Genomic DNA, 144,179 nt, shown 5'->3' with positions numbered 1-144,179 from the left:
CGGATAATTCCTTCGACCTCATGGCTTGGTTTTTGCTCTGACATGCATTGTCAACTGTGGGACCTAATATAGACAGGTGTGTGCCTTTCCAAATCATGTCCAATCAATTGAATTTACCACAGGCGAATGCCAATCAAGTTTTTTCTTTTTTTTTGCAAACATTTCTACTAACCTGTTTTCGCTTTGTCATTATGGGGCATTGTGTGTAGATTGATGAGGGAAATAATTAGTTTAATCCATTTTAGAATAAGGCTGTAACGTAACAAAATGTGGAAAAAGTAAAGGGGTCTGAATACTTTCCGAATGCACTGTACACAAAGATCATGCGTTTTAGTTCTAGAATCCTTCTCTCCAATGTGTGAATGTGTGGAAAACTGCTGTTTTGTCTGATCCAATTACTCTTACGTGTGTCACTCACTACTACTGCACCTGCACTATACTGTGTAACTTCCTCCATCCTGTAGTCACGATGTAACTGTCCTCTTTCATAGCATGTAACATTATGCTGTAACATGAGTGGTTTTGGATGGGGTGGAGTGCAGCAAATGGACAGATCAGGGAAAGCCTTTTTGGGGCCCTAAGCGAGATTTGGTTGAAATGTTTGCAGTTTTAAAGCAAATTTCCTGCAATTCGACATATTTTGCCCATATTATCCCAATGATTCCCATCTCGATTTGGACTTCTAACCGCTTTTAAACATTGTGTATTTGAGGTACAGCCTAATGGGTTGTGCCATTGGATTTGTCTATTTCTTCTGCATCCATTGGTACCAACCATCAGTGGGGTGGGTCTTTTTACAAAAACGAGTCAGAATGGTTTGAGCTACAAACTACTAAAAGCTATCTATGAAAAGCTGAGACTGTCACAAAAACACACATGTAAAATGTTACCATTTGAGGTAGCCTAGGCAGAGAGCTCTGTAAATATTGTACATATTTAACAGTTTTTAAGTGTTTTTTAAATGAACTTTTTTGTTTTTGATAACTTGTTGAGAGATTAATTGTACTATCTGGTGGTGACCCACGGAATTGCAGGACTGATTATGGCAAGTCCGTTTATATTTGGCTTCACTAGGGTAAAGGACGTCATGCTGCTTGCTTAGCGAGTACAACTTCCTCCCGATTCGGCCCATACCTGGCGCGAACTCGGGACCTCTGCCTTGCTAGCACACGTGACCATCCTCCTGAAGCGTTTTACCAGTCGGCACCACGTGAAAAGCTAGCTATTCGCTGACGTAAGTGGGGACACTTCAGCCTGAGAAGTATGTTTCACACATCCCCATGTGCTACACTAGCTAGCTAGCTCGATTTGAATGATGCAGCAGCAACAGCTGATCAACAGCATTGGCTTTTTGGCCTCCTGGGCCCAGATTCACAAAACATTTCTTCTTAACTGCCATTTTTTCCTTAACAATAGACTTATGAATGTCACGACTTCCGCCGAGGCTGCCTGTTCGGGCAGGCTTCGGCGTTCGGCGTTTGTGGGTCATTGTTTATTTGTGGAGGTTAGTGAAGCTCGGTGGAGCTCGTGTATTGTGTATCGATGGGAGTATTTTTCCCGTATGCCTTGTATTTTCCAGTGCGCCTGTTTTGTGCCCTGGAGTGTGTTTGACGCATTTCTGCATAAACCTGTATTTTGCGGATTAAAGCCTGTTATTCTGTGATTTACCCTCCTGTGCCTGGCTCCTTCATCACCACCTCATCACAGAATCACCCACCCGAATATGGAGTCAGCGGGAGAGACGCACATGCCTGGAGTCGTGGAACGGGTCCTGGAGCATTCAACTATGCTAGCCAGCTTGGGTGAAGCGATGGGTCAGGTTCTTCAGGTTGTCCAACGCCTGGAGAGGAGAGAGCCCAATCTTTCGAGACCAGCTGGTCAACCGGATCCCGCCACCTACACCCCAGCACCCGGAGGGATTCAGATATCCCGACCAGGGGAGTTCGACGGGACAGCGGCGCTGTGCCAAGGATTCCTTCTCCAACTGGAACTCCACTTCTCCAGCATCCGGCCGGTTCCATCGGAGCGGGAGAAGGTGTCCGCCCTCGTCTCCTGCCTCTCGTGGAAAGCCCTGGAGTGGGCCAACGCGGTGTGGAACAAAGGAGGAGCCGTGTTGGAGAACTACGGGGAGTTCGCTCGCCTCTTCCGGGTGGTCTTCGATCACCCGCCCGAGGGTCAAGAGGCAGGTGAGCGGCTGGTCCACCTGAGTCAGGGGACGAGGACTGCGCAGGACTTCGCATTGGAGTTTCGAACTCTGGCAGCTGGGTCCGGGTGAAACAAGCGGGCCCTGATCGACCAGTTCCGGTGCCATCTGCGAGAGGATGTCCGACAGGAGCTAGCCTGCCATGACATCATGTTGTCCTTCTCGCAACTGGTGGAGATGGCCATTCGTTTGGACAACTTGCTGGCAACCAGAGGACGTCCTGGAGGAGGTCTGCCCATTTCCACCCCGGATGACTCGGAACCCGAGCCGATGGAGCTGGGTGGAGCCGCCGGCCGAGAGAGCGGAGGAGGACAGCGCCAGTGCCACACTGGTGGCGCGAAGGGACATTTCACCACACGTTGTCGTCAACGCTCTTCTGGGTTTGGAGGCGGCAGGCAGGGCACTCTCGCATCACCCCAGGTATCAAACACCCACACTCGTTCAGAGCCCTCTGCTGCGCACTGTAAAACGTATCTTTTCCTGAGCACATTATGTTCCCCAGTGTAAGGCGCTAGTCGATTCAGGCGCAGCTGGGAACTTTAAGGACAGGGCATTCGCACACCGTGTAGGCATTCCATTGATTCCCATATCCATTCCACGCCCCATCAGAGCAGTTGATAGTTGACAATTAGGGTCCAGGTTGGTTAAGGAAGTTACTGCACCAGTCACCAAGATTACCCAGGAGACTCATTGTGAGCAGGTTACTTTTTCCATCATTGTCTCCTGCTTTCCCTGTGGTATTAGGTATCCTTTGGCTAGCACTCCACAACCCCACCTTCTCATGGCCGCAGAGGGTTCTCACGGGGTGGTCGCGAGAGTGTCAGGGTAGGTGTCTAGGTGTTTCCGTTGGTGCAGCCACGGTGGAAAGTCCAGACAGTACCTCCACCGTGCGCATTCCACCTGAATACCTCGATCTGGCGCAAGCATTCTCTAAAACGCAGGCGACTAAATTACCACCTCATTGGGTGGGGGATTGCGCGATAAACCTCCAGGTAGACGCTGTACCTCCCAGGAGTCATATATACCCCCTGTCACAGGCTGAAACGGTGGCTATGGAAGAATATGTCACCGAGTCCCTGCGCCAGGGGTATATACGTCCCTCCACTTCACCCGCCTCCTCGAGTTTCTTTTTTGTGAAGAAGAAGGACGGAGGTCTGCGCCCATGCATTGATTACATGCATGCACTGAACAGGAAGACGATAAGATTTAGTTATCCTCTACCCCTCATTCCTTCAGTGATTGAATCAATGCATGGGGCGCGCTTCTTCACCAAATTAGATCTCAGGAGTGCGTACAACCTGGTGCGTAGACAGCATTCAGCACAACCACGGGGCATTATGAATACCTGGTGATGCCCTATGGTTTGATGAATGCTCCCTCAGTTTTCCAGTTCTTTGTGAATGAGGTGTTTCGGGACATGCTGGGTCGTGATGTAGTGGTCTACATCGATGACATCCTGGTCTATTCCGCTACGCGCGCCGAGCATGTGTCCCTGGTTCGCAAGGTGCTGGCCCGACTGTTGGAAAATGACCTTTATGCCAAGGCAGAGAAGTGTATGTTTTTCCAGCAGTCCGTCTCCTTCCTTGGATACCGCATTTCCACCTCAAGTGTGGAGATGGAGGGAGATCGCATTTCAGCCATGCGTAATTGGCCGACTCCAACCACGGTTAAGGAGGTGCAGCGCTTCCTTGGTTTTGCCAACTACTATCGGAGGTTTATCCGGGGCTTTGGCAAGGTCGCAGCTCCCATTACCTCCCTGTTGAAGGGTGGGCCATCCCAGCGCCGATGGTCTGCTGGGGCTGACCTGGCCTTCAGCAAACTGCGGGGTCTGTTCACCTCAGCCCCAGTACTGGCCCACCCCGATTCATCACTACCGTTCGTAGTGGAGGTGGATGCATCCGAGGTTGGGACAGGAGCTGTCCTGTCTCAATGCTCGGGTACGCCACCCAAGCTCCGCCCCTGTGCGTTCTTTTCGTTGATTTTCGTGATCGGGAGCTGTTGGCTGTTGTCCGAGCTTTGACCGTGCGGAGGCATTGGCTCGAGGGGGAAAAACACCCTTTCCTCGTCTGGACGGACCACCGTAACCTGGAGTACATCCGGGCAGCGAGGAGGCTGAACCTCGCCAGGCCAGGTGGGCCCTATTCTTCACCTGGTTTGATTTCACTCTATCATACATCCCGGGTACGAAGAACGTGAAGGCAGACGCGCTGTCCCGGCTGTATGACACAGAGGAGAGGCCCAGAGACAACACTCCCATACTGCTGGCCTCCTGCATTGTGGCGCCGGTAGTATGAACGATGGACACGGATATAGAGCAGGCATTACACACGGATCCCTCTCCACCTCAGTGTTCAGATGGGCTACAGTACGTGTCTGCTCTTATCCGTGATCGTCTGATCTACTGGGCACACACGTCACCCTCCTCTGGTCACCCAGGTATTGGCCGTACAGTGCGCTGCCTGACCGGAAAATACTGGTGGCCTACCTTGGCTAAGGACGTGAGAATATATGTCTCCTCCTGCTCAGTGTAAGCACCTAGGCACCTCCCAGCTGGTAAGTTACAACCTTTACCAGTTCCACAACGACCATGGTCTCACCTAAGTGTGGATTTTCTAACTGATCTTCCCCTCTCCCAAGGTAACACCACCATCCTGGTCGTTGTGGACCGCTTTTCTAAAGCCTGCCGCCTCCTTCCTCTGCCTGGTCTCCCCACGGCTCAGCAAACAGCGGAGGCCCTGTTTACACACGTCTTCCGGCACTACGGGGTACCAGAGGATATAGTGTCTGACCGAGGTCCCTAGTTCACGTCCAAGGTCTGGAAGGCATTCATGGAACATCTGGGGGTCTCGGTCAGCCTGACCTCTGGGTTCCACCCCGAGAGTAATGGGCAGGTGGAACGTGTAAATCAGGATGTGGGTAGGTTCCTGCGGACCTACTGCCAGGACCGGCCGGGGGAGTGGTCAGTGTTTTTGCCATGGGCAGAATATGCCCAGAACTCTCTCCGCCACTCCTCTACTAACCTAACACCATTCCAATGTGTTTTAGGTTACCAACCGGTTCTGGCACCGTGGCACCAGAGCCAGACCGAGGCTCCTGCAGTGGATGACTGGTTTCGGCGTGCGGAGGAGATGTGGGACGCTGCCCACGTTCACCTCCAGCGCGCCGTGCGTCGTCAGAAGGCCAACGCTGACCGTCACCGCAGGGAGGCCCCAGTCTTCGTACCGGGGGATCGGGTCTGGCTCTCGACCCGGAATCTGCCCCTCTGCCTGCCCTGCCGGAAGCTGAGCCCGCGGTTTGTGGGGCCGTTCAAAGTCCTGAGGAGAATCAACGAGGTTACATATAGGTTGTTACTTCCCCCTGATTACCGTATTAACCCCTCGTTTCATGTGTCTCTCCTCAGGCCGGTGGTGGTTGGTCCGCTCCAGGAGTCTGAGGTGCGGGAGGTTCCTCCACCTCCTCTGGACATCGAGGGGGCCCCGGCGTACTCTGTCCGTGCTATCCTGGATTCGAGGCGTCGGGTGGGGGGCCTTCAGTACCTCGTGGAGTGGGAGGGGTACGGTCCGGAGGAATGGTGCTGGGTCCCGGTGAGGGATATCCTCGATCCCTCCATGTTACGGGATTTCCACCATCGCCATCCGGCTCGCCCTGCTCCGCGTCCTCCTGGCCGTCCCCGAGGCTGTAACGGCGTCTCTATCCCTTGCCCCGACGGCAGAGACAGACTCGGCCACTCTCGCCCATCCTCTCTTTTAGGTCTCTGCAGTGACCCCGCAGTTATCGAGTCTCCCCAACAGCAACCTTTTCCTGGCTGCTATTTCCTCCACCATCACTTCAAGCTCTTGTTTGCGGAAGTTTTTATTGCGCTTTCCTTGGTTATCCTTTTTTGTTTTTGATGTAGCTAGTCTGATGGCTATAATGTGTGAAAAATAACGTTTGTTCGTGTATAAAGGGTTCGCGAGCCAACAAAAAATTATAATAATCTTGAGACATAAAGCAGATAAATAAATTGAATAAAATGGAAATATCATCACTTTATTATAGTGGCCCAAATCCTATCATCCCTGTCACATAGGCCTATTTATTGGTTTCAAGCATGTCACTAATGTCAATGACACATAAGAAGATATTTATACATTTCTTAGGCAAGATATTTACAAAGTTCCTAAGAAAACTATGAATTCCTAAGAACATTTTGAGGAATTGCACTTACAAACTATCTTATGAACTTCTTATTTTTTTCCTTAAGAAACTTTTTACGTTTTTTCGTAAGTAGTGTTTTGTGAATCCGGCCCCTGCTCGGGTTCCTAGAGAGAAGTGTGAGGTGATGCAGAGGCTCGCCTCGTATGGGGATTTTCAGGACTACTGCTGAGTCGCCGAAGCATCACCGAGGTGGGTGCTACAGGTGGGTGCTACATTTCAGTCGTGGACGATCCAGCCTAATCTATGGTGGAGGAGCTGTGAACATTGAAGACGACGAGGTGCCCAATGAAGAGCTCCGTGGCCTGTCTGTCAGATGTCTCTACCTCCCTGCCTGGCTCTACCATCAATGCTCCCTCCACTCAAGATACTACCTTTCTAAACTGCCTATCATCTAAAGCTGTGGAAGACCATCGCCCAATAGCTGCTAGATCCTCTTACAATTGTTTTGTTAAATTGTTTTCTGTTTGTTTTGTTTTAAAGCAACTTTGAGATTCAACGTGGAATGAAAAGCGCTATATAAAATAAATATATTATTATTATTATTATTACTACATAGAAGACCATTGGAAATCCAAGGACATAAGGTCTATAATACTATAATAAACTCACATAGTTGCTGTCACAAACTCCAAACACAATTTCTGTACTTACAGCATTCATATAAATTCATTTCTATCAGGTTTTTGCTTTGGTTGACTTTTTTGTATTGACATTTGTCAATAAAACTCATTAATGCAACTGTTTATGTAAAATTGCTTTGTGTTCCACTTGTGGCCCTGGTTGTCCTGAAAATAAAATTGTAAAATACTTAATTGTGAGGCTAAATATAAGGGCTAGACATGCAGATAAATGAAAGTCCGATAAATGAAAAGGAGAGCTTTGCTGGGGTCTCGGGACTGATAGGGTTAATGATACGTATCTGAGTGAGAGTGACTAACAAAATCAATGAGGGCCAACTGGAGGTCAGGGCCCCTGGGCACATGCCCTGCGTGCCTGGTCGGTATTTGGCTATGATTACTGCACGTTTAGATAACTGGCTAGACTAATTTACCAATCCAAAAATTGTGACTGACAAATCAAGAGAAAAACTGCTGATGCACAACCTAATGTCGAACTTACACCTTGTGTATTCTACTATTATACCCTGACTGAGTTACCCCCCAGCAGCTGTGGGCCCTAAGCGACCGCCTATGTCGCTTATGCCTGGGACAGATACCCTGGATTCACCTGTTCTATAGTTTTTGTTCAAATAACAGTTTACCGGATTAGGCTTCGATGGCAGATATCTATTAATTTCAGCCTACCATTCAGACAAGCATGAATTTATGGCCTCTACTAAAATCTTTCATTTCAGTCCAAAACGTGATTTTCCTGTGTTTTATATTTCCAGACTACTACTAATAATACTGTGAAATTGTGAAAATTATGTTAATTCCCTTTTAGTGTAAGACAGACTGAAGTTTCTGCCTTTTTTGGTGGGAGGGAGTTTTGGCCTTCCATGATGACATCACCACGCGGTAAATTAGTTATTAGACCATTAAGAAAGATAATTCCAAACAACTGCTAATTTTCAGTTTTCCCCTCCCTACTCAAACCGCTCCAGACAGTCCTAGCAAAATTCTTGCTTGAGAAATTGCTCTTTGCTAAGAAGCTATTTTTGTTTATTTTTTACCATTTTAATTGAAAACAACACACAGTAAGGTATTTAATTGTTACCCAGAAATGATTTGATATTGAGAAAAAAGGTGGCTGCATTGGACCTTTAACAAGCCTCCTGCTGTCCCCATTGGGATTTTCCAGACCTCACATTTTAGTGCTTTGTTTTTACTCTGTTTTTCAATGTGAGAGTAAGGTACCCTAGCTACCTCTTATATTCCCCTTAAAAAAGCTGTTTACAGTATATCTTCACATTAGAACATCCTCACTGAACATACAGTTGAAGTCAGAAGTTTACATACACTTAGGTTGGAGTCATTAAAACCTGTTTTTCCAACCACTCCACACATTTCTTGTTAACAAACTATAGTTTTGGCAAGTCGGTTAGGACATCTACTTTGTGCATGACACAAGTAATTTTTCCAACAACTGTTTACAGACAGATTATTTCACTTATAATTCACTGTATCACAATTCCAGTGGGTCAGAAGTTTACATACACTAAGTTGAATGTGCCTTTAAACAGCTTGGAAAATTCCAGAAAATGATGTCATGGCTTTAGAAGCTTCTGATAGGCTAATTGACATCATTTGAGTCAACTGGAGGTGTACCTGTGGATGTATTTCAAGGCCTACCTTCAAACGCAGTGCCTCTTTGCTTGACATCATGGGAAAATCAAAAGAAATCAGCCAAGACCTCAGAAAAAACATTGTAGACCTCCACAAGTATGGTTCATCCTTGGGAGCAATTTCCAAACGCCTGAAGGTACCACGTTCATCTGTACAAACAATAGTACGCAAGTATAAACACCATGGGACCACGCAGCCATCATACCGCTCAGGAAGGAGACGCGTTCTGTCTTTGGGGCGAAAAGGACAAATCAATCCCAGAACAACAGCAAAGGACCTTGTGAAGATGCTGGAGGAAACAGGTACAAAAGTATCTATATCCACAGTAAAACAAGTCCTATATCGACATAACCTGAAAGGTCGCTCAGCAAGGAAGAAGCCACTGCTCCAAAAGCGCCATAAAAAAGACAGACTACGGTTTGCAACTGCACATGGGGACAAGGATCGTACTTTTTTGAGAAATGTCCTCTGGTCTGATGAAACAAAAATAGAACTGTTTGGCCATAATGACCATCGTTATCTTTGGAGGAAAAAGGGGGTGGCTTGCAAGCCGAAGAACACCATCCCAACCGTGAAGCACGGGGGTGGCAGCATCATGCTGTGGGGGTGCTTTGCTGCAGGAGGGACTGGTGCACTTCACAAAATAGATGGCATCATGAGGAAGGAAAATTATGTGGATATATTCAAACAACATCTCAAGACATCAGTCAGGAAGTTAAAGCTTGGTCGCAAATGGGTCTTCCAAATGGACAATAACCCCAAGCATGCTTCCAAAGTTGTGGCAAAATGGCTTAATGACAACAAAGTCAAGGTATTGGAGTGGCCATCACAAAGCCCTGACCTCAATCCTATAGAACATTTTTGGGCAGAACTGAAAAAGCGTGTGCGAGCAAGGAGGCCTACAAACCTGACTCAGTTAAACCATCTATGTCAGGAGGAATGGGCCAAAAATCACCCAATTTATTGTGGGAAGCTTGTGGAAGGCTACCCGAAATGTTTGACCCAAGTTAAACAATTTAAAGGCAATGCTACCAAATACTAATTGAGTGTATGTAAACTTCTGACCCATTGGGAATGTGATGAAATAAATAAAAGCTGAAATAAATCATTCTCTCTACTATTATTCTGACATTTCACATTCTTAAAATAAAGTGGTGATCCTCACTGACCTAAGTCAGGGAATTTTTACTAGGATTAAATGTCAGGAATTGTGAAAAACGGAACTTTAAATGTATTTGGCTAAGGTGTATGTAAACTTCCGACTTCAACTGTACATGTCTTCATGATAGTGGAATTCTTCCACTGACATTGTACACATATATATCATTATATGACCCAATGTTGACAACTGCAGTCTGCTCTGAGAGGGGAATGGAATTCCCCCCAGGATAGATCTCTGCTGTATAGATATGGCTGCTCACTGTCTTTTGGGTGTAGTGCAGAGCTAGGCTCCAACATCCACAAACGGCTTGTCTTCTTTTCTCAATCACCTGGGAAATACCTTTAGTCTCATCCAGTTATTGTAGTGTCGAGGATCTAGCTCACATCCTAACATTGTTATTTCTCTGTCTTGAATTAGTAATTAAATTACTGAGTAACACTGTATTGACACTGTTAATGGATTGACATATTTGATAAACAATGGGCAGAAATGCCAAGTACAGGTTGATGTTATACTCGTCCATAACCCTAGGGGGCGTCTCTCCCTTTCCATTCTCTCTGCCACGCAAACTGTGGCCCCCTCTCTCACCAGAACTCCTTTATTTGAGCCTGACTAGTATTTACGTCCAGATCTGAGCATCAACTAGATACTAACGGAAGTCTACCACATCTGATTCACACCATCAGCAGGTGCTTCTATATCTATCTGTATTTGTCTAATACTCTCCCTTTCAGTGCACTTAAAAAAAAAAAAAAAACATTCAAGGGTGTGGATTAGGCTCCAAGTGGCCAGCCTTTCTCTCTATTCTAACAAAACAACCAGGAGCCCAGATCTCTGAACATCTGTATTACCCATCGAATGGGAGGGATTTGTCCTGTGATGACTTGTCACTCGTTCAGACCTTTATGAATTAATCCCTTAGGAAAAAGTGGGCCCTGTCTTCATACAGGCTGGTGGAGTGTAACCACTTTAGAACGTTTATTAATGCCTTTACTTAAGCAGGTTTTTGAAGGGTTGGCCTACAGTACCACCCGGGGCAGAGGAGTGGAGAAGTTAACATAGACTTTTGGCATAGTCTTCTGAAACGTATAAACGCTTATAAATAATGTGACTGTATCTGCCTGCCAGACAAACAACATGTAGAGCCCTTTAACAATACACTATTGGCTTAGAAACTCATGATATATCTATCACGAGCAAGTTCATGCCCTCAAATGATGATAACAACTCAGATTGTGTTCCTCATACAACATACAACATTATTTTAACATTCTTGTAGGGAGGATGTATGATCACTGGGGGAAGCATTTTACATTCATGGCATCTCCATTCTGGCCAGTTTACTATTACTGATGGCTAAATAAGTGAATTTCATAATTTTTTGAAAGATACTGTTTTTGCGTCAACGACCCATGACCCATATACCCTATCAACATGGAAAGGTTATACTGTAGTTCTCATCTTACCTTGAACTTTATTGGCTCACTATGTGTGTATGACTACATTATCTTTGCATGCAGCCTCCCCCATAGACTGTATGTATTCCAGTAGGCCTAGCGTTTTGTTGGATGTCTTCACTTGCCTTTGAAGGTCTTCCACCTGCAGCAAGCGTCCACCTGTTAAAGGCATTAGTAGTGTAGATGTTTCCAGCCTTCACCTGGAATAACTCTGTGTCATGCTTAATCTTGTAGAGGATTGTAGCTCTCTTGCCAATGCTCATCATCATTTTCATAAATATCATAATCAAAGCAACCCAGATCTATGCAAGCTCTAATAAGGTACTCATATCTATTGAGACATTCTGTAGGAGTCTGTCGATTTTATTAACCAATCATATGAAAACCAGCAACCCCTGGGCCAAAATTGTGTTTTTTTTCATCGATGGATGACTGAAATAAAAAACAGAAGCCACATGCTGTGCTGCATAATCTTGTATCAACCTGCATCATGCTTACTGTGCTATGGTGTACTACATTATAGTGTGTAAGGAAGGGAAAATGGTGGTGTTTATTCAGGCTTAAACAGACACACATTTCAGGGAAGATTTTCAGTCAAGAAATATTGTGTCATCATCGGGTAGACTTGCTGTGAGAGGAAACCGTTAAAGTAGAAATGATATGAATTAGAGCAGTGGTTCCCAACTCCAACCCTCGAGTATCCCAAACAGCACACATTTTTGTTGCAGCCCTGGACAAACATACTTGATTCAACTCATTGAGGGCCTGAGGATTAGTTGACAAGTTGAATCAGGTGTGCTTGTCTGGGGCTACAATAAAAATGTGTACTGTTGCGGGGTGCTCGAGGACCGGAGACGGGAACCACTGAATTAGAGCATGCCCATACTACCTGCCATACTCTGAACTACTCACCGTGCTCCAGGGAGTCCTATTGGAGTGTTCCCTCACTCTAGGTTTTTCACTTGTCCCTCTAGCACCAGCCTTTATCTGTGGTGTTAAACCATCCCGCTCCTCCCATTGAGATGCTACTGTAGCTGGACTAACAAACACCTCTTTGTTGCTCTTCCTGTAATCAGAGATCAGTGCTTTTGAACAAGTATAATTTATGATGGAAGTGATAGCACTGGTATCTGTGCTGGCTGACAATACTCAACCTCTCTTTTTCATCTGAAGAAGCCAGTGGTGACAATAATTCATAGTGATAAGAGTATACCTTTCCCCCCTGTGGGACCAGCCTTTCAATAGACACATCCTTCCACACCATCCCATCTATTAAGCCTCGCTACAACCACCCTGACATGTGCCACTAATGTCTTCCTCTCCTCAGTGCATGTCAGTGGGGCTGGTCTCTTCATTGCAGAACAGCCTCCAGTCTTGACACTTCCTGCCAGAAACCCCTCATGGGAGTTTGGAACTGTCTAGCTCTTAATGCAGTGTCACCGTTTACTCCATGCCCCTGTGGATGTCATACTCAAATAATGTATGCCTAACTACCAAGTACTGTAATTACGACTCAACATATCTTTTTCATGATTGATCATGTCCATCCTAATGATACAGACCCATCTAACACATTGGGTTTCTTTGAAGTTGCGGGAACGTACGTTTTTGGTTTCCCATTGGTTCTAGGAACTAAGCCATAAGTTTCCTGACCAGTGAAACTGAACGTTTTTTAAATGTTCTAAGATTAGAAGTAAAAAATGTGCCTGTTCTGGGAACATTCTTTTTAGGTTGCAGGGAGGTTCTGAGAACGTTTTACTCCGGTTCCTTGAAAGTTATCCTGGAAGGTTTAATTAACGCTCTGACAACGGAATTATAGGTTATTTGGAGGTTCTTGAATAACTTCCTTAAAGCTTTCATAATAACACTGCACTGTTCACTTTTTTAAACCACAACCACAGATAGGACACAAGGAAATGAATTTCCTAAGGCATTAATTATGCAAATACATGTATTTTATATTGTGACATGGCATCAGTGAGATTCAAACCTATAATCTTCTGTTCCTATCCATTGAATTAGTCCACTGCGCCACCAGGATGGAGCAGGCATGCTGTGTTTTTTGACACATACAAAGCTGTTCACTTTATTCTATTAAAACAGACCCCATTTCAAAGGAAACAAGCAACCATTAAGTGTTCAGGTGTGGCCCACATACCTGAACACACCAAACGAGATAGAAAGAGTTTTGTAGATGCTGAGAACGGAATGTATTTTTTTCTTAGATCGTTTTCTCTGAACGTTACTGCGTTTTCTTGTGTTTTTTATGGAACGTTTTCTTAATGTTCCCGGAACAATTTGAGAACATGACTTTAAACATAACCATGAGGAAACCTGTAGAAAATGGTATGCTGAAGTACTGAAATTCCCACAGAAGAACTTTGTTTCTTAACATTCTTGGAACAATTTGAGAGCATTACTTTAAATAGAACAATGAGGAAACCTGTAGGAAACGTTATGCTGAAGTACTGAAATTCCCACAGACGAAAGTTGTTTGTTAACATTCCCATGAACAATTTGAGAAAATTCACAATGCCAAACCAGTTGGAGAATGTTCCTAGAACATTACCAAAATGTAAAATAAATGTAACCATGTTTGAACTTTTAGGGAAAAAATTGTCAAGTTCCTTAAATGTGCTGAGAATGCACCATTCCCAGAAGGTTGTGGGAAAGTTGTATGCAAAATAACATCCACACTCTCACCAAGCTCTAAGAAACATATGGTTCTCAGAATACATCAATGGAATCATTCTGGAGAGACAAACTAACCTCTGATTGGTGTCTGGATGAAACAATTATCCTCCCCATCTCTCTTTATCCTCCATCTTTTGTCCCATTTATTATCTAATTACCATTACTTAGGCTGACCTCAGAGCAATGCATTCAGCTGTGGTCCTCTGCCCCACAGAACAACCTTTGACCTCCATCTGAACTGTAGAACCATCTAGAACTGTCACAAGGGGCCGTTCCCGCACTGGGCCTTATTCAGTACACTGTTACATGGTGGATGAGGATCTTTTTTTGAATAGCCTAACAACCAGTCCAGTGTGTCTAGGGAGAATGACCGGAGGTACCACTCATCAGAGCTCTTCTCTACTTTCAGCTGTTTACAGCAAACACTGCAGATGATTTACAGGGAGGGAGTCGGGAATGTAGAACTACTCTGGAGAGAAGACTCTCCCCTGTTATATTTCTACTCTTTTATCAATTTAATTCTAGGGTGTTTTTTGATCTACAGTATTCTCCTTTTAATTGGGCAGAACACATTTTCTCTGCTAACAGATTGTGTTGTTACAGCTAAATCAGGCTTTGCTCACACAACACCTACCAAGTTGAAATTCCCCTGTCTGGCTCAGTTGGTAGAGCATGGCGCTTGCAATTCGAGGATTCTGCGTTCGATTCCCACAGGCGACCAGTATGAAAATCTATGCACTCATTACTGTAAGTCGCTCTAGATAAGAGTGTCTGCTAAAACAAATTACTGAAATGTAAAACCAGAGAGCATGGGAATTTTGGAAAATTGCTTGAAGTGTTCTAAGTTTTCAAGCATTGTTAGCACACCATTCAATACCTGCGTAAAGGTGTTGTATATCAAACAAAATACTTTAGAGTATCATTTAGGGTGAACGTGAGGGTGTTATCCATCGCTTGGCACAGGATGAGTAGACGAGCAGAAGATTAATGACATAATAGCTCTGACCACACGGTTTAGTTATTTAAACTGGTAGCATCAGCTCAAATTGTTTCATGGTTCTCTGCAATGATACATTTAGAAGCAAGTCTGGGCAGGTTGCAAGATGCTGGAGGAGAGAATACCTTGCAACTCCCTCTGAACCCCTCAGCCAAGTGACAGGGTTTGGAAGCGATGACACCATCGGTAAAGTACACACAGAATGTTTACTTCACAATGACTTGTTTGTGCACCTTTCCTCACCGTACTTTAAGCCGGGCATCACCAATTGAACATCAAAGAAATAGGACATTTGACATGTTTATGAATATGTACAATACTAGTCAAAGGTTTGGACACACCTAGTCATTCAAGGATTTTTATTTATTTTTTTACTATTTTCTACATTGTAGAATAATAGTGAAGACATCAAAACAATGAAATAACACATATGGAATCATGTCGTAACCAAAAAAGTGTAAAACAAATCAAAATATATTTTCTATTTTAGATTCTTCAAAGTAGCCACCCTTTGCCTTGATGACAGCTTTGCACACTCTTGGCATTCTCTCAATGTCACGCAACACCGGCGCATAGCCTGGTGCCTGCACGGTCACACGCTCCTCAAAGTGTGAGTGTGGGGAGTTGGCTCTGCTCTGCAACCTGGCTTCGCCAGCCTCTGCTTTAAGTACTGAGCTCTCTGCTGCTGAAGGGTTAACTCCTCTCTCAGCTCCTCCTGTTGCCTGGCCAACTCCTCTCTCAGTGCATCCACTGACTCCTTCTCCCTGTGAGCCTCCTGTAGCGCCTCCCTCTGAAGGGAGAACTCTTGCTCCCTCTGGCGAGCACATGGAGGGCTGTGCGGCCCCCCAAAGAAATGCCACCCCACACCATGACTGACCCACCGCCAAACCGGTCATGCTGGAGGATGTTGCAGGCAGCAGAACGTTCTCCACGGCGTCTCCAGACTCTGTCACGTCTGTCACATGTGCTCAGTGTGAACCTGCTTTCATCTGTGAAGAGCACAGGGCGCCAGTGGCGAATTTGCCAATCTTGGTGTTCTCTGGCAAATGCCAAACGTCCTGCACGGTGTTGGGCTGTAAGCACAACCCCCACCTGTGGACGTCAGGCCCTCATACCACCCTCATGGAGTCTGTTTCTGACCGTTTGAGCAGACACATGCACATTTGTGGCCTGCTGGAGGTCATTTTACAGGGCTCTGGCAGTGCCCCTCCTGCTCCTCCTTGCACAAAGGCGGAGGTAGCAGTCCTGCTGCTGGGTTGTTGCCCTCCTACGGCCTCCTCCACGTCTCCTGATGTACTGGCCTGTCTCCTGGTAGCGCCTCCATGCTCTGGACACTACGCTGACAGACACAGCAAACCTTCTTGCCACAGCTCGCATTGATGTGCCATCCTGGATGAGCTGCACTACCTGAGCCACTTGTGCGGGTTGTAGACTCCGTCTCATGCTACCACTAGAGTGAAAGCACCGCCAGCATTCAAAAGTGACCAAAACATCAGCCAGGAAGCATAGGAACTGAGAAGTGGTCTGTGGTCACCACCTGCAAAACCAGTCCTTTATTGGGGGTGTCTTGCTAATTGCCTATAATTTCCACCTGTTGTCTATTCCATTTGCACAACAGCATGTGAAATGTATTGTCAATCAGTGTTGCTTCCTAAGTGGACAGTTTGATTTCACAGAAGTGTGATTGACTTGGAGTTACATTGTGTTGTTTAAGTGTTCCCTTAATTTTTTTGAGCAGTGTATTTCCTTCTTAATGTGTTTGAGCCAATCAGTTGTGTTGTAACAAGGTAGGGTTGGTATACAGAAGATAGCCCTATTTGGTAAAAGACCAAGTCCATATTATGGCAAGAACTGCTCAAATAAGCAAAGAGATACGACAGTCCATCATTACTTTAAGAGATGAAGGTCAGTCAATACGAAACACTTCAAGAACTTTGAAAAAACCATCAAGCGCTATGATGAAACCGGCTCTCATGACGACTGCCACAGGAAAGGAAGACCCAGAGTTACCTCTGCTGCAGAGGATAAGTTCATTAGAGTAACCAGCCTCAGAAATCGGCAATTAACTGCACCTCAGATTGCAGCCCAAATAAATGCTTCACAGAGTTCAAGTAACAGACACATCTCAACATCAACTGATCAGAGGAGACTGCGTGAATCAGGCCTTCATGGTCAAATTGCTGCAAATAAACCACTACTAAAGGACACCAATAAGAAGAAGAGACTTGCTTGGGCCAAGAAACACGAGCAATGGACATTAGACCGGTGGAAATCTGTCCTTTGGTCTGAGATTTTTGGTTCCAACCGCCGTGTCTTTGTGAGACGCAGAGTAGGTGAACGGATGATCTCTGCATGTGTGATGGTGTGGGGGTGCTTTGCTGGTGACACTGTCGGTGATTTATTTAGAATTCAAGGCACACTTAACCAGCATGGCTACCACAGCATTCTGCAGCGATATGCCATCCCATCTGGTTTGTGCTTAGTGGGACTATCATTTGTTTTTCAACAGGACAATGACCCAAAACACACCTCCAGTGCTGCATCAGATGACCTGGCCTCCACAATCACCCGACCTCAACCCAATTGAGATGGTTTGGGATGAGTTGGACCGCAGAGTGAAGGAAAAGCAGCCAACAAGGGCTCAGCATTTGTGGGAACTCCTTAAAGACAGTTGGAAAAGCATTCCAGGTGACTACCTCATGACGCTGGTTGAGAGAATGTCAAGAGTGTGCAAAGCTGTCATCAAGGCAAAGGGTGGCTACTTTGAAGAATCTACATTCTAAAATATATTTTGATTTGTTTAACACTTTTTTGGTTACTACATGATTCCATATGTGTTCTTTCATAGTTTTGATGTCTTCACTATTATTCTACAATGTAGAAAATAGTAAAAATAAAGAAAAACCCTTGAATGAGTAGGTGTGTCCAAACTTTTGACTGGTACTGTACGTTGTCCTAAGAGTATGAGTCTCTTAAAAACGTGAAGAAGATTTGGCTTAGTCTCAATTTGAAGTTTGATACTGTTCCTTTCTTTTTCCCAGTTCCCAGATCACAGGGTAATGTGTTGAACTGGTGAGGTGAACGCTATTTGGAGAGGGCTTTTGTAATCCGTCGGCAACTACTGACTGAAAGTGAGCCTGAGCGACTCTCTGGTTGGTTATGAACCTGTTGCACTGTCAACCAAAGAGGAAAAAGCCAATGACAGGAGATTACAGTTTTTATTGTTTTCAGGGCAGGGCAGCTTGGCTGGCTGGCTGTCACGTTGCTGGAGGAAGATCAGTGATATTTCCCAAGCGTCTCTGAATTTTGTGTTTTTGTTCAAAACATCCCGTGTCAGGATGCCCAAGACGTCAGTGGATTACTGTAAGCTTGGCTCAGGTGACGTTGTCAGAGAGCGACAGGCATGAGGGTCCTCCATAACCTACCCTGTTTCAAACCACTCGCAGAGAAAAAAGGAAAAGTATCATATGGGGCCGCTCAGATCTTTTGACGATACTGCATTATATTCCACAGCTCATTCACAATCATCAAAGGCAGTCTTTAAACACTGCACTCAAAGATCTAATTTCTCAATTTCTCAGATGCATTACTGTGCCCTGATTACATATTTCAGGAGCTTTCTCAACCACAGGGGCTGTTAGAACGGGGCCAGTATCCTCCACTTGAATGTCTCCTTGAAAGTCCCCTAGAGAGCTGATATGACCTCTGTCAGGGGCTCTTTCTGATTTCGTTAATGCCACCGACAATACCAGGAGGCTATCATGCCAAACGTGTTTACATTTGAAATCAGATAGAGCATGGGAAGCCAGATAGACCCTGTGAGGGTTGCTTTGACAAACAGTGGAGGATCTCTCTTGTGGGGAGTGGATATTGTCGGCTATCTCCCGCTTCGATCGCAGGGCCTCCAACACCACGCACACACTGTTAAGAGACTGCACAATGAGCTATGTGCCCATATCTCAGAGAGATTGCATAAAGACAGCCTTGTGCTCTGCAATTTACTGCTGCAGAGCTCAGGTGCTTGTGCATGTCCCAACCAGAGGAACAACAAAAGTATGACTGACAGAATCTTGTGTCAGAAGATTTATGGACAAAGTGAGAGAGAGAGAGAAAGAGAGAGAGAGAGAGAGAGAGAGAGAGAGAGAGAGAGAGAGAGAGAGAGAGAGAGAGAGAGAGAGAGAGAGAGAGAGAGAGAGAGAGAGAGAGAGAGAGAGAGAGAGAGAGAAGCTTATGTCTCCTCCCCCTCTCACAAATTACTGTCTTTACTGGTGTCCTATGAGTGAAGTGCTTGAAACCAGCTAATTATTGTTCTTACAAACAGAGTCTGGTTTGTTTTGAATTAAGCATATATCCAATTCCTTTCAACTTTCATGCTGTGAAGTTGAGTCACCTCCCTTTACAATAGATGTATTTTTATACATGCCATACAAGTGAGCCCTTACAGAAAAAACACATGATTTCACATGTAGAAAATCACATGATTTCACATGAAATTTCACATGAGCAATCATTTGAAAACATGTGTTTTTGAAACACTTCACGTGATCACATTACAACATGTGTATTTTCATGTTATCACATTAACTTCACATAAAATCACGTGATCACATAAAAACTTGTTTTTTCAGAACACTTCACGTGAAATTCATGTTTTTTTTCATAAGGGTATGAAGACTACAGCTGCCATTTTTATAGAATTCAATTATTTTTCTAATCTGGTGAGTGGTACCAAAAGTGGTGAATTAACATAAAATAAGTTGAACTCTTGAGTTTTACATGTCAATATTAGTGATAAAACTCCATTCCTATCCTCTGCTTCATCAAATAGAAGCCAAAGACTCACTCATGTTAGATTCCATCAGGTGGGACCTGTTGACGGGCAATCTCATCACTATTCTAAACTGGTGATATTGAGGATGAATAATTGATAAGCGCTTTAGATGAATAATGAGTGATTTAGACACTGGGTGCTGGTTACAGCAGACTGAATGGCTGCCCTAGATAGAGAAGCCATGGCAAGCCCCCAGTACAACACAGAGAGTGAGCCAGACTACCAACTATACATCAGTCGCTACCTTCCAATCTCCAGGTAACACAGGTGCTACCCCTGGCATCAGTGTGTGTGTGTGTGTGTGTGTGTGTGTGTGTGTGTGTGTGTGTGTGTGTGTGTGTGTGTGTGTGTGTGTGTGTGTGTGTGTTTGTGTATTTGTAAACATTCATCTAAAGGGTACAAACCCTCCACTTCAGAGTGACATGGATATTACACCTGAATGTCTTGGCAGTGACCTAGCCGTGTTTATGGAGAAACACAGCTTAGCGTATAATTAGTATTGCAGTGATCTTCTAACTTGATGTAGGGTTTCTGGCTTATGCCGTGATATCAAAGAACATGAGGTTTTGGGTTGATGAAACGGTGTGTGTGTGGGGGGGGGGGTGGAGTGACTGTGTCTTCTGTTGTGGCGTAGATCTGACTGGGGTCACGCTGCAGGTGGAACACACATACACACACACACACACACACACACACACAGATCCAATGTGAAGTGTTTCTTTGGGTCACTGGATCTGACTAGTGGATAAGTGACAGTATGACTGTAACAGCACCTCATTTAGTCATTACTCACCATTAATGGATGCCGAACCATTAGGGGAGCTTTAACATAAGGACACCTCATTCACAGAGTCTACCCAAGCCTGAGATTCTCCACAGTCATTTAAAGGTTAGCTGAAGACATGACTAAGTGAGTGTGAATAGGTCTAAATAGATGACCCATATTAGATCCTCAGATATGTAAAGAGAGGGAGGCATTCTTTAGACACTGAGATAATGTCATGTGTGTCTTCAACACAAACCCTGGTTTAACTTTAACCAGGGCTGTTTAGCCAGCTGCCTTTTCTTATGCGGGACTCTGTTGAAGCAATATTATGAATGCTGGGAGGTTTTCTGTCAACCAAAAAGATGTCACAGTTACTACCCTCCTTCACTCCCATGTTCCTCTTCAGAGGTCATCAAAAGCAATATATTCCAGGGTCCTTTTAGTACAAGTACTTTTAGTTAGCCGGACCGTTATTTCGATCCCTGGGCCCGTATTCATAAAGCGTCTCAGAATAGAAGAATAGGAGTGCTGATCTAGGATCAGTTCCCCCCTATGCATTCATTTTTATCTAAAAGGCAAAACTGATCCGAGATCAGCACTCCTACTCTGAGATGCTTTACGAATGCGGCCCTGATAGAGAATATTACATCAGAAGAATATTTTATTTGGGAGAGAAAGAAGGGCCCTCACTATAGGAATGTGGTCTACTCAACATTGAGCTAGGGGCCAAATTCATACAAATTCATTGGGACCAACTTTTCCATTAACACCTTTCTCTCCGTGTTCTAGTTTTATATGGGGAGTGGAAGCGGGCGATTGTGGGCTTGAGCATCGTTAACATTTCCTTGACGTGTCGGCCGGCATCTCCTGGAGACTGCCTCACATTTTCTGGGGCGCAGAGGGAGTTGCTGTAGCAACTAGCGGCTTTAAGAGTGAATGAAGCAGATGTGCTAGTCATCTATCACCAGACAGCTCCAACTCCTCCCTGCCTGAGCAAGTCATCACCACCGTGACAGCCAGCCCGACCAGCCTCATCAATTACACCAACACCCTACCATTAGAGCACAAACGCTTTTCTCCTCCGTTACATTCAACCACTTCCTTCCCAGTCTGCGGGGCCAAGAGGGGCCCTCAATTAAGCCTGAATAACTTTGCCCCCTCTTTCCAAGAATGTATTTATTTGTTTTCCGCTGCTTACTTCACGGATTGCAACCATAGGGTGAACTATTTCAGTGATTGATTTAACTCAAGGCATGTAGGACTACCCATGACCGCCATATGAAATCTATGTTCTTTTAGCTTCATTGTCTTTAGTAGACAATAGCTTGCTCAATGTGGCATGTTGTAGCCTAATGGCAGCATTAAACTGTCATACAATACAATCAACTTAAAGTCCAAGTAATAAACCCCATTGTTAATGAATGTGTAGTTAACATGTAATTAATATGTAATAACAGTGTGTTTTAGAGACCGGGCTAGATTCAGGCTGCAAATCAGAACCAACTTGAGGTGGCAGGTAGCTTAGTGGTTAAGAGCGTTGTGCCAGTAACCGAAAGGTTGCTGGTTCTAATCCCCGAGCCGACTAGGTGAAAGATCTGCCGATGTGCCCTTGAGCAAGGCACTTAACCCTAATTGCTCCTGTAAGTCGCTCTGGATACGAGCGTCTGCTAAATGACTAAAATGTAAATGTAATGCAAGTTAGGGTTGGTAGTGAAATGAAACCCTCAGAGTCGTGGTTTGTTAGTCTTATCCTGTTCCTGTATTCCAACCATAGCAGTCATGAAATGCAGTAAACAGAGCAGTTTGAACACAGCCATATAGTCACAGGGATAAACTCATGGTTCCAATCACATACAGTATACAACAATGGCAGTGAAGTGACAGCAGTGGCGAACACAAGATCACACATTTTTCCAGAGGGATAAAGAGGGAAGAGCTTGAAATTGAATTATGGCAGAAGAAATAGTATAAATAAGACATTCATATAAAAATAGGCTTTAACAAAATATACTCTCTTTACCAGTATTTACCAAAAAGAGTGTCTGGTTGAATATGTCTTGTTAAATGTAGTCAGCTTGAGGTGAGCGTTGTCATTTAACACAGGCAGTAAGTAGTGTTGATGCCCTTAGACCACAGTGAGGGATTCTCCAGACTAGCAGCAAACAGAAGGAAGACTAAGGCCACATCTGAAATGGCACCCTATTCCCCATATAGTGCACTACTTTTGGCCACTATAAAGGGAATAGGGTACGATTTCAGATTAGCCCAAACTCATGAGAAAGTCAATGTCAGTAGCCTATTACCAGCCTAACCTAGAAATATGAGGGACATAATATCCCACAAAGGAAAATTCCAGGCTGACTCAATTCCAGTGTTTGATTGCAACAAACAAAACAATAACACCAACTCTAATTGGGGGAAGCACCCATCATCTACACAATTACGACTTGCTCCATAATGGACAAAATCAGTAGTTTCTTTATAAAATAAATTAATATTATTTTTTTGTCTCTAAATACAGTGTGTTAAATATTCCAGATGATTCTTTAATTTCATTTGTGCATAGCATGTCCTATTGAGCTACAGGTACAGAGAACTACAGTAGTAGCAAAGTCCAGCATTATATCCAGCATTGATTCATGGTGAGCGTTGGGGAATCCATTAGCTCTACAGTCAACAGTAAGTAGCTAGTACACATCCATCCAGGTAGGCAGGCAGGTAGGCAGCTCAGTGTCTTATAGTTCATGTCCTGAGGCTGTCCCATCCTGGCTTCCAAGACACAGTGTTTCCCTTTATGGTGATATGTTGCACCATTGCACACAGCTCCTTATGTCACCAGTGAATGCAGGCATCCCAGTACATGTACGTTGAGAGGGGAGGAGGAGCATTGTGTGCAAACAAAATCGCTGTTGTTCCATCTTCCGCTTATAGTTCCTCAATGTCTATTGCTGCAAAAACAGCATCTATCCATTAGTAAAGAAATGTCCACTATGCACACACATACAAAACACACACACATCTGACGGTCCAATAAATATTGTCATTTGCAGGTGTACACCTCTGTCCTCTCGCTGCAGGTGTTGCACTTGACGTAGCAGCACCACAGGAACTTGCAGTTGCACTGCCACACGCGGGAGTACTGGTGTGTGTTGTACCCCCGTCCGCAGCACATCAGGTCACAGTCGCTGATCTGCTGCATAACAGTCTTATTACACACCCGGCCCTGCGTCCCCACACTGCCCGTCATCGGGTCCGCTTCGCAGTAATTAGGGGACTTCTCCATGTACACCAGGTCTGTGTCCATGGGTTTCCGGTAGGAGTAGAGCTTCTTGATCTTGAGGAATTTGGGCCGCTTGTTGCGGCTGGCTTTGACTGGTTCCACGTGCACAGCATGGGCATACTTCTCTTTGAGAATGTAGCCGAGCTCGCGGAACTTGGGAAGTGTCGTCCAGCAGGTTTTGGTGGTGCAGGAGCCCGAAACACCGTGACACTTGCATTCCAGATGCATGTTCTTCTCCAGAATCTAGACACACAAACAACCGGGAAAGAGGTTACCTTTACAGACCTTGCAAACAATCTGCTGAAGGTTATATTACTATTTATGAGCAAGTCACTGCAAAAGAAAAGCATCTGCAAACATACCATACTATTATGCATATAATTAACTTATAATGCATGATAATGCCCCCAATGGTTTCATATGTTTATTGTGATAATAACCAGAAAATTATCCCTCATTGGAGGTTGAAGTCAATTATAGGCCTACATGGTCTGATTGTTGCAACCCCGTTGAAAACAACAACATTGCACAGTGACACACTCTGGCACTCAGGTATGTTAAAGTCTAGGAGGTGGGTAACATTGTATGCCACAGTGCAGCATTAGATCAGCAACAACCTACTTGTGAGGGTTGAATACAACAGCCCTTTAGAAAACAGTAGCTTTATACAGACTGTACACAGAAGCCATAATGCTGGATCAGGTTACAGTCTCCTCGTGTGTAGTCACAACACAACACAGTAAGGTCAGGAGTGACTGCACAAGCTGCTGAATGATGTGGATATTACTGTTAAAGCCTGCTCCGATGACTATTACAAGTGTCTGCAGTGACATACTTGAAAAGGCACAGTCAACACTATAGCTACACTATTTGTCCCAATTCCTTGAACTAAAATGGATGGGGAGCTTGTTTGGCATTCTACTATCTTCATACTAGGATAGATAGAGATTTTGAGAGTTCCCGCAATCAATGACAAGTGAAAAACCTTCAATTATGTCGTATAAGAAAAATGTATATGGATTTTCCTTTTCCACAAATGCAATTTGATTCTAGAATCAATAAAACAATTTGTATTTTAGTGCCTTGTACTGGAAATGCATACAAATGCAGTTAGCTTTCCGTGGTATACCAGACAACACTTGGATCCCAGCTCCTAATCCATCAGTAGCCTTGTGACCAACACTTGTGACAGGCTTTGTCTGGTCATATTGGACCTGGGGGCTGTGAACTGCGCTCCTTCTCAATGTCACTGCGTTGATTAGCATAAATAAAGGGGGGGATAACTATCAAAACAGAGAGGCCATTTATTACCAAGGAGACGGAAAAAAGAAAAAGCCCAACTGATAATCTGAATCCACGAGTGTAGCCTGTTTCCCTGTGAGAGGCAATTTAGCTGTCTAGATAAGCGGGGCTGAATTCAGGCCCCACACAGAAAGGCAACAGTGAGCTGCTGAGCACAATGTGTGAGTGGAGGCTTTTCAGTCTGTCTGGGTACGTGTTGGTGGTTTGAATCAGGCCTCTGTGGCACAGAGAGAGGAGAGAGGGGTAAGGCTTGACTCTGGAGGGAGAGGTGCTTCTTTCCTCTTCACTAACTCCAGTGTACTGCTAAAGAGCCTCGCCCCAAGTTGTTTGGTACAATTATTCCGCTCATTCTTTGACCTCCAGACTTGCTGGAGTCTCGGAGCTGATCTCCTATTTGCTGCAGCCATGGATGCACAGGAGCCTTGATCTGAGAATGTGAACAGTCCCTAGTCCTTGATACATCTTGGTTGTTTCTAGGGATTTGCCACGATGTGAGTCATTGACAGACTACAAACCCAATAAAACAGCAGGTGTATCACACAAGTTAACATAAAGTCTCTGTTAGGCAGGTAACTGCTGCCATGAGACATAGTGATACAGTAGATATGATTATATGACGTTGGGAGAGGTTATGGACAATACTAAGTACCACACAGCAACCCGTGGCAGAAGACTATTACACATGATAAGCGCTTGGCTCTAGGACATCAGACAAACCAAGGAATTTAGGAATTGTGATAAACATGAAGTAACTGTATCCCAACAGTGCAGATCATAGGGGAGCAGGCGAATTCCTTTTTGTACAGTGTCAATCTGTTTTCAGCCCAGAGATCTGGGTCGTAATCAAACCCTGCCACTTAAACTGCTCTTCCCCTCTAAAAGCTTCCCTTTATTTCACTGCCTGTTTAATCTTGGCCCCAATGCCCAGATCCTTGGCAAGGTCCAGCCGCTCCTAAGCATGGCGGAGACTACTAAATCACAACAACCATGGTTACTGAGGCTTAGCCTGTATTCGGTAGGCCCTGTAGTTAACCAACACTTTGGTCTAAGATTTAGATTCAGTCTTTACTTTACTCTTCTCTTACTTTCACGTAATTTTAGGTGCAGTTGCAGGTTGCAAGTGACATCATCTCAAGCAACTTTGCTGTTACATGAAGCAACTCAAACCTGATTACAATTGCATGTAACAGCCAATCAGATTGAGGCTGCTTGTTTGAGAATTCTAATCTCACCCCATGTCATCTGCTGCATTACATCTTGGTTTCACAAATAATTTGTTTATCCAACGTTTGGTTATTGTAACAGCAAGGATATAGAAGAAATGCAGCCTGTACAATTTACCTAACTAGCCAAAATGACATTGCAAACACAAACACAGCTAGCTAGCTAGCTAGGAACAAGCTAACCAAGCTAGCAAGGAACTAAGCTAGCTAGCACAGTTCATGGGGGACAATTTCAGTTGAAACTGGTCAGGGAGAGGTTAGGGTTCACTTAAATATTCTGTCAACTCTGATCGCGGGTTGTGCTGCACAGCACTGACAACTGGGTCGGAATTCCGAACCTTCGAATGGATCATGTGACATATAAGAGAATAAAGCATATAAGAGAATAAAGCAATGCATCCAAAATAATCTATTTTAGTTTTCTTACCACAAAAAGTGGTATTTTTTGTTGTTGAGTGAACTACCCCCAGATTTTGCTGTATTTAACCTTTTTTTTTTTTTATGGTCCTGCATCTTTCCCACAACCTAATGAAATATTCCGGGATCCAGTTTAGGTTTGCTGGGATGAAATTTGTACCCTCTAAAATCCTTCCCTATGGAGAGAGAAAAAGGAAGTGGCGTGGTCACGTACCTTGCGTCCCACTTCATTGTTGTGCAGGTTCATGAGAGACCTGGCGTTCTGTTTGACCTCTCTGGCGTCAACGAACACCTTGGAGAAGCCCAGGCCGTAGCTGATGTCTGCTGAACAGCCGCCCCACTTCCAGCCCTGGCCTTTACTGTAGAAACCCTGCTTCTCCGTGTCACAGCTGCAGTCACTCAGGTTCCCCTGAGTACAGGCTGCAGTGATGGCGTGGGCAACGCCGGCCGCGATGATGGCGTAGGTGAACGCAGCCTCTTTACTGCCTAGGAGAGAACACAGATGGGACTTAGTATTTCACTGACTTGTGCTTAATCGTTTTAATGTGTAAACTGGTGTGATATCTGGGAGATATCAGATATCTGGGAGAATTAATATTTTTGCATGGTGCTACAGCTGTATGTTTCATAACTTGATAAATGACACAGGGATCTGGACACAGGAAATCTGGATTTCCATTACATACTTCCGTCTACATGGTGTATATCAAATATATTATTTTTGTTAAATTTTTTTAGTCATTTAGCAGACATATACTGTATACTGTATGTTGAAAATAGCAACTTGAGAGCAGTTTAACCATTAAGTGTCAGTGCTTATAACAGAATCTTTGTCAGACCAACCAGTCAAGGACTACAGTCATCTGAAAACTGACCTGGAAACTGGCCTGCCTTTGAACCAAAATGGCTGTGAGCTTCCTAGTCAATAAAGCAGTATGAATGAAAGGGCTGTGGAGAAGGAAGAGCTATTGATCCGATCAGAGCCTGGTACGCTCTGTGTATTCTTGCAGGGAGGATCTTGATTCAAAGGTTATCTCTCCCAGGTCCACCGAAGAAATCATTTACGCACACTGGGATGTTTGAATTATCAGCAAATAATTAAAGGTTAACCTGTCATGATTTAAAGAGTGAGCTTCTTGTTAGAAGTTCTTAGTCATAGCATCTATTTTAAGGTCCAACAGGTAAATAGGGAAGTGGGAAACTGGCTTATACCAATACCAATTTTTACTGTAAAGTGCATCCATGTGCCATTTTCCAATGTGTTTGTTTAGTTTAATGTTATCTCCTGACGCAAACAAATGGGTTGCAGTTATCAATATTAATCGTATTATTAACCAAATAGGAATTCTGTGTATGCATGCATATAGAGTGAAATACCTGCATCTGCAGTTCGGTATATACAAACAACCAGCTACTGATGGCAATATCCATCATATCTATGTAAACAAACTACTCCACATTTCTTCAAAACAAACATGATACCTTCCTCTGTACTTCCTGGTGAACCCAGATTCACTAGGTGCTGCTGCCCTGTTTTTGATAAACTTCTTTGATCTGTGCCCTTGCCATTGAAAGAAAACCTCACATTGAGGCATCAATTATGTGGAAGTTTTTATAGATTCGATGGGCCCCGAGCCAAAAAAGAAGGTGTGCCTGGCAGTCAGTTCTAACTGCTCCGTTGTACATTTTTCCCCAGGAGTTCCTTGTGCATTTGTTCAAAACAAAGGATGGTAGGAATTCTTCAGTACTTTGTCATGAGACCTGAGTGGAAAGACCTAAAAGCAACGGAATCAACGCTTTATGCTGTTTGAAGTGAGTAAATAGTAAGAGCCATATGCAAATTGATTATGATTACTCTCATTGCACCAAGTGTAGAATAGTCTCTTTTAATTAAGTCATATCAAATGTTATTTTGGTTTTCACTGTACATATGCATGTTGGTTGATCTGGAATGCACAAAATACATTAGATGCACCTTGCGCCCCTGCAAACATAAACCCTTTCTTAGGCTGCCACAAGCGAGAGCTTGCAAGCTCCACCACACTCACGCTAGACATCAACAATGGCATTCATTTCTAACCTCTATTCTGATCAGTGAAACCAATCTATTTTGCATGGTTGTCCATGCCAGACTCTTCAATGTCTTAAACCCCTCATTCAGGAAGAAAACATATTGTGAAAGACAACCGCTTTCACTTGAACAGCAGAAGAGGATTATGCCCTTCACACTAACAGCTGTAAAGATAGCAAAGAGCTTTTCATAGTGCAAACCAATAATATTATGAACCCCCATTGAATGCACTAGTTGTGGATTTATAGTAAGACATTGTATGAAGGGAAATAAGAGATAAGGAGATAACAAGCAGCTATACTCTAGTCTAGCTGCTTGATGGTTAAAACACCCACAGTTTTCTATTACAATGCTATTAGCTATATATTGTGTGTGACTCTACTGAACAGCCCAAATCGAGGTTGGGATAGGATAAGATCCTAGATTATGTTCTAGTTGCTACCTGAATATGCAACAATCTGGTGAGTACCAACCACAGAATCTGCACAGATTAGCCATCTCCTGAATATTTGATCACACAGGGATCAACATCAGCTGTTGTGTTATTCAGAGTAACTGTAACTGTAGTCAGTATAGTGAGAATATTATGCAATATTATGCACAGAAGAATACCCCAAGAAGTCCTTCAGACAACTTCAGGATATGTGTGATAGGCACAACATGGAAACGTTTTGAAGCAGAAAAACCAAAACTGAAAATGTTTCTTCAAAAAGTTCAGCTTCCAGTCTACCAGCCATGAACCTGCACCTACTGTAGGCCATCCCTCTGTCCCCAAAGACATCCAAGACATCCATCAATGCTGTGAAACCTATTGTCTAACCAGGTAGCTACAGTACTTCATTTGAACCTTTCCATTCTTTCATTCCTCCCCTGTGTATGTCCAGTGCAGTATTTTAAGCTTTTATTCCACTGTACTTTCCATCTATTGTAACTTATACCCGTGGTAAGATCGCCTTCTTTACAGTGAGAGCCACAGCACCCAGTGACAGAGGATAAAGAGCAGTGAATATGTGCCTCGGGAGACTACACTGACCTGAAAAGACAGGCTGTCAATGTTCACAAGAGCTTTGTTACTGTGCTGGCTTCTGATACCTTCTGGACTCGTTTAGTTCCCCTCCTTTCTCTCACACGCTGTCTCTATCTTGAAAGACCAGTGTAAGACTTTAGAGATGTAAATTGCACAGCTTCAGCCTGTCCACCAATCATGAGCATTAACGTTTTGGGGAAAAGTTGTATGCTGTTACAAGTTCCCTGTCGATACTTCTAGTATATAGCCTTTGGGAAACGTTTTTAAATCTCTAATCGAACTATTGTAATTGCCACAGCATGATGTTCTCAAATGAACCGCAATAACCTTTCTCTAAAGTCTGTCCATGTTATCAACGCACACGTAATGTGTCATCCGTAAATGACACTCTGAAAAGCTAGGAACGATTTGTGTCAACTCTCATTGGAACAGATATGCAGGCTCTCAAAAAGATACGGGCCATTTGGCTGCATGCGCCACAGTGCGCTATTGACGCACAATGAACCTTCAGGCCTATATAAACACGGGGACATTTTCAGTGATGAAATTACATTTCAAAATATTCTAACCAAACTTTAATTGATTTGCAACATACCCACTTTCAACTCTTTTCCGAAGACCGTCCTCTCTCCAAGCGCAGAGCAGTTCCAGCGCCCATTTTTGAACTGAAACTGACACTCGTTTATCCCCATTTGTGCTCCCTCTCCGATGACGATAATGGCATCCGGGCGACTCTGACAGATTATCCGCTGTCTGGGAGCCAAACCGGGAATCTTGTTACAGATTATACTCGCACCTAGCGCGACCACCGATGAAAAGCCACTGTAAGGGTATAATAGTTAGACATTGAATGACATATTTTTTTTATCCATCTAACAATGGCATATTGTAGTTTTGGGGTTATTTAGAGAGAATGTACTGACTGCCAGATAGCCTTTAGGACTTTGAAAACCATGTTTACATTCATACAATTTTAACGCGCATTTATTGTTTTCCGTATCTAGTGGAGGTTATATAAAACAATAAGGGCTGTAGAAATACGAGAGATATTTAAGAGGTGATGACATGGTTTCTCTTCAACTCAATTAACCTGTCTTTGAGTGAAATACAAGTGTGTTACAAAATATGAAGGATAAATCTGAAGCCATCTCTAATTTATACATTTACCCGGAATTCATGTATTTGATGTGTAGCCTATAGACAGGCAAAGAGGTCAGAATCAACCTTTTGTCAGGTGGTTTCTAACTGTAAAAACTCAAACTCTATATACTTTTTAGAACAGAATAATGAAACTATCAGAACTGATGACGGGTCAATGTCAAACAAGCAATGAACATAGCTTAGTTAGATGAATAATTAGAATAATTTAAATACAGTTTAATTTATAGAAATGTAGGCTATGTCTATTCAAACAAACTTGACATCCGAATCTTTCTGTTATAGGCTACTCTTATGTTTTCTATTCTGATATTTAGGAACATGGGCTACCTAATGAACATGCCAATGACAAACTCACCCGATTTTCAAATAGACAATCCCAAGGCAAAGCAAAACCCGAAAAATCCAGCGTCTAGTTTTCCGACTCATGGTGCTTCCACTCTCAGCTTCATACAGTGTGTAAGAGAAAGCGATGTTCTCCGATAGTCACTGTCCTAGTTATCCAAAGTTACTTCAAGTCGGTACAAACGAATATCCCCAATAGATAGGCCTATTATTTTATATAATAGGCTAGTCTTAGCTGTAGGCTAATACTATCCGTAAACTCCCCTACGTGGCCCCTTTGCTGTGCCGTTTTATCATTGCTAAGGTGTCACAGGTAAAACTGAGGATGAGCAAGTGCTGTGGTGCGATTATCTCCTTCTCACGGTTTCTTTGCTACCCGCAGGATCTATATAGGCTATCTGGCTCATCTATCTGGGGCGTGTTCAGAGAAGTCATGGCATGGGGCCCTACTCTGGAATCCTGCCTGTGCTGAATCTCTCCACAACCATTCCAGTTGTGTCAATTCACCTGCTCATTAATTGATAGGCCTACAGCCTTAACGTTCTAATAAAAACCAACACACGCAGTGGATAGTGCTGGTTGTCAATATTGTCGTATGATTATCATTGAATAATACTTTGAAGTCTGTAACTTCAAAAACTATTTGACATTTTCTGTCTATTTTGTATTTTTTTCCCCCTACTTCAAAAATACATTGTATGGGTTTGAACCTAATCTAGGCCTAAGCAATATACTGTACTTGATGCACGCATGTAACTCGAACTGCCGCGCAAAAAACTCCAATTGAATTGAATGCATCAAATTTCATTGCACTCACTTGATAAATTGTTCACATAACCTACTTGCCATTAAAAAATGCCATCAAATGGTCACCTTTATATATAGTATGTTGACACAACATTTCTACATGATTTGCTTAGCTGTGAAATCTCCTTCATCTTCTCCTTCATCTTGTGTGCAGTGCGTCTACTCTTTGCGTTTCTGTTTTGGAGACGTTTGTACCCTTTATAATAGCGCCATCTGCAGACAAATAAGTATTGGTAGTATTGAAAAAATAAAGAAGAACGGAAATTATTTTTGTCCTTTCAGCCTCCCCGTAGCCAATGTAGAAATTGTTGACTAAATGTTGATGTTGCGCTGAAATTATAGTCCTACTTCACAGCCAGCAATACAGCACAGCTGTAAAAAGTATAAATGGATTATCATCCTTACCTAACTAATGATTGCCTGATTCACATTTTCTCGTTTTTTCAAGAAGATGATTTAATTCGAGCATCAATTGTCTGTAAGGTAAGAGAGTCACAATAAACTTGCGGAAGTAGAAATTGAGGTTCTGTAAAACAGTTTTGAATATATTCTTTATTTTCTGTTATAATGTTCCACATATTGTTGTTCTTTTGTCAAGCGGTTGCTTTACTTTGAAACATCATGTTATTATTAGTTTGTAATATATGTTGATAGATTTATTTCAACAACTGTACTGGTGTGTGAGCCTATTTTAACAACCCCATACCTTCTGCCTTTTTATCTAGGAATGGCAAGAAGCAGCCGAAACACCTTGGTTGTGGCGGTGAGTTTGACGGATTTTATCCACTGATCAGTTTTACTTACCCATCTCAGAATGAATAATATACTGTGTGGGGAGAAGGGGTGGGTTTGATGCGGTTGGTTTAGATATGGGCGAGGGCGGGAGTGTAGGTGGGACACACACACACACACAAACATTTGCATAGCTTATTCACCAGACATTTACATAGCTTATTCACCATTGTTTCTTGGCATGTTTTTGACAATGTGGTCAGCTGCATCATATTTAAAGTATATTCTATTTAACACCTATATTATAATAATAATAATAATAATAACAGTATATTAATGCTATTAATCTATGCCCGCAGAGAAATGTGTCTGCAGCGTTGGGGTTTCTGTAACATTGCTGTGCTGGGCTCTGAACATGGGAAGCAGGCTTGGAAGAGCTACTTCCTGCGTCGCTCTCACCTGGAGCAGAAGATGACCAAGGGCAGGTCCGGTGGGGACTACACCTGTAAAAGCCTGAGGGGACACACAAGTGAGCATACAGTCTTTCTCTTTCTTTAGAAAGGATGGAACTGTCTATGGAAGCAGTATTTAGACAGCTGTATGGTCTACAACATCTATATCTTCCAGGTAGGGTGGTTGGGTGTGTGTACCTGTCAGGGAACTCTCTCCAGCTCTCTGACTTCTGGAGCTGCACCCCTACTGTCTGCAGTTCATCCTTGGATGGTACAGTCCGTGCCTGGGACGTCCAGCAGGTGAAAACAATACTGCCCTTTTATACTTATTATGAGGCTTTATTTACAAGGCTTCAGAGCACTTTGCATTGTATGTAGGCTACTCATCCTACCCACCACCAAGGTGTAGCACCCACTTCAGTAGCCATATTATATGGTCTACTGGTCTACACAAAGAAGGATTTGCGGTTAGCACTTAGGAAATTGTGTTTCCTTTTCCCCTTTAACCAGGGGGTGCAGCTGTGGTGCAGCCCTGTTCAGAGTCCTCTGACTGGGATGGTAGCTGATGGCAGGCAGGGCGGGGTCATCACGTCAGATTCCACAGGGCTGCTCAAAGCCTGGGATGGTCAGAGTGGACAGGAGATATCCTTCTACTCCTCAGCATCCCCACAGTGCACCTTGCTGACCTACAGTATGGATGGCAGCTCTTTTCTCTCAGTGAGTACCCAAACACAAGTCTGGTTGGTTGCCAGATCAATATCTGACTGACACATAATATATTTTTTTTTTATTTTCACCAGGTGGGGACCAGTCAAGGCTCTGTCCATACTCTGTCTAGCCCCTCACTGTCAAAGCTGTCCAGTCTGGTGGTATGTGACACATTCAAAGTCAACCTACTCCTGGCATCGCCAGACAAGAAATGGATCCTAGCTGGAACTAAAGGGAATATGGATATGAGCCCAAAGGTAATTGTAACAATTGACATGTTCGTCTGTAAGAACTATCATGGATCTCAGAAGTCCTGAAAGTTAGTAATGTTTAATCTTTGTTAAAATTAAATAGAAATCAACAATGTGTATTGTGTTGTTTGACTGGCAGGTGGTGTCCAGTCAGAGTGTGACGAGTCCCTCTGAGGAGGAGGATCCTCTGTGCCAGTGTCTGCCTGTCTCAGGCTGCAGTGCTGCTACCTTCCTGCCCTCCCTGCCGGCAAGACTGGCCACGGTCCACTGCAAGGACCACTCACACACGCATCACAACAAGGTCCTCTCTGTGTTTGACATCATCATAAAAAAGACCCGATTCAAGTCAGAGATCCAGGGTAAAGTGTCAAGTTGAGACATTTAATATCTTCATCTATTTAGATTCTAATTACCTGTTACGTTAGCAAGCTTATCCCCATGTGCCATTTTGTCAGTTGTATTTTTGTGGTTATGTTAGAAATTGAGGTTTGGCCTAACTTTCACAGATGTTCTCCTATTTCAGTTGAGCAGGTGGAGAAATTTGAGTTGGTATTTGAGGGCAGGACCTCGGATATCCTTCTGGAGGGGAAGGGAAGCAGCACTCTGGTTATAGCTGCTCACAGAGAGCTGAAGGTCTATACTGTGAAAGGAGAACTCATCTGTAGCTTCAAGGACCATACTGAACCTATCTGCTCTATTTGTGTGGTATGCTTTTCACTCATATTTATTGTGCGTATGTACTACTGATGATAGTAATTACGGATTGGAATGTATTTATTGGAGCTCAAAGCGCTATACATAGTATGGGGAAAACTGCAGTGTTCTAGATAATGATATTTTCCCCTTGATTTATTTTTTAAATAGTTTGGCCCTTATTTAGGAGAATATCCATTGGGATAGAAATCTTGTGGTAAGAGTGTGTGGGAATTTATGTTTAAGTTTATATGGTGCTTCGGGGAAAGACTGTCCATGGAATTTATCCTAAAAGTGAGCGTTTTCTTTCAGGATAGTTTCCGTGTAGTCACTGCTTCTCGGGACCTATCCTTAAGAGTGCTGACTTGGAAAACTGACAGAGACAAAGGGCTCACCCTGGAAAGTCGATACCACTTACTGGGAGGCTCTCACTCCATGTCCAGGTACAGAAAGACATTTCCATCCGTTAAGGAAACAAATAGTACATTCTGGCTCTGTATGTAAAGTTGGATTGATGTACTGTAGTGATGAACTGATGTACATTTCATGTCTTGTGTTGACAGAGGGTTCAGTAATGTGGTCTGTGATTACTCAACCATTGTGGCCTCAGTGGAAGCAGTGGATGGGAAGGATGTCCTGAAGGCCTACTCTTTCAACTCCTGAGCAACACTGCCCTCTAGGAGGACTTCGCAGGTACTACAGCAGTTTGCATCAGTCACATAAATTCATTGTAATAATAATAATAAAAATAATATGCCATTTAGCAGACATTGTGCATGTTTATGAGTAGTTTAATTACTGATGTTGTGCCTTGCCTTTCCAAACCCTCTGTTTATGGAATAGACATTGTAATCAAGAGTTATCGCAGATTTGTTGATATGTTATGCGAAACATGCACATGCAAGTATGACGGGGAAAAACATGCAGTTTACTGTGAAAGGATACTTTATTTTTGTGTAATAACACATTTCTGTACAGGAATTAACTGAGCTGGCTTTATGTGGAGCTAAGGTATTTACATTCCTGTGTTGGCTGTTACATGTTCAATATAACCTACGTTTTTAGGGCATATACTGTAACAAATACTCTACCTTGATCTGCTTAACACAACCAAACCGTCAATTTAATTTAAACTCTCAAATAAACTGCATTTTCTTGGGTCTGCATTGGAACTGTACAATACTGAGGTAATCAATGAAAAGTGATCTTTCATATACAATACACTTACTGTACAATAACAAAATATTGAAAACAGTAGATTCAAAACTATCCAAACTGCGCAGAAAGGCACAACATAATTGTTCATATAGCAAGGGATGGTCTGGAACAGAATACAGCAGGTTTATGAGATCAGCACAGTAGGGATGGGCGCCATATCTGGTAGCTCATCCTCCTCTATGGCTATAAACCTCATGTCGTGTAGGACCAGCCTGAGGATCTCTGTCATGGCCGGATACACCGCTGAGCCTTTTCCCATCTGTGGAGAGTCAGAACGGTTGAGATACCTAATGCTAAAAAAAAATTGAACTGTGCCGCAATTAAAAAGGAGAACCCTACATCATCTAGTATTGTACCTTTGTAAAAGCCTTGATGGTGCGCTCCAGGAAAGCAGACTCCACCTCCTCTGGTATGGTGAGAACATGAGCCATACAGTCCAGAATGCACACCAACATCTCCCTGGGAGCCTGGAGGGGATGTGGTTGAATAGAATATACGTTTTTTTTATTTGAATGAAGAGCAACTGTGGGTGTTAAGTGCCTTGCACAACAGCAGGAGATGGTACATGGGATCAGAGAGCAGCAGCCTTTTAGCTGACAGTTCCATTCCCATTTTGTGTTGCCTGGCCCAAGGCTCGAACCAGCAACCTTCCAGCTGCTGGTTGGCCTCTCTAACATCTAGGCTATTGCCGCCCCAAATGAGCGGGTTACCTGAACAGAAGTAGTCAGTAGACATTCATTTCATACAGTATGGAGCTATTCCAAGTTTTCTGTTGTAAATCTGTCATGTACAGTAGGATTGGGTCCAGAGTGAGAAGCGCTGATGTGGCTCCTGTTTGGCTCAGTTGGTAGAGCATGGCACTTGCAATGCCAGGGTTGTGGGTTCGATTCCCACGGGGGACCAGTACGAACAAATATGAAAAAGTATACACTCACTACTGTAAGTCGCTCTGGATAAGAGCGTCTGCTAAGTGACAAAAATGTCAAATGTAAATGTAATGGCCTACAGTAAGTGCTGCTGACCTGGTCCAGTGGATTGAAGACAGCCTCTGGGTTTGCCGGGTCACTGTTGTTATGGTCCAGTTTCTGTACATCCTTGATGGAGATGACTGGCTCCTTCAGCTGCTCCAGCCAGGTCCACATCAGCCCAGACAGCACAAACGGGTCCTTCTCCAATGTACACAGCCTCTCCCATGCCCCTCCCATGTTCAACTCTGACTGCAAAAACACATAAAATAGACAATCAGTGTCACCCAAGCCAACATTAAGTGTAGTGGTGCTAATAATCTAACGGCACTCCAGTATTGAAAATGGAAAGTCAAACCTCTATGAATTTCCTTTGTCTTCCCTAATGTACAAAAGTAGTCAGATATTGTTCAGATAAACAGGATTTGTCAATTGTGCTATGCCACTGTATTACTACCACCACACGTCTGACTAGACTATTTCAATATATTGTATGTACAGTATTCCAAAAGGTAGATACAGTATTTAAAAAACAATGGGATTTAATATGACGTTTCTACCTGCCAGGCTTGTAGTCTCTCCCTGTGCTCCTCCTCTCCATCCAGCTCCAGATCCACAGCCAGAGCCTGGGCCACCAGCAGCCGCCTGGCCTCCTTGGACAGCTCTGTCTGGATGGTGATGAAGGGCACCTCTGACTCCTCTATCTGAGACACCTGGGACGCATCCCCATTGTTGGCTAACTTGTCCCTCTGCTCCTCCTTCCACCTAAACAACATGCTGCCATACCCTTTCTTCACGGGGTTGCACTCGGACTCGCTGCGCTGGCAGGCTTTCTGTGTCTTCTTTAGGAGCGGTGATCCCTCCGCAAGGCTCTTCTGCTCCCAGAGGGATCCATCTTGGGAGCTGCCTGTGGCCGGGGTCCTAGGCAGGGAGTTCAGGGAGGGAGAACAGGCCACAGACACGTTGCAAGCGGACAGCGAGTTAGAGAAAGGTAGGGTCGGCAGGTTGAGCTCAGAGCCCAGCCTCCGCAGGTCTGACTCGCTGTAGCTCAGGCTCTTGCGGTGGTAGAACAGGGGCGGTTCGTTGGCGTGCCGGGGTTTGGTTGGGGGTCCCGGTAAACGGGGCTGCCCTCCCATACCGCCTCCCCCGAAGCTGCCCTTGGTGAATCCAAAGTCGCGATAGCGCTCAAACTCCATCTCCTCCTCGGCCGTCATGTCAGAGACGTCCAGCATATCCTCCTCGATGACCTGCCGGTTCTCAGCGATGTCCAACAACAGCTTGCAGATCACCTGGATGATCTTGGGCAGGTGCCTGAGCTCCCGGCGCTCATAGCCATGCAGCATGTGTCCCTGGCGGGTCAGGAACTGGGACAGGGTGATGGGGTTAGTCCTGGGCTCAGTGCAGGAGAAAATACTCCTGACAGGGACAAGGAACTGGGCAAACTCCCGCACACAATACAGCTGACCTCTGGTCTGGATGGAGTTGGGTCGTTGGGAACGTACAAACACGATGGCCTGGTCAGCGGTCATCCTGGTGGTGAAAACCAGGTAACACGCTAACAACACGCCTGATGGAAGACAATGGCAAAACCATCAGTGAGAGGGTCAGTCATGTGACCACAAAGCATAATCATTTGATTAATAATAACACTTTTTTGTCCTATACATTACCTGTTCTTCCCAGACCAGCATGACAGTGGACAGCCATTTTCCCCTCCTGCATCGCAAAGGACATGACCTTCACCATGTCCAGGATAGATGTGAGGGAGGCCACCCCGTAGTCATTCCAACCAAAGTTGTAGAAATATACTGGAATGTAAGGACAGTCAATATTTAACCATTCCCACAGTAAATTTGTAGAGGAACTGTCATAGACTTACTGTTGTTCTCCATGAAGACCTCAGGTCGGTAGGAGAATCCACTCTCTGGTTCCAGTGCATTGGGACCACAGCTGGCGTGTTCCCCAGGTCTCTGCAGGTTTATCACTGTCTTCAGGCCACATCTACACACACACACACACACGCAGGCACACACACACACACACAAACAATTAATTAGGCATCAATTAATTGATTTGATCTATACTAGGTGTATTGAATTGACTTATGAGGACAGCAAATCCTGAAATAAAATATAGTGTTACCTTTTAAATTGGTCAATAATGTTGTACTTTTCTATTAATACCGTAGATGGTCTGGCCATGGCAAGTAGGTTTTCCGTGACCCTGAAAGGAAAGACATGTTTCTGCATTAAACTTATGGGTATAATCCACTTACATTCAACATACACATTTTTATAGAGTCTTTCTGATTCCTACCAGGAGGAGTAGAGGCCTTTGATGGCTTGCATGTCCTTGCTCCAGCGGTCAGGGTTCTCATACTTGCAGTTTTGACCTCCACACCCTATGGAGCATTGTGTGGGTCCAGGGATGATGTGACGTATCACCTCACCCACCAACGTGTACTTCGACTGGGGTGTCCTGACTGGGGTAACACATGGAGGGTTGGGGGGTTTGAAAGGAGACATGAGTGGTGTGTCAAGCTTAACTGAGGTGTTCACATTGTAAAGAAGTAGTGTCAAGCTTAACTATAAGGTGTTCCCAATGTAAAGAAGAAGTGTCAAGGTTAACTATGAGGTGTTCCCAATGTAAAGAAGTAGTGTCAAGCTTAATTGAGGTGTTCACATCGTAAAGAAGTAGTGTCACGCTTAACTATAAGGTGTTCCCAATGTAAAGAAGTAGTGTCAAACTTAACTATGAGGTGTTCCCAATATAAAGAAGTAGTGTCAAGCTTAACTGTGAGGTGTTCCCAATGTAAAGAAGTAGTGTCAAGCTTAACTATGAAATGTTCAGCTGGGAGTGTGCCATCTACAGCAAGCTAATCTGTCGTCTGGCACACTCCACCAGGCTTAACAGTATTACAGTCAAAATAGCAACGCAACACCCTGTTCAAACTCTCTTCATTTAGACGGATCAATTATATTAGTTAACAGTACTACATTATCCTTTATGTTAGAAATGTGAGTAGTGATATAGTGTATGTATACCTGACTCCATGAAGGGGTAGGGGACTCCACTGAGGATGGATTGTTGTATGACTGAATACTCAAGCAGACCTCCACTGCCATGGCAGTGCCTTGAGACACACACTCACGTTAGTCTAAGATAAAACCCCATTTACATTTCATTATACTGAAATAGTGTGGTAGGTCCTCATATTGATCAGTTTACGAGGCTACATTGTAAAAACCATACTGGCAGCAGTTACCTGTAAATTACTGTAAAAACAAGTACAGTATGTTACCGTAAAATCAAAAGAAAGCACTTCTTTACACTAATGTACTGTTAAACCAAAGTTTATTTGGAATGTACGGTAACATACTGTACTTTTTTTTTTTTTTTACAGTCATTTACAGATAAGTTACTGTAAAAACAAGTTACGTTTTTTATAGTGTACACACATAATCAGAGAGCAGTGTCAGCTGTCAAAGGTGAAAATCCAAGATTACCTAGTTGACATCAACCATTATAATCCATAATGTAATAATCCATTTCGGAATTGGAACATGGCTAGACAGTGCCTACCTACATCACACCAACGTGGTTGCTATTTAGGAAGAATATTATTCCTCAAGATTAACCAAGCTACAATAATAGAAAACAAAGTAACAGCAACCTCGCAATAAAGTATCCTCAGCACGTTTATCTGCAGCAAAAAGAGGGTGGAGTTAGTGATCGTCAGCATCTTCAGACATCCACATAAAACGACTCCACATGCCCACGTTGGACCACAGACACAGCAATGTCTTCAAATGCTTTCTTTCTCAGCTTTGATAGTCCTGCACCTCTTCGGGTCTTCAGTTAATTCAGTCCAGATTGTCTCTGTAAATTAGGGTGTGGCAACGACACCATCCACTACATCCTTAATGCTCATCTCTGGACTGCCAGCGCCATTCATCTCACCAGGAACAGGCATTTTGCTTCAGCCATAAGACTACAGGATCCTGGCCTGGCCTCCATTGTGAAGTGTCAGAGAAAGGAGGACCATCAGAGGTGTATGTTCATCCGTAGCATGGCTCTGAATGGTAACACACCTCACTGGACGCTCCTCCTCACTCCTCCTTATTCATAAAACATGTACTGCACCTAGATCTATTCCTGACTCCTCCCCCCCGGATTAACCCACTAATCTCATTACTGTAGAAGTAGGATCAAGAGGCAAAGGCTGCTGTTGCCACTTCACCTCACAGAAGTGCAAAAATGACTGATCATCTCTAACCATCTGTTTGAACTCCCTTCAGTTGATAACCACACTGAGATGACAACATTTGTTTGACATTATTTCATTACTGGCTCCGGATCAATCAGCCAGAGGTATCATGTGATCAGAAATCAGTACATCCAATGTCACGTCAGTCTGAATGGCAAATTCCCCCAAACAATACAAAATATTATTTTAGGGGCCAGTCAACCCTTTCCCCATTGAGAGGACAAAATTCCTCTCTGCCTAACAGTATCCAGAGGACTGACTACTGAAATGTGTGTTAGATACCAAACATGGGTGCAATAGTGTTATTCTGAGTACTTTGATGCCATCTATATGGATATGTGATGTTTAATATGCTGTGTGTCTGTGGCCATCTGTATTCTGTTCAGAGTAAACCTCTCTATTGTACTCAGACCTCCCCCTAGGCCATCACGCTAATGTTTGACCCCCTTCCTAGAGAATGTTAGCTGGTTTGATCTGATTGGCTATCATAGTTGTATTACTTCTGATTTGGTCTGTGGTTGGTCAACAACTGATTTCAAACACAAACAGGTCAAATTGTATTTTTTATTTATTTTTTTATTTGTTATTTATTTCACCTTTATTTAACCAGGTAAGCCAGTTGAGAACAAGTTCTCATTTACAACTGCGACCTGGCCAAGATAAAGCAAAGCAGTGCGGTAAAAATAACAACAACACAGAGTTACATATGGGGTAAAACAAAACGTACAGTCAATAACACAATAGAAAATCTATATACAGTGTGTGCAAATGTAGTAAGTTATGGACGTAAGGCAATAAATAGGCCATAGTGCAAAATAATTACCATTATAATTTAGTATTAACACTGGAGTGATAGATGTGCAGATGATGTTCAAATAGAGATACTGGCAAAATAAATAACAATGTAAATAACAAGATGGGGATGAGGTAGTTGGGTGGGCTAATTAGAGATGGGCTGTGTACAGGTGCAGTGATCGGTAAGCTGCTCTGACAACTGATGCTTAAAGATAGTGAGGGAGATAAGTGTCTCCAGCTTTATATATTTTTGCAGTTCATTCCAGTCATTTGCAGCAGAGAACTGGAAGGAATGGCGACCAAAGGTGGTGTTGGCTTTGGGGATGACCAGTGAGATATACCTACTGGAGCGCATACTACGGGTGAGTGTTGCTATGGTGACCAATGAGCTAAGATAAGGCGGGGATTTGCCTAGAAGTGATTTATAGATGGCCTGGAGCCAGTGGATTTGGCTACGAATATGTAGTGAGGGCCAGCCAACGAGAGCATACAGGTCACAATGGTGGGTAGTATATGGGGCTTTGGTGACAAAACTGATGGCACGGTGATAGACTACATCCAATTTGCTGAGTAGAGTGTTGGAAGCTATTTTGTAAATGACATCACCGAAGTCAAGGATTGGTAGGAAAGTCAGTTTTACGAGGGCATGTTTAGCAGCATGAGTGAAGGAGGCTTTGTTGCGAAATAGGATGCCGATTCTAGATTTAACTTTGGATTGGAGATGCTTAATGTGAGTCTGGAAGGAGAGTTTACGGTCTAACCAGACACCTAGGTATTTGTAGTTGTCCACATATTCTAAGTCAGACCCGCCGAGGGTAGTGATTCTAGTCGGGCGGGCGGGTGCAAGCAGCGTTCGATTGAACAGCATGCATTTAGTTTTACTAGCGTTTAAGAGCAGTTGGAGGCCACGGAAGGAGTGTTGTATGGCATTGAAGCTCGTTTGGAGGTTTGTTAACACAGTGTCCAATGAAGGGCCAGATGTATACAAGGAATGATTGACCATTGTTCTGTCTCTTTTTGCTCTTGCCCTGTTGTCCACTCTATGGAAAAGGTTGTATGTAAAATGCTCTGCCACTACAATACCGAAAGATTAACTGTTGTCACGATCGTCTAAGGAGGGAGAGGACCAAGGCGCAGCGTTGAAAGCAAACATATTTATTTTATCAAGATCACACGATCAAAACAACGAAACGTGACGTCCTTGGTTACAAAAACAAACCAACACTGAACAAGAAACCACAACACAAAGTGAAAAGACCGATAGTTAAATATGGCTCCCAATCAGAGACAACCAGCTGTCACTCGTTGCCTCTGATTGGGAGTCACTCAGCCCAACATAGAAAATCAAACATAGAATACACACCCTGGCTCAACATAACATTGTCCCCAGAGCCAGGGCGTGACAGTACCCCCCCCTAAAGGCGCGGACTCCGACCGCGCCAACTAAATCCCACAGGGGAGGGACCGGGTGGGCACTCCGCCTTGGCGGCGGATCCGGCTCCGGGCCTGATCCCCACTCCCTCTCCAACCCCCCAAAGTACCCCTGGTCCGGTCTGGCCCCACTGGCCGGAGCCGGACTGACGATACGCACCCCTGGCTTGGTGCGTGGAGCAGGAATGGACCGGACTGGGCTGGCGACGCGCACCACAGACTTGGTGCGGAGAGCAGGAACGGGCCGGACAGGGCTGACGAAACGCACCACAGACTTGGTGCGGAGAGCAGGCACGGGCCGTGCCGGACTGATGACGCACACCACTGGCTTGGTGCGGGGAGCTTGGATGGGCCGGACTGGGCTGGCGACGCACCCCGTAGGCTTGGTGTGTGGAGCAGGGACTGGCCGGGCTGGGCTGGCGACGCACACCGTAGGCTTGGTGCGGAGAGCAGAAACGGGCCGGACAGGGCTGACGAAACGCACCACAGACTTGGTGCGGAGAGCAGGCACGGGCCGTGCCGGACTGATGACGCACACCACTGGCTTGGTGCGGGGAGCTTGGATGGGCCGGACTGGGCTGGCGACGCACCCCGTAGGCTTGGTGCGTGGAGCAGGGACAGGCCGGGCTGGGCTGGCGACGCGCACCGTACACTTGGTGCGAGGGGCTGGAACAGGCCGGACCGTACTGGGGACACACACCACTGGCTCTACCTCGGGATCTGGAACGGGCCGGACCGGACTGGTAACACACCCCAGTACCTCTCGCCGTGCCTCTACATCCTCCATCCCCTCTTCGACCAGTGGCCCCCGTAACCTGGCGGCCTCCTCTGGCAACCCGCTGGGCCGCTCTATCGCGGCCTCCTGCTGGTCCGACGTCGTGAGCCCCCCCCTAAAAATTTTCTGGGGGTCTCTCCTCCCCGTGGGCCAGGCCTCCATCGTTCTCGCCAGACTCTCACCCCACTGCTCCAAAGTCCAACCTCTCTCCTCTTCTCTTGGCTTGGCCCAGTCGAGACTCCTACTCAACTGCTCCCAAGTCCATCCTCTCTCTTCTTCACGCTGCTTGGTCCTGTTATGGTGGTTTCTTCTGTCACGATCGTCTAAGGAGGGAGAGGACCAAGGCGCAGCGTTGAAAGCAAACATATTTATTTTATCAAGATCACACGATCAAAACAACGAAACGTGACGTCCTTGGTTACAAAAACAAACCAACACGGAACAAGAAACCACAACACAAAGTGAAAAGACCGATAGTTAAATATGGCTCCCAATCAGAGACAACCAGCTGTCACTCGTTGCCTCTGATTGGGAGTCACTCAGCCCAACATAGAAAATCAAACATAGAATACACACCCTGGCTCAACATAACATTGTCCCCAGAGCCAGGGCGTGACAACTGTAATCTCATGGAGTCATTCAGGGTGCTATGCTGTACTGTATATCAATCCTACACAAGTTACAGTACATTTGGTTGTTTGTTGATGTGAATAACAACCTAAGTGAAGCAGCTATCATAAACTGTGACATCCAGTCTCAGATTCTGCAGAGTAGCCTGAATGACATAGGAAGCACTGTCAAGTTAGCTCCTGATTGGCTTACCTGAGGTATGTGAAAGCTGATTATGTATACATCCACTAAGAAGGAAAGAAGGAAAAGATACGACGCTGATGCATCTCAGGCCACTCTAACGACGCAACAATTAATGGTAATTGGGTCTTCTTAATTGGAAGAGAAAGTGTTACCTCCGGTCTCCTTGACGTCCCTCTGGTAAAGTAGAACCTTCTGGTATGGTAGAATGTGTTGCCAACAATGGCTTTCACAACAAATTATTGATGAATGTGTGACAGGATCAGGAGGCTCAATTGATAAGAAGGATCTTAGATATTATCTAAGCTTAGTATTTCAGCCTTGTTGGATCCTCTGGGGACACAATGCACCTTTTACTTGGTAACACTTTACATGTAGATTTTTCTTGTGTAGTTAAATTGTAATTGCTCTAGTAACAACATTGTAATTGCTGTAATAGGATTGTGAGGTGTTCATTCATTCATCCACAGTGGAACAAGGACTGCCATTACACATCACCTCATTTAAAGTGTGACCAAATACCACTACTTTTCTGCTTAGTCGTACACTCTTTTGTACAGATATCTAATTGTGTAGGAGTCTTACACAGTCTTACATAACAGAGGGTGATACATGACCTCTGGGTGAGAGAATGCTGTTGAGAAGATTACCCAGGCCTGATGAGTGAGATCATAGTGTGTGGACAGCTGCCCAGGCAGGCCTAACCAGGGATAGACACTAACTAAATGAACATCTAGAAACAATTTATAGTCCCTACCGCTAGACACTTCATTTAATCTGAAAGTTTTGGTAGGTAAACAAAATGGTAATACCAGTTTAGTCGCCTTGTGGTTAGTGTCCACCCTTAGATGGTTGGGGATTCGATCCCCGGTTGAGTCATACCAAAGAATATCAAAATGATGCCCCTTTAAGGCCCTGCGACACAATAGCGCCCTGTCCAGGTGGTAAACTTGTACATCAAGCTGCCTCGCTTTACATGAACAGGAACCTTTCCTATGGGCCAGTCTGGCTCAGACAAGGCTACTAAAGCCGTGTTCACATTGGCAGTTTGAAGTGACTCAAATCCAATTCATTTGCATATCCGATTTGAATCTTTTTCTTTTTCCTGCAGTCTGAACAGCCAAAAAGCACATGGACTCTGATATTTCAAGTCACATTTCAAAACACCTTCGTAGGTGGTTTGAAATCAAATACAAATCAGATTCCTGGTAATGTGACTTGTCTGAACAGTCAAATCTGATTTATTTGCCCTCAAGTGGTTTTTAGACTTGTTATTTGGCATATTTTGTTGCTTGCTAGCTACTCGGTTGACAGTTTTACAAGAACATGTGGTAGCTAACTAGCTTGTTAATTATTTACAAACAAATTAGTGAATGTGCTAGAAAGCTAAACAGCTACCTAGCTAGCTAGTTGACTGCTGTGGCTAGCCAACAAGGATTTGTTTTGAAATTTCGATCATCTTATCCTTTGAGGCTTTAAAAGTGTTCTTACACTATGATTTTGAAAATTCTACGCAACTGGAAACGTCTATGGCAGGCATTGTTGTCACCTTTGCTTGCTACATAACTTCTGAGTGATAGGAAGCATGTGCAAAACCACCAATCAGCCTACACCACTGTGCACACACCTGCCATTACTATGACAACTAGCGTAGCCATGTCAGCAAATGACTGCTGTCTGAACACACACAAACCTGATTTGGTCACTTGTAACTTGCTGTTTGGACAGTCAGTAGTCCAAAACAGATTTAAAAAACAAAACTGATGAGCATTAAGGCCTGCAGTGTGAACAAGGCTTTACTTAAACAAAATGGTAGTAGCTCCATTCTACCCTCCGATAGCCTACAGGTGGGGATATTTGCCATATACAAGGTTTACCCTGGTTGCCTGAAGAGGAGAAAACGTTGACCTGATGGCTCCATCACCTGGCTACAAATGGCAGTGATGGGCAAAGATTCCAGCGCAGTACAATAGAATGAATCCTCACCTTGGTCATAAAGCAGCTCAGATTGCAATGTGTTGAATATTTCACCTAATAAAAGGGAGTCACATCAATGTATATATTTCAAATAATTTAATTTCATCATCAAGGTCTAACTTCCCTCCAAGTTACATTAGGAATTATATAGTAATCTAAAAGTGAGCATATACGCATGAATACAAAGGGTAAAATAACAAGTGCACATAAGGAACTGTCCCTTTCACAACCAACAGTACAGTATCAAGTGAAACAGCATCATGATAAAGGAAATAGCATCACAAAATGAGAGAGATCCATACCGTTGTATATACTATAGTATTATTCTACTGTAAGTGCAAGTCTACTTCACGGAGGGTGAGAGAAAAATGTGGGTTAACACAACCAATTAAGATCAACTTAATATTACGTTTTATATTGAGCTGTTACCTCACTGTGACACGTAGCACAATATCCCCTTGTGGAGTAAATTAAGTCTAATTACTGAATTTAATCTTTAAATAATTTGGCCTGACCATAGAAGCACATTATGCCCACTGCCTGAGATCTGCCTGAGTGATACGGAGCAGGTACAAGTTGCCTCTAACTGCTGATAAAGGATCAGAATAATATACTTTTTTTTCATCTTAATGGTTAAAATTAGGACTGAGGATAAGGTTATCTGATTCTAGGTCAGTGGTTAGGGGCAACTTCTACCTCCAACAAGAGATCCACCAGTCTCTTCTGGTTGAGGTGATCAGTGCTGGGGGTGCTGTGTCCTGTCTGTCAGTTTGTCTGTCTGTCCTCGTGTGATATCATCATATAGGCCTCTCTGGTCCCCTCTGTGGCGCTCAGCTTACATGCCAGCACACTCTTACTTCTTCTTTTTCTTCTGAGGTCCTTTTAGAGAGAGCGACAGAGAGAACGAGAGTAGTAGTAGTTAATGAACAATTATACAATGGTTGGTTTGTAATTCCCATTATTAGAGCCTATCCTGCCGATAATATAGACAACATAGACATGCCCAGTACATTCATAAAAAGTGCCATTGTTTGTCGTTACCTAGCAACGCACTGCTACTACTTTTACAGATCAACTGTCTCATCTGCCCAGCCATGCAATTCATCAACAAAAATCTCCACTGTAAAAAGCATCTAGACATTATCTCCAACATGTGCAACATTGTTGCAATATTGAAATTCGATCTCCATTGTGTCCCATAATAATGAACGAGTCGGGACAAGACAGACAGCTTTTCTCAGCCAGTCAAAATCATGAATCAGCATAATCTTTATGGATATATGCAAAGAAATGTCAATAGAAAAACAGGTAAAATGAAACGAAACGCAGCTAGTTTGCCGTCTTCCCAGCTTCAGTCTGAAGGGATTGTGTTAGCTGTGTAATTGGCTAGCTAGCAAGGGGGAAAGACAGTGCCTCTATAGCAACAATCGTTGTTTGCCATAACAACCTGCAAAGTTCTGGGTAGTTTTGCTTTACATGGCAGTCAATAATAACTAACGACCAGAGAACGCCTAAAATTGCACTTGACAACCAGTTTAGTGAATGTACCATCACGTTTTGTGGTTTGGGAAAGAATCTTGCTTTTTAATGCTGGTAACCCGTTGTATAAAAGTAATTATACACCCAAAACCATGTGTTATGACATTTGTATCATGGCTATGGTTGTCTATGACCACGTCACAGCCATGAAAAAAATGTCATAACACATGGCCTCGTGCATTACTGCTTAACTAACAAAGGTACACTTCTCCTCTGCCAAACTGCCAAATCAAATTCAGAGGCCTTGTGGCACTCTAGAAGAGAAACACTGCTACATTATAATGGTGGGGGCATCTAAACTGTGTGCAGTTATTCCTGGTTATTCCCTGTCATACAGTGTGAGAGTGGTCCCACCTGCAGATCCTGCAGTGCTCCTCCAGATCTTGTGGTTGAGTTTCTCCCCCAGCAGGTAGAGGGGGGCCATGGTGATGCAAGCCACCCCCAGGAATATTACCAGGCCCACGGGACTCAGGCGCTCCATAATGGGGTAGACCCAGATACCAGCCGCATGGTGCACCCACAGAACCCTAAGATGGGGGGATGGAGGATTGAAATAGGGTTGTTCTAGGAAAATTTCAAAATGTTGTAAAAGTATCATAACATTCAATCAAGGAAAGGAGAGGGGAGGAGTGAGAGAGACAAAGGAGACTTGAAGAAACATAAAATGTTTCACCAAACCACAACTCAACAATGTGATTGATATAACCTTGCTTACCATCCCAGATACACAGCAGAAAAGAAGGCCAGACCTAGGATGCCTCTCATCTTGCTGCCATATCTATGAGGCTGAATATACATCTGCAACAGTGCCAAGGGCAGGATGACAGTGTGCTGCAAACAGAGGGAAAATAAATGACTGAATTAATGAAAACAACCGTAACATCATAGCCCCATGTGTAACAAATATGTAGCCCAATAGACCATTGCATGTGTCAATGCATTGTGGCCACATAAACAAGGGTATAACATGTTAGTGTTGGGCCAGAACAAAAAATAAGCACCCCCTGGAATAGATTGGGAAATAATGGGAATGGAGGAAGAGGTCAGGCTTTTGTGTAATCATTACTGCCTGTTGTGAAACATCTACAGCAAGTGTCTGTTAGACTGTTGTACAGCTCGCAACTGGTGAAAACCAGTTCTGACAAGGTATGCTACTGTCAACTTGTAAAACTGACCAAGTATGTACTGTAAAGGTGTAGTGGAGAGGCCATTAAGAGTGAGAGGAGTGTCCATTATGCCCCGACAGATTCCTAATGTAGCTTGTGTAGCTCTGAAATGTGGTCTTGATGGCTCAGTTGGTTGAGAAATACTGGGAACACCAAACTGCTGTGTGACTGGCATCCATAATAGAATGATCATAGGAGACACAAAGCTATGTGAATCTGAGTATGATCCTATTAAAAAAATGATTTCCTTGAATTTCTAGCACGACCTCTAAGAGCCATGTGATACAAAGCCACGCTGAGCAGCACAGCCAATTGGTTAAAGCCCCATCTTTAATTGAATACATTGGGATCACTTTAGTACAAAGTCCAGCATGTGCTCATGATTGTGCGCTTACCAGAGCATGGTTCAACCAGCTAGGAATAATGTCATCTAGAAATTTAGGATAGACCAGCTCTCTGTCGTAGTGATATATCGACCAGAAGGACAAGAACACAAACTGGGGAGAACAGGAGAGAAAAGGGGACATATTATGTCCAATACAAAGCATGTTATCAGTAATAAATGTAGCCTATACACGTATAATATGCGCACACAGAAAAATACATGTAGAAATAAAAAGGCACTTACTGTCCCAATAGGAAAAGCCAAAATAGTGAAAATGGTGTCTCTTAATTTCACTAGGAGGAGAGGTACACCACATCTCAAACTTTTGGATGGCAATATCAGGTGGATGATGTCAATCAAAACAACGAGTCCGAAGAACACCGTCTGCAAAACCTGAGGAATAATGACGCAAAAATGGTTAGGCAACTCTGACCACTATGGCTAGCTATATAAATAAAGCAGTTAATTAATCATTGTCTAACTTGTCTTGAGGCCACAGGTAGTTCAAAAGGGATGTAATGCAGACGAGGATGTGGAACTGATTTCTAACATACAGTGTCGGTTTTTTGCCTACTACTGTACAGGTCCCATTTATCCAATTACATTTCGTTTGCATCGCCCTCGATGTCACAACCAAGCACATTTACCAGATCGATGTCACAACCAAGCACATTTACCAGATTGAGGAAAGTCAGATATTTCCAGCGGCCTCCAAATGTTTTAGCTCCTGGTTGTATCTCTGTGCTTTTCAATGAGCAATTCGCCGATAACGTAAAGACATACCATGAAAATATTACTAAATGAATGAGGAGATATGATCCCCAGGACATTGTCGTAGCCATTTTGACAGCTTCTGAGCCTCCGTATTAAAGCAGTGTGCACCTAAGGACCTAATGTGAATCAATGACACAACCTAGAGGCCGAGTACAGTACTGCACAATGTTCATGAAACGATACACTAATAATTCGATATTAAACAGATTATGGCAGAAGGCCGAGTATGTCATTAGTCATGTAAACACCTTACTCTGCTGATTTTAATAATCGTAAGGTCATAATCGAAGTAAGCATACGCCGATTAAAACACCTGGTTTTCTGAGCAATCTTTCGAATTATTAGGACATGTAAAGATAAGGGTGCAATTTCCTCAATGCACATTCCACGCTTGAACGTTCCAAGCGCACTTCATACCTGGGAAGCCGTTTCCGGTGCGTTGTCAGGCATTGCCAACAGGGAGGAGATTTCGTTAAATATTGTTTAAATTCGTTAAAATTGCTCAATTACATTCACATAATTTGAAAGCTACAGCAACACGCTTGTGGAAAACATTTTAGAAAATTTGAAAACGAGTGTTTCAACATAGTATAACCACTACAAAGCTGATGCTAGCTAGCTAGCTAGCCTCTTCCATAGACTTGACTTGTTAGCTAACTAGCATCACCAGAGCCTTCTGGCTAATATCATAGACTGGATCTAACGTTGTTTTACAGAGAAATACACTACTGGTCAACAGTTTTAGAACACCTACTCATTCAAAGGTTTTTCTTTATTTTTACTATTTTCTACATTGTAGAATAATAGTGAAGACATCAAAACTATGAAATCACACAATCATGTAGGAACCAAAAAAGTGTTAAACAAATCAAAATATATGTTATATTTGAGATTCTTCAAATAGCCACCCTTGATGACAGCTTTGCACACTCTTGGCATTCTCTCAACCAGCTTCATGAGGTAGTAATGCATTTCAATTAACAGGTGTGCCATCTTAAAAGTTAATTTGTGGAATGTATTTTCTTCAAAATGCGTTTGAGCCAATCAGTTGTGTTGTGACAAGGTAGGGGGGTATACAGAAGATAGCCCTATTTGGTAAAAGACCAAGTCCATATCATGGCAAGCCAGCTCTAATAAGCAAAGAGAAACAACAGTCCATCATTACTTTAAGACATGAAGGTCAGTCAATACGGAACATTTCAAGAGCTTTGAAAGTTTCTTCAAGTGCAGTCGCAAAAACCATCAAGCGCTATGATGAAACTGGCTCTCATGAGGATCGCCACAGGAATGGAAGACCCAGAGTTACCTCTGCTGCAGAGGATAAGTTCATTAGAGTTACCAGCCTCAGAAATTGCAGGCCCAAATAAATGCTTCACAGAGTTCAAGAAACAGATACATCTCAACATCAACTGTTCAGAGGAGACTGTGAATCAGGCCTTCATGGTCGAATTGCTACAAAGAAACCACTACTAAAGGACACCAATAAGAAGAAGAGACTTGCTTGGGCCAAGAAACACGAGCAATTAGACCGGTGGAAATTTTTCCTTTGGTCTGGAGTCCAAATTGCCGATTTTTGGTTCCAACCGCCGTGTCTTTGTGAGACGCGGTGTGGGTGAACAGATTATCTCTGCATGTGCATTTCCCACCGTAAAGCATGGAGGAGGAGGTGTTATGGTTTGGGTGTGCTTTGCTGGTGACACTGTCTGTGATTTATTTAGAATTCAAGGCACACTTAACCAGCATGGCTACCACAGCACTCTGCAGCGATACGCTATCCCATCTGGTTTGGGCTTAGTGGGACTATCATTTTTTATTTTTCAACAGGACAATGACCCAACACACCTCCAGGGTGTGTAAGGGCTATTTTACCAAGAAGGAGAGTGATTGAGTGCTGCATCAGATGACCTGGCCTCCACAATCACCTGACCTCAACCCAATTGAGATGGTTTGGGATGAGTCGGACCGCAGAGTGAAGGAAAAGCAGACAACAAGTGCTCAGCATATGTGGGAACTCCGTCAAGACTGTTGGAAAAGCATTCCAGGTGAAGCTGGTTGAGAGAATGTCAAGATTGTGCAAAGCTGTCATTAAGGCAAAGGGTGGCTATTTGAAGAATCTCAAATATAAAATATATTTTGATTTGTTTAACACTTTTTTGGTTACTACATGATTCAATATGTGTTATTTCATAGTTTTGATGTCTTCACTATTATTCTACAATGTAGAAAATAGTAAAAATAAAGAAAAACCCTTGAATGAGTAGGTGTTCTAAAACTTTGGACCTGTAGTGTATATTCAGTCACAACTCTGTTAGCAAAGAGCAATCCGGAGGCCGGCTTTTGTCAAGCGGCAGCTGTGCTCCTGCTGTTCACGTGCCGTTTTCCTCAAGCACCCACCCTCGCACTTCTCCTGGCCGGCGACACTACAGCTGCTAGTCTGACGCAAGACACTTTTTCAGCATCAAGCCAGCGGCATGCCTACTCCTTATCGCCATTTATTTATATATTTATTGCTTTTTATTATTCAAGGTGCATTGGATTCCATGTTCATTTGGAAAATAACTGTTAAAATATTGTGTGTGAAAATATCAGATAACGAGGGCAGTCCTGGTCACCTGGATCCACTTGTCACGCCCTGGCTCTGGGACTCTGTTATGTTGAGCCAGGGTGGGTTGTTTCTATGTGTTTTGTGTGCTAGGTTGTTTATCTAGTTAATTTGTTTCTATGTTGGCCGGTGTGGTTCTCAATCAGAGGCAATGTGAATCAGCTGTTGCTTGTTGTCTCTGATTGAGAACCATACTTAGGTAGCCTGTTTTGCCACAGTGTTTGTGGGATCTTGTTCCGTGTTTGGTTAGTGTCTATTGCCAAGGACGTCACGTATCGTTTTGTTGTTTTGTTCGTGTGATCATTTAAAATAAAAGTATGTTCGCATTCCACGCTGCGCCTTGGTCCTCTGTGTTCGACGATCGTGACAGAAGATCCCACCATAACTGGACCAAGCAGCGTGTCCAGGAGCCAACGCCAGAGAGGGCTCTAAAGGATATCAACCTCGACTGGGTCAAGCCGCGGGAGGAGGAGAGAGGCTGGACTTGGGAGCAGAGGAGCGTGAGTCTGGCGAGAGCCATGGAGGCCTGGCCCACGGGGAGGAGAGACGCCCAGAATTTTTTTAGGGGGGGGGCTCACGCCGTGGACGACGGGGCAGCAGGAGGCCGGGATAGAGTGGTTTAGCGGGTTGGCAAAGGAGGCCGCCAGGTTACGGGAGTCACTGGTCACCAGGGGGAAGGAGAATGTAGAGGCACGGCGAGAGGTACTGGGGTGTGTTGCCAGTCCGGTCCGGCCCGGCCCGTTCCTGATCCCCGCGTAGGGCCAGTGGTGGGTGTCCCCAGTACGGTCTGGCTTGTTCCTGTCCCTCGCACCGAGCCTGTGGTGCGCGTCGCCAGCCCGGTCCGGCATGTTCCTGCCCCTCGCACCAAGCCTGTGGTGCGCATCGCCAGCCCGGTCCGGCCTGTTCCTGCCCCTCGCACCAAGCCAGTGGTGCGCGTCGCCAGCCCGGTTCGGCCCGTTCCTGCTTCCCGCACCAAGCCAGTGGTGCGCGTCGTCAGCCCGTTTTGGTCCGTTCCTGCTCCCCGCACCAAGCCAGTGGTGCGCTTCGTCAGCCCGGTTCAGCCCGTCCCTGCTCCCCGCACCAAGCCTGTGGTGCGCGTCGTCAGCCCGGTCCGGCCTGTTCCTGCTCCCCGCACCAAGCCAGTGGTGCGCGTCGTCAGTCCGGCACAGCCCGTGCCTGGCTCACCGGTGCCTGGTCAGGTACCGGTTAGCTGCTCCACATCGGAGCCTGAGCGATCCGCTCCACCGATGTCCAGTCCAGATCCAGCCAGCAGGGCCAGACCGGACCAGGGGCGCTATGGGGGGTTTGTTGGAGGGTGGGGGTCAAGTCCGAAGCCGGAACCGCCTCCGAGGAGGAATGCCCACCCGGCCCTCCCCTGTTCGGTTTGTGTTTGGCGCGGTCGCAGTGCGCCTTTGGGGGGGGGGGGTACTGTCACGCCCTGGCTCTGGGACTCTGTTATGTTGAGCCAGGGTGGGTTGTTTCTATGTGTTTTGTGTGCTAGGTTGTTTATCTAGTTCATTTGTTTCTATGTTGGCCGGTGTGGTTCTCAATCAGAGGCAACGTGAATCAGCTGTTGCTTGTTGTCTCTGATTGGAAACCATACTTAGGTAGCCTGTTTTGCCACAGTGTTTGTGGGATCTTGTTCCGTGTTTGGTTAGTGTCTATTGCCAAGGACGTCACGTATCGTTTTGTTCGTGTGATCATTTAAAATAAAAGTATGTTCGCATTCCACGCTGCGCTTTGGTCCTCTGTGTTCGACGATCGTGACACCACTAGTGACTACAAATCAAATCCAGTCAAATCTAATTGTATAGTCATGTACTTGCAGGCTTCTCACACAGTGCAATGGTGTCATAGTAATAAAATAAGCAACATTGTAAATATATAACATACTAAAAATAATACATCAAGTACAAGAAGCATGCAGATAAAATAAACTTCCTCTCACTGTCAACTGCGTTTATTTTCAGCAAACTTAACATGTGTAAATGTTTGTATGAACATAACAAGATTCAACAACAGACATAAACTGAACAAGTTCCACAGACATGTGACTAACAGAAATGGAATAATGTGTCCCTGAACAAAAGGGGTGTCAAAATCAAAAGTAACAGTCAGTATCTGGTGTGGCCACCAGCTGCATTAAGTACTGCAGTGCATCTCCTCCTCATGGACTGCACCAGATTTGCCAGTTCTTGCTGTGAGATGTTACCCCACTCTTCCACCAAGGCACCTGCAAGTTTCCGGACATTTCTGGGGGGAATGGCCCTAGCCCACACCCTCCGATCCAACAGGTCCCAGACGTTCTCAATGAGATTGAGATCCGGGCTCTTCGCTGGCCATGCCAGAACACTGACATTCCTGTCTTGCAGGAAATCACGCACAGAACGAGCAGTATGGCTGGTGGCATTGTCATGCTGGAGGGTCATGTCAGGATGAGCCTGCAGGAAGGGTACCACATGAGGAAGGAGGATGTCTTCCCTGTAACGAACAGGGTTGAGATTGCCTGCAATGACAACCAGCTCAGTCCGATGATGCTGTGACACACCGTCACAGACCATGACGGACCCTCCACCTCCAAATCGATCCTGCTCCAGAGTACAGGCCTCGGTGTAACGCTCATTCCTTCGACGATAAACGCGAATCCGACCATCACCCCTGGTGAGACAAAACCGAGACTCGTCAGTCCTGTCTGGTCCAGCGACAGTGGGTTTGTGCCCATAGGCGACATTGTTGCCGGTGATGTCTGGTGAGGACCTGCCTTACAAAAGGCCTACAAGCCCTCAGTCCAGCCTCTCTCAGCCTATTGCAGACAGTCTGAGCACTGATGGAGGGATTGTGCGTTCCTGGTGTAACTTGGGCAGTTGTTGTTGCCATCCTGTACCTGTCCCGCAGGTGTGATGTTTGGATGTACCGATCATGTGCAGGTGTTGTTACACGTGGTCTGCCACTGCGAGGACGATCAGCTCTCCGTCCTGTCTCCCTGTAGCGCTGTCTTAGGCATCTAAAAGTATGGACATTGCAATTTATTGTCCTGGCCACATCTGCAGTCCTCATGCCTCCTTGCAGCATGCCTAAGGCACGTTAACGCAGATGAGCAGGGACCTTGGACATCTTTCTTTTGGTGTTTTTCAGAGTCAGTAGAAAGGCCTCTTTAGTGTCCTAAGTTTTCATAACTGTGACCTTAATTGCCTACCGTCTGTAAGCTCTTAGTGTCTTAATGACCGTTCCACAGGTGCATGTTCATTAATTGTTTATGGTTCATTGAACAAGCATGGGAAACAGTGTTTAAACCCTTTACAATGAAGATCTGTGAAGTTATTTGGATTTTTACGAATAATCTTTGAAAGACGGGGTCCTGAAAAAGGGACGTTTCTTTTTTTGCTGAGTTTATATAAATGAAAATAAGGTGGGAGAAAAAAGCCTATAGGGATATAGTAGGCTATGGACATTGTTTGCCCATGTGTATAGTGAGTGGAATAAGAACAGTGCAGTTACAGCATATCATTATTATATGAAAGTACACACGAAGAGTACAAAACATTAAGAACACCTTCCTAATATTGAGTTGCAGCCTCAATTCGCCTCAAGGTGTCGAAAGTGTTGCACAAGGATACTGGCCCATGTTGACGCCAATGCTTCCCACAGTTGTGTCAAGTTGGCTGCATGTCTTTTGGGTGGTGGACCATTCTTGATACACACGGAAAACAAAACTGTCCGGTAGACAAAACTGATTTCATTGTGAAACAAAACTGATTTCATTGCGACAGAATTAATAAATGGTAAGTGTGTGGTGCAGTAGTCAGCCCAGGGTTCAGTTGTTGGAACAGTCTTGTGGCTTGGGGGTAGAGGATGGGTTTGAGACAGGTGGTCCGAGACTTGATGTTGACCCACACTGCAACCGATCCCTCTCCCCTTTGCGCTGCCAACTCCTGCATTAACAATCAGAGTCCCCTTTCAGTTAACGGGTGATCTGAATCTGGACCCCTTCATTCGTGGCATTCCGGGTTGCAGGGTTCTTCCGAATGGCTCCTATACACAAATAAATAACATGGAGTTACATTTGAATCCCACATGGTCTTTAACGAGTTTAAGAATTTACTTAAAAGTACACAAAACAAATGTAACACATTTAATATCAAAACTTACTGTGAAGAATGGTCATCAGAAACAAGTTCCTGAAACAGGCCTGCCCAGGTGGTAGTGATGGCAAGACTGTTTGACAGAATGCAAGGTAGCATCCGCCACATTGTCGACTTCAGGTCCTTGGCACCCATTACATCCAGAAACCTAAGCTACAAAATGCAAGATTTGTATTAGACATGACACTATGTTAACATATTTCCAACCCCCTATATTTTATATACATTTATTGTGACAGTAAAGACAGATGGCAGATATTTCCAATAAGTATTTACATTTAAGTTGGTAACATTTATGTTCTTACCTTCATGTCTGCGGCCCAAACTTGGCACCGTTGGCCCGTTGTAGTGTCTCACTCCTGGCCCTGTTCGGAACAATAAAATTACATTGAAATAAAGTAAATACTGTGTAAGAAAGAACAGATAGGCAAAGTCTCATCTGTGCGAAGGGAATGTAACATTACCTACTGTCACGGTTTCGGCCGAGGCTGCTCCTCCTCCTTGTTCGGGCAGGCTTCGGCGGTCGTCATCCCCGGAGTACTAGCTGCCACCGTTGTATGTTTCGATGTTTGTTTGGTTTTGTCTGATTGGTTACACCTGTTTCTGTTTTGTGCCTATTATGTGTCCTATAAGTTCTCGTCGTTTGAGTCTTGTGTTGTGTGTAATTGTTTCTCCTGTCAGCAAGGGGCTGTTAGTATTTTTCTCTCCAGTTATTGTTTTGAGAGAGTGACCGCACTGTGTGCGCATTTGTTTTGTATTTTGTGCTTTACGCAGTGTGCGTAAAGTTCGCTTGCCTCCGGCTTGGATTTAGCCGTGTGTTCTGTTTACGTGTCTTTACTAAAGTGGTCCTCTGTAGCTCAACTGGTAGAGCACGGTGCTTGTAACGCCAAGGTAGTGGGTTCGATCCCCGGGACCACCCATACACAAAAATGTATGCACGCATGACTGTAAGTCGCTTTGGATAAAAGCGTCTGCTAAATGGCATATATATATTTTTTTTTAAAGACTGTTGGACGAAGCCTCTGTTGTCCTGCGCTTGATTCCACACCACATCCACGCTTGCACCTGACACCTACCTCCATGGATATCACATCCACATGGTGCTGTGGTGAATGCAATGCTGGGTCTGGCCATTGCCCTAATGGAAAGACAACAGATTAGCTAGCTAGATGCCTAAAGGGGCCTTTTCTCCTCTGAATGTAGCTAGTTAGCTAACTAGCTTCATACGTTAGCTATAATGTTAGTCAATGTTGTTAGCTAGGTAGCAAACCATCTAGTGTAACATTAGCAAGATAGTTAGCCAAGTAACTCGGCTAGCAAGGACACAAGCAGATAGAGAATTAGCTAGCCAACTTAACCACATTTACCATAATTTAGCTAGCAACGGTCAAGTTCATGTTTCTAGCTAGCTAGCTAGCTAATGTTAGTAAGCTAACCAAGTAACGTTAGCTAGGCTAGTTAGCTTGCGTTATTGTTCTTGTTGAAAGTAGTATAACTACTCACAAATTGAGGAAAGCAGTAACGTTACTTACTTGAGCAAACAAACTTTGCATTCAAATCTGGTTCATGAACAGATGAGAACTAACAAAGATATTTTTTTCAAACACTTTGGTCAAAAAATAAAAAATAAAATAGCTAAGCTATCTAGCTAACAAGGTCTATTGTCCCCTGCAAATGATGCGCCTGGCTGCATGCAAGATTCAAAATCCAGGCTAGAGAATTGGTGCGCCATCTCGTTGACTGAATGCATGCAGCTAGTGTATTATTGTTCGGTATTTCCAAACGTTCGGTGGTGATAAATAAAACAATTAAACTGTTATTTATTTCCAAAAGCTTGTGGAATTCTTGATAAAAGTCACATTGGTTATCAAAACGTCATGCCAGGGTAAGCCTACACAAAACACAGCCCTTATTTCAAGTCTTTCTTAAATCCCCTATGGGAAAAATGAATGGTGGAAAAACGATTGGAACCATTTCCCTGTTTTAGCGCTAGGTTTTATGGGTATTATGACACCTCCACTGTGGGGCTCTTGACACGCTGCAAGTCCCGCATCTCCCATCTACTCATTGTTTTTATGAGCACATACCCACATGGGTGATTGAAAGGTGAACGAGGTCCACACTCCAGTTCAGTTGGTGGCGGTAATGCACCTTAACGTTGATTGCCAACCGCTATATAAAATCCACAGAAGAAGAAGAAGAAGAACGAACAAATGTTATGTTCGATCATAACATTTGGTTTTGGAAGTGAATGCAGTGGTGCGTTTGTTTGGCGGATCTAAACAGCTTTACTGAGACTGAGGCGGGCATGGCAGGTAGCTCAGATTGGAGTAAATCTGAGATAGATGAAGGTAGTAGGATCAGTGATGAGTCTACCTACATGACTGTACAGAAAAAAAATAGACGGGGACATAGATGGAAGGGGGGAATCTAGAAGAGCAAACAGACAAGGAGATGAGGTACAAGAGAACAAAGAAATTGTGTGTTTTTCTGCGCTAACCAGTAAAATTTTACATTCGATAAAGTTGTCAAAGGCCATCAAGCCAGATATAGGGTATGTAAAAGATGCAAGGTGCGTAGGGAAAGGAAAGGTATTGATATTTGCAGTTCATATAGTTCAGAGGGACAAGATATTGAAAATGGAGGCGCTAAATGGAGGTAGGGTGAAATGCCATATCCCTGGCAGTAGGGCAAAAGTGAGAGGGGTGATTGCGGGCGTACTGATGGAGGTGTCAATGGAGGAGTTTAAGAGGTAGGTGACAGGGAGGAAAGTGGTTGAGGCGAATGAGCAGTAAGAAAAGGGAGGGTGGAGTAGAAAGCACTATGGTGCTGTTAGAGTTTGAATGGAATCTTCCAAGAGGAGTACATCTAGGATTCATCAGCTTTTATGTTGGGGAGTTTGTGCCAGCACCGCTTTGGTGCTTTAGTGTCAGTGCATGGGAAGTGTAACTAGCGTCTGTAAGGGGCAGAGACATTGTGCGAAGTGTGGGGGACCACATGAATATGGCAAGTGTGGTGTGGAGGCCAAGGCAAGGTGCTGTAACTGCAGCGGGGAACGTAGTGCTGTGATCGGAGGATGTATAGCACAGAAGCAGGAAGCGGAAGTACAGAGATATAAGATCACATACAAGGTAACGTATGCTGAAGCAGCACGGAGAGTTTAAAGTACAGAACCTGTGAAGAAATTGATGCAGCCGTGAGGGAGTAGCACAACCTGGGGTCTCCACGAAATGTGACCATCAGTGTGCGGTCACAAAATAATCATTGGTGAAACAGGGTTGACTTCTTGGCGTTCATGTGTAGTGTGATGAATATGCGTGATCAGATTAAGAAAAAGTCTGCACACATAGAAGTGGTGGTACGTGCGGCCAAAGATTTCCTGGGAATTACAGAAGCAACTGGAGTAATGATGCATGAGATGTTTTTTGCGGTCCTTCAATGGAACGCTAGAAGCTTAACACCTAATAGGGCAGGAGTTTAAGAAGTTTGTATATGACATGGATGTAGTACCAGATGTATTGTGTATACAAAAGACATCGCTCAAACCTCAACTGGAGTTTGTGATTCCGGGATTCAGTTCGGTACGGTGTGATAGAGTGGAGGGGTCGGGTGGGGGTTCTACTATGTTCGTTAAAGAGGGGATGGCGTACAGAGTATCTGAGATACAGGAATTGGAATGTGTGGCGATAGAAATATGTAGGAATAGAGGTATTACTGTAATAGTCCATTTCTATAACCCCTGCAAACCTCTCATATTGGCACAGTTAGAAGGGATTGATAGGACGTGTAGGGGTAGGAAGGTAGTATGATGTTGTGATTTTAATGCCCATAATGAAGTCTGCGGAAGTATGCATAAAATAATTTGAAGAATTTATGGATAACAGGGGATTAGTATGTGTTAATGATGGGAGGGGGACGAGAATCAATGTGGTGAGGGGAACAGAGTCATGCTTGGACTTGACATTGGTATCTGCGGCCGTGGCAGGGAGGTGTGAATGGGAAGTGATGAGAGAAACCACGATAGGGAGTGATCCATTTCCAGTTCGATGTAAGGTCAATATGAATGTGTGTATGCAGAGTAGAGACAATAAGGTGGTGCTTTGAGTAAGGGATATAGCTCTACAGGTACTTAAGAATGGCTTGACAGTTCAGTCTAAGGCACTGCATCGCAGTGCTAGAGGCATGACCACAGACCGGGGTTCGATCCCAGCCTGTATCACAACTGGCCGTGATCAGGAGTCCCATAGGGCGACGCACAATTGGCCCAGTGTCGTCCGGGTTAGGGGAGGGTTTGGCCGGGGGGGCTTTACTTGACTCATCGCGCTCTAGCGACTCCTTGTGGCGGGCTGGGCGCCTGCAGTTGAACAGTGTTTCCTCCGACACATTGGTGCGGCTGGCTTCCAGGTAAGCGGGCGGGTGTTAAGAAGCACGGTTTGGCGGGTCATGTTTCGGAGGACCCATGACTCGAACTTCGCCTCCGGAAGCCCATTGGGGAGTTGCAGCGATGAGACAAGATCGAAATTGGGGAGAAAAAGGGGCACATTTTTACTTTTATTTTAAAAAGAATAGCTTGACAGAAAGGAATCTCATGGAGTATCAATGGAAGAGAGCAATGGCGAGAAGAGTCATGGCGGGTATTTTGCTCCACTATTGGTAGAGGGACCTAAATTGGTGCGGTTTGGAAAATGTTTAAAACAATGATGGGGAAGCGTAAAAATGCTGGAATTCCAGTGTTGGTAGAAGAAACATCACAGCTGTATCAAGTAAGGGCTTAATCTTTGGCAAAGGGAGTGGGATGTTAGTAGTAAGGGGTAGCAATTTTATTGTGTGCACCGGTCAGTTAAGGAAGAAGTGGGGAGTATGGGATGTAGGAGAGAGGAAGTTGTGTGGAGTAGACTACGGTTTGGGCACACAGGTTTGAATGCCATGTTGTGGATGATAGGGAGACATGAAACAGGTTTGTGTGATGAGTGTTTAGTGGAGGAAATGGTGGAGCATTTGTTGATATTTTCTGAACTGTCTGATGTAGTTAGAGAGAGATTGTGTGAAAGGGTTAGAGAGGATGGTTGGGGGTTGGGTGGTGTAGTGGGGGGAGGAAAGGGGAGGGAAGTGGTGTCTATGGCTTTATTTCACTTTCTAAGAGGAACAGGACTAATGAAGATCATGTAATTTAGGCAGGCCGTGACTGGCCTCTCACTCCAGTACAGTAGGTGGCGGTGTATGCATCTTAAAAGTTGGATGTGATCCGCCAACCCAATCTCGAAGAAGAAGATGAAGCAGAATGAATGAGGAGAGATTAATTAAAGAAAACGAACTAAAAAATAACTAGGTTTCCCCTTTTATCTGTGGATTAATTGTCAGAGTAGAGAACACACGATTTTGTGTGACTCAAAATGGATTAAAAACAAAGATCCAGCAACATTCTTTGACCATATGGATTTCAGTTAAAATAACAACCCAATGTTTATCTCAGGACAAATTAGCTAGCAACAGCAAGCTAGCTAAATGTATATGAAGGTTTCGTATGCGTCTCGACCTCTCCCCAAATTAATATAGTTGGTTCACAGTTGGTTTTGGTATTTTAACCTGTGTGTCATGAATGCGTTCAGTGGGGATAGACAAAATCAACATGAGAATGATGGCGCATGCTGGAGACGGTTTGGTCATCATGTTACAATTTTCATCTTAGTGCGTGACTTGGCCATAGTCACATCTTGGGGCGCATTGACAGTAGGCCTAGGTGTAAAAGGGTGGAGTTGCTCTAGGTGCCTCTACTGAATTAGGCCTACGGTAATCACGTGATTTGGCACTGTGAGCTTATTGGTCTATTTTAATTAATTGTTTGTTTGCTCTGTTTGGGCGAGTTCGTTTTGCATGGCCTGGTGCCCGGGTGGGGATTTCACTTAAGGACCAATGGAATAGTCTAAAATGTGCACACTCCGCCCACCCGGGGCCATGCAAAACAAACTCGCCCATTGATTGCATGAATGACGAGAATGCAAAGCACCTCCACATGTTTCCTACAAGTGGTGCATTTTCATGGAACCAGGAGAAGGAAAGACAGGGATAGAGCTGCTGCTGTCAATAAGTAAAATTACATTCTGCTTCCATTTTCAAGATGTGTTGTCACCCGAGAAAGCTAGCGCTCTCACACAGGTGTGGTGACATAACTCGAGCAATTGGAATAAGACAATTTGAGATCTTATTTCAAAGAGCGCTCCGTAAGCCAGGCCCCAGTTGGCAGAGCTAGGCATGTTGCACTCGGACACGTTTTAAGATGGAGAAAAGCCTCTCATTTTAAACAATGGGTCCGCCGTGGTTCTGTGTAGCCTAACTATGCTAATATATTTGAGACCAGTGCAGTTTATTTAATCTTTTACTTAATAAGTTAAATATCTTTGAGTAGTAAACAGGGAAACAATAAGTACCAGACAGTTCTCAATGAAAGTAGGGTGGTTGGTGGGCATATAACGAAAACGTCTATCAACTCAAAGATTGCGAGTTCGAATCTCATCATGGACAACTTTAGCACTTTAGCTAATTAGCAACTTTTCAACCACTTACTACTTTTTAGCTACCTTGCAACTACTTAGCATATTAGCTACCCATCACCTAACCGTAACCCTTTTAGCTAACCTTTCCCCAAACCCTAACCCTTTTAGCTAACCCTCCCCCCAACTCTAACCTTAACCCTTTAACCTAACTCTTAAACTTAACCTTAACCCTTAGCCTAGCTAACATTAGCGAGCTAGCTAGAATTCGTAACATATTATACATTTTGCAAATACGTAACATATCATAAGTTTTGCAAATTCGTAACATATTGTACATTTTGAGAATTCGTAACATAACACATTTAGCAAATTCAATACATATTGTACGTTTTACAAAATCATAACATATAATACAATTTGTAATTCGTAACATATCATATGAATGGGTGATGGACATCCACAAATAAATACATACCATACAAAGCTTAACATTTCATACTAAATATTTTGTCTCGGATTTACGTACAGAATATTACAAAATGCTCTGAGACGAGGTTGGGGGGGCATCGTTTACTACCTAAATTATTGGGATCATCTGATTACCACCAGTGTTTGGAATCCCTTGAGCTCGTTGACAAAAGACCATGGGACGCCTTTTCACACAGAGATTTATTTGTCAAAGGCCCGTAATGTGTATGTGTAACCTAAGCAATTATATTGGAGACAGCTGTGAATGTCATCTATTAATATATATTTTGTATTATTATTATTTTTTACATTTAACCTTTATTTAACTAGGCAAGTCAGTTAAGAACAAATTCTTATTTACAATGACGGCCTACCCCGTCAGGAATATTGGGACCGGGACACAGAAAGGTGGATTTCTGAGGAGGAATGGAGGGAGAAAAAGAGGAAGAAGAGGTCGAAGAGAGTGAGGAAAGCAGAGGGTGGGTTTGAGTTTGAGGAAGATGGTGATAAAAATGGAGATGAGGTGTCGAAGAAGATTGGTGGGAAGTGCAAACAGAGCGAGCTGTGTGTCAGACCGAGTTCTGGAGGGGAAATGGAAGTGAATGAGGGCGAGTTAAGTGAGGTGGAAGGTATGGTGAAGAGCTCGGAGCCCGAGCATGGTTTTGATGGACATGATAAAGAAGCCTCTGGTCCAGTAGGAGTGAAAGTTTTGGAGAAAGTGTATCCTTGCTTTTTGGTGGATCCATTTGTAGCTTCTGGGTTGGTGGGAAAGGAGCAGTTGAATCAGTGAAGGTAACCTGTAGTGGACTTGTGATATTTGTTTGTGTTTCTTCTGACCAGAGGGAGCGGGCGCTCTGTGTCACACAATGTGTCAAGATCTGTTTTGCTTTGCGCTTAGGAATAGGGCACCATTGAAAGGAGTGATTTCTGGGGTAGCGTTAAGTGTGGAGATGGTGCAATTGAAGTTGAAGATTCCTGGTGTTTGTGAGGCCCTCCGTTTGGTGCGACGCAGACCCGGTGGTGAGCGTGGTGAAACAGAGGAGTCACTGTCAGTCCTTTTGAGTTTTAAGTCTGAGTTTTTTACCCGACAAAGTCATGTTATATCAGTTATCCTGTTAGAGCTTTTGTGCCGAATCCACTGGGCTGTTTAAGGGGTAACGTTTATGGTCATGTTGCAGAAGTGTGCAGGAGGGCATGGGACAGAGGACTGTATAGTTTTGGTGGATAAAATTGTGTGTGTCAACTGTACGGGTGCCCATGTTGCTGGGGATCAGAAGTGTCCGGTGCGAGAGAGGCAGGTTGAGGTGGCCAAAGTCAGAATAGTGCAGAAGGTGTCGTATACAGAGGCAGTAAAGAAAGTAGAGGAGGATGGGTCAAGGGTGAGGGATCCGGAGAGGATCCCTATGTGTGGTAGATCTGTGTCAGCACAGAGGGAAAGGCCAACGAGTGATAATGGGTAGTCGGTTTTTAATGAGTCTTAGTTGGAAGGGGTTTTATTATTATTATTATTATTAAATATTGGTATATAGGTGTACGGTTAGTTGGTGGTGCAACTTATTCATTGTAAAAATATATATATATATCACACAGTGTAAAGCGATGGACCGCACAGTAGGTGGCGACATGCACAAACAAAATGTGCGAACTTCATGATACCAAAGAAGAAGAAGACACAGAGGCTTATCTTTCTGCACGTCTTTATTTGCAATGCTGGCTGCCATGGTTAACATAAACGCTGGAAATGTAATGCTCCATGAATTGACTCAAAAGTACCATAAGTACTGCAGGCCTACAGTGTCACAGTTAAGGTCAAACAGGTTATGTGTATGTTAGATTATCCAGTGTCCACAGTAACACGAGATTATTATGTACACCCAGGCTACTAGGGTCTTAGCCATGCTCTCACTAACCCTAATCTTTTCTCTTTCTCAGTCTCCCCTTCCGGAGGGCCTGAGGCTCTAGGACCGCGACTGAGGAAACCCTGGCCTGACACCTGGAAATACAGTGGGGGAAAAAAGTATTTAGTCAGCCACCAATTGTGCAAGTTCTCCCACTTAAAAAGATGAGAGAGGCCTGTAATTTTCATCATAGGTACACGTCAACTATGACAGACAAAATGAGAAAAAGAAATCCAGAAAATCATATTGTAGGATTTTTTATGAATTTATTTGCAAATTATGGTGGAAAATAAGTATTTGGTCAATAACAAAAGTTTCTCAATACTTTGTTATATACCCTTTGTTGGCAATGACACAGGTCAAACATTTTCTGTAAGTCTTCACAAGGTTTTCACACACTGTTGCTGGTATTTTTGCCTATTCCTCCATGCAGATCTCCTCTAGAGCAGTGATGTTTTGGGGCTGTTGCTGGGCAACACGGACTTTCAACTCCCTCCAAAGATTTTCTATGGGGTTGAGATCTGGAGACTGGCTAGGCCACTCCAGGACCTTGAAATGCTTCTTACAAAGCCACTCCTTCGTTGCCCGGGCGGTGTGTTTGGGATCATTGTCATGCTGAAAGACTCAGCCACGTTTCATCTTCAATGCCCTTGCTGATGGAAGGAGGTTTTCACTCAAAATCTCACGATACATGGCCCCATTCATTCTTTCCTTTACACGGATCAGTCGTTCTGGTCCCTTTGCAGAAAAACAGCCCCAAAGCATGATGTTTCCACCCACATGCTTCACAGTAGGTATGGTGTTCTTTGGATGCAACTCAGCATTCTTTGTCCTCCAGACACGACGAGTTGAGTTTCTACCAAAAAGTTATATTTTGGTTTCATCTGACCATATGACATTCTCCCAATCCTCTTCTGGATCATCCAAATGCACTCTAGCAAACTTCAGATGGGCCTGGACATGTACTGGCTTAAGCAGGGGGACACGTCTGGCACTGCAGGATTTGAGTCCCTGGCGGCGTAGTGTGTTACTGATGGTAGGCTTTGTTACTTTGGTCCCAGCTCTCTGTAGGTCATTCACTAGGTCCCCCCGTGTGGTTCTGGGATTTTTGCTCACTGTTCTTGTGATCATTTTGACCCCACGGGGTGAGATCTTTCGTGGAGCCCCAGATCTAGGGAGATTATCAGTGGTCTTGTATGTCTTCCATTTCCTAATACTTGCTCCCACAGTTGATTTCTTCAAACCAAGCTGCTTACCTATTGCAGATTCAGTCTTCCCAGCCTGGTGCAGGTCTACAATTTTGTTTCTGGTGTCCTTTGACAGCTCTTTGGCCTTGGCCATAGTGGAGTTTGGAGTGTGACTGTTTGAGGTTGTGGACAGGTGTCTTTTATACTGATAACAAGTTCAAACAGGTGCCATTAATACAGGTAACGAGTGGAGGACAGAGGAGCCTCTTAAAGAAGAAGTTACAGGTCTGTGAGAGCCAGAAATCTTGCTTGTTTGTAGGTGACCAAATACTTATTTTCCACCATAATTTGCAAATAAATTCATTAAAAATCCTACAATGTGATTTTCTGGAGAGAAAAAAATCTCAATTTGTCTGTCATAGTTGACGTGTACCTATGATGAAAATTACAGGCCTCTCTCATCTTTTTAAGTGGGAGAACTTGCACAATTGGTGGCTGACTAAATACTTTTTTACCCCACTGTACCTGGCCCAATCCCACCTGGCCCCCTTCTACCTGCTACCTGCCTGTTGCTGCCTCCACTGGATCTTTCTCCCCCTCAAGTCACCCCCAACACACCCAGAAACTTGGATTCCATTACTTACCATGACGTCTTTATGAAAAGACATCTGACCATAGGGTCTTGAAGTGTTAGTACTTTCTCAATAGCTCCTGGAGAGCTACCATCCTGTAGGTTTTCGCTCTAACACCAGTAACTAACCTGATTCAGCTTATCAACCAGCTAATTATTAGAATCAGGTAGCGCTCCATGGATATTGTCTGAGATTTCTGGCGATTAATAAAAATAAAAAATGCACTAACCCTCTTGCACTGACTCTATGCACACACACTGAACTCTACCCACACACTCACACATACGTACACTGACAGCCCAACACACACACTACATACGCCCACACACGTAACATGGACACACATGCATACTGATGCCACTCACACACTTTCACACTGCCCACATACTAGGTAAGGTCACTGCCAGGACCAAGTTCTTGGCTAAGAAGGCTAAGCTGTTGTACAAAAATTCAAAGAAAGTGCTAGCTAATGCGCTCCTCCAATGTCATTTTGACTATGCTAGCACCTCCTGGTTCAAAGGCTTAACTAATCTACTATAAAGCAAGCTTCATATAGCCCAGAACAAGTTGATTAAGGTGGTGTAATCAGCCCATGTACTCATATTGGTAGGAGCCAGTTTCAGGAGCTCAACTGGCTGCCTGTTGAGTCAAGGGTCACACAGACAAGGCTTAGTCTGGTTCATAGGATCATCCATGGGGCAGCTCCTAGGTATTTGTCTGACTACTTTCCCCATGTCAGAGATTCACACAACCACAACTAGAGCTAAGATAGCGAACGTGTGTGTGTGTGTGTGTGTATAGATTCAGAAGCCTAACAGGGAAAGGTACTTTTTTAAATTCAGAAGCCTCTGAGTCTGCCTCTGTTAACTATTCCCACTGAGTAGCTTTAAAAGGAAGGTGAAATACTGGTTAATGGATAGTGTGCCTCTGTGAGCAATCCCTCCTAGCCCATTGATGATGACCAAATAGCGTTCCTTTGTGTATAGTATGTATATGACTAAATAACCAAATTGACCTGCCACTCTAGCTTCTGTTTTTTCTTATATGCTAAACTTGGCAAATGCTAACATGAAAAGAGGACCACAATGGCAATGTTGTAGTCTTTTTTGTGTTCATCCTCAATGATTCTTAATCAAGTGCATCATTTTGTATGTGTATTTTGTTTTAAAATGATCAAATAAACTAAAATACGCTGATGCTATTATCCATCCTGTTGCCTAGTCAATTTACCCCTACCTATATGTACATACAGTGGGGAGAACAAGTATTTGATACACTGCCGATTTTGCAGGTTTTCCTACTTACAAAGCATGTAGAGGTCTGTAATTTTTATCATAGGTACACTTCAACTGTGAGAGACGGAATCTAAAACAAAAATCCAGAAAATCACATTGTATGATTTTAAAGTAATTAATTTGCATTTTATTGCATGACATAAGTATTTGATCACCTACCAACCAGTAAGAATTCCGTCTCTCACAGACCTGTTAGTTTTTCTTTAAGAAGCCCTCCTGTTCTCCACTCATTACCTGTATTAACTGCACCTGTTTGAACTCGTTACCTGTATAAAAGACACCTGTCCACACACTCAATCAAACAGACTCCAACCTCTCCACAATGGCCAAGACCAGAGAGCTGTGTAAGGACATCAGGGATAAAATTGTAGACCTGCACAAGGCTGGGATGGGCTACAGGACAATAGGCAAGCAGCTTGGTGAGAAGGCAACAACTGTTGGCGCAATTATTAGAAAATGGAAGAAGTTCAAGATGACGGTCAATCACCCTCGGTCTGGGGCTCCATGCAAGATCTCACCTCGTGGGGCATCAATGATCATGAGGAAGGTGAGGGATCAGCCCAGAACTACACGGCAGGACCTGGTCAATGACCTGAAGAGAGCTGGCACCACAGTCTCAAAGAAAACCATTATTAACACACTACGCCGTCATGGATTAAAATCCTACAGCGCACGCAAGTTCCCCCTACTCAAGCCAGCGCATGTCCAGGCCCGTCTGAAGTTTGCCATTGACCATCTGGATGATCCAGAGGAGAAATGGGAGAAGGTCATGTGGCCTGATGAGACAAAAATAGAGCTTTTTGGTCTAAACTCCACTCCGTGTTTGGAGGAAGAAGAAGGATGAGTACAACCCCAAGAACACCATCCCAACCGTGAAGCATGGAGGTGGAAACATCATTCTTTGGGGATGCTTTTCTGCAAAGGGGACAGGACAACTGCACCGTATTGAGGGGAGGATGGATGTATCGCGAGATCTTGGCCAACAACCTCCTTCCCTCAGTAAGAGCATTGAAGATGGGTCATGGCTGGGTCTTCCAGCATGACAACGACCCGAAACATACAGCCAGGGCAACTAAGGAGTGGCTCCGTAAGAAGCATCTCAAGGTCCTGGAGTGGCCTAGCCAGTCTCCAGACCTGAACCCAATAGAAAATCTTTGGAGGGAGTATGAAAGTCTGTATTGCCCAGCGACAGCCCCGAAACCTGAAGGATCTGGAGAAGGTCTGTATGGAGGAGTGGGCCAAAATCCCTGCTGCAGTGTGTGCAAACCAGGTCAAGATCTACAGGAAACGTATGATCTCTGTAATTGCAAACAAAGGTTTCTGTACCAAATATTAAGTTCTGCTTTTCTGATGTATCAAATACTTATGTCATGCAATAAAATGCAAATTAATTACTTAAAAATCATACAATGTGATTCTGTTTTTTTTTAGATTCCATCTCTCACATTTGAAGTGTACCTATGATAAAAATTACAGACCTCTACATGCTTTGTAAGTAGGAAAACCTGCAAAATCGGCAGTGTATCAAATACTTGTTCTCCCCACTGTAGAGGGAGAAGTGTGGCCCCTACCTCCATGGGTTCAGGCTCTGATACAGAATGGTCAAATAAGGAGGGAGAGAGGCGATGGGGGTGCCGACACTCCCGAAGGAGGTTATCCAGACGGATGGCCATCGCAATGAGTGCGTCCAAGGAGAGGGTGTCGTCTCGGCATGCCAACTCCGTCTGGACTTCTTCGCGCAGCCCTCTTCTGAATAGGGTGCGGAGCGCCGGCTCATTCCATCCGCTGGATGCTGCCACTGTCCGGAAGGTGAGGGTGTACTCTGCAGCGGTCTGGCCATCCTGCTGCAGTTCGAATAGGCAATCACCCCCCTCTCTGCCCTCCGGTGGATGATCAAAGACTCCTCTGAACAGAGCCATGAACCCCTCATAGGAAGTCTGCTCCTCCTCTCCTCTATTCCAGACGGCCGTAGCCCACTCCAACGCCCGTCCGGTCAGCAGAGAAATAACCGTGGCAACCATGGACCTCTCGGTGGTGGGGGCTCCCATCTGATGAGTGACATAGAGGGAGCACTTGAGTAGGTAGCCATGGCACTTTGATGGAGTCCCATCATATTTGTCCGGGAGGGACAAACGGGCATCACTGACCTGGGCGGACTGATGGATGGGCTGGGGTGCTGGGTCGACTTGTGGTAGAGAATCCTCCGCTAGTTGGAGGTGACGCCACTCGGGTAATGTCGAGACGTTGAAGAACGCAGAGGACCTAATCCATAGCCGTCCCTAGTTGTGCCAGCTGTTCGTGGTGTAGGCAAAGTAAGTGTCCCTGTTCGCCGACCCTCTGGGAGATGTCTTGATTCCCTGCTGCTTCCATTTGTTGAGGCAGTATTCTGTAACGATGACGCTGGGAGTCAGGAAGCAGGTGGTGAGTTTAATAATAATAATAATAATGATGAACATAGCGCGATACAAAACAAGACAGCGTCTGGACATGAACACAGAACCAACACTGCCTCAAGAGTGATGCTAGGGAGTGCTAGATAAAGGGGGAGTAATCAGGGTAGTGATGAAGTCCAGGTGTGCCTCATGATGGGGCACAGGTGTGCGTAATGAGGGTTGCCAGGTGTGCGTAATGATGGGTTGCCAGGACCGGTGTTTAGTAAACAGTCGACGTCGAGCGCCAGAGCGGGCGAGCGGGAGTAGACGTGACACTTGCTTAAACAAATGTGGTTTCTACTGACAATTGAGATGTACAAACTATGGCATAAGGGAACCATGAGCGGATCGGTGTCCCTATACCGGGACAGTTGCTGCTCAATATGTGATATGTGACTAGAATGGCGTTGTAAACAGACAACTTTCTGGGACATAGACATGTCTTATATGGGCAGAAAGCTTAAATTCTTGTTAATCAAACTGCAGTGTCCAATTTACAGTAGCTATTACAGCTCAAAAATAACATGCTATTGTTTGAGGATAGTGCACAACAACAAAACACTTTTGTCACGGCAACTGGTTTGATACATTCACCTCTGAAGGTAAATCATGTACTTACATTCAGTAATCTTGCTCTGATTTATCATCCTGAGGGTCCCAGAGATAAACTGTAGCATAGTTTTGTTTGATAAAATACGTTTTTATATTCAAATGTCGGAACTGGGTTCTACAGTTTGATCCCCTGCTGTCTCTGGCATTTTTGTATGTTCTCTATAGTGATGTACTTGAAAATGTATAAATTGACTAATTCGGAACATTTCGGAAAACTCCTGGCAGACTTGATACAAAATGTTGTGTAGTGATGTAATCCTTCACTGGATCAGTCTGAAACTTTGCACACACAATGCTGCCATCTTGTGGACAGAATCTAAATTACACCTAGATTCCTACATCACTGACTGGACTTTCTCTTTCATTTCAAAGATGATAAATAAATAAATAAATAAAAAACGCATGTTTTTTTGTTTTGTATTATCTTTTACCAGATCTAATATGTTATATTCTCCTACATTAATTTCACATTTCCCCAAACTTCTAAGTGTTTCCTTTCAAATTATACCAAGAATATGCATATCCTTGTTTCAGGTCCTGAGCTACAGGCAGTTATATTTGGGTATGTCATTTTAGGTGAAAATTGAAAAAAGGAGTCTGATCCTTAAGAGGTTTTAATGAGCGAGCTAAGACGGACGTAGTCAACATAACTATTTGTTCAGCACTTTTGAAATGTACAGTGACAGAATTCAGAACATGGGCCGTTCTTCCAGTATTCTCCCTGTACACCAAATCAGAACCATAGGATAAATAAAGGGGGCATATAAGCGTACAATGAAAGCTCTTACAATATTCGATGATGACATTTCTCTAAAACAGGCTATAGGCTACATGTGCACCACCAAATCAGAACAGTAGGCTAAATTATGAGAGGGAAAGGGACCAAATTATTAGGGTGAGGCACATGGGCTACTAACAGCTTACTACACAACATACATTTAGTATTACTTTCTTAGCTACAGTATACATATCTCCCTGGCATATTAAATAATTTATGCAGCAGCATAAAATACATTTTTGGACTCGCCTTGTTGTGCTGTGCTCACTTGAACAGGAAGGTGGCACGGCGGTCCTTCTTGTGGGCAGATTTTGTCATCAAAGTCTGGCATTCTCCTGATTTATGGTGCTTTCAAGACAACTGGGAACTCTGAAAAAAACAAGGTTGAATCATGACGTCAGTGATCTTCAGGTCGGAACTTTAGAAAGAGGCCCGAGTTCCCGACTTGGAATTCCGAGTTGGATGACCGTTCAAAACGTACTTTCCCAGTCGGAGCTAGTTTTTTTCAGAGTTCCCAGTTGTCTTGAACTCACTGAAGTCTGAGATTTCCCAGTTCCCGAGTTTCCAGTTGTTTTGAACGCAGCAGAAGTCATGCTGGATTGACAGCATGGCCAATGATTTTCAACCTTTTCTGGCCCATGGTGTTGCATGTAAATGTTTATCCTTTTAACCTTGGAAAAGAGACCCTTAAACCCAGGACCACACACCCTCTCCACTGATTTTTTTTTTCCACCTTTATTTAACTAGGTAAGCCAGTTGAGAACAAGTTCTCATTTACAACTGCGACCTGGCCAAGATAAAGCAAAGCAGTGCGTAAAAACAACAACACAGAGTTACATATGGGGTAAAACAAAACATAAAGTCAAAAATACAACAGAAAATATATATACAGTGTGTGCAAATGTAGCAAGTTATGGAGGTAAGGCAATAAATAGGCTATAGTGCAAAATAATTACAATTAGTATTAACACTGGAATGATAGATGTGCAAGAGATGATGTGCAAATAGAGATACTGGGGTGCAAATGAGCAAAATAAATAACAATATGGGGATGAGGTAGTTGGGTGGGCTAATTTCAGATGGGCTGTGTACAGGTGCAGTGATCGGTAAGGTGCTCTGACAACTGATGCTTAAAGTTAGTGAGGGAGATAAGAGTCTCCAGCTTCAGAGATTTTTGCAATTCGTTCCAGTCATTGGCAGCAGAGAACTGGAAGGAATGGCGGCCAAAGGAGGTGTTGGCTTTGGGGATGACCAGTGAGATATACCTGCTGGAGCGCATACTACGGGTGGGTGTTGCTATGGTGACCAATGAGCTAAGATAAGGCGGGGATTTGCCTAGCAGTGATTTATAGATGGCCTGGAGCCAGTGGGTTTGGCGACGAATATGTAGTGAGGACCAGCCAACAAGAGCATACAGGTCACAGTGGTGGGTAGTATATGGGGCTTTGGTGACAAAACGGATGGCACTGTGATAGACTACATCCAATTTGCTGAGTAGAGTGTTGGAGGCTATTTTGTAAATGACATCGCCGAAGTCAAGGATCGGTAGGATAGTCAATTTTACGAGGGCATGTTTGGCAGCATGAGTGAAGGAGGCTTTGTTGCGAAATAGGAAGCCGATTCTAGATTTAACTTTGGATTGGAGATTCTTAATGTGAGTCTGGAAGGAGAGTTTACAATCTAACCAGACACCTAGGTATTTGTAGTTGTCCACATACTCTAGGTCAGACCCGTCGAGAGTAGTGATTCTAGTTGGGCGGGCGGGTGCCAGCAGCGTTCGATTGAAGAGCATGCATTTAGTTTTACTAGTGTTTAAGAGCAGTTGGAGGCTACTGAAGGAGTGTTGTATGGCATTGAAGCTCGTTTGGAGGTTTGTTAACACAGTGTCCAATGAAGGGCCAGATGTATACAAAATGGTGTCGTCTGCGTAGAGGTGGATCTGAGAGTCACCAGCAGCAAGAGCGACATCATTGATATACACAGAGAAAAGAGTCGGCCCAAGAATTGAACCCTGTGGCACCCCCATAGAGACTGCCATAGGTCCAGACAACAGGCCCTCCGATTTGACACATTGAACTGTGTCTGAGAAGTAGTTGGTGAACCAGGCGAGGCAGTCATTTGAGAAACCAAGGCTATTTAGTCTGCCAATAAGAATGGGGTGGTTGACAGAGTCGAAAGCCTTGGCCAGGTCGATGAAGACGGCTGCACAGTACTGTCTATTATCAATCGCGGTTATAATATCGTTTAGGACCTTGAGCATGGCTGAGGTGCACCCATGACCAGCTCGGAAACCGGATTGCATAGCGGAGAAGGTACGGTGGGATTCGAAATGGTCGGTGAGCTGTTTGTTAACTTGGCTCTCAAAAACGTTCGAAAGGCAGGGCAGGATGGATATAGGTCTGTAACAGTTTGGATCTAGAGTGTCACCCCCTTTGAAGAGGGGGATGACCGCGGCAGCTATCCAATCTCTGGGGATCTCAGACGTTACGAAAGAGAGGTTGAACAGGCTAGTAATAGGGGTTGCGACAATTTTGGTGGCTAGTTTTAGAAAGAAAGGGTCCAGATTGTCTAGCCCAGATGATTTGTAGGGGTCCAGATTTTGCAGCTCTTTCAGAACATCAGATGTCTGAATTTGTGTGAAGGAGAAGCGGGGCGGGGGGGGGGGGGGGGGGCATGGGCAAGTTGCAGCGGAGGGTGCAGAGCTGGTGGCCGGGGTAGTGGTATCCAGGTGGAAAGCATGGCCAGCCGTAGCAAAATGCTTGTTGAAATTCTCGATTATTGTAGATTTATCGGTGGTGATAGTGTTTCCTAGCCTCAGTGCAGTGGGCAGCTGGGAGGAGGTGCTCTTATTCTCCATGGACTTTACAGTGTCCCAAAACTTTTTGGAGTTAGTGCTACAGGATGCAAATTTCTGTTTGAAAAAGTTAGCCTTTGCTTTCCTAACTGCTTGTGTATATTGGTTCCTGACTTCCCTGAAAAGTTGCATATCGCGGGGGCTATTTGATGCTAATGCAGTACGCCACAGGATGTTTTTGTGCTGGTCAAGGGCAGTCAAGTTTGAGGAGAACCAGGGGCGATATCTGTTCTTAGTTCTGTATTTTTTGAATGGGGCATGTTTATTTAAGATTGAGAGGAAATGTCTTTTAAAGAACAACCAGGCATCCTCTACTGACGGAATGAGATCTATATCCATCCAGGATACCTGGGCCAGGTCAATTAGGAAGGCCTGCTCGCTAAAGTGTTTTAGGGAGCGTTTGACAGTGATGAGGGGTGGTCGTTTGACCGCAGACCCGTTATGGACGCAGGCAATAAGGCAGTGATCGCTGAGATCCTGGTTGAAGACAGTGGAGGTGTATTTAGAGGGTAAGTTAGTCAGGATGATATCTATGAGGGTACCCATGTTTACGGATTTAGGGTTGTACCTGGTAGGTTCGTTGATAATTTGTGTGAGATTGAGGGCATCTAGTTTGGATTGTAGGATGGCTGGGGTGTTAAGCATATCCCAATTTAGGTCACCAAGCAGTACGACCTCTGAGGATAAATGGGGGGCAATCAATTCACATATGGTATCCAGGGCACAGCTGGGGGCTGAGGGTGGTCTGTAGCAAGCGGCAACAGTGAGAGACTTATTTCTGGAAAGTTTGATTTTTTTAAGTAGAAGCTCAAACTGTTTGGGCACAGACCTGGATAGTATGATAGAGGTCTGCAGGCTATCTCTACAGTAGATTGCAACTCCACCCCCTTTGGCAGTTCTATCTAGACGGAAAATGTTGTAGTTGGGGATGGACATTTCAGAATTTTTGGTGGCCTTCCTAAGCCAGTATTCAGACACTGCTAGAACATCAGGGTTGGCGGAGTGTGCTAACGCAGTGAATAACTCAAACTTAGGAAGTAGACTTCTGATGTTAACGTGCAGAAAACCAAGGCTTTTACGGTTACAGAAGTCAACAAATGATAGCTCCTGGGGAGTAGGAGTGATACATGGGGGCTGCAGGGCCTGGGTTAGCCTCTACATCACCAGAGGAACAGAGGAGGACTAGAATAAGGATACGGCTAAAGGCTTTAAGAACTGGTCTTCTAGTGCGTTGGGTACAGAGAATAAAGGGGGCAGATTTCCGGGCATTGTAGAAAAGATTCAGGGCATTATGTACAGACAAGGATATGGAAGGATATGAGTACAGTGGAGGTAAACCTAAGCGTTGGGTAACAATGAAAGAGATAGCATCACTGGAGGCACCGATTGAGCCGGTCTCGGCGTGTATGGGGGGTGGAACAAAGGAACTATTTGAGGCAGTTTGAGAGGGACTTGGAGTTCTACAGTGAAATTGTATAATAAGAACTAACTGGAACAGCAATAGGCAAGGCATATTGACATGGGAGAGAGGCATAAAGCAATCACTGGTGTTATTAGAGAGAGCTAAGACAACAACTGGTAATGGCGATAAAGTTTGGGCTGAGGCTAAACAGAATAAACAGGACAGGGTACCGTGTAAAGGAACAGTCCAGCAGGCATCAGCTGTGCAGCTGAGTGATCATAAGGTCCAGTGAACAGCAATATGTGAGTCCGAGAGCAGTTCAAATTGGTGCTTCAGCACAGCGAGCAGGAAGCCAGGTCGCAGTTGTAAATGAGAACTTGTTCTCAACTGGTTTACCTGGTTAAATAAAGGTGAAATAAAAAATAAATAAAATAAAAGCACGGTTGTAGTTTGCGTGTGCTAGCGGGCCGGGGCTAGCAGATGGATCTTCGTGGTCGTCGCAACGGGAAGCCGGTTAAAACCCCAGATGATTACGTCGGCAGACCAGTCGTGATGGATCGGCAGGGCTCCGTGTCGACTCTAGGAGGTCCCGTCCGGTTGACAGAGAGGTAGATAGCCGGGGATGTGCTTGACTCAAGGCTAGCTCAAGGCTGATTAGCCAACAACAACGAATAGCAGGCTAGTGATTGCTTTGCAACGTTTGCAGTTAGCCAATGATTCCTTCCAAACCACTCAATGTTGAATTTACGATTTCAAACTTGTTGTGTAATGTTTATGTCCAATGGCTGATGACAACCGATACGTTTTATCTAATATTTATCTTCATATGACAAGGATTGAAAAGGATTTGCCAGTAGATTGTCAACTTGATTCATGATGATGACTGCTTGTTTAGCTAGCTAGCTAAGATTTTGAAAGTATGATGTTGACGTGATCAGTCCAATCAAAGCCACGGTAGATATAACGTGATTTGACGTCATTTTATCTGTGGCCAATGACCTTGAGCCTTCTTGGATGGGCACTTTTAATGTAAATCTATGGCAGCACCCAAGGGGCTTGAACTTTCTAGCTCTCCCTGTAGATTTTGCGGTAATGTAGTGTCCCGATGAGTGACAGAACACTGAGCCAATCACGGCGCAACTAGAAAACATTACCTACCCCTACGCTCTGTATTTTCCGCTGGCTGCCCCACAACCACAGAAAGCACTGAGCTAGGCTGAAACACATGCATTTTGAAGCTGCCTTACTCAAGAAAGCAAAAAAGAGACCATGTTTGTATGCGGCTCAATTATTAATTTTTTTACATTGTTTGCAAACTGATATATGACACGTATTAATGCCAAAATAACATGCAAAACAGGCCTTGCCCTGAATGACAGGTCGCCACTGATTTCAGATGATCCCATAATGTAAGCAGTAAAAAACGCCCCCCTCTGGTATGTTCTATTGAGAACTGTCTGGGACTCGTTGTTTCACTGTTTAGGCCTATTACTCAAAGATATTTAACTTATTAAGTGAAAGACGAAATTAACTGCAATACATTGGTCTCAAATACTGTATATTAGCATAACTAGGCTATACAGTTCCGCGAAGTACCCATTGTAAAATGAGGGTTTACTCGTATTAAAACTTGTCCAGTGCAACATGCCTAGCTCTGTCCACTGGGGATGGCTTACGGAGCACTATGCCTACAGCATCGTGAATCTACAGAAACAACCGACAGATTGCGTGAGATGCATGGTGACCGAATATTTTCTATACCCATTCCTATGAAAATAAAATGCCGCTTCCGTGTTCCACACGTACCACACGTTTCACTTTAGACTAGTCTACACACAATGCCTGATGGGATACGAGTGCATTTGCCTGACGTCTGTAATACTATGCGTTGGCGTTTGTAGTACTACATTTCCCATCAACCACCATTCTCATCTTCTAGCTCTCCCAGCTGAGTGATCTGACAGCCGCGGACAGCTTCTCCCCAATCGCTCTGAGCAGCCGGGGAGAGGCGAAGGGCAAAGGAGCTGCAGTCATGGAGCAGTTGTAGGGATACCAGAAAAGCCTCTCCTGCCGGAAGAAATAAAAGAAACCACAGCTTCATGACCGAAAACGCAATACCCAAAGTGGCAACGAGAAACGCAAGAGTACCGATCATGCAGTTCAAATACAGAAGAATCTAATAATCTATTCCAACGAAAGGGTTCTCCGCGATCCTTCAAGGTTGGACCCTCTTGAAACCGTCTCACCCCCTCATCGTTCGTCATAGGTTCAGCTGGCGCATCGGCCGAGGTTGATCCATCACCAACATCCATAGTATGTCGGTGGAGGAGCAGCGCTATTCCGACGCGATGCTCGTGCTAGAGGCCGGACCCGAGTGTCTGCGAGCCGAGATCGAGCGCCTTTCCCGGGAGCTGAGTGAGACCACCCATGAGAAGATCCAGGCGGCGGAGTACGGGCTGGCGGTGCTGGAGGAGAAGCAGCAGCTGAAACATCAGTATGACGACCTGGAGATCGAATACGAGACCGTGCGCCAGGAACTGGACATGCTCAAAGAGGTATGTTGTAGTCTTTTACCGGTGTGTATTTACTGTATGAATTTGAAATATCAATTTAAACTGCTATAAAATGCATACATTTTATGTTTGGACAAATTGTGTATGCATATTTATTATTGATGGCAACTGTAGGCCTAGCCTAAGATACAGTATGTCCTGAAATTTAGTTTTGAAAATATCTATTCTATTCTGATCAGAGCCCCAGTCCCGCAAGGTCAAATGTAGGGGGATGAGGGGATGATTATGTATTTGTAACTTTGCCTTATGCTCTATCAATGATTCCCCTCTGTGGGTGAATTGATATTATTGCCATACTACCCCTTCTCTCTAGCTATAGGCTTAGTAATATCGTGCCAAGCTGCTATGGAATTAGCTTTTTCTAATTTAAGATATTGGGGTTAGAGACAAATGCATTCTGTTTTTCCATGCCCATACAGTGTTTGTTGTGTATGGTCATTTGCTGTGGGATTTGAAATGTGAATTCAAATATACTGAACAAAAATATAAACGCAACATGCAACAATGTCAAAGATTTTACTGAGTTACAGTTGAAATAAAATAAATCAATTGAAATAAATAAGGCCCTATTCTATGGATTTCACATGACTGGGAATACAGATATGCATCTGTTGGTCACAGATACCTTTAAAAAAAAAAAGGTATGGGCGTGGATCAGAAAACCAGTCAGTATCTGGTGTGACCACCATTTGCCTCATGCTGCGCGACACATATTCTTCGCATAGAGTTGATCAGACAGTTGATTGTGGCCTGTGGAATATTGTCATTTTCAGCTTGCATGAATTGCGTACAGATCTTTGCGACATGGAGCTGTGCATTATCATGCTGAAACATAAGGTGATGGCGGCGGATGAATAGCACAACAATGGGCCTCAGAATCTCGTCATGGTATCCCTGTGCGTTCAAATTGCCATCGATAAAATGCAATTGTGCTCATTGTCCGTAGCATATGCCTGCCCATACCCCACCGCTACCATGGGGCACTCTGTTCACAACGTTGACATCAGCAAACCGCTTACCCACACGACGCCATACACGTGGTCTGTGATTTTGAGGCCAGTTGGATGTACTGCCAAATTCTCGATGGTAGAGATATTAACATTAAATTATCTGGCAACAGGTCTGATGGACATTCCTGCAGTCAGCGTGCCAATTGCACGCTCCATCAAAACTTGAGACATCTGTGGCGTTGTGTGACAAAACTCCACATTTTAAAGTGGCCTTTTATTGTCCCCAGCACAAGGTGCACCTGTGTAATGATCATGCTGTTTAATCAGCTTCTTGATATACCACACCTGTCAGGGGGATGAGTTATCTTGGCAAAAGAGAATTTGTGCAGATAATTTGAGAGAAATAAGCTTTTTGTGCGTATGAAAAATTTCTGGGATCTTTTATTTCAGCTCATGAAACATGGGACCAACACTTTACATGTTGCATTTATATTTTTGTTCAGTGTACATTGCACCGCTGAAATATTATAGGCCTACTCCAACAAGGATGAAGATGAGTTATCTGACAAATGCTGAAAGTTCTATCTTCACTAATGGATCTGAGTAATGGTTATCCACTGCCACCCTGTTTATTAATGTGTAACTAATAAAGAAGTGGACATTCACTCAATTGCTCTTGGTTGATATAGTTTTATCTCTCATTTAAACACACAAAAGTCCTCTCTAATGCCAATTTTGACAATACTCTTACTAAAGCAGTCTCTCAAACCAGAGGACCTTTATTCTCTGGTGTTTCCAGTCTGGTTTGAAAAAGAGGCGGGCATGTGGTTTTTGAATTTTGAAAGTTCCCGCCTGAAAAAGAGGAAGGATGAGTAACCTATTCACAGAGGAAACTAAACGAGTTTCGACCATTTAGGAATAGGAGGAATGTTGACTGTTAGTTAGGGCAGGGAGACAGGATAAAGGACTGGCCTGTGTTTCCAAACTATGAAAAGCCCTTTCCCACTTAAATGTAACACGCCAGTCCTAGTTCTACCTTCCTTTTCCTGGCAGAGGTTTCAGCAGCCTTGTGAGTTTGATTAGGAAAGAGGGAGAGCGGTTTAAGAAGTAGGTTAGGGAGTCAGTGGCCTGGATGAGTCACTTCCTGCTATGTGGAACCTATCTCTGAGATTTTACTTCCTTGTTACCTCCCACATGACTAGAACAGACCAATCATCATGGCTCAGTGGGCCGGGTACCTTATGATGACAGCTCCCTTGGGTCTGTAAATATGTGAGTGGGATGAGGCAGAGAGCGAGAGGAATGCTGAACAGATATGACGCAGTAAAAGCTTAAGGCCTCTCTCTCTCTCTCTCTCTCTCTCTCTCTCGCTCTCTCGCTCTCTCGCTCTCTTTCTCTCGCTCTCTTTCTCTCGCTCTCTTTCTCTCGCTCTCTTTCTCCTGCTCTCTTTCTCTCTCTCTTTCTCTCTCTCTTTCTCTCTTTCTCTCTCTCTTTCTCTTTCTCTTTCTCTTTCTCTTTCTCTCTCTCTCTCTCTCTCTCTCTCTCTGAGAGGATTTCTTGGTGCTTTCTCAGCTGCCTCTGCTCTGTGTTCCCATGCATTCCTTTGGCCAGTATCTCAGAATAACATGGAAACCTCCTGAATAGAGGAAACAGACTGACAGCGAAAGAGCAACAATAGGGTAAACTGATTGCTTCAAGATAATTATAGGGGTGCTTTTGTTTTTCTTCCGCTTTTCCAAGCAGACAATTGTTTAAAAAAACAGCCTGAATCATTGCATTTTTGTCTGACTTAAGATGTTGGTGATGACTCATTGGGTAGTCACGGAAAATTGTGTTTTGAATGAACAAATGTCTAATATCCACCGTTTGTTTGAGCGTTTCTGGTTTGATGATCATTAAGACTTGTCCACCAGGAAATCAGTTAATTGTTTGTGGGGTTGCCATTTGTGGGCCTATTGTGGATATTGAGATTTCATGCCTGGATCCGTTTGCTATGTGCCAAATTGAATTGATTCTTTAATTCATTTTAATGACTGCCCTCGATGCATAGCTGTGGGAAGTAGGTGCTTCAGCCCCCTGAAAAAAAACATTTGAAAAATACACCTTATCTCAGTGGACGATATCCACAGAAAATACAATAATACAATACAATAAGAACAAAACTTCATATTTCATGTTATACAGGATGCCTGAATAGAATAATCTGTAATAGAAGAGGGAGAGATGTTATTCTGCTGAAACACACTATTAACTCAGATGGCCTCTAGAAGTACAGTGCACTCATGTCGTTATAGTACTAGGGTTGTCTGAATTCAAATAGCTAATTTCTATTTGCCTGCCACTGTGTGCTGAGTTAAGGGAGCGCTATTAGCAGCAATTAGTTTGCTTTGGCGACTGGTCAGATGGTCTAGCTGACTTATACAAACAGAATGTTGGCTGTCTTTGTCTCTAGGGGTTGTTAGGACTGTTGGACTACTGTCTAGTCAGGTAAATGTTGGATGTCCATTGTCTCTGGAGATGGTTATTACACAGTTGTACCTGGCTACTATTTACACTGGTAAATAACATGTTTGGTTGTCCTTACTCTTTGGTTGTCCTCTCTGAGGACTTAGACAGCTCGGAAGAAAAGACCTGGGAGATTTACACACCACTGTCTGTCCAACATTGGCCCTGTCCAGATGACACAGATACTCCGCCTGTCTCTGCGTGGGCACATCATTCATATTTGTTGTGTGTTAAAAGGACAGTTGTTACTCTTTTGTCCCAATCTGGGTGGGAAAAAGCAGGCCAGAAATCATTGGTGGCAGTGAGCAAAGTCCAGTTGCCCTTTAAACTGGAGTAGGTCTAACCCCGGGGGCAGGGAAGGACAAACCTGCAGAAGAGGACACACACACGCACACACACACACTCACACGCGCTAGTCAACACCACTTGGGAGGCAGTGCAATAAGTTGGGGGAATTCCTCTCTGTGCTGTTGCCTAGTAACAGCACAGATCTTTGCCTTAATTTGAGCATCCGGCATGCTGCCTTCCCAGCAGGTGTTACTACCAGTGTGACTGTGAGTGTGTGACTGAGGCTGCTGCTCTGCAAATTAAGGCTTTATGGCACATATATAATGAACCATAAGAGACCATCCTATGGATGGATTTGATATTGTATATTCTGAGGATATTTTCTGTCTTTCTATAGGTCCATCCACTGATTCTTTACATGTTATTTCCCTCATGTTGTTCCAGGTTTTCTAGTAGCCAGTTTTCTAGGAATCCTGCCATGCTAATTGCTAGTCGCCCTGACATGCTGCTCCCATACTAACATAATGCTCAGGCTTTAGATTCCTACTGCTGGTATATTGTCATTCCTTGGGTCTCACACCCTCCCCTTACATGTTACTGTAACATAAGGTCACAATCTCTCTGTTTGGCTATGCTTTGACTCTTGTCATTGTTTGTGAGTGAGTGGACCGTTGGCAAGCTAACTTTTCCCTCCCCCAATCTTACCCCACCTTTTAGGGGTAGAGAGTGCTTACTGTTTGGTGACTGTTGTGACCCATTGATAGCCCATAAAGAGGGAGTGGCAGCCTAAGAGTTGCTCCGGCTATCTTGGATTAGAGTGTCCCTCTGTTGGCTTGTTAGGCCTACATCCTGGGTCACTTGGCCCTGGCTCCTCTGAGGTGTCCTAGGGTGCTTCTCAATAATTTAAAATGGATTCCTTTCCTCGTTTCCTTTTGTTAATCTCCTTAGTCTCCAATGATAACACCCTATCAAAACACAAGGTAAACTTGCTGTCAAAGCGTAGGTTTATAAGAGCAGGTTTAGCACAATCCTCCTTAGTCCTATAACGTGATTAGGCTGCTATACTCTCCACTTTGTGATGATAAGACTGTGGACTTTAACCTCTTTACCATTAACAGTACAACTTCAAATGACATGTTAATGATATTATACTACACCTTCACCTTACCAGTTGATGATATCACAGGTTTACAGACTAGAGCCCCCACAGCTGTTGTTTATATTCTTAATTTAAACCACTCAGCAATGACATCATGTACCACACCTTTCTTTAACTGTTCTTGTGACTCGTGGGAGAAGTTGTCCCCAACAACAGATCCAGGATTAGATTTCTTTAACCCCATAGTCTCGTGATGCCTTCCTTCCATGTTTCGTTCATCACTGGGCTGGAAATTGAGGTTTCCTCAAAACCCATTTTAACCATAACTATTACAGGGATGAAAAACAGTGATTAGGTGCAACTTCACTGAGACTGTGGCATATCTGTCTTGTTGTGAATGTTGAGGCTGGTGTTACACAACTAGGATGCAATATTGCATGTGACATCATCTCAAGCAACTGTTGCTGTTACATGTAGCAATTCTAAAGCTCCGGGCCTCTCTCAGGCCTGTGGAACCGATTGTCACGAGGTTGACCGGGTGCCATAAAGATGACAGCATTCTAAAATTATTATGGGAGCAGACAACGGCCCCATAGAACAATCCATAGCCTTCTCTTTCCACATCTTTTTCTCTGTTTCTCTCCAATGCTGGACCAATGCTGTTAGTCAACACACACACACACTACTGTTGTCATGACAAAGGCCAGTGTTCTCTGGCTTCTTGTGACATTGTGGAGAGTGTCAGAGAACACACTATAGCCATTCAGTTATGCACCCTCCCTCTCTCCCTCTTTTTCCTCACTCCCTCTCTCTCCAGCAACTGGGCATCAGGCTGTGGAATTCTCCCTGACAATCGGAGGCTATAACACAGTTAAGCTCAGAAGAACTGGGCACTCTGTACTCGGCTCGCTGGCCTTTGTGTGCCTGAGCCTGGTGGGGTTAACAGGTCTTGGGTGTCACAGATGAAGGGAGCGTTAAACGCTCCCAGAACACAGAGGGATGACAGGAGAGATTGAGAGGGGTCCCATTGTGGCCATATTTGAAAGGACTGGTCACTTTTGTCCCTTTTTAAATGCCATATCACTGAAGCACATATCTATATGTCCTTTAACAAAGATGTTTGGTGTGACTTTAAACCCCTCCACTGTGTTCGTTGTGTCAAAGACCTAGGATTAGGGCTGTTGCGGGGACCGTATTACCGCCACACCGGCGGTCATGAGTCATGAAGGCAGTCAAATTCCACGTGACCGTTTAGTCATGGTAATTAGGCTTCTCCAAGCTCTGATGCTACTGATGGTCATTAGAAGCCTACCAAACTTGCTAACTGCCTGGTACTCAGCACTCTATTGTCCCTCTAATCACTCTGACATCAATGCAAATGAAATCGAAAATCTAATCAAACACTTCATTAGAGCCCATGAGCTCATGTTGCGGAACATTTCTATAGGCTATGCAATTGCGAGAAAACAAAGTGATGGCCTCTATTAAAAAGAGGAGGATCCCATCAGCTTTCTATAGGCTAGCCCTACTATATTTATTTCTCAACTTTCCTAATATTAAGCAAATATTAAGCACATTGCTTATCTTTACAACAGGAGTATAACCTACCTGGCTTGCATGAAAATAAACCACAAGAAAAGTGTCCTCCATTCGCTATTTAAGTGCAGAGATGACATGTATTTTTTCCCCTGCCCCTGTTTGGTCCATTCTAAATCAAAACAAATTTCACACATATGTTATTTAGTTTACAGTGGGGAAAAAAAGTATTTAGTCAGCCACCAATTGTGCAAGTTCTCCCACTTAAAAAGATGAGAGAGGCCTGTAATTTTCATCATAGGTATACGTCAACTATGAGAGACAAAATGAAAAGAAAAAAATCCAGAAAATCACATTGTAGGATTTTTTATGAATTTATTTGCAAATTATGGTGGAAAATAAGTATTTGGTCAATAACAAAAGTTTCTCAATACTTTGTTATATGCCATTTGTTGGCAATGACACAGGTCAAACGTTTTCTGTAAGTCTTCACAAGGTTTTCACACACTGTTGCTGGTATTTTGGCCCATTCCTCCATGCAGATCTCCTCTAGAGAAGTGATGTTTTGGGGCTGTCGCTGGGCAACACAGACTTTCAACCCCCTCCAAAGATTTTCTATGGGGTTGAGATCTGGAGACTGGCTAGGCCACTCCAGGACCTTGAAATGCTTCTTACGAAGCCACTCCTTCATTGCCCGGGCGGTGTGTTTGGGATCATTGTCATGCTGAAAGACCCAGCCACGTTTCATATTCAATGGCCTTGCTGATGGAAGGAGGTTTTCACTCAAAATCTCACGATACATGGCCCCATTCATTCTTTCCTTTACACGGATCAGTCGTCCTGGTCCCTTTGCAGAAAAACAGCCCCAAAGCATGATGTTTCCACCCCCATGCTTCACAGTAGGTATGGTGTTCTTTGGATGCAACTCAGCATTCTTTGTCCTCCAAACACGACGAGTTGAGTTTTTACCAAAAAGTTCTATTTTGGTTTCATCTGACCATATGACATTCTCCCAATCCTCTTCTGGATCATCCAAATCCACTCTAGCAAACTTCAGATGGGCCTGGACATGTACTGGCTTAAGCAGGGGGACACGTCTGGCACTGCAGGATTTGAGTCCCTGGCGGCGTAGTGTGTTACTGATGGTAGGCTTTGTTACTTTGGTCCCAGCTCTCTGCAGGCCATTCACTAGGTCCCCCCATGTGGTTCTGGGATTTTTGCTCACTGTTCTTGTGATCATTTTGACCCCACGGGGTGAGATCTTGCGTGGAGCCCCAGATCGAGGGAGATTATCAGTGGTCTTGTATGTCTTCCATTTCCTAATACTTGCTCCCACAGTTGATTTATTCAAACCAAGCTGCTTACCTATTGCAGATGCAGTCTTCCCAGCCTGGTGCAGGTCTACAATTTAGTTTCTGGTGTCCTTTGACAGCTCTTTGGTCTTGGCCATAGTGGAATTTGGAGTGTGACTGTTTGAGGTTGTGGACAGGTGTCTTTTATACTGATAACAAGTTCAAACAGGTGCCATTAATACAGGTAACGAGTGGAGGACAGAGGAGCCTCGTAAAGAAGAAGTTCCAGGTCTGTGAGAGCCAGAAATCTTGCTTGTTTGTAGGTGACCAAATACTTATTTTCCACCATAATTTGCAAATAAATTCATAAAAAATCCTACAATGTGATTTTCTGGAATTTTTTCTCTCAATTTGTCTGTCATAGTTGACGTGTACCTATGATGAAAAGTACAGGCCTCTCTCATCTTTTTAAGTGGGAGAACTTGCACAATTGGTGGCTGACTAAATACTTTTTTCCCCCACTGTATGTAAAGACAATATTAAATCAAGACTAGTCTGATGGGGGACAATATTAGCCTATAACTTGTGAATTATATATTATCACTTGTGAATGATGCCCAGCATAAGAAACAATGCCTTTTTTGTGTGACCTTTTTGATTCATAATCGCACACCTCATGTAGCCTAGCCCATAGGCCTATATGTTTTGATAAGGTTTGTATCACAACTAACGTGGCCAAATAACTTCTTAATATTAAGCACATTATTCCACTTTATAAGGGGTGTAGAGTCTAACTGGCATACATAAGCAGCGCGTGAATTTCAAGTTTGGGGAAGATAATTTTCACCATAAATGCACCTTTATAATAAAAGCATTACATGCATAATCGGATTTGCAGTCACTTTTGATAATGGTGTTTTCCGCTAATGGAACATTCGCGCTTATAGCCTACTACCATGTGCGCATTGCTGCGCTTATAATGTGAAGAAATAGCCGAATAGTTTATCTACATTTTAAGCTAAACGTTCTGATCTGTTGTGTCAGCCTCATTGCGTAAAAACGTTTTTTTGATGCTAGTGGTTGTATTAATTTGGGATCTATCGCATCCCACAACTGTCCCAGACTATGTTTGGAATATTTATTCCTCGCACAGAATAGGTCGACTTTTGTACTATCGGGGATAGTAGACTGACATAGGCTAGTGGTTTTGCTGTTCGTTAGGCCTACTCATCTTGTTGGCTGATGAAAAGTAAATGTGGACAGTTCTTCCAATATCTTCAATATGCACCTCGGAATTGGATAAGGACGCGCGCAGTTGCGTCCCCGATGTGTCGGTCTTCACTTGTAGCCTGTGGGAAAGACCCAATCACGTGATGGAGAGCCGTGTAAGTGAGATGAGGTGCTTCGGAGCAGGCAGCATTCAGCATTTAATAGAGCTCATGCCTTTCAAGTGACTTTTTTCAAATCATCATAAGAGTCCCATCATGCAGCCTTACAATGTATTAAAAATCAAAACATATAACCCAACGTTTTTAGAACAACTAAAGTTACATTAATAACTCTAAATTAAGAATATCGGAGTACCTCTTTCTTTGTTAAACGCTCAACCCAGAATAGACTCCTTCAAATCGTTTGGAGAAAATATCCTTTCTATTTTATTCAGTTATGTTCAATAGTATTCTTCATACTATAAAATAATATAAAATAATGCCACGGAATTCTAAGCAAATCTTGTCTGCTAAATGAACTAGTGTAGCCCACAGCCATATGGCATAGCCAGATCAGGGCCTAACATAAGGACAACTCAGAGTATGCTATTCTGTTCTTCTGAAATAGACTACATTTTCTTCATATCGTGTTTCTTTAGACCTGTCTAAAATAAATAATGCATTTATTGTGAAGGTGTATATTACATGGATTTATTAGACTTTTTTAAATGTAGATGTTCCAAAGGTCTGCATGTGTGGAAGCCGGGAGATGCTAAATGTGTCTATGTTAATTACGGGTCAATTACCGTGAGACCGACAATTATTTGGTTGACAATCACCGGCTGACCGCCACAGCTCTACCTAGGATCCCGTATAAGGGAAGAGATGTCCTAAAGTAATTCTCAGTTTGGTTGTTGTAGTCCCACAGTTGGATTAGGCTCTAGTAGTAGGGGGTGTTTGTCTGGGGTGTTTGCCCCAATATGGAGCCTTGATAGTGGGATTGGTCAGTGATGGACAGGGCCTCCCTCCCTGGAGCTACCAGACCATGTGTGTTTGATGTGGATGCTTCACTTTGGGATCCATCCACCCCTCCCCATTTTGTTTTACAGTGTATTTTAACTGTTCCTTTCATCTGTGGCGGCACTGTGCCGGACGCCCGCTCCGCAATTAAGGGCTAATCTTTTCTAAATGGCACTAAATAAAGTCCCAAATCCCCTCCCTTCTGGGTCTAAGAGGATGAATCCCAGCCGCTGTGCTCAGGGCTTATGGATGTCTGGGAGCCAGGCCAGGGCCCAGCGACACTCGGAGCTCAGCCCAGGGAAAAGAGCGCCTGCCTGGGTGCTGCTGCCCTGACGCTCCCCTGTCCTCCCCTGCCTGATGCTCTACCGGCACTGGTTCCCTACTAGCCTACTCCACTGTCTGTCTTTCTGTCTGTCTCCACTGGGTCTGTCCTGCTGCTCTGGTGTCCCATGGAATAGGCCAACTGGGATTAATGCAGACAGTCGATAAGTGGGTCCATAAGGCAGTAGAGTAGAAAGCATTGTCGGCAATGTCTCAAAAATACATACACTACATGACCAAATGTATGTGGACACCTGCTCGTCGAACCTCTCATTCCAAAATCATGGGCATTGATATGGAGTTGGTCCTCCCTTTCCTGCTATAACAGCCTCCACTCTAATGGGAAGGCCTTCCACTAGATGTTGGAATATTGCTGCGGGGACTTGCTTCCATTCAGCCACAAGAGCATTAGTGAGGTCGGGCACTGATGTTGGGCGATTAGGCCTGGCTCGCAGTCGGCGTTCTAATTCATCCTAAAGGTGTTTGATGGGGTTTAGGTCAGGGCTCTGTGCAGGCCAGTCAAGTTCTTCCACAATGATCTCGCAAACCATTTCTGTATGGACCTCGCTTTGTGGAAGGGGGCATTGTAATGCTGAAACAGGAAAGGGCCTTCCCCAAACTGTTGCCACAAAGTTGGAAGCACAGAATCATCTAGAATGTCATTGTATGCTGTAGCGTTGATATTTCCCTTCACTGGAACTAAGGGGCCTAGACCGAACCATGAAAAACAGCCCCAGACCATTATTCCTCCTACACCAAACTTTACAGTTGGCACTATGCGTTGTGGCAGATAGCGTTCTGCTGGCATCCACCAAACCCAGATTCGTCCATCGGACTGCCAGATGGTGAAGCTTGATTCATCACTCCAGAAAATGCGTTTCCACTTCTCCAGATTCCAATGGCGTCGAACTTTGTACCACTCCAGCCGATGCTTGGCATTGCGCATGGTGATCTTAGGCTGCTCGACCATGGAAACCCATTTCATGAAGCTCCCGACGAACAGTTATTGTGCTGACGTTGCTTCCAGAGGCATTTTGGAACTTCGGTAGTGAATGTTGCAACCGAGGACAGACGATTTTTACGCGCTACGCGCTTCAGCACTCAACGGTCCCATTCTGTGAGCTTGTGTGGCCTACCACTTTGCGGCTGAGCCGTTGTTGCTCCTAGACGTTTCCACTTCACAGTAACACCACTTACAGTTGACCGGGGCAGCTCTAGCAGGGCAGAAATTTGACGAACTGACTTTTTTTTGTTGGAAAGGTGGCATCCTATGATGGTGCCACGTTGAAAGTCACTAAGCTCTTCAGTAAGGCCATTCTACTGCTAATGTTTTACTATGGAGATTGCATGGCTGTGTGCTCGATTTTATACACCTTTGAGCAACAGGTGTGGCTGAAATAGCCGAATCCACTAATTTGAAGGGCTGTCCACATACTTTTGTATATATAGTGTACTTCAGGAAGGAGTTCCACTCTAGATTTGTGGAACTTGAGTCAGAGGTTCATGTCAAGGGAGGCCCTTGTGAATCTGGTGTAACTACAATTATTTGGACCAAGTGACCTTTTTTTATTTATTTTATTTTAGTCATTTAGCAGACGCTCTTATCCAGAGCGACTTACAGTTAGTGCATACATTTTTAAAATTATTTTTTTCATACTGGCCCCCGTGGGAATCGAACCCACAACCCTGGCGTTGCAAACGCCATTCTCTACCATCTGAGCTACATCCCTGCCGGCCATTCCCTCCCCTACCCTGGACGACGCTGGGCCAATTGTGCGCCGCCCCATGGGGGCTTGGATTGTACAAACAAAAAGATCCCCATCTCACCCAAATTTGAATAAGACCAACTTCTGTTAAAGCTTAATTACTTTAAGGGCTTTTGTTTCTTTCCTCAATGATGGATGAAGGACCAGCAGGCTGTATTCATCACAGATCAAGCGTATGTTTGGGTGTTTAAGTCTGAGGTACTGTACAGTGAAGGGCTTTGGGTTGTTTGTTGGCTGTATTGAAACAGGAGCTGCGTGTTAGTGAAGCAGTCCACAGGGCCAAGATGGCTGGGTGGTGTAGGAGGGGGAGCAGCTGTGTTTGTTTCCCTTCAGTTATGAGGTTTGGTGTGGGTGGGTCTCTGGTTGGGAGAGGGTTAGACAGGGAAGCTGCTGAACTGTTGTGACTTTAGTAGACAGCAGGCATGACATCGGCAAGGGTAAAGGTTTAGAATTTCGGGAGGTTGGTATGTCTCTCTCAGCTTTCCAGGGTAGCTGTCTGTTCGATAACCTCTCTGGCCTATAGTGCAACACACATGCTGTAACCCATGTGGAGATGGACTGCCCCTTTGCCATTGTATGCAGGATGATGTCATCATTGGCTTCAATGGGAGGTTTCTCGCCACATTCAGATCAGAGATCAAGCGGCTTACCTGTGTCTCGTCATGATCCCTCTCACTGGCCAACTCTCACTGACCCTGCCCTCAGTCCTGTCAGAAGTAGAAGTTCAGGGTTGCATTTTTTTTTAAACTCACTTCAGCCACCGTTTCTAAACATATGCCCTGTTGAGCTTGCCACTTCTCTGGATGCCGCCCTAGAGCGGGTTAATTCCCCGACCCCCATCTGCCCTAGTGCAGTATGGTCCCCAGATTACAGCATTGGGCCATATTAGCTGTATTCAGCTTTCGGAGGGCATTAGACTGAGGATAACAGCAATTTGGAGTTAACCTCACCCACCCGGAGTACCCTTGGGATTCAGGAGGGCACAAAGAGCCAAAATGTGTGTGATCTTATTACTATTGGCAATGTGTGTGTGTGTGGAATAGTGATTACTTGTTTGGACATTAGATTGAGGCAGCTCTGAATTAATTAATCCAGTCACAGTGCATTAAGAGTAGCAGTACGGTGGCCCAGCAGGGTCAATCTTCCACTTCTGTTAGTGGAGCACTATGGCCAGATCAGGCTATAAGTAGTGGATGAGGTCATCATTGCTGGCCTGAGGTCCTCTGTCACGACTCAAACAGAAGAGCTCTGGTCTTTGTGTGTACGGCTGATATTCTCCTGCCTCCTCCACTCATCACCTTCATTAATCCCTCAACACAAAGAACCCAATGTTTTTGCACTAGCACTACACAGCTGATTCAAATAATCAAAGCTTGATGATGAGTTGGTTATTTGAATCAGCTGTGTAGTGCTAGGGCAAAAAGCTAAACGTGCACCCAGGTGGGGGCCCCAGCACCAAGCTTGGGAAACCCTGATTTAGCAGACGCTCTTATCCAGAGCGACGTACAGTAGTGAGTGCATACATGTTCATACAATTCCGCACTGGTCCCCCGTCGGAATAGAACCCACAACCCTGGGGTTGCAAGCACCATGCTCTGCCAACTGCGCCACACGGGACCCCTGGGTCCACTCATTCCCCTGACCTCCTCCTCTCTTGTTATTCTTTATTTCTCCGTCATCACATTCTGTCCGTTCCTCAACTAGCTGATTGGGCTACATTTACATTTACATTTTAGTCATTTAGACGTTTTGTCTTCACCACAGAATCTATTCTTCAGCACATTTTGTATCCAACTGGTGTCTCTTAATTGTCTCTCTGTAATGTGTCCTATATCACAATGATTGTGCTGATGATTATTATTACACATATTCTGAGAGAGAAAGGCTAGTTAGTCCACAGGAGGTTGGTGGCACCTTAATTGGGGAGAATGGGCTCGTGGTAATGGCTGGAGCGGAATCAGTGGAATGATATCAAATACATTAAACACATGGTTTCCATGCGTTTGATGCCCTTCAATTTGCTCCGTTCCAGCCATTATTATGAGCCGTCCTCCCCTCAACAGCCTCCACTGAGTTAGTCCCACGACTTTCACTGGTGTTCAGCTAGACACTGGCTACTTTTAGATTCACTTACCAATACATACGATCTGTACTATACTAACTCACTGAATGAAGTAACCCAAGTCACTTGGTTATGTAGTGATTCTGTTCTCTACCTTGTCAAGAGGAAATGCCTATTAGTGCTTAGGGTGGTTATGTGATACTGTTTCTCCAAACGTGTGTTATATAAACGTGTGTGTCTTGACTTGACTCCCACCTGCATTGTTCCTTCTATTAGAGTCTGTGGATTAACTCTATCATCGGATCCCCCTAAAACTCTCCGCCAAGAGCTCCAGGCAACCTGAGATACAGTAGTTTAGTTTACACCCACACACCCCTAACAGATCCAGGGAAACAGATAGCCTTATACCCTATCCCACTCCTACACTCTTATTGTGCGCAACACTATACCTTCCCTCTCCCCGTTCTGTGATTTTAGGCCTTTAACAAATGACTTAGGATCATGTCTACTTCAGAGCCAAACAAAAATATATGGTAAAGGCCATACGACAAGGGCAGCTCTAGACTGTCTAGGGTATTACAGTCATCTCACCCTTGCTTGGCCTCCTCACTCCTAACCAATGGCACCTTGACTCTGACTCCCAGGCCGTCCCCTCTCTATCTCAGCTAGCTCCCTGCTGCTCTCCACAGCTCCTTCCCTCTATTGAATTACAGTCCAGCCCTGCATCCTGTTTACCGCAACACAGCCCTAACTGGGTATTAATAGGAGTCCGGAAGCAGCTGAAATATGGTTCTATGGACCCGACCGGACATCTTTGAGAGAATAGGAGAACAGAGGCAAAGAGTTCATTAAAAGCCACCCACCTTTATGTTTTCAAGACTGAAGATGGGTGTTTGTAGAAGGAATGTGTTTGTTTCCTCTCGGTGGGGTGTTTCTAGTTCTGACTATCGCCAAGGAAACTGAGGATACCTACCTCTCTGAGCTGGCGCTGTGATACTGATTCTGTGACATGGAGAGGCGGACCAGTGTCATAATAAGCATTCCCTAAACTCTTCTAATCTAACACACATGTATGCACGCTCTAGTGAATGTGTGTGAATGTGCTACTGACCTGGCCATTACACATGCGCTCAGTGCTATATGGGGAGATGGGATCTGCCTCCCCTCCTGAGCCTCTCCCCTATGGGAACACCCTCAGGGCATATTGGGGGAGAAATGGCCCTGAGGGTGTATGAGAGATCCCCTTGGGGTATGAGAGTGTGCCCAAAAACAAAAGAGGGGCGCAGGCCGCAGGGGGAGGGGGTAGATTTACCCTACACTCATTAGCATAATACAGAGCACAGGAATAAGGATTTTATGGCATGAGTAGACAGATGGTGGATTCCTTAACCACCCCCCCCCCCACCCCACACACACACAAACACACACACACACACACAGGCATGACCAGCGTCAACCCTATCTTCAATCGAGGGGCTCCGACACAGGAAGTAGAGTTTATCCATCTTACACTGCAGTCTGCAGCTGACAATTTGCTTTGACATGTAGAAGACCTTGAGCGCAGTGGGTGTATAGTGTATCTGGGTGGGTCCAAGGTCTGCCTTCAGGAGCTTTTTGATTGGTTGGTGGTCTGATGGTACAGGCTAGAGGAAATAGTCAACAGATATTATCGTTCCCTGTTAAAATGTGTTTTGACACCCTCCTCTTCAGCTCCGCTATAATTGTCAGCCGTTTCCACTTGTGATTATCATGAAGTGGCCACTCCTCTCCTCTTGTCGAGATGAATTTTACCACAGGGGTTGATTTAGAGCCTCTCATCATGAAGTAGCCTAGATTGAATAGGTTGCCTCTCTACTCTGCCTCTGAAGTCCCACCACACTACCACACCAAGTTCCACCGGGCCACCCTCTCATTCCAGGTTCTCGCCCCGGGGCTTCTGTTAACATTACTATTATCATCATGAGAGGTCCCCCCCCCCCCCCTTTCCTCTCTCCTGCCTCCCCAGGCCCTCAGTGAAAGTAGGCCAGTGGGTCTGGGCCCCTTCTCACTCTCCGTATGCCTCCCCCTTTCTCCCCCAGTATCCCCCTTCTCCCTGCCTTGGTGGCTCACACACTAGTAGAGTTTGTGTAGTCCTGGGTGGGTGCGGAGGAGAGCGGACCCTAGTCAGGGAACCCCAGTGGACCACTGCTATATGGGCTATTGTATGTTAGACCTGGATGAGGGGGAGGGGAGGCCGTGAGGGATTGTGGGTTTGGAGGGGGGAAGGATTGTGTGTTTTGGAAACGAGGGAAGGTATGGGGAGATTGTAATTGGCTGTGTGCCAGTCTCTCAGGGGTCCTTGAGAACTCGGACTAAGAGATGGAGAGATGGAGAGATGGAGAGATGGAGAGATGGAGAGAGGGAGAGGTGGAGAGAGAAAGAGGGAGATGGGAGGGGCAGGGCTTTCCTGTGGGAACCAGCCTGCTATCTTTTAGGTATGAGGAGAATAGTGGAGAGCAAAACCCTGCTCGGTCCCATCAGCAGCCTTCATAATGAGTTTAGAGAGCCACGACTCAAAGGGGAAGTGCTTAACCATTGTTAGGCTGTTAGGAGGGATATGTAGCCTGTATTTCAGTGCATTGTGTATGTTAGAGTTAGAGCATATTAATGGAGGAGGCCTAATGCTGAGATATCCATTGTTTGACAAAAAGTCAATGCAGTTCTTGGAATTGAAGTGTCTGAAAGGCCAAATAGTGTGGTGCATATGAAACCTAGCCATTTGTCATTGTAATGCAGAATGGGAAATGCATATGACAGTGTCTCTCTGTCGGTCTGTCTATGTGACATAGTGGGTCTCATATGACAGCCATGTTCCCTCCTGACCTGAGACTTAACCCCACTGGGAGAGAGGGCAGTGTGACACACACACACACAGTGACAGACACATACACACACACACAGAGAGACTGTAATTACAGCTAGTGGGAAAGGGGTCATTTTTCTCTGTCCGGGGTAGGGGGCTAGCCCCAGAGACTGGGTTGGTTAGGGTGAGTGGCTTAGCAGAGAGGGAATTGGGGTGAGTGGTGGATGGGTGTGGAATGGAGGTTAAGGGTTTTGGGGTGTAAGGGGGTAGAGAGAGGGAAGGAAGGAGTTTGGGGGATGGACCGGGTGAGTGAATACATTTGTTTTATGAGGTGGGGATCCACAGGAAGGAGGCAAATCTGGTATATCGGTCACGATCACTTCTCCCTCCTTAACCCTCACCCCGTTCCTCACCTCCTGATTGATTAGACATGTCTGAGTAGTGATATGAGACTGTGCTGATTTAGGAGAGTGCATTAAGGTCTCATATACAATATGAATCTAATGTAAGATAATGACTCAGACTAACAGCTGGCTTTACGAACTGGAATGAGTGATATGCTGCTTTCCAAGACTGTGCTAAACCCCTCCTCTACAAGCCTGACCTGAACTATGGAATAGGAAAAGAAATTGATTAAGGTCTGGGAGTTACTCCCCCTTCCTTGACCTTGGCTTTGGCAAGGAAAAGCAATCATGTTTGTTTGTGTTTGTGCGCACGTGTGTGTGTGTGTGTGTTTGTGACATTAGAAAGAATGAGTCTGAGGGGAAGAGTGAATATACAGAGGAGAGTTCATTCACTTCATGGATGTAGTTCCCACTGGCTATAAGGTGAATGTACCAATTTGTAAGTCGCCCTGGATAAGAGCGTCTGCTAAATGACGTAAATGTAGGACTGTTAATCATCACAGAGACAGTACAGACCTAAACAAACATTTAAAATCCACCAGAGAGAGGCGAGGAGATTTGGTTGGTTTGGTGAGGGGAATTGGGGAGAAAAGTGTAAGGAATCAAAGCAGTCTCTCTCTCTCTCTCTCTCTCTCTCTCTCTCTCTCTCTCTCTCTCTCTCTCTCTCTCTCTCTCTCTCTCTCTCTCTCTCTCTCTCTCTCTCTCTCTCTCTCTCTCTCTCTCTCTCTCTCTCTCTCTCTCTCTCTCTCTCTCTCTCTCTCTCTCTCTCTCTCTCTCTCTCTCTCTCTCTCTCTCTCTTTTATATATATATATATATATATATATGGCAGCAGGGCTCAGAAACAGCCATCTGTGTCAGAGTAGCCCCTCTGCCTTCCCCTGGTTCTGTCACAGTAATTGGCATGGTAACCATGCCGACGGCTCTTCCCCTCGGGCGTGGGCGTGTGGATCAATGAAATATGGCCCAGATAGACAAATCTCCCTCTGCTTAGTGGCGGGGAGCTGTTAGAGCAACGGACGCACAGCCTGGCACCAGATAAGGCTGTCTTTGCATTGCAAATCACAGAGAGCCTAAGTCCTGACTGAGCCTTCACTGTGATATCAACGCCAGACACAGGCACTGATAGGGGCACCTGATGTATGGTCCATATTGGACCTTTAGAATCAGTGCTCTCCCTTGAGAGAGTTCCCTTTCCTTTTCCCTTTCCTCATGGTCAATAGTAGATTTAGCAGCCAAACAATAGACTGCATAAACAACCTCTAGAGGTCGGTTCCTTACAGCTGCTCTCCTTATTTTCTATAGACTGCTGCATATAAACATCCTCTAATATATATTATACAGATGGTTCCCTACAGCTGCTCTCCTTATTTTCTATAGACTGCTGCATATAAACATCCTCTAATATATTATACAGATGGTTCCTTACAGCTGCTCTCCTTATTTTCTATAGACTGCTGTATATAAACATCCTCTAATATATTATACAGATGGTTCCTTACAGCTGCTCTCCTTATTTTCTATAGACTGCTGCATATAAACATCCTCTAATATATTATACAGATGGTTCCTTACTATTCAATAGACTGCATGTAAGGCAGGTAAATCAGTTTAGGGGGTAAATCAGCTTTAATATTGCAGATAGATTGTAGCTTCCATCAATGTAATTGTCTGCATCATTTCCAATCCCCCATATATTTTTGTGTAAATATACATACATACATACATACATACATACATACATACATACATACATACATACATACATACATACATACATACATACATACATACATACATACATACATACATACATACATACAGACATACATACATACATACATACATATAACAAGTATTTGATACACTGCAGATTTTGCAGGTTTTCCTACTTACAAAGCATGTAGAGGTCTGTAATTTTTGATCATAGGTACACTTCAACTGTGAGAGACGGAATCTAAAACAAAAATCCAGAAAATCACATTGTATGATTTTTAAGTAATTAATTTGCATTTTATTGCATGACTTAAGTATTTGGTCACCTACCAACCAGTAAGAATTTTGGCTCTCATATATATATATATATATATATATATATATATATATATATATATATATATATATATATATATATATATATATATACACACACACACACAGTACCAGTCAAAAGTTTAGACACACCTACTCATTCAAGGGTTTTTCTTTATTTTTACAGTTTTTTACATTAGCTGCAATTAGTTGGTTGTCATTTTGGGTAGAGCAGACATTTCCATATATTTTTGTTAGCTGCATGTGTGACATAACTCCACCAGTCCTATTTATGATATAATTTACAGATTATACCATTTTGTTTTTCAATTTTATCGAAAAAATAGTTTCTTTTAATCAATTAGTATATTTGAATTTAACCACAATATTTGTTGTATTATTTGTTCTGTCCTTTCTGGTGGATTAAACTGAAATGGCAACCAACTTTCTATGGTTTGTTTTAAAAATAGCGATATTTTGGAGATTATTTAATTTTCAAGTAACCGAAAGTGAGAGGTTGTAATCTGAATAAATGTGGCATGTAAGGCATTGTTAGTTTAACCTGCCCATTCCATATTTGTCTGTTGAGACTGGGGGAAATAAGCAAAGAAAATTGCTCTCAGAAATTCAGCACCCGGGCAGAATAACTGTTTTTTTGTGGGGGAGGGAGAAATAACACAAATATTTTTCTCTCTCTCAGAGTTTTAACCTCCAGTGTTCTTCCTATGTAAATAAACCACTAACTCAGTTCAGATCCAACCCGTTCAGAAAACTACCCTACCTCCTAACCACACATATTTCTATTATTTTATATTAGTGTTGAATATGGAGCATGGTTTATTTAGGGCAAGTGTACATTTCACTCATTTCTGGCCTGGAATGATCATGGCTATACTACATTAAACATGACATATTGTGTAATAGGCCCTAACTGCTAAAAAAACACCCACAGATAACACCTCTTTATATAAAAAAGAGAAAGTGTTTGAGTGCAGAGCTCGGTGGGTTAATGCCACGCCAGGGGTAGATAATGACTGCTTTTACCCTGAAATAACACAGTACTACTGACACACTGAGCCCCAGACAGATACAGACACAGTCTCTCTCTTTCTGTGTAGTCTAATAACAGTGCAACAGGTGTTTCAGTAAACTTCAAAATGATACATTCAACATTTCTTAACTTCCCTGTGTTGGAGCTCTGTAAAATAGAATGTGTTGTTCTCAGCCTACTAACCTGGTAAAATAAGGGTTAAAAAGGAAGATGAAGATTGCATGATAGCTAACACAGCTGACATGATAGCTAACACAGCTGACATGATAGCTAACACAGCTGACATGATAGCTAACACAGCTACTAGGAGTACATTTTAGGAATAAAAAAGGAAGGCCTATGATTCTCTTCAATCCCATCTGATGATGGCACTAATCAGACTGAAGTGGATAGCCTGATAGCCGCAGTAGTCTATTCCCCATGTTGAGAGGAGACATCATAGCACAAGAGGTTGGTGGCCCCTTAATTGGGGAGGATGGGCTCATGGTAATGGATGGAGCGGAATCAGTGGAATGGTATCAAATACATCCATCACATGGTTTCCAGGTGTTTGATTTCGCTCCATTCCAGCCATTATTATGAGCTGTTCTCCCCTCAGTAGCCTCCTGTGCATCATAGAGATACACTGTAGGCTGATGTTTTTCTGTCAGCCGTGTAAAGGGCCTCCTGAGTCTGAATAGCAGGGCATTCTAGCGCGGAGACATTGCAAAGAGGTGTGTGGGTGTGTCAGGGGGTTCTCATTTCTCCAACCTCTCTCTCTGCCTCTGGCGTTCTCCATCTAGCATTACCCTCCTGCCCTGGAGCTGTACACTCTCTCGGGCCTAGTAGTTGTTTTTTAGGGGTTAAAGTTTAGATATCTCAGGTTCAAGCCCTCAGGTCTTTAGAAAGTTTAGTCTCATGCTGAGCAGAGGAAAACACAAAAACACTCCCCAACCAGACAAAACCCTATTCTGCTAAGGTATTTTCCTATTGTGTGTCTGTGAGTTTCATTTAGTGTGTGTTGGCGAGTTGTGTCTAACCTCTCACACACTGCTCCCTAGGCTCTTTGGTGTAGTATTCCTTCCAGGTGCTGCAGTACACTTGACTGGAGGGCAAATAGGAAAAATGAAAATGTGCAAGTAGCCGGTTTGTTAAGTGTGTACATTCAAATGTATGTGTGTGTGTGTGTGTGTGAAAAAAAGTCCAGTGGCTCTGTTCTGTGCAGAGAGTCGATGTGGCTTTCTGCCAGACAATAGCTAATGTCTTTACCTCCGTTTCCCTAATTTTCTTATTTCTTTCTTCTTCTCTCTTCCCTCTCACCCCACCTCTTTCTTTCCTTTCTTTTTTATCCCCCTTGCTTCTCTGTTCCTTTCCCTCTCTCACCCTGTTCCTCTCTCGCTCTCTGAAATGATGATTCTTATTCTGAAATAGGTCCACACAATGAAGGGCCTAGTCGTTAATCAGATCATCTTTTATCTCCTGTTAAATGACTCATGTCTGGATCTGCTGAGGGTTGGAGGGGAAATGCAATATGTTACTTGGGTTCTATCTGTTGTATGTGCATGTAGAACAGGTCCAGTTGTCACGGTAACATAGCCCAGATCACGTTTTCACATGTGACATGATGAGAGCCTACTGTAGGTGTTCCGTGATTAGGGAGAGGAGGTCTGAACTATAGGGAAAGAAACAGCATTAACGCTCTGATGTGAGGAATTCTCTCTCTCTCTCTCTCTCTCTCTCTCTCTCTCTCTCTCTCTCTCTCTCTCTCTCTCTCTCTCTCTCTCTCTCTCTCTCTCTCTCTCTCTCTCTCTCTCTCTCTCTCTCTCCCTTGTTCAGAGAGGGGTGATAATTATCTCTCTGTCTCTCATTAAAACTGTGCCATTGGCTTTGAGATCACTCGGGCACGTCAACTGCCAGTGCCACTGTTCTCTAGGTAAATGATTAGCAGAGCCACACATACACATGTGAAGGGCTTGACATTCCTCACCAAGGCTATGGAGGGGTAGCAGGCAGATGTAGATGAGGGAAAAACTGGGTCAGCGTTTTTGTCGTTTAGAAATAGAAATGGCCTCAGATGCTGTTAGAGGGAGTAAATGGATGCGAGAGAGCCTACAGTGCTAGGTCAGTGTCTCTGTCCGCCCGTGTCCGTGAGCGTGTGTCCCCATTATGAAGAACACACTGGGAGAAATCCATAATTGTAAGCATTAGATAATGGGCGCTAAATATAGAAACTGCAGACACACCTCAAAGCTCTGTGAGACTGTGGCCCGTGAATGAGAGGGGGAGCGAGAGGGAGGTAGAGGATTTTTCTGTTTACTGCAGAAGACTCTCGCTCTCGCTCCATGTGAGGTGCGATTCACGAGGCAGGAAGAACCATTGAGCTAGTTCTCTTTTTCCCCCCCTCATAACCTCCCCTGCTCTGACGACGTTTATAACACTGAAACGATGAACAGTCTTCACTGAGCTGAGGCACTGCAGAGGCATGCAGGGTCAAGCTACTGATTATCATCAACTCTGTGACTGCCTGTCTGAGTAACCATTACAGCCCTCTTATAATAGAACACTACTGCTTCTGCATGCCAGAGCTGGGAGTGTGGTGTGAGTGTGTATGTTTGTGTATGGGTAACTGTATAATCTGTATGTGGTTAATAGAAAGTGTGTGTATTTAGCCTTCAGTTAAATGTTTAACTGTGAGTCAGTGTTTTTGTTTCCATAGTCATTGTAGACCTAGTTGAAGTTCATAGTTTGTTTATCTGTAAAACTGTGTGGTGCTGGACCAAAGTTCTTGCCATCTGCTTTCTCTCTCTCCGGGCTGTACTGCGGGTGGTGGTGCCTTGTGGGTGTGTTGTGTGCCCCTCCTGTGTGGTATTGCCCTGTGAGTGTGCCCAATCCTGTCCTGTCTGAAACAGCCAGGGTGCGTACCATTTGTTTAGCTATCAGAATCTGCCACATAGAAACTATCACATTGAATAGTCTTGGGTTTGTTGTTGAGCTCATGAAGCAGTTTTGTGCTGACTGGCTACTCTCTAGGTCAGTATGCTACTCACATCCATCCATTCCCATTTGAAACTGAAATGCAGGGGCCAGATAACCCCTCTCTCTCTATCTCTCTATCGATCTCTTTTGAATCCCTATTCCCCTTGCTAGCTTCCTTTTGATGTCAATATTTGTTTATTTTCTGATTCACATTTTCCAGATCTGTGTTTTTTTTGTGCTCTTTCTCTGTTTTTCTATCTCTGTTGTTGTTTAATCACTCTGTGTCTGTCTCTTCACCAGTATTGCCACCCTCCCAGTTTGAGACGAGGACAGTAAATGGTCAATACGACTAGGGCTGTGGCGGTCACGGAATTTCGTCAGCCGGTGATTGTCATGCAAATAACTGTCGGTCTCACGGAAATTGACCGTTAATTAATATAAACACATTTAGCATCTCCTGGCTTCCACACATAGCCTACAGACCTTTGGAACATATACATTTTTTAAAAAGTCTAATAAATCCATGTAATATAGCCTACACCTTCACAATATATCCATTATTTATTTTAGACAGGTCTAAAGAAACATGATATGAAGAAAATGTAGTCTATTTCAGAAGAACAGAATAGCATACTCTGAGTTGTCCTTATGTTAGGCCCTGATCTGGCTATGCCATATGGCTGTGGGCTACACTAGTTCATTTAGCAGACAAGATTTGCTTAGAATTCCGTGGCATTGTTTTATATTATTTTATAGTATGAAGAATACTATTGAACATAACTGAATAAAATAGAAAGGATATTTTCTCCAAACGATTTGAAGGAGTCTATTCTGGGTTATCTTCCCCAAACTTGAAATTCACACGCTGCTTAAGTATGCCAGTTAGACTCTACACCCCTTATAAAGTGGAATAATGTGCTTAATATTAAGAAGTTATTTGGCCACTTTAGTTGTGATACAAACCTTATTAAAACATATGGGCCTATGGGCTAGGCTACATGAGGTGTGCGACTATGATTAGAAAAAGTCGCAAAAAAAAGGCATTGCTTCTTATGCTGGGCATCATTCACAAGTGATCATATATAATTCACAAGTGATAGGCTAATATTGTCACCCATCAGACTATTGTTGATTTAATCTTGTCTTCACATATACTAAATAATATATGTGTGAAATTTGTTTTGATTTAGAATGGACCATTATCATGCACCTGTATCGAAACAGTGTCAGTGGAAAAAAATACATGTCATCTATGCACTTAAATCGGATAAAGTAATCCTTCTACCCCCCCCAAAAAAAAAAAAAAAGTATAATTGTAAAGTGGTTATCCCACTGGCTATAGGGTGAATGCACCAATTTGTAGTCGCTCTGGATAAGAGCGTCTGCTAAATGACGTAAATGTGCCCTTGAGCAAGGCACTTAACCCTAATTGCTCCTGTAAGTCGCTCTGGATAAGAGCGTCTGCTAAATGACTAAAATGTAAATGTAAAAATAGCGTATGGAGGATGCTTTTCCCGGTGGTTCATTTTCATGCCAGCCAGGTAGGCTATACTCCTGTTGTAAATATAAGCAATGTGCTTAATATTATGAAAGTTGAGAAATAAATATAGTAGGCCTAGCCTATAGAAAGCTGATGGGATCCTCCTCTTTTTAGTAGAGGCCATCACTCTGTTTTCTTGCGCAATTGCATAGCCTATTGAAATGTTGCGCAACATGAGTGCATGGGCTCTCATTAAGTGTTTGATTACATTTTCGAAACATTTGCATTGATGTCAGAGTGATTAGAGGGACAATAGAGTGCTGAGTACCAGGCAGTTAGCAAGTTTGGTAGGCTACTAATGACCATCAGCAGCATCAGAGCTTGGAGAAGCCTAATTACAGTGACTAAACTGTCACATGGAATTTGACTGCCTTCATGACTCGTGACCGCTGGTGTGGTGGTAATACGGTCACCGCAACAGCCCTAAATACGACCACTAAGGCTCAATGAGTTCCAAAGGCTTACAGGATAGCCAAGGTTAGCTCGTCTGACCTCTACACAAGCCCACTGACCACAGTTGGTTTCTAGTTACCCCACAGCCCAGGGCTAATGTATGGTCATTAGCTACATCACTGTGTGTCGAGTGACATTACGAAAGGTGCAGCGCTCTACTGTCTGGTTCCAAACAAAGACTTTGGCCTTTTCTCTGCCTCCCCCTGTCTCTGTCTTTCTCTTCTCCCTCTCCTGCCGTTTTTTCATTCAGGGCCATTTTGTTTTCTGTTTGTGATTGAAAATGGGGGGATAGCAGTATGGCGTTAAAATAGAGTTTAAGGGATCATCAGAAGGTCAGAGATTGGAGGAAGCTGATCCAAATCCATGGTAATTGATCCGGATAAAATGGGTTCTAACAGGGTTTGGTCCTGAGGCAATGTTTGTTAAAAACGATCTGGCATCGATTAGTTCACCATAGGCATTTCTCAGTAGACCGCAGCAGTACACACACACACACACACACACACACACACACACACACACACACACACACACACACACACACACACACACACACACACACACACACACACACACACACACACACACACACACCAAGGAGCAGAGAAGATTGGGCTTAGCTTCTGCTAGTTTGATCTTCTGCTTCTGAAGGTCTTGTTGGAACTCTGGAGGATCTCTCCCCTCTTTCACCCACAGGGTTGGCCCTGCTCAAACCCCTCTAACAAGAAGCCTGGTTCTCTCCCATCGGAACATGAGGGAGAAAAAATAGAATATCTCATGTGGCTGGGGTTTTAGTTTGGCTTCACATGCTCAGCTTCTTAAGGTTGAAGATATTGATCTGTTTAAAGCTGTAACATAGCAACAACAGCCCCTCCCCTGTCTATTCTACTGTCTAGTCACAGGTTTAGAGGAGAGTGGTGTGTGAGTGGGTGGCTGGATGGGGGATGATGGTTGTTGGAGTAGAAGAACAAGGTTGAACTCTTTGACCTGACCTTCCCTTGTACTCTACTCTAACCTGCTCTCTGAGCTGATGTATAGCTTTAAGCAGGTGGTCTTTGGGCTTAAAGAGTTAGTAGTCAGTCATCCTGACCAGGAGCTGTCTAGGATCATATAACAGATTTGACTGACACACACGCTAGCTCCTTTTCAGTCCTGATAGGCCTTGTCCTCTAATCAGTGACCTTTGAACCCTAACCCTCTGTGGTGTCTGTGTTGTCAGATTACAGGGGAATAACTATTATCAGGACATGTCAGGTTCTTAACACTGACACTGAGGGGGCATTCACACTCTGGTGTGTTTAGCCCCTTAGTTCGGTTCGTTTGGACTGGTGTGAACACAATAGAAAAATTTAAAATCTATATATAGTGTGTGCAAATGTAGTAAGTTATGGAGGTAAGGCAATAAATAGGCCATAGTGCAAAATCATTACAATTGAGTATTAACACTGGAGTGATAGATGTGCAGAAGATGATGTGCAAATAGAGATACTGGGGTGCAAATGAGCAAAATAAATAACAATTTGGGGATGAGGTAGTTGGGTGTGTCACGGTTCAGACAGACGACCAGAGGACCACAATTGCGTCACACCAGAAAGTTTATTAAAACTTAAGGGAAAAGGGAAGTAGGGAGTGAATGAAGGCTCCAGGGGTAACAGGGATCCCGTCCAATGTGCTGGGTCTGTGCCCCCCCCAGTGGCAGCGATGCGTCCTATGAAGCCGGTGGTGGGTGGTCCAGAAGTCCTGGGGGGGGGAGACACAGACACAACAGGGCGGAATGAAACAAGGCAGCAGTACAGTTCAAGGGAAATCCAAAATACGTAGTAGCAAGGCAGAAGGCTGGTCAGAGTTACCGGGATTGAAGAGTAGTCAGGAGTCGTTATGGCAGAAGCAGGTCTGGATCTCCTGGGGCAGAAGAGTATCCAAAAATCAGGCAGGTCCGGCGTCACAAAACCAGGGTGAGCCAGAAGCGCGAGCAAACAGGTTCCGGGTGTGAGCTTTGCAGACGATCTGACACCGGAGAGCTGAAAGACAGGGCCTTAAATACTGGGAGAGGTAGTGGGTAATGCAGCGCAGCTGGCAGAGTAATTAGAGCAGAGCAGAGCAGGGACAGGTGGAGCTAGTTAGGCTGAGTAGAGAGAGTGGTGAGCAGAGTGGAAGAAAATTAAGGTGGTAACCCGGTGGAGTGAGAGGCTCATGACAGAACCCCCCCCCCAAGGGACGGCCCCAGAAGTCCCAAGAGCAACACCACGCCGGGCGGGAGGAGGGGAGCCGGAGGAGGGCTAGAACTCCTCCGAACGGTCCGAGTGAACGTCCTCATCCTCGGAGGAAGCCGGAGGGCCGTGGTCGGGAGATGGGACAGGTCCCGAGACAGGATCAGGCACAGGACAGGAAGCCGAGCGGGCAGGACGGTTAGGGACCCCTCTGGGGCGGCCCCTACGGATTGCAGGTTGATCAGGATGCCGTTGGTGGAAAGCGGTGATGAGAGTCCTATCCACAATCCGACTAGCTGGCACCCAGGTCCTTTCCTCAGGTCCATAGCCCTCCCAGTCAATGAGGTACTGGAGACCCCTACCCCTCCGTCTGGACCGAAGCAGGCGGCGGACGGTGTAAACCAGACCACCATCGACGAGCCGTGGAGGAGGAGGACAAGGCGCAGCAGGGACCAGCGGACTCTCATGGATGGGCTTAATCTTAGACACATGGAAAGTGGGGTGCACCCTCAGGGAATTAGGCAGTTGGAGCCGGACAGCAGTTGGGCTAATCACTCTTATGATAGGGAATGGGCCAATGAACCGAGGTGCCAGCTTCTGCGACTCCACCCTGAGTGGCAGGTTCTTCGATGACAACCACACCCTTTGACCAACATGGTAGGTGGGAGCAGGAATTCTCCGACGGTTGGCCCCGGTAGTGTAGCTGGCAACGGATCTGAGGAGTGTGGCTCGGGCTTGTGACCAGGTGCGGCGACATCGACGGGCAAAAGCAAGTGCAGATGGGCAAGTAACCTCCTCTTCCTGGCTGGCAAATAGAGGAGGCTGGTATCCATAAACACATTGGAAAGGGGACATACCGATGGCAGAGCAGGTCAGAGAATTGTGTGCGTACTCCACCCATGTCAATTGCTGCGACCAGGAGTGGGGGTTGCGTGAAGTCATGCATCGCAGTGCCTTCTCGAGCTCCTGATTAGCCCGCTCTGACTGCCCATTGGATTGGGGATGGAATCCGGAAGTCAGACTGACTGTGGCTCCCAGCAGGTGACAGAACTCCTTCCAAAAAGCGGAGGAGAATTGTGGACCACGGTCAGAAACTACATCCTTTGGCAGTCCGTGGATCCGGAAGACGTGTTCCAGGACCACCTGGGCGGTCTCCTTGGCGGTTGGGAGCTTGGGGAGGGGAATGAAGTGTGCCATCTTGCTGAAACGGTCAACTATGGTGAGAATGACGGTCATGCCACTTGAAGGGGGCAGCCCCGTGACAAAGTCAAGGGCGATGTGAGACCAGGGACGTCTGGGCACAGGCAGGGGCTGCAGCAATCCGGCTGGGGGCTGGCAGGACGACTTGTGTTGGTTGCAGATGGGGCAGGCTTGGACGAATTCCCGTACATCCTTTCTCAGAGAGGGCCACCAGAACCTCTGGGCGAGCAGGTTGTAAGTGCGGGTGGAGCCAGGGTGACAAGCTAGGCGGGAGTCATGTCCCCACTGAACGACCTGGGACCTCAGGTCTTCGGGGACAAAAAGGCGGTCAGCTGGGCAAGTGCTGGGACCTGGCTGGTTACGGAGAGCCTCCAGCACCTGTTCCTCAACAGCCCAGGTCAGAGCTGCAACGATGCAGGGACTTGGCAGAATCGACACAGGGTCCTTGGAGGGGGTGTCATCCTTCTGGAATTGACGGGAGAGGGCGTCTGGCTTGGTGTTGCGTGATCCAGGCCGGTATGACAGAGTGAAATTAAACCTGGTGAAGAACAGGGCCCAGCGGGACTGCCTGGAGTTCAACCGTTTGGCCGTGCGGATGTACTCCAAGTTCTTATGATCGGTCCAAACGAGAAATGGAATGGTGGACCCCTCCAGCCAGTGACGCCACTCCTCCAAGGCAAGCTTCACAGCCAGCAGCTCACGGTTCCCTATGTCGTAATTGCACTCAGAGGGGGACAACCGACGTGAGAAAAAGGCACAGGGATGGAGCTTCCTATCCTCCGCAGCCCACTGAGAAATCACAGCACCAACTCCCACATCCGAGGCGTCCACCTCCACAATGAATTGCCGGTCCACATCAGGCATCTGGAGGATGGGAGCGGAGGTGAACCTCACCTTGAGGGTACTGAAGGCTTTGTCGGCTGCTGGGGTCCAGGTGAAGGGTTGCTTGGTGCTGGTTAGAGCAGTGAGAGGGGCAGCAACGGTACTGTAGTTCCGGATAAACTTTCTGTAGAAGTTAGCAAACCCCAGAAACTGTTGCAGCTTCTTTCTGTTCTCCGGAACTGGCCATGAAGTGACTGCTGATACTTTGGCAGGATCCATTTGGATACTTCCCTCTGCCACTATGTACCCCAGGAAGGCCACTGTCTTGACGTGAAACTCACATTTCTCTGCCTTGGCGTAGAGGGAATTCTCCAGAAGACGATGAAGGACTTGCTGGACATGGCGGGTGTGTTCAGACAGGTTTCTGGAGTAGATTAAGATGTCATCCAGGTAAACGAAGACAAACTTGTTTAACATGTCCCGCAGTACATCATTCACTAGAGCCTGGAACACAGCAGGAGCATTGGTGAGGCCAAAAGGCATAACCAGATACTCGTAGTGGCCTGTTGGTGTATTGAATGCGGTTTTCCATTCATCTCCCTCCCGGATCCGCACTAGGTGGTAAGCGTTTCTGAGATCCAACTTGGTAAAAACAGTGGCTCCCTGGAGCAACTCAAAAGCAGAGGTGAGCAGAGGCAGAGGGTAACGGTTTTTCACTGTGATGTCGTTGAGTCCCCTGTAGTCGATGCAGGGGCGAAGAGATCCGTCCTTCTTCCCCACAAAGAAGAAGCCAGCACCAGCAGGAGATGAAGATGAACGGATTAATCCTGCGGACAGAGAGCCATTGATGTAGTCCTCCATGGACTTTCTTTCAGGAGCAGACAACGAATAAAGACGACCCTTTGGAGGGGCTGTTCCAGGGAGGAGGTCGATGGCACAGTCGTACGGTCGGTGAGGGGGCAGAGATGTGGCTCTTGCTTTGTTAAACACCTCTCTGAGACCATGGTAGCATTCTGGGACATTGGAGAGGTCAGGAGCGGAGTTAGTAGGTACTGGCCGAGGGGGTAGTGCGGCAGCAAGCAGGCAGGTTCGGTGGCAGTCCTCTCCCCACTCCCTGATCACCCCGGTCACCCAGTCGAGCTGAGGGTTGTGCCGGCGGAGCCATGGGTAACCCAGGATGAGGGGTTGGCCTGGAGAGGGGAGCAGGTGAAACTGGATAGTTTCTTGATGGTTTCCGGACAGACCCATCGAGACCGGGGCCGTGACATGAGTGACCGATCCGAGTAAGTGTCCGTCCAGTGCCCGGGCAGGAATAGGAGGTGTCAAACGGAGGTTCTCCAGTCCCAGTTGGCGTGCCAGCTTGATGTCCATTATGTTGGCTTCGGCGCCAGAATCCACCAGAGCAGCCAGGGTGTGAGTTGAGTCAGAGAGGCGGAGGTGAACTTGCAGCAGGGGTTTGCGGTCGGAGGACTGGATGGTCATTGAACTCAACCGGACTCCCCCTATGCCCGGTGAGCTTCGGCCCTTTAAAGGGCAGGTTACCACACGATGTCCATCACCTCCACAATAGAGGCAGAGGTTTGAGGTGAAGCGGCGCTGGCGCTCTGCAGGAGTGAGAGAGACTCGCCCAATCTCCATAGGCTCAGACTGATCAAGCTGACCTGGGTGAGTGGCAGTAGATGACAGGAGCCCAGTCGGATCTCTCCGAATGCCGGTAGTAGGTGGACCTTGGCGCCCCCTCTCACGACGACGGGTCTGTATCCTTCTGTCGATCCTGACAGTCAGTGCGATGGCTTCATCAAGAGTGGAAGGCAGTTCATGGGAGACCAACTCGTCCTTGATATAGTCAGCCAAACTATGGAAGAACGCGTCCACCAACGATGGTGTGTTCCAAGAACTTCGTCTAGCCAGGGTTCGGAAGTCGATGGAATGGTCTGCGACTGTACGTCTGCCTTGTCGAATACTGAACAGTTCACGAGACGCCTCTGCGGTTGGTGAATCCAGGTCAAACACCTTCAGCATCTCCTCAGCAAACAGGTCGAAGGTTGCACATGCGGGGGTTTGACGTTCGAACTCTGCTGTTCCCCAGAGTCGAGCTCGGCCCGTCAGGTGAGTGATGGCATACCCAACTTTAGCCCCCTCCGTGGCGAAGGTCCTTGGCTGCAAGGAGAACTGAAGTCGGCAGCTAGTCAGGAATGGCCGGACCTGGGTTGAGTCGCCGTTGAACCGCTCGGGGTTTCCAATCTTGGGTTCCGGAGCAGCGGCTGCAATGACCGGGGCAGGTAACTCGGGGGCAGGGCTGGTGGGCAGACTGGCTGGGGTAAGGTTGGTGAGGAGTTGAATGATCATGGCGAGTTGTTGTTGCTGCTGCTGGAACTGCTGCTCATGCTCATCGGTTTCCATGTCGGGGAAAGTGTGCGCTGAGTCCATAATGGTCAGATCGTACTGTCACGGTTCAGACAGACGACCAGAGGACCACAATTGCGTCACACCAGAAAGTTTATTAAAACTTAAGGGAAAAGGGAAGTAGGGAGTGAATGAAGGCTCCAGGGGTAACAGGGATCCCGTCCAATGTGCTGGGTCTGTGCCCCCCCCAGTGGCAGCGATGCGTCCTATGAAGCCGGTGGTGGGTGGTCCAGAAGTCCTGGGGGGGGGAGACACAGACACAACAGGGCGGAATGAAACAAGGCAGCAGTACAGTTCAAGGGAAATCCAAAATACGTAGTAGCAAGGCAGAAGGCTGGTCAGAGTTACCGGGATTGAAGAGTAGTCAGGAGTCGTTATGGCAGAAGCAGGTCTGGATCTCCTGGGGCAGAAGAGTATCCAAAAATCAGGCAGGTCCGGCGTCACAAAACCAGGGTGAGCCAGAAGCGCGAGCAAACAGGTTCCGGGTGTGAGCTTTGCAGACGATCTGACACCGGAGAGCTGAAAGACAGGGCCTTAAATACTGGGAGAGGTAGTGGGTAATGCAGCGCAGCTGGCAGAGTAATTAGAGCAGAGCAGAGCAGGGACAGGTGGAGCTAGTTAGGCTGAGTAGAGAGAGTGGTGAGCAGAGTGGAAGAAAATTAAGGTGGTAACCCGGTGGAGTGAGAGGCTCATGACAGGGTGGGCTAATTACAGATGGACTGTGTACAGGTGCAGTGATCGGTAAACTGTTCTGACAACTGATGCTTAAAGTTAGTGAGGGAGATAAGAGTCTCCAGCTTCAGAGATTTTTGCAGTTCGTTCCAGTCATTGGCAGCAGAGAACTGGAAGGAATGGCGGCCAAAGGAGGTGTTAGCTTTGGGGATGACCAGTGAGATATACCTGCTGGAGCGCATACTACAGGTGGGTGTTGCTATGGTGACCAATGAGCTAAGATAAGGTGGGGATTTGCCTAGCAGTGATTTATAGATGACCTGGAGCCAGTGGGTTGGACGACGAATATGTAGTGAGGGCCAGCCAATGAGAGCGTACAGGTCACAATGGTGGGTAGTATATGGGGCTTTGGTGACAAAACGGATGGCACTGTGATAGACTACATCCAATTTGCTGAGTAGAGTGTTGGAGGCTATTTTGTAAATGACATAGCCGAAGTCAAGATCGGTAGGATAGTCAGTTTTAAGAGGGCATGTTTGGCAGCATGAGTGAAGGAGGCTTTGTTGCAAAATAAGAAGCCGATTCTAGATTTAACTTTGGATTGGAGATGCTTAATGTGAGTCTGGAAGGAGAGTTTACGGTTTCTAAGTCAGACCTGCCAAGAGTAGTGATTCTAGTCGGGCGGGCGGGTGCAAGCAACGTTCGATTGAAGAGCATGCATTTAGTTTTACTGTGGTCCTCTGTAGCTCAGCTGGTAGAGCACGGCGCTTGTAACGCAAAGGTAGTGGGTTCAATCCCCGGGACCACCCATACACAAAAATGTATGCACGCATGACTGTAAGTCGCTTTGGATAAAAGCGTCTGCTAAATGGCATATTATTATTACTAGCGTTTAAGAGCAATTGGAGGCTACGGAAGGAGTGTTGTATGGCATTGAAGCTTGTTTGGAGGTTTGTTAACACAGTGTCCAATGAAGGGCCAGATGTATACAAAATGGTGTCATCTGCATAGAGGTGGATCTGAGAGTCACCAGCAGCAAGAGCAACATCATTGATATACACAGAGAATAGAGTCGGCCCGAGAATTGAACACTGTGGCACCCCCATAGAGACTGCCATAGGTCCAGACAACAGGCCCTCCGATTTCACACATTGAACTCTATCTGAGAAGTAGTTGGTGAACCAGGCGAGGCAGTCATTTGAGAAACCAAGGCTATTTAGTCTGCCAATAAGAATGATAGAGAGAGAGGCAGACAGAGAGAGAGACAGACAGAGAGCGCGAGGCAGAGAGAGATAGAGAGAGAGGCAGACAGGGAGAGAGAAGAAGACAGAGAGGAGAGAGAAGGAGACAGAGAGCGCGAGGCAGAGAGAGAGAGCGAGAGAGAGGAAGATCAGAGATGACACCACATCATCCCCCTCCCCAGAACATCACATAATGACGAAGCTAACTGTGATGATGTGCTTTGCTGTCTGCCTGGGGGCCTATAGGGATCAGAACTCAGCAGGAAGTCTGGTTAGATCCATCCCATAATATATGGGCTCATCTGGAATCAGACCCTGTTGGCTTCATAGGGCCAAACCTCCAGTGGGTTCTGTCCTCTCCCATCGCCTTTCAACATGCTAGAGCTTGTAGCTCGTTTCTGCGTTACCACAAATATCTGACGGATTCTTTCTCTTAAAGTCAGCTGTCACCTTCCTTACAGACATATGTATGTTATCGTGAATTCCCCTTTTATTAGCCATATCACAATATGCTAATTCTCACTCACATCCTCTCACAGTTAACACATGGTGCTGTATTAGTGAATTTTTAGGCTGTGTGTCAGGGGTGCCGCATTATGATTATGGATTGCGTGTGCTCCTCCCTCCCCACCCCCCAAAAGTTACCCCACGCGTAGGAGATGAGATTAAGGGGCTTGGGTCAGCGGATTTCGGCTGGGTGACCCCCATTTGAAGCTTGCCTGCCCGCGCCCCCTAGATTAGATTGATAGGGTCAGAGTCCCCCCCTCTCCACACAATCCAGATTATAGTGATAGGATTCCCCTACTTTCTGATTGGGTTAATCCCTACTCTTAATGACGATTTAATCAAAGAGGGGATGCGGTTGATTTGGTGGGTTGAGCTTTGGGTGGACGGGGGCTAGTTTTGGAGCACACTGTATGTGGTGTGTTCTAGAACTCAAAGCGTGTGGATACAGTTTGTCGACGTACTACAAGCTTGGTCATTTATCACCCGTTAGTGTTGAGTCTGTCTGGAAACCTAACACAGTGCTGGCCTTCAGAGAGGCATGTAGGGGCATGTTCATAAGAGACCTCCAGCTCCCTGAGTCCTGTGTTTACATTCTTCAACGCCATAAGGCTCTCCAGGCCTGTGGGTGGGTGTGTTAGCCAATGCTCCACAGTGCTAGCCTGTGTGTAGATGGGTTTTCTCTAGGTGGCCTGAGGTCCTTGACTCTTTTTTCCATGCTACAGCCAGAACCATTCCACCATTCTAGAGCCGTTCCAGGCTTCCAGTGAAAGCATACTGTTGTTCTCAACTGGAATGTTTATCTGATCAACGATGCTATCTGCTTTCCTGTAACCTCTATATCTCTCCCCAACATGTGAGATGTCCATCATGCACGAGACATGATGTCATTGTCATGGCTGGCTGTAACCCACTGAACTAGTTCTGCACAGGATATTTCATTTAACTCTGTCTGTAACTAGGTCAATTTCACAAATGTAATTTTAAAGTGCAGATTTCCCTTATTCTCTAAAGCCCTCAAACTCAACTCTGGACCTCGAAGCCAGTTCTACTGCGTTTTTTCATTCTTCCCCTAATCAGGGACAGCAGGCTCTGGACCTTGTAGGGGAAGAGTTGAAAACCCCTGCTCTAAAGGAAGGAATTACTGGGATTATGTTGAAACGCAGTAAAACTAGGAAATCTGTCCGCAGTCATGTGCGTGTGTACTGTAGCGTGTGTGTCAGGGTCAGAGAGAGAGAGTGAGAGGAGCTTAAAGCAAGGTCAGATGTCTGATAGCCTCAGGTGAATCCAGACGTAGGGATTGTAGTCCAGTTGAGAGACAAAATTTGAAATTTAAATCTCCAACAAATGGATCACTGTTGCTGGGGATTGGAAATGAAATCTGTAATCAGAGGGTGATTATTCAGAGAGAGAGAGAGAGCGAGAGAGAGAGAGAGTGAGACTCTCTGTGTGGCCGGACATTTCTGAACAGGCACTGTGATAGGGCTGTCTCGTGGTCCATTAAGAAATGAGGGTCAGTCCCGAGAGCGGAACCATTAATAGTGAAACACGCCATTAGTGACTAAGGGCCATTATAGCAGCAAAGAGGCAAAAGGGGACCAGAGAATACAAGCCCTCTCGGTTTCCTATAGCCTAAGTCTTCTGCTTTACTGGGATTTGTTCTACATTTCCTGTTTGTTTGAACTGCCTTCTGCTGGGTCTCTGGTGAGCACGTGCAGTATGGACTAGCATCCTATGGGTAGAGAGGGTGGGGGAGGAGAGAGAGTCGGTAGGGGCAAGAGATGGGGATGATGGAGGGAGGAATAGAGATGGCAGAGGAGGATGACGGCATCCAGATGGAAACTGCTATGATTGAGTGGTTATCTCTGCAGGATATACTATTTTAGGAGGGAGGGTTTTTGGTACAGCACTCTCCTCTCTGTTCTGTTTAATTGCTTCTGTCCCCAGCTGAACTTCAGCTGAACAAGTAGGTTCATTTCAAAATGGCCGAAATTCCAAATGGGAAAGGTAGCTCAGTGTCACGACCGTCTATGAAGTAGGACCAAAGCGCAGCGTTGGTAGCGAACATATTGACTTTAATGCAATACACGAGAATACAAAACAAAACACGATCATGAAGTCCTCAGTGACAACGACTGAACATAGAACAAAAACCCACAAACACAAGGTGAAAACACACAGTTTAAATATGGCTCCCAATCAGAGATAACGAGCCGACAGCTGACACTCGTTACCTCCGATTGGGAGTCATTTGACCAAACACAACCAATGACAAACCAACCAAACAAAACACAACCAAAACGAACACACCCTGGCTCAAAATACAAAGTCCCGGAGCCAGAGCGTGACAGTACCCCCCCCTAAAGGCGCGGACTGCGACCGCGCCTCAAAACCCCAAAACAGGGGAGGGCTGGGTGGGCATTACTCCTCGGAGGCGGCTCCGGTTCCGGGCTTGACCCCCACCCTTCTTCAATCCCCCCGTAGCGCCCCCGGTCCGATCTGACCCAGCTGGTAGGATCTGGACTGACGACGCGCACCCCTGGCTTGGCGCGTGAGGCAGGAACGGACCGGACCTGGCTGACGATACGCACCCTAGGCTTGATGCGTGGAGCCGGAACGGGCCTCACCAAGCTGACGACTCGCATCCCTGGCTTGGTGCGAGTAGCAGGAATGGGCTGGATCAGGCTGACGGCTCGCACCCTTGGCTTGGTGCGAGTAGCAGGGACGAGCTGAACCCGGCTGACGACTCGCACCCTTGGCTTGGTGCGAGTAGCAGGAACGGGCTGGACCAGGCTGACGACTCGCATCCCTGGTTTGGTGCGAGTAGCAGGAACGGGCTGAACCAGGCTGACGACTCGCACCGTAGGTTTGGTGCGAGTGGCAGGAACAGGCCGGGTCGGCCTGGCGACGCACACCGTAGGCTTTGCGCGTGGAACAGGCCGGGCTGGGCTGGCGACGCACACCGTAGGCTTTGCGCGTGGAACAGGAACAGGCCGGGCTGGGCTGGCGACGCACACCGTAGGCTTAGTGCGAGGAGCAGGAACAGGCCGGGCTGGGCTGGCGACGCGCACCACAGACTCGGTGCGGAGCGCAGGAACGGGCCGGGCTGGGCTGTCGACGCACACCGTAGGTTTGGAGCGGGGAGCAGGAATAGACCGGACCGTACTGAGGACACACACCACTGGCTCTACACCGGGATCTGGAACGGGCCGGACCGGACTGGCAACACCCGCCAGTACCTCTCGCCGTGCCTCTACGCCTTCCATCCCCTCTTCTACCAGTGGCCCCCGTAACCTGGCGGCCTCCTCTGCGACCCCGCTGGACCACTCCATAGCGGCCTCCTGCTGCCCCGATGTCGTGAGCCCCCCCCTAAAAAATTTCTGGGGTTCTCTCCTCCCCGTGGACCAGGCCTCTATAGTCCTCTCCCAACCTTCGCTCTTCTGTCTCCACCACTCGTCATCCAACTCCTGGAAACGCTGCTTGGTCTCGTTGTGGTGGGTTTTTCTGTCACGACCGTCTATGAAGTAGGACCAAAGCGCAGCGTTGGTAGCGAACATATTGACTTTAATGCAATACACGAGAATACAAAACAAAACACGATCATGAAGTCCTCAGTGACAACGACTGAACATAGAACAAAAACCCACAAACACAAGGTGAAAACACACAGTTTAAATATGGCTCCCAATCAGAGATAACGAGCCGACAGCTGACACTCGTTACCTCCGATTGGGAGTCATTTGACCAAACACAACCAATGACAAACCAACCAAACAAAACACAACCAAAACGAACACACCCTGGCTCAAAATACAAAGTCCCGGAGCCAGAGCGTGACACTCAGGAGATCAGCTGAGTAAATCCTACATGTTGTTCACATGCATGTGCTCTTCTCAAACATATTCCTACAGTAGCCTTTCCACTGCATTTACCAAACCCTAACCTCTCTCCCCTCCTGTCTCTCGCTCTCCAGGCGTTTGGACAAGCCTACTCCAACCATAAGAAGGTGGCTGCAGACGGGGAGAGCAGGGAGGAGTCTCTGATCCAGGAGGCGGTGTGTAAGGAGGCCTATTACGAGCAGCGGGTCCTGGAGCTGCAGACGGAGCTCCGCCAGGCCCGTAACATCCTCACCAACACCCAGTCAGAGAACGAACGCCTGACCTCCATCGCCCAGGAGATGAGAGAGGTAAGATGAGAAAAAAGTGGGAGAAAGTACAGATTCAGTAGCTAAATCCTACTGTAGATACGAGTTTGCATACAGACTAATATACCCCACCTACACCTGGTATTAAAATGCATCCTGTGATCAGATGATATTTTCTGGACAGCTGTAGACTATATTCACAAAAGACACATTGTAATCCTATCATGATTTGATCTATACTGAACAAAAATATAAAACGCAACATGCAACAATTTCAAAGATTTGACTGAGTTACAGGAAATTAGGATCTCACATGACTGGGAATACAGATATGCATCTGTTGGTCACAGATAACCTTTTTAAAAAAAGGTTGGTGCATCAGAAAACCAGTCAGTATCTGGTGTGACCACCATTTGCCTCATGCAGCGCGACACATCTCCTTCGCATAGAGTTGATCAGGCTGTTGATTGTGTGGCCTGTGGAATGTTGTCCCACTTCTCTTCAATGGCTGTGAGAAGTTGCTGGATATTGGCAGGACATGCGGATCCAGAGCATTCCAAACATGTTCAATGGGTGACATGTCTGGTGAGTATGCAGGACATTTTCAGCTTCCAGGAATTGTATACAGATCCTTGCGACATGGGGCCGTGCATTATCATGCTAAAACATGAGGTGATGGCGTCGGATGAATAGCACAACAATGGGCCTCAGGATCTCGTCACGGTATCTCTGTGCATTCAAATTGCCATTGATAAAATGCAATTGTGTTTGTTGTCCGTAGCTTATGCCTGCCCATACCATAACCCCACCGCTACCATGGGGCACTCTGTTCACAATGTTGACATCAGCAAACCGCTCGCCCACACGACGCCATACACGTGGTCTGTGGTTGTCAGGCCGATTGGAAGTACTGCCAAATTCTCTAAAACAACGTTGGAGGCGGCTTATGGTAGAGAAATGAACAACCAATTCTCTGGCAACAGCTCGTGGACATTCCTGCAGTCAGCATGCCAATTGCACGCTCCCTCAAAACTTTGTGTTGTGTGACAAAACTGCACATTGTAGAGTGGCCTTTTATTGTCCCCAGCACAAAGTACACCTGTGAAATGATCATGCTGTTTAATCAGCTTCTTGATATGCCACACCTTTCAGGTGGATGGATTATCTTGGCAAAGGATAAATGCTCATTAACAGGGATGTAAACACATTTCTGCACAAAATTTGAGAGAATTAAGCTTTTTGTGTATATGGAACATTTCTGGAATCTTTTATTTCAGCTCATGAAACATGGGACCAACACTGTTGCATTTATATTTTTGTTCAGTATAAATTCTAGTTAACCACCCCATTACTGGATTTGTTTTATCGGACCATTCATGATTGGATTTGGTAATAAATATAGACTGGGTATATGAGATTAGATCCTATTGTAGACTATTATATGTGCATATATGTAAACAAAATGACACTTGCACATGCTCAACTACACAATCGCTGATAGACACACACACACACACTTTCGCCTTCACAGATACGTATGTGCGCACACGTACCCGTACTAGCATTGAATCTTTCCCAATTGTCTATACTTGTCGTCACTTGCACAATGTTCACACCCATACATATTTGCTATACATCCAGGTAGTTTATTTATACCCTATCTGTTGCTACTAGACGACAGATCCAGACTTACCTGACTCCAGTGCTAGCAGTAGAACTCTGCTTGGCGTGTCCAGGCAGGACTAATCACACCCTGATGGTTTCAGCCCCTGTGGTGAACTGGCACAGATCAGGCTGATTGAACGAGCGCCATAATGGCTGTCGTACTGATGTGGTCCTGTCTCTGCAGCCCTGGGGACCTGGGCGTGGCTGAAATTACAGAGAGTAGAGAGCAGGGGAATCTTAACGGCCTGTCTCTGCTGTGGCGTGATGGAGGGAAAGGTTAACAACTGCTTCTTGGTTAAAGAAAATTGTGATAAATAAAAAGGTATACCAGTTTCATTTAAGGACCAAACAATTGACAGCTGTGCCATACAAATTGCAAAATAGTTGGGAAGAGATTTTCGATGTACCGATTCCATGGCACATTGTTTATAAACTGATACACAAAACGACGCCAGATTCAAAACTTAAGAGTTTTAAAATTTAAATGTTTATACAAAATTCTTGCTACCAATAGAATGTTATATATATGGGGGACAACCATTCCAGCTCTGCAGATTTTGCTGCGAAGAGATCAGATCAGATCATCAGATAATTTGTTTTGGGACTGTCCATATGTAGCTTGTATTTGGTCGCAGGTTGAGGAATGGCTAAAGAATTTGAATATTGACCTGGAGTTAACGCTGTAAATAGCACTGCTGGGTGATTTAAAAATTAATAGTCAATCGATCAATAATATAATAATACTCTTAGCAAAAAATGGTATCTTTAATTTACAATCCGTAGAAACTATGAGAATAGAAAGGTTCAGAACTTTTGTGAAACATCACAGCACAGTTATGGCAAATAGAAATCAAAACTGGATGGTGTTCAGAGATAGATGGGGAGGGTTGAGGGGAGCTGAAGGGTGGGACTAAAAACCACAAACCCGTCCTCCCCAATTAAGGTGCCACCAACCTCCTGTGGTATATAGTATGTATAAGCTGGAAGTAGAAGCCTAAGTGTTGTTGGGCCATTAGTTTACTAAAATTAGGGGAGGGGTGGTAGTGTTAGGGGAAAACAATAAACAAAAATATGAAGGAAAAAAATATATATATATACAGTACCAGTCAAAAGTTTGGACACACCTACTCATTCCAGGTTTTTTCTTTAGTTTTACTATTTTCTACATTGTAGAATAATAGCAAAGACACCAAAACTATGAAAGAACACAGATAGAATCATGTAGTAACCAAAAAAGTGTTAAACAAATCAAAATATATTTTATATTTGAGATTCTTCAAATAGTCACCCTTTGCCTTGATGACAGCTTTGCAAACTCTTGGCATTCTCTCAGCTTCCCCTGGAATGCTTTTCCAACAGTCTTGAAGGAGTTCCCACATATGCTGAGCACTTGTTGGCTGCTTTTACTTCACTCTGCGGTCCGACTCATCCCAAACCATCTCAATTAGGTTGAGGTCAGGGGATTGTGGAGGCCAGGTCATCTGATGTTGAAAAAACCCCAAATGATAGTCCCACTAAGCCCAAACCAGATGGGATGGCGTATCGCTGCAGAATGCTGTGGTAACCATGCTGGTTAAGTGTGCCTTGAATTGTAAATAAATCACAGACAGTGTCACCAGCAAAGCACCCCCACACCATAACACCTTCTCCTAAATGCTTTACGGTGGGAAATACACACCGCGTCTCACAAAGCCACGGCGATTGGAACCAAAAATCTGCAATTTGGACTCCAGACCATAGGACAAATTTCTACCGGTCTTATGTCCATTGCTCGTGTTTCTTGGCCCAAGCAAGTCTCTTCTTCTTATTGGTGTCCTTTAATAGTGGTTTCTTTGCAACAATTCGACCATGAAGGCCTGATTCACACAGTCCCCTCTGAACAGTTGATGTTGAGATGTGTCTGTTACTTGAACACTGTGAAGCATTTATTTGGGCCGCAATTTCTGAGACTGGTAACTCTAATGAACTTATCCTCTGCAGCAGAGGTAACTCTGGGTCTTCCATTCCTGTGGCGGTCCTCATGAGAACCAGATTCATCATAGCGCTTGATGGTTTTTGCGACTGCACTTGAAGAAACTTATATCAAGCTTATTGAAATGTTCCGTATTGACTGACCTTCATGTCTAAAAGTAATGATGGACTGTTGTTTCTCTTTGCTTATTTGAGCTGTTCTTGCCATAATATGGACTTGGTATTTTACCAAATAGGGCTATCTTCTGTATACCCCCCTACCTTGTCACAACACAACTGACTGGCTCAAACGCATTAAGAAATTCCACAAATTAATTCCATATGTGTTATTTCATAGTTTTGATGTTTTCACTATTATTCTACAATGTAAAAAATAGTAAAAATAAAGAAAATCCCTTGAATGAGTAGGTGTTTCCAAACTTTTGACTGGTGGTGTATATATATTTAAAATAATATATATATATATATATATATATATATATATATATATATGGGGTGTTGGAAATAATGCAGACAATTACATTGATAGAAGACACAATCTATTTGCAATATTAAAGCTGATCCACCACTAAAAGAAATGCTTCTTGTGAAAGGCAGATCATACTTGAGTAAAACCTCTACTATTGGCAAACTAGGCATATCAGGCATTATGCATAGTATATCTATTATGGTTACAGGTTAATTGTTGCTTTAGTAATGCATTAATGCTGTGGCACTGGTACAGGCACAAGGCCCTGAGACTATCAGCAGTGCCCATCAGCCAGCCCTGGCGTCATTGGCGTGCCTCTCCTCTCACATCAGATCTGACATCCTTCCCTGGCTTGAGAGCGCCAGCCGTGCCACCTGCCTGCCCTCTTGTCCGCTGAGGGCCAGATAAGAGCCAGTGAGACGCCACACACAACTCGCATCCCCTCACACACTGCCCCACTAACACAAATACACCCACATTGTCTCAGAGCCATCAGGTCATACATCCCTAATCATCATAATAGCAGCATTTATCGTCTGTGTCTGTCTTTTTCATTGAAATGTCATTTACATTCAGGCCTAATTAGCCTCATTAGCGGGGACTGCGTGTATGTGTGTGTGGGCGTATGTGTGCCTGTGTACAGAGTGTGTGTCGGGGCTGAGCCAGCAGTGAAGAGATTGAAATAATGAGAGGGGCCGGCAGATTGAAAGGGGGCCCGGCCCCTCTTGGGGAGGTGGGAGCTTTGAGCCCGGCTGTCTGACACAAGGAGAGGGAGAAAGAAAGAGAGGGAGAGATAGAAGTAGAGAGGGAGAGGAGAAAGAGAGGTCACCTTTAGATTGTCCTGTTTGATCTGAAGGGCTGTGTTCTCTTAGTAGGAGGTATTAAGGGTGAAATAATGAGGAGGGATTTCTGAAACACCGGCTGCTGAGGAGGGACAGGAGAGGATGAGGGTAAGAAGATACAGCAGTACTTCACCTCCATAAGTCTAAAAACTGTATCTCCTTCTCCTGTCAAACTTATAAAAAATAAAAAAAATCTCAGAGTTTTATTTTGTCAACAGAAAATTATTGAAGCATATCTCTCCCTCTCTCCCTCCCTCCCTCTCTCCCTCTCTCTCTCCCTCCCTCCCTCCCTCCCTCTCTCCCTCTCTCCCTCCCTCCATGTTGGGACTCAGCAGATTTAGTTAATCTTTGCTGTTCAAATTAGTGATTACTCCGGCTCTGGGAGGGGAGAGGGTCTGAAGGCCTCCCTGTCTGAGGGAGTTTGACACCCCGTCTGTTTGGAAACATGTCTGTGGTGAGCTAAACAAATCCTCACACTTAGCTTTCAGTCTGGCGTTTCTTACGGACATTAGGGTAAAGAAATAAAACAAGTACTTACAATTTTCGGCAGGCCCCAGGATTCCTCTAGTAAGTAGGCCAGTTGCTACTTGGCTCTGTTGACTGAAACAAGTCTTAAGATTGGCTTTATAGAAGCCCGATGTCTTTCTCCAAACATAGCTCACGTTTGACTTAGGCTGTGTGCTTGTCTGCAGTACCAGAAGAATCAGCCCCCACTTTATGAACACATTAATCCACTTATTCCTACATACATGCACTTACATCACTCTTTCTCTGTGAATACGGAGAAGCTGATTTTAGCACCATATTAATGCTTGGAGCCAGTCTTCAGTTTAGTGCTGTTACCGGTGCTCGACTGGTGCCCTTGTGTGTGGCTCTGTCTGCCTGCAGGGGCCAACCCCATTGTGAATGCAGGCACACACACACACTGGTGCAGTGGCATGGTGGGCAGCCAGGGCTAATTGCCTAGATGGAGGGGGTTGGAGTGTAAATCTCACCATGTATAGGAGCTAATGACACCCATCTACTGGCACTTTATGGGCAGAGGTAGCCAGCAGAAGGCGGGCAGCGGGTGGCAGCCAGGGCACTGAGGCTGGCATTGTGATGGGGACTGAGGACTCTGAAAGAACCCTTTGTCAGCTGGCTTTCAAATTAGGCAGCTAGGGATGGAGGGAGAAAGGGAGCGGGTGGAAAGAGGAGAATCAAATCCATTAGAGGAGGAGAAAACAGAGACTCCTAAATGTGATGTGTTTGTTTCTTTTTCTGGGAAATGCGTGGCAACCCTGATTTAGTCAAGGGGATGGTTTTATCCCAAACCTCTGTCAGTTGATTTGTCATGAGACTCCTCAGACAGAGTTGGGTCGCCTTGTGATTGTTGACCTTTTTTCTCTATGAGAGATTTGGAAATATAGGTGAACGATGGGAGCTTTCAGAGATCAATTTAATTCAATAAACTGTATTCCCCATGGGCCAATTATTACTGGGGTTCAAAGTGGGAGACTAGACAACATAAACTAGTATTGATACAGTACCCGTCTGCCATCGGATGCAAAGGGTCTTTATGTGATAAATAATTGTCCGACAGGTTCATAAGGCGAGGCCGTTTTCATGAGGTAATGACCCCAGTGCACCCCAATGACCTTCCATGCTCAATAATCATCCATCACAGTTAACCTATTGCTAGTAAAAGCCTATACACTACTCAGACCTGTAAAACATCTAAAATGGCAGCTGTCTATGATTGACTGTCTGAGATATCCTATGAATGCATTCTCAATCCTGTAGCCTCCTCCCTTCCCCTCTCTTTCAATTGATCATGTTTAACATACTGCCGGTATACGGTGTTCATATGTCACATATAGAAGCGTCTGCCATCTGTGAGGCCCATCGACACCCAGCCAGTGACTGAAAGCCTTGGGCAGTGATAAGCCACAATTCTCTGCCACGGTGCGAGCTACAGTACAGGATTAAAGCCATACAATGGGCCAGTAACATATAAAAGGAGGCACGCGGTAATGACCGTGACTCCATTAGACTCAAGCTCTCATGTCGCAGGCTGAATCTGTGCCGTCGCCCACGCTCTTTTCAACACTCACAGAATTCCCATAGCGAGCCGCTCAAGAACTTAACTAATTCACTCACAGCCACACAAAGACGGATTCGTTATCATTACACTGTTTAGTGTCTATTCAGACATGGTAGCAGAAAACCCCTTACAGATACACTGTAGAGGACGGGGATAGACAGTGTAGTCGTGTAGCCTGCACTACTCCCTTGTCTAACTGTCTGACCTGTAACATGTAACATTCACATTTTTTCTCCCCCATATACATTACATTAGTGAGCTCTGGCTTAGCCAATCAGAGTAATGAGCTGGTCATTCAGACGTGATATATGATTGGTTTTTCCGCCTCATTCGACTCTGTGGGTAGACCTCTCAGACGTTAAGCTGCCCCTTTAATTTCACAAGCTCATTTATAACTCTTAAATTAGCTGGATTATAGACCAGACGGAACGAGGGAAGGAGAAAAAAAGAGTGAGAGAAAAAAAAGGGTAAGAGCTATTCTGGTGGAGGGAGAGAAGGCTGATAGTAGACAGTTTGATATGTATGCCTATTATTACACTGCTGTATGCACAGTTTATATTCTACCCTTTAACAATCAGCAACATTTGATCTAGAAAATGCTCAAGGGCAAGAATGGAGGTCCTAGAATGTCAGAGGTTGGGTTGTAGGGTTTTTATAATAGAGGAGCTCTTTGAAGGAGATGGTGAATAGTTGTAGAATGATGACAGGGACGGCGGTTCTTTCTCCCTCCTAAATATTCGCTGACATGAGCCCAATATAATAAAGGTGTCTTCTACCTTGTTGTCTCTATGACAGGACTGTCATGAATGATCTCCTCCTGTGTTGTGATAGGGAGAGAAGGAGACCAAAAAGAGGGAAAAAAATAGGGATAGAGTGGGAAGGGTTAGAGAAGTAGAGAGAGAGAGAGAGAAGTAGAGAGAGAGCGAGAGAAGGAGAGAGAGCGAGAGAGAAGTAGAGAGAGAGAGAAGTAGAGAGAGAGAGAAGTAGAGAGAAGTAGAGAGAGAGAGAGAGAGCGAGAGAGAGAGAGAGAGAGAGAGAGAGAGAGAGAGAGAGAAGGGGAGAGAGCGAGAGAGGTACAGAGAGAGAAGTAGAGAGAGAGCGAGAGAGAGAGTAGAGAGAAGTAGAGAGAGAAGGGGAGAGAGAGCGAGAGAAGTAGAGAGAGAGAGAGAGAGAAGTAGAGAGAGAGAGAGAGAGAAGTAGAGAGAGAGAAGGGGAGAGAGAGAAGTAGAGAGAGAGAAAGGGAGAATTAGAGAGAGAGGGAGAGAGAGAGAAGTAGAGAGAGAAAGAGCGAGAAGTAGAGAGAGAAGGAGAGAGAGCGAGAGCGGTAGAGAGAGAGAGAAGGGGGGAGAGAGAGAGAGAGAAGTAGAGAGAGAGAAGGGGAGAGAGAGCGAGAGAAGTAGAGAGAGCGAGAGAAGTAGAGAGAGAGAAGTAGAGAGAGAGAAGTAGAGAGAAAGAGAGAAGTAGATGAGAGAGAGAAGGGGAGAGTGAGAGAGAAGGGGAGAGAGAGAGAGAAGGGGAGAGAGAGAGAGAAGGGGGGAGAGAGAGAGAAGGGGAGAGAGAGAGAAGTAGAAAGAGAGAGAGAAGGGGAGAGAGAGAGAAGGGGAGAGAGAGAGAAGGGGAGAGAGAGAGAGAGAGGGAGAGAGAGAGAGAGAGAGAGAGAGAGAGAGAGAGAGAGAGAGAGAGAGAGAGAGAGAGAGAGAGAGAGAGAGAGAGAGACAGGGAGAGAGACAGAGACAGAGAGAAGGGGAGAGAGAGAGAGAAGGGGAGAGAGAGAAGTAGAGAGAGAGAGAGAGAGAGGGAGAAGGGGAGAGAGAGAGACAGAGACAGAGACAGAGACAGAGACAGAGAAGTAGAGCACTTCGCCCTGCCCCCATCCTCCACCCTTCCCAGTTCCGTCTGTCTCTCAGATTGATGACTATTTATAGTCACTAAAGTATGGCTCTCTTAAATACCTTTAAAAGAGCTGCTATTGACTCATAATGAAATGTGTATTTTCGTATCTGATTTAAAGGGCCGGGCTTTGAAAGTGTGTCACACTGATTTAAACCAGTAACACCAAAGTGGTTGTTCATGTTGAATCAATAGGCTGGTAGTCAGTCTGTACAACAGCGGTCAGGCATGCGCCCACGCACTACAGTTCACACTCCAGTGCACACACACAAACACTTGCACAGACCCCCCCCCCCACACACACACACACTTATGCACATACTGTACATCACACATTTATGACCCCTGGACACACACAGAAACACTCATTCACATGCATGCCCTATATCACCTCACTAGACTTACACACAAACACGACCACACACAAAGGGAAGACTAGAGAGATCGGTTCTTTTAGCTTGATCTTTTCAAAGCTTTGAACGTGACCTTGAGTGTGTTTGTCCCAGTCACAGTGACTGGGGTGTCGAATAGAATGACAATCGCTCCCAGCAAAAAGCTGGATAAAAGAAGAACTATTTTCACTCAGATTCTGACAATACAGCAAGACTTCAGACCTACAGTATTCCTATAGAGCCATAGAATTGTCTCTGTACAGTATGTGTGTGGTGGGGGTTGTGAGATGGTATGTGTGATTCCCTTCCTCCTCGTGTCTCGGTAATCCAGCTGTACTGGGCTGAATCATGTCTCAGGGACATTTCCATTTTCCTCATTCTGCTCTATAGGCTTCTCTACGTCTTCTACGGCTCTGAGCAACACAATGTCACTAGACATCTATCTGTCTTTAAACAGAGCTGGACAAGGCTGCTCCTGTCCATGTAATAGATAGATCTAATTGAGTTGTTTGACCTGGAAAGAGAACTCAAGGGTGACTGTTCGATATGATTCACATCCTCTAAAAGCTTAGGGATACACCGAGAGGAGAGGGGGGATGCGAAATTAAGCCAGGCTGCGAAATTAAGCCAGGCAGCGAAATTAAACCAGGCAGTGCTGTCATATCAGTAATCTCGCCTCGTGCCATCTGGGAATCTCGTCCCTTATCTTCTTTCCAGGGAAGGGAAATGGGAAAAGGTAAATGTGGGATTTTACGGAAACACACACCAGATATCCCATAGTATTAAGACCAACTCAGACTAACCACAGTTTCAAAGCCCACCTAATCGACAGTAGTGTTAAGCTCAAACACTTTAGGCGTCAACTCAAAGCTTTGCTGAGCCGTAAGCTAGTTAAGACTCAGTATGCTGTAAAAGGCCGTTTTAGTTGTGAAATTGGAGCTGGAGAAAGTTAAGTGTTGAGTACAGTCCCAGTATGACTGAATCAGCCGACCTCTAGAATCGACTGAGCTAGTGCTTCCATGTCTTCTACAGCGGCACTCACTGCATCCCCTACAGAGAGAGGATTAGACCAGTCAAGGACTTTTCAATAGTACTCAAACGTCCTACACACATACAGTATACTGCACACTAGGCTTAATCTAACACACAGCTACATGCTCCTACTTACACACACATGAACATGAATGATCTGAAGCATTAGCCAAGCACACACACTCCCTGGTCAGGTGGGTTTGAGTGTGTGAGTATGGCAGCTGGTTTGTCCCTATAGTGGCAGCAGGCGGGGGGGGGGGGCTTCATAAACCATACATCTGTTTATGCTAATCAGAGACCTCCCATTGACAGGGTCCTTAAAAGGTGGCACGTCAAACATCAATAAAACTAGACCCCCCATCTCCTACCCCCTGTGCGCCTGTCGCTAACACCCCCAGGGGAGGGCTCCGTCATTTGCCTGAGTAAATGTTATTCACGCAGCCACCTAACCCCCGCTGTGTAACTAAGGCTCACCTTTTCTGTCAGGGTGAGGACCTCTGGGTGGCCAGTGATGGCGAGGGCAGAGTGGGCTCTTACGGACAGCAGGGTCGAAGGTCAAAACCCTCGTTTGCATCCTAATCAGTTTGAGGAGCCTCTTAATCAGTTTGTATGGTGGTTGCTATTCATTAAAGGGGCAATCAGCCGTTGCTACCTTTAATGAATAGCAACCACACACACAAGCTCATTTTTTTCTTATAAATTAATAATATGTACCCATTGAGTCTTATATATAACATATAAATGAGCTTAGTTCAACTGTCGTACCCCAGCAGAACCCAAAATATAAGGTTGTTTTACTATATTTGTAAACAAAGTGAATGTAAACAAACACCATATAGCCTCAAAACATGGTTAAAACTATAATTTTGATATATGTATGGTCAGTCCTTGCATCCATTGCTCTGTCTATGAATTTAAGAGTGCTTATATTTCTCCAGCCCCATCCCTCAGCTTTTTACTGAAACAGGGGCGGGGACACACTTTGTTATTGTTTCTACTGCTGATTGCCGCTTTAAGGCCAGACAGCACTGACCCTCCAGCTGAGACAACTGACCCTGGGGCCTTGGCCTGAAGAGACCTGGACCACCTGGCTATCTTTGTCTATCCTTAACATAAAAAATCCCAGTGGAGTAAATTGAAACACTACATGGCAGTTGCACAGATCTAGATCGTGTTAACATAGATGTATCTTACTCATGGACTCTACTCTTAGACTCTCTCCATTGAAAGTGCTCTTAAATCCAGAAGTGGGTCATTGCCATTAAAATGGCCTTATTTCAACCGTGTGTGCAGAAAACTGCAGTCCTGAAGCTGACCAAATTAGGTTTCTGAGAAACGTGTCACTGGTGTCACTGCTAAATTGGGGGTGTATAGGGGAAGCTGAATTACATTGCTGGATATTGTTGATATGGTTCAACTAAATTTGTCAGAATGTCTCGTATGGGACTTGAGCACAGCGGTCATGTAATTTACATTTAACAGATAAGCAGGCAAGAGCCCTTTCCTCATTATAGTCATTATATTATAGAGCAGGCGTACTAAACTACTATTTGAGAAGGTCCAGTGACACAAATTTCCTAGGTGGCAAAAGGTCCGGATGGACATCGTCCTTTATCGCCGCTGTGGTACAGCGTAGTAACAAACACAGTTGTCTCCCGAGTGGGAGTGCATGTTTTCTGGAGAACAAAGGAGACAAACATAATCATCTGAATGCGCAGAACGTCACTGTTGGCCATGCAATATTCATGTATAAGTCACTCTGGGCCTTGTTCTGTTAATGTGAGAAATACACTTTGTCTCCTGCCAATGCTTTGAACTTTGGCACAAATGGTGTGAGAGCAACTCTGAGACACTAGTGCAGGTATTCATTGGTGAGCCTGGTGCTGTATTTTTTTTTTTTATAGTTAATTGTGCAGAAGGCTGATTCACAGCTGTATGTGAAGCCAAACATGGTCAGGATGTCTAGCGCCAGTTTCTTGAGAACAGAGACATCAGCTGTAGGCACCATCTTTCCCCAGAAAGTGACAAGGTCACAATCACCAGCCGGCTCCTTCATTTCAAAGCAACATTTTCTTGCAGCTCAATCAACTCCACTTGCAGTGATGCAACATCTACCCATCTGAAGATCTGTTTTGCTTCTTCTGACATCTTTGTCACATTTGTGACCAAGAAGGGGTTCTGGATGAGCAGCAGCAGTTATTTTCCAATAGTGAAGTCATCAAAGTGAGCCTTGAAGTTCTCCATCAACTTCTGGATGAAATCAACCTGGTTGGGAACATCTTCGTCTCCCTGCATTTGCACCAGAAGATTGGGGAAGTGGACAAGTTCTCCCTGGAGATCATTCTTGAAAAGCTCCAATTTCTTCTGGAAAGCCCAGACTGCTGTTATCATATCACACACTGTGTTGTCCCGTCCCTGCAGCTTAACATTCACTTGATTAAGATGTGATGTAATGTCTGTCAAAAATGCAACTGTTTCCATCTTCTCCTCATCTTCCAAAAACACAGAAAACTGAGTTGCCTTGTCACTCTTTTGCTCTGATAAGAAAGCTTTGATTTCCTCCTGAATGGCCCAAAAGCGTTCCAAAACACTGCCTTTGCTGAGCCATCTGACGTTGTTGTGCAGTAGTAAGTCATCAAAACTGGCATTGGCCTCTGTCAGAATGCCTCATAACAGGCGGTGTTGTAGGGATGATGTTGCTCTCAAAAGGTTGATCAGTTTCATCATCGTTGTCATGACTTCAGAATACTCTTTTCCCAGACTGGCACACAGGACAGATTGATGGATGATGCAGTGATATGATGTCAGGTCAGGGTGGTCCTCTTTCAAACGTGCAACTAGTCCCCTCCCTGTTCCTATCATGGCTGGAGCTCCATATGTGGTGATGGAGACCACTGACTTCAGATCTATCCCCCTTTTTGTCAGAATCCCTTTGATGGCCTCATGGATATCCTCTCCCAGTGTGTGTGCATCTAGATGTGTTAAGCACAACAGCTCCTCACAGAATTCTTTCTTTGTTTCGTTATAAAATCTGACAAACACCAGAAGCTGGGCATTATCAGTGTTATCTGTTGATTCATCCACAGCTAATGAAATGCATGGTGCATTCTGAATGGCCTCATCAAGTTGTGAAGTTAAATCTTCAGCTAATATTTAAGTTATTCTCATTGCTGTGGAATCTGACAGTGGGATCTGTTGGATCTTTTCCCTGAGCTCATCTTTTTGTTTACCTTCAAGCAAGGTGTCAGCAGCTTCACAAATGCCTGCTTTTACCATCTCAGCGTCTGAAAATGTTTTTTTTGCCGTTTTCCCAAAACCCAAGCTATCCTCAGTGAACACTCCATTGCACGTTGTTGGGCTGTCAGGGAATAGACAAGGACTTTGATGGAGCTCTCATTTTTGGGATTTGAGTTGGTTAATCTGGTTTGTTCTCACCTATGTGTTCAGGGGATACGTCTGATCCAATTTACTATGCCTGGTGTCATAATGGCGCTTAACATTGGCACTTTTCACGAGAGCTACGGACTCACTGCTTATCAGGCACATTGGTTTTGTGCTAGTTGCGGGGAGAATGAATAAATACTGTTCCAGCCACTCGTCTTTGAATATACGTATTATATTATAATAATATTACACCATATATATTTTCAGAGTCAACTTTTTTTTTAACAAGCCATATTAACAAAGATACTGGTAACTATGCTCCGTCTATCTGTGATATTTACAGTTGAACCGCGGTCAAATCTTTCTGTTTCTTTCTGCCTGCTTGTCCCAAGGTTCCGCAGAGGATATTTTGATTATGTGATTGGGTAAGACATGGCCTCTTGTATTTGCATATAACCACAAGATTGGAATAGACGGGGCACTAGTAGAGGCGGGCGTTGCTTCGAGAGAGAGACAGCGAGAAAGAGAGGTTGCTGAGTTAAAGAGGCCGCTGCGCCCAGTTGATTTTTTAAAGCTGTCTAAAAATAGTGTATTGACTTTTATATAACAAAATGCGATGTTGTCCGGTCCGGATTGACCCTTCTCTGTGTCCGGACTCGGACCGTGGTCCGCCAGTTGAGTTTGGCTGTTATAGAGCCTAACCCTTCAGTTACTTTTTAGCCTCAAACTGTCTTTTTAAGTGTAGCCTACCATCTACAGTAAGTTTGTTAATCAGTACTGAAAGAGTGTGGAGGATTGAAAACCAGAAAAGCGAAAAACACTAACATTCAAGTGCACTGTCAAGTAAGTCTAGACTCTAGGTAATAGTTTAGCTACAGTAGTTGTATGGGCGATTGTACAGATTTGTTCAGTCCTTTCTGCCTTCACAGCAGTAGAGATGTAATTACAGTGTTGTAAACTAGGTCTGATCTTGTATGGTAAAACATGCATTATTCATTAGTGCACCATCATTTTCACACAGGCACTATAGACTACGCCCAAGCTCATTATACATGCACACTGTCTCATGAATATCCATGAGCCTTCACCCAACCATCAGCATTTTACATTTACATCAATCGGGCGCTGCACTTGGTGATTAATTATTACACAGCGCTAATGAGGAGCATGTTCTTCCTTCTCCAGGGATTTTGCTTTGCTCTGAAGATGTAATGGCATCTGTAAGCTAAGCTAATAATGGTATGAAGTCCTATTAGATGGGTAATGGAGAGTAAAAAAAGTAAAATTGGTTGATTGTTTTAAAGTGATGAGTCAAATTACTGAGATGTTTTCGGAGAATACATTTCGTACTCTTTACGCACGCACGCACACACACAAACAGAATCAAAGAGAGCACACTGCACAGCTGAACACACACTCACTCTCAAAGTCAATGCGTTCATGCACAAAACTGATAACTACAGAGAACAGATTGCACATGCTCTCTTTCAAAGTCACTCACACATACATTCAGAGTAAGCACCACACACACACCCCTTTGCTGAGTATCTCCTTACTGTAAAGCTTTTATATAGCCTAACTGTCAGACTCAGGTTTCCTGCATTTGTCAGATAAGGGCCGACTGGCTGGGGTGGGTAGTGATGGGGGGCGACAGTGGAAGGTTTAGGGGGGTGGTAGGGGAGTTGATCGAGTCTACCGGAGGGGAAGGAAGGGGTATGGAGGAGGACAGACAGGGACAGTGAGGACACAGGCTGACCGCTCTGCAGGGCTTATCTGATCCTGTTGGCTTTGAGCCTGTCGGTCTGTCACTGCAGGAGGAGGGGGGCAGGGAAGAGATCTCTGACTCGTTTACTGTGCCTTCCTGTCTCAGGAGCTTTTGTCACCATCTGGGAGATAAGTGTGGTGCTCTCGCCGTGGTGCCATCAGAGCTGGCAGACAGGCACCCCGTGGCCAGACGCCCATAGAGAAACCTGGCACCTGGAGACACACACACACACACACACACACACACACACACACACACACACACACACACACATTGTATACACGCTGAGCAAGGCTAGATGGGTGCACATACTAATCTAGGCAGATTGGCTGTATTAGAACGCTCGCACAAAAGCCAAAAATATGGTTCACTGACAATATTTCTTATTTTTTGTCCCTCTCTCTCCATCCCTCTCTCCTCTTCTCCTTCGGTCCCTGTCATTCGCTCCTACAGAACAGCCAGGTGGTGGAGCTGCAACGGACCAGTCTGCGTGATGACATCAAGGAGTATAAATTCCGGGAGGCACGTCTGCTGCAGGACTACACAGAGCTGGAGGAGGAGAACATCTCCCTGCAGAAACAGGTCTCCGTGCTCAAACAGACCCAGGTAAGGATCAACACAACCACACTGGGAGAGGGGTGGGAAGGGGTGGGCTGTGGGGCATGGGGGATGGTAAGGAGAATGGGAAAGGGAACATCTTCCTCCAGAAACAGGTCTCCTTGCTCAAACAGAGGATTAGGGTGGGGCTAGATGGAATGGGGAAGGGGAAGGAAAATGTTAAAAGATCAACCCACCTTTTATATGTACTCCCTCACTTCTGCAGGCTACTCCTCCACTCACACTTCATTATGAACCCCTCCTCACTGCAATTATCTGCATTTAGCTGAATCTGCTCATTAGGCCCAGTTAACCAAATAGCTGCAGGCTCTTTGAACCTATGCTTTGTGCTACTGTCTACTACACATCCCAGTCTATGTGCAACCTCCAGTTTTCCATGTTCACACACCATAGACCTCTACCTGTATTATCCTGTGTCTGCTGCCACAGCCCAAACAAGCCCTGGAATACACTGATTTAATTCAGATTAGAGAAACCACGCTCAGATGTTATAAAGAGATTAAGCTTTATGTGGGGGCCTATTTGCGCCCGGAGAGAGGGGGAGCGTGTCTGATTTTAACACAGTTTAAAGGGTGTGTTTCTGATAGCTAGCTTTCCCTCTCCATAGACCACAGAGACACCGAGAGAGAGACGTAGAGTTGCAAAGCAAATACTCAGATTTTAATTCACACCGATGGTAAGAGTAAAACCAGACACAAAATATAAGAGAATCTACAAATAGGGGATTTCCTTTTGAAATAGATTTTTATGTGGGAACCGCTAACACTCTCTGTCTGCCCTATATGCAGGGATTATGTTTGTTAAATTTAGAGGCATGAATTTAAAACAAAGACCTGTAGGCTATAGTTTTGATTGGCCAATTACAGTACCAAATCCTATTTAGATTAAAAGGCAATTTTACACTTTTAAAATCCCTCTTTTTATGGAGACAAAATGAGTTGATTAAACCAGTATGGCATCCTATTTGCATTTCTCTCATCTAATCCCCGCCCTTCTACTTTGATTGACACATTCTTGTCTGTCCCGCCCCTACAGGTGGAGTTTGAGGGTCTGAAGCACGAGATTCGTCGTCTGGAGGAGGATACCCAGTTCCTGAACAGCCAATTGGAGGACGCCATCCGCCTGAAGGAGATTGCCGAGCGACAGCTAGGGGAAGCACTGGAGACCATCAAGACTGAGCGCGAGCACAAGGCCGCCCTGAGGAAAGAGCTCTCCCACTACATGAGCATAGGAGACTCTATGTACCACAGGTACACACACAATCAAAGTCACACCTCATGCATCCACCAAAGCCTTAGACAATATAATATAATAATATTGAACTGTTATGAGAATAACAGTGAAGTTCATGTTTTCGTGTTCTCATGTTCTGGGACTCTCCCTCTCACCAGCCCCCTCAGCATCTCTCTGGATGGACTCAAGTTCAGCGATGACGCTGCCACGGAACCCAACAACGACGAGGCTCTCCATGGTTACGAGAACGGCTTCAGCAAGCTGGCCAACGCCATCGCTGAGGACAACCGTGCGTTCGCGCCCAAGAAGGGTGACCTGTTCCGTCCCGTCCCCAGCCTGGTAGACGACCTGCTGAGTGAACTGAACATCTCTGAGATCCAGAAACTCAAACAGCAGCTGCTGCAGGTACGTAGCTACACTCTACGAACCGTTCATTCATTGAGTCTGTCTGTGTTCACTGTGTACGATAGGGTTAACAGTGAGGAATATCCAGCTGCTGCAGGTCATTCATTCAGTGAATCGGTTTACACTGTGCATGATATGAATGACACCAAGGTTTGAATTATACAATACACATTGATACTCAAATAATGTTCAAAACAAACTTTGATAGCCAAGTGGGTCCAGTGGCTCTTTCGGCCAGGCTGCACACCTCTCAATCCTGTTAGGGGGAGCTAATCCTGTAGGACACACCCCCAGGACACACAGACACACACACACACAGACAGCATTAGGTCATTGAGGCATGAGGTGCCATCTGTCAGAACATCAGAACGCCTCAGCTGTCTTCATGGTTAAGCAGTGTGTGTACTGGTTGGATACCTGTGGGTGAAAAGACTAAAGACCTTAGGACCAAACACAATGATGTTTTAATGTTGTCCCAGGGTTGCCTAGATGTTACCATAGTGTTGCTTTAGTATAAGTACCTTGACATTTAACCTGTTCTGGTCCTTTGATACTGAATCTCATGGGCAGCAGCAGGTGTTGGTGTTCAGCATTAAGCCAACATAATGTCAACAAGCCCTCTAGGTCTCTTCTCCTCTGGCAGCCCATTCCACAGATTACTGGCGTGAATCGCAACAGGGAAACCCAAACCTTCTTACTCAATAATTCAGCTGCCCCGATGCTCTTCTCTCTCCTCATCCTATCCATCACAGACTGAATAATCAATCCCAGACATTCGCTCGCAGCGAGTCACCCTACTCCTCAATTGCAGCAGAATCCATACCTCCACTGTGCAATCAGATCCAAAATGGCTGCCGTGGGAGTATGATGCCCACTCATGTGTAACAGTTGCCCTGTTACACAGTAGGCCCATTGGCCCACATGCCTTTTACACATTTAAGTCAGGTCAGTCTGCATTAGAGGATGGAAGATGAGTCCCAGCTGTAACTATAATGCTTAACATCTACTCTGAGGAAGTAATTTGATTTAAGACACACCTCAAGCTTGGCATTACCAACAAGTTTGTCAAGGTCATTAACGAGAATTAGGGAGGGGGACAGATTAGGTGGAGAAGGGAGGTGGGGTATGGCAAGTGGTATTCTTAATGTTAATATCATCACATAATTATGTTTTTATATACTGTGCTTAAAAGATACAGTATGCTGAGAGTAACCTCCCTATACCCGTCTTGTATTCTAAATCGATATGAATCCAACCATTTTCTCTTTTTAAGCCCCGTCATCGAGGTATATTAATCACAGCTGAATAATAGATTAAGGTGAACAGGAATGCGATAGTCATTTTTGACACACACCCAGCCTCTGAAAATAGCTCTGTGCTGCCGAGGCCTGCACTACTCTGTGTGAGCGCTTACGTGTGTAAGTGGACCTTGGTCCCTCTGTCAACAAAGAATTGAACCCAGTCCAGACTTCTCCAAGGTCACCTAGGCTCTGAATTAGCAGTTCTCTCCTCTCTCTCTCTCTCTCTGATGCTGTGGTTGGTTGGGCACAGAGACACACTGTCTTTGGTAACATACTGCAGCCCCCTCAGTTAGCCCCTAAAACCTCCAGAGATGTTATCTGTTCTTTTGAAAAACAGCCACCTTCATCATCCATTAGGTAGAGAGGAAGAGGGATAGACAAAACACAATGAAGTAGGAAGATTATACCTGCATAATTATGCCTAAATGGTCATCTGTTTATCATTTGCGTCAGTCTTTTTTCTGTCCGTAACATTACAACAACACATGTAACATTACTTACCTTACCAAATGAATACATCTGTCTTATGCTCCGTCTCCCCCCGTCTAGATGGAGCGTGAGAAGGTGTCTCTGATGTCCACCCTGCAGGACTCTCAGAAGCAGCTGGAGCAAGCCCACGGGGCCCTGGAGGAGCACCAGGAGAAGGTCAGCCGCCTCAGCGAGAACCTCAACGCCATCCGGAGGCTCAAGGCCAGCAAGGAGCGCCAGTCAGCCCTGGACAACGAGAAGGAGCGCGACAGCAACGACGACGGAGACTACTACGAGGTGGACATCAACGGACCCGAGATCCTGGAGTGCAAGTACAAGGTAATTGAACATGTATACACACACACAGAGATGTTGAAGCTACTGAATTCCTAAAACTCTGACTATTCCTAAAACTCTGCCTCTGGTTGTCTCAGGTTGCAGTGTCCGAGGCAGGTGAGCTGAAGGAGGAGTTGAAGACCCTGAAGGCAGAGTACCAGTCCTGTCAGTCACGCTACGAGGAGGAGCGAGGCCGTCTGGAGACTGATGTCACGGCCCTGGGAGAGAAACTGGCCTCCCTGGAGAAGACCAGCCACGTGGAGAGAGAGGAGAAGGCCATGCTGACGAAGGAGCTGCGCAAGGTGAGAAACACCCTCCATGATACAGCACTCCTGATGTCTTAGGGTAGTTCATGTTTTTGTTGTGGTGTTATATTGATGAATGGTTATCTGTAGTTGATTTGTCACTTTTCTCTGTGTATGGATTGTTTGTATTGTTGTCCTCACACTTGCAAACCAGATTTCTCGCTACAATTAAATGGTATTAATTGACAAAGTTTGTCTTTCTATCTGTAAAGGTGAGTGACGTTGCGGGCGAGTCCCAGGGCAGCCTGAGCGTGGCGCAGGACGAGCTGGTCACCTTCAGTGAAGAGCTGGCCAACCTCTATAACCACGTATGCATGTGCAACAACGAAACTCCCAACCGCGTCATGCTCGACTTCTACAAGGAGGGCAAAGGCGGGCGCACGAGTCCCGAGGGTCGCGGCCGCCGCTCCCCCATCCTGCTCACCAAGGGCCTGTTCCCCGTCCCCGAAGCTGCCGACAGCGCCCCGTCCCCTGTCTCCTCTCCCCCCTCGCCACGGGAGCCAATGAACGTGTACAACCTGGTGGCCATCATCCGGGACCAGATCAAGCACCTGCAGCTGGCGGTGGACCGCACCACAGAGCTGTCCCGTCAGAGGGTGGCATCCCTGGAGCTGGGCGCCGTGGCTGATAAGGACAAGGAGGCCTGCATGGAGGAGATCCTCAAACTCAAGTCCCTGCTCAGCACCAAGAGGGAACAGATCGCTACACTGAGGACCGTGCTCAAAGCCAACAAGCAGGTCAGATACTGAATCTCTCTGTTTCTATCTCCCTCCCCTAAGAATCAGTCAGGAGACTGAGGCAGGGAGGTGGCTTTCTAAAGCCTCTTCAGCTGTCGCAGCAAATGCACTGCAGCCAAGATTCATAACAAAACAACATGTAGAGACAGCTAGTGGCTGTGGGTGTGTGTCTGTATCTGTGTGTGATAGAGTTAAAAAAAGATGAAAGCTCACTAAAGCAGACACTCCCTGCCAGCCCAGGACCCTAATGTTTGTGTGTCCAGTTGCTGGTGTAAGCTCTTTGAAGAGGGTGTGTGTTCCTCAGCTCCTGAATCTGTGGAAAGACTCCCAGATAAAAGCCTCTCATAAAGAGACGCACCTGTAGTCTTTAAATCCTGCCAGCTCCCCAATGAACTGCTGTGCAATTAAACCTTCAAAAGGTCACAGCACTAAAACGGACTCGAATGCCATAAAGCTGCAGGAAAAATACTCAAAATGACCCATTTTAGTTGGTCTGACCCGTTGTTGTGTTGTGTGCCCCCTGCAGACGGCTGAGGTGGCGCTGGCCAACCTGAAGAGTAAATATGAGAACGAGAAGGCCATGGTGACGGAGACCATGATGAAGCTGAGGAACGAGCTCAAGGCCCTGAAGGAGGACGCCGCCACCTTCTCCTCGCTCCGAGCCATGTTCGCCACACGGTAAGAGGAATACATTATCACACTCCTCGTTTAAAACATGTTAGGAACTAGTGATGGGAGAAAACGTATTATTATTTTGGGACGATATTATATCAATATTTGACTCCCAAGTATTGATTTGTAAAAAACTAAATGTAAAATCTTGCACTAGTCAGCTGTACCTGCGCCAAAACTCCAGTATTTTTCATCCTATAGCTTGTTCTCCATCTTCTTTTTAAATAGTGAGCCAACATGTTTTCAGAACATTTATTTCCCTGACTGACAAACTAATTTTCTCATGCTCTCTCTTGTCTCTCCTCAACAGACATATAGTGAGCAATATGTTTGGAACATCAAATCGCAATATCGAATCGCAATACATATAGAATCATGAGAATCACAATACATATCGTATTGGCACCTAAGTATTGTGTTAATATCGTATCGCGAGGTCCATGGCAATTCCCAGCCCTATTAGGAACACACTATTAGAATCCTAGTTTAAAACACACATTCAAAACATGTTATCACACACCTTGGCCACACAGTAGGAGAGTAGTCAGTCACCCATGATCCAAGAACACGCCTTGACACATGCTCTGTCTGTATACTATAACAGATTCATCTGTGCATATGAGATTAGGCTCTCTCGTTCCTTTATGCTTTGTTTGCCACACTACAAGACAAGTACTATAGCTAGTTCACCTACAGAAATAAGCCCACCATACCAAAAGAAAAGCACCAGCTCCAATCGACATTACAAGAGTAATACACTGCATAACAATAACAGTAATATCATTACAATAGGATGTTTACATACACTTATATTGTTTACATACATATGTATTTAGCCTATTAAAATGCTGTCGCCATGAGATGAAATGGAAAGATTTATTGAGTGTTGTTTTTCTCTGTGAATCTGGGCCAGTGGAGGACGCCCATAAGACGGCCACATCTCTAATCTGTATGATAATTACTATGCTGGAGAAGCAGTGTTTTATGATCAGTGACTGCTTATCAGATGGAGGGGCTACGTTAACCCCTTGCTGGCTAAACCTGCTGATTCCCATAAGAAGCAGGTCAAAGGTTCTCCTTATAATCCCTACCCCGGCCTGGTCTGGATAACTACCTCAGATACAATGTACCGTAGTCTCACTGTACTGTAGTCTTCCTCATGAAGGAGTGTGTTTGTGTGTGTGTGTGTGTGGGGGGGGGGTCTATGTTAGTGGGAATATGACAGTGACTATGAATGTGTGTGCAATGTGTGTACACTATATACATTCATGTAGCCCACTGCACATTCTTGTGGTACTTTGTTTGGGCTGTTGTTTTGATGTGGAGCTCAGTGCGTCCTCCCTTCTCCTGCAAACCCTCCCTGAACCAGATGGCAACGCTGAGGCAGTCTCTCTCTGTCTTTAAGACTCCTCCGCTTACAGCAAAGCTCATATCAAGCTGTGCAGAAAGGAGAGGAGAGGGCAGTAGAGGAGGGAGGGTTGCGCCATCCGTAGACAGTGTGCACTCAGCACCCCTCATATTTACAGTGGAGTAATGCTACAGTATATCTACACTCCCAGTCCATTACCTGGTCTTATTGAGTAACTCTATATAACTGTAGTAGCTAATGGATTAGCATGGCGGAGGAAACTGTCTTCCTCTGCAAATATGGGTGTGTTTCTCTTGCCCTAACAATTTGGTGCAGTGCAGGGCCAGATGGTCTGTTGATGCGGGTGTTAAGCCATCCCTCTGAAGACATGAGAGGAAATCAGCTCTCACTGAGCACCTCTGAGGAAGTCATTTTGAAAATAACTGACATTGTGCTTAGAATAGCTTTCACTGACCAATCAGTTTTCAAACCAAGTGTTCTTTAAGAGGTACTGGCTATTAACAGCAGAACGAGGGTGTTAGATATGATACAGAGGAAAATGGCAGCGCCAGAGAGTGTGCATTTCCCTTGTCTCCCTCCTTGTCCCTCTTTACTGTTGTAAGAGACTGAAGATGCTCATAACACAACAAAACAAAACAAAACATAGCTCAACTCTGCTCAGGGGGCCACAGGAAATTGGTACTTAGCCTCTCCCTCACTCTTTACCTTGTATGGTGATTTCTATATGCCTTAGATAGAATATTCTGGTTTTGTTATCCCCTATATTATGGTTGTCACGATACCAGTATCGCGATACTACGATGGCAAAAAGCACCAATCAGGACTAAATTCTTTGGTCCTTTGAAAAACTGTAAAATATTGTCCTATAGGAAATCAATCCGCTTCATGTTTTGTTTCCTTGCCACGATAACGCTGAGTTTCGCGATACTGGTATCGTGACAACCCTAACCTATATAGTGCACTATAGGGAATAGGGATCCATTTTGGACTTGGCCTCAGTATGTTCTGGGCTGTGTACAGCCTGGGTATTGGTGGTGGTGTTCATTCAGGTCATTCTGGAGCCTGTATGTTATTGATATGCTAATTTTGGCCTATAGAATGATGTTGGGGAAGGAAGAGGAGGGGGGAGGCCTCTTTTGAGAGGCTTTAAGAGGCAGAGGGATGTGATTGACCCACGTTTCCCACACTCCCCCCGTTTCTTCCCTCGCTCCCCTCATCCGTCCTCCATCCTCACAGCAATACACAAGGCCCTCTACCCTATAGAGAGAGAGGGAGTCTTTCATTTCAGCTTCTCTACAGGGGCTTAATTTGAGAGTCTTTCTCATGGTTATTCCATATTTGACATACTCTGTCGACTTAAATGTAGATTTTGGGATTTCTGAGATTTTCAGTGGATTGCCTCAGTTTCGAGTGTGTGGCCTGAATGGAGTGGGACTGAATGAATGTGCAAATCTTTGTGTGACCCTTTTGTATAATGCAAGCTCCTAATATGTGTATTTTATGTCGGTTTGTATGTCTCCATCTTGTGTGTGTGTACAGTAAGATCCTGTCTCTTACATTCCTAAGACCAGTGCTTAATTTGTAAATTGGGAGGTGCCGGAACAAAAAGTGAGTGTGAGAGGTGGGTGGGGGAGTTCTGAGGTACCGGAACGCATAAGAAAAAAAAGTAACCTTTATATTAAAGCGTTGCATGCATAGCATCACATTTGCATAGTGGCATAGAGCAGTAGAGTAGAGACAACAATGGGGAACATTTTTAGTAGCCTAGGGTCTGGGAATTTTTTTGCCTTTTATAAACGCATTTCATGCAATTGTACCTCTTTTAACATGACTGGAGACACTACTCTGAATGTGGAGACTGTTCTTCTACAAAGGGCCAGCCGCCACCCAGGGCCATTGTGGCCCTCCAGCCCCTCTATCAGGCCAAGAAGGGCACCATTGTATCCCCTCATCCCTAGAATGGAACCCCGTCTTTTTTCCCGGGAAAACCCACGCCCTCTTACGCCCTCCACCCAGCATGGCCGGTCCATCTTAAAGGGAACTGCGACCCCTGGGAAACCGCCCACCCCATTCGCCATCTCAAACTGGGTCAAATTAAGCTGCACTGATCCCCTTTGTCTGGGTGTGTCCCCCAGTGGGAATCCAACTGCACGCCCACGAGGGGGGGCTGGGTTTGTGTTTGTGTATGTGAAT

The 144,179-nt window shown here is 45.1% G+C and overlaps 5 protein-coding genes across 5 annotated transcripts; 2 read left to right on the top strand and 3 right to left on the bottom strand.

Moving 5' to 3' along the window:
* Positions 1-22,334: 22,334 nt before the first annotated feature.
* Positions 22,335-31,775, bottom strand: LOC311147764 (protein Wnt-7a-like). Its single transcript, XM_084184537.1, has 4 exons — positions 31,429-31,775; positions 30,508-30,734; positions 27,029-27,300; positions 22,335-24,115 (listed from the first exon to the last, which is right to left on the bottom strand). Exons 1-4 carry the CDS (start codon positions 31,497-31,499, stop codon positions 23,633-23,635), a joined length of 1,053 nt encoding a protein of 350 aa, XP_084040663.1. The 5' UTR covers positions 31,500-31,775; the 3' UTR covers positions 22,335-23,632.
* Positions 31,776-32,502: 727 nt separating this feature from the next.
* fbxw12 (F-box and WD repeat domain containing 12) lies at positions 32,503-36,230 on the top strand. Its single transcript, XM_084185166.1, has 10 exons — positions 32,503-32,705; positions 32,948-32,985; positions 33,314-33,483; positions 33,582-33,706; positions 33,917-34,123; positions 34,207-34,371; positions 34,505-34,724; positions 34,889-35,070; positions 35,371-35,501; positions 35,622-36,230. Exons 1-10 carry the CDS (start codon positions 32,610-32,612, stop codon positions 35,719-35,721), a joined length of 1,434 nt encoding a protein of 477 aa, XP_084041292.1. The 5' UTR covers positions 32,503-32,609; the 3' UTR covers positions 35,722-36,230.
* Positions 36,231-37,718: 1,488 nt separating this feature from the next.
* On the bottom strand, positions 37,719-39,072 carry LOC311148265 (protein tyrosine phosphatase domain-containing protein 1-like). Its single transcript, XM_084185167.1, has 2 exons — positions 38,912-39,072; positions 37,719-38,808 (listed from the first exon to the last, which is right to left on the bottom strand). The coding sequence occupies exons 1-2, from the start codon at positions 38,985-38,987 to the stop codon at positions 37,784-37,786; spliced, it is 1,101 nt and encodes a 366-aa protein (XP_084041293.1). The 5' UTR covers positions 38,988-39,072; the 3' UTR covers positions 37,719-37,783.
* An 8,305-nt stretch (positions 39,073-47,377) lies between these two features.
* On the bottom strand, positions 47,378-51,283 carry adtrp1 (androgen dependent TFPI regulating protein 1). The gene is made up of 6 exons (XM_084184273.1): positions 51,064-51,283; positions 50,630-50,779; positions 50,397-50,498; positions 49,551-49,666; positions 49,190-49,362; positions 47,378-48,175 (listed from the first exon to the last, which is right to left on the bottom strand). Exons 1-6 carry the CDS (start codon positions 51,226-51,228, stop codon positions 48,150-48,152), a joined length of 732 nt encoding a protein of 243 aa, XP_084040399.1. The 5' UTR covers positions 51,229-51,283; the 3' UTR covers positions 47,378-48,149.
* A 28,680-nt stretch (positions 51,284-79,963) lies between these two features.
* Positions 79,964-140,627, top strand: LOC311147695 (protein bicaudal D homolog 2-like; the record flags this gene model as incomplete). Its single annotated transcript, XM_084184449.1, has 9 exons — positions 79,964-80,511; positions 118,879-119,091; positions 134,996-135,148; positions 136,196-136,410; positions 136,552-136,798; positions 138,649-138,906; positions 139,002-139,205; positions 139,421-139,945; positions 140,472-140,627. The coding sequence occupies exons 1-9, from the start codon at positions 80,272-80,274 to the stop codon at positions 140,625-140,627; spliced, it is 2,211 nt and encodes a 736-aa protein (XP_084040575.1). The 5' UTR covers positions 79,964-80,271.
* Positions 140,628-144,179: the final 3,552 nt, after the last annotated feature.

Source organism: Coregonus lavaretus, assembly GCF_964263955.1.
Source record: "Coregonus lavaretus genome assembly, chromosome: 20".
In the NCBI taxonomy this organism is placed as follows: domain Eukaryota; kingdom Metazoa; phylum Chordata; class Actinopteri; order Salmoniformes; family Salmonidae; genus Coregonus; species Coregonus lavaretus.
Note: the sequence above shows the minus strand (reverse complement) of the source record. Positions and strands in the feature narration are given on the sequence as shown.

What these genes read in the sequence shown, in the direction of transcription:
- fbxw12 (XM_084185166.1), top strand. Translation starts at nt 32,610, where the DNA reads ATGGATTATCATCCTTACCTAACTAATGATTGCCTGATTCACATTTTC. An exon ending in GTGCCTGGGACGTCCAGCAG is followed by an intron (nt 33,707 to 33,916) that starts GTGAAAACAATA and finishes CCCTTTAACCAG; the next exon opens with GGGGTGCAGCTGTGGTGCAG. An exon ending in CTATCTGCTCTATTTGTGTG is followed by an intron (nt 35,071 to 35,370) that starts GTATGCTTTTCA and finishes GTTTTCTTTCAG; the next exon opens with GATAGTTTCCGTGTAGTCAC.
- adtrp1 (XM_084184273.1), bottom strand. Translation starts at nt 51,228, where the DNA reads ATGGCTACGACAATGTCCTGGGGATCATATCTCCTCATTCATTTAGTA. An exon ending in TGGCTTTTCCTATTGGGACA is followed by an intron (nt 50,499 to 50,629) that starts GTAAGTGCCTTT and finishes TGTTCTCCCCAG; the next exon opens with TTTGTGTTCTTGTCCTTCTG. An exon ending in GAGCACTGCAGGATCTGCAG is followed by an intron (nt 48,176 to 49,189) that starts GTGGGACCACTC and finishes TCTCTCTAAAAG; the next exon opens with GACCTCAGAAGAAAAAGAAG.
- LOC311148265 (XM_084185167.1), bottom strand. Translation starts at nt 38,987, where the DNA reads ATGGTGAAGGTCATGTCCTTTGCGATGCAGGAGGGGAAAATGGCTGTC. An exon ending in TGCTGGTCTGGGAAGAACAG is followed by an intron (nt 38,809 to 38,911) that starts GTAATGTATAGG and finishes GTCTTCCATCAG; the next exon opens with GCGTGTTGTTAGCGTGTTAC.
- LOC311147764 (XM_084184537.1), bottom strand. Translation starts at nt 31,499, where the DNA reads ATGAGTCGGAAAACTAGACGCTGGATTTTTCGGGTTTTGCTTTGCCTT. An exon ending in ATTGTCTATTTGAAAATCGG is followed by an intron (nt 30,735 to 31,428) that starts GTGAGTTTGTCA and finishes ATACCCTTACAG; the next exon opens with TGGCTTTTCATCGGTGGTCG. An exon ending in CGGAAAAGAGTTGAAAGTGG is followed by an intron (nt 27,301 to 30,507) that starts GTATGTTGCAAA and finishes GTTCTCTCCTAG; the next exon opens with GCAGTAAAGAGGCTGCGTTC.